At 40.7% G+C, this 116553-nt stretch overlaps 1 protein-coding gene across 21 annotated transcripts; it reads right to left on the bottom strand.

Moving 5' to 3' along the window:
* Nucleotides 1-35315: 35315 nt before the first annotated feature.
* Nucleotides 35316-97584, bottom strand: eya1 (EYA transcriptional coactivator and phosphatase 1). Of its 21 annotated transcripts, XM_061064238.1 has the most exons (19): nucleotides 97382-97584; nucleotides 92713-92782; nucleotides 68374-68501; nucleotides 67775-67840; nucleotides 66396-66473; nucleotides 64267-64333; nucleotides 63740-63885; nucleotides 62766-62902; nucleotides 58347-58430; nucleotides 57614-57800; nucleotides 56787-56929; nucleotides 55956-56039; nucleotides 52618-52707; nucleotides 43124-43182; nucleotides 42848-43008; nucleotides 42531-42645; nucleotides 42207-42328; nucleotides 41350-41450; nucleotides 37075-39273 (listed from the first exon to the last, which is right to left on the bottom strand). In XM_061064238.1, exons 3-19 carry the CDS (start codon nucleotides 68495-68497, stop codon nucleotides 39193-39195), a joined length of 1845 nt encoding a protein of 614 aa, XP_060920221.1. In that variant the 5' UTR covers nucleotides 68498-68501; nucleotides 92713-92782; nucleotides 97382-97584; the 3' UTR covers nucleotides 37075-39192. The 21 variants fall into 21 exon arrangements, with proteins under 21 accessions (XP_060920230.1, XP_060920221.1, XP_060920228.1 ...); XM_061064247.1 differs by lacking the exons at nucleotides 37075-39273; nucleotides 92713-92782; nucleotides 97382-97584 and adding exons at nucleotides 35316-35886; nucleotides 75606-75991; XM_061064245.1 differs by lacking the exon at nucleotides 67775-67840 and having other exon boundaries at nucleotides 97382-97583.
* Nucleotides 97585-116553: the final 18969 nt, after the last annotated feature.

Below are 116553 nucleotides of genomic sequence, written 5' to 3'. Positions count from 1 at the left end.
GCATCATTACAGTCATCAGTGTCATTAGCAGCATCATATTTTCTTTAACTGCGGTTTAGCTATTCCAGTTGTCTCTAGATGATGCCTCTGTACGAACAACCTGAAGTACTCGGCCATGAAAATAACTGAATTCTGGGTATTGATGACAGTCTCTGTATGGTTCTTTGCTGCCTACTCGGGCCCAATCCCAATGTGAAAAGAATGGCATACGGGAGGATGGACAGACAGGTGGATGGTTGGATAGACAGACAGACTGATGCTTAACTCGCAATCATGTTATGTCAGAATATTTGATATTAAGAAAGAATAAGAATATTTGCAGAGTTCATGAACTTGATGACTTGTTAAGCAGAAATTTAAATAAAGAAAGCACATTTGATAGTTTTCCTGTTTGTCAAAAACCTTAGTAAGTCACATGGTTTTATGTTGTTAACAGTTAAGTGCACTAAGCGTGACTAAGAGCAGGTAAATGCAGCACATCTTCTTGGTTGTGTCTATGTTGTTTCCAGTGAATTACCTAAAGCTCTTGAACACCAAATCTTCCAAAAAGGTTGACAGGATTGCCCAAGGAGGGGTAGACTTATAAGTTAAAACCCCTTGGTGGTCAAGAACCATCTAGTCTTCCTCTAAAGAAAAACACACATGTCAAAGAGAAGTTTTCTCAGGTGTTGTTTTGATTGGTGACATATAAAGACTCTTTGTTTTTGTCATCATACAACTCTTTTTGAGAGAAGCTAGAAGTTACTGCGAGGAGGGAACGCACTCACTCATGGACATACATGGATGCATGACTTTGTATATTTGTATTTGTGTGTTTGTGCATATGTGATTATAATGCAAGCAGTTCAAACAAAGCAACCATCTCCTGTTATCTGTCCATCAGCTTTAGGCTCTATTGAAATGGCCCTCCCCTCAGTTCACAATAACACCAGTATTCTCTGTGTGCTGTCATTGTCCAGGCCCTTATGGCACAGCTACCTTTTTTTTTTTTTTAACCTGACAGAGCTTGCTCTTATTCTGTTCCAGTGTGTACCAACAGTATTGCTTATAGACCTGTAGACAAGCCAATTACTAAAATATGCCCCCCCCCCCCCCCCCCCTCCCGAAAAACAGGAAGGAAGGATGTAGAGGAAGCAGACGGTAAAATCCCTCCCACTACCACCTCACACAACCTCACACACAAACACACACTAACACTCACACACTCATAAACACACCCCTTGTTTGGCAGGGTGAGACAAGGCCAGTTGTACCCAGTGCCAACCCCTCTGGAGCCGGGCCAGTCCCACTGGACCCTCTGGATCGTATTCTGGTGAAGGCCGTTGTGGCTGGTCGGTCCCGCTGTGTAACTCTAGCTCCGTCTCTGACACAGTACAGGTATGTCCCCTGTGGCCCAGATTACCAGGGGACTGTGTAAACAGCCCTGCTAATCTGAGGAAGTATCCTGTTGGCATATTTGTGAAGCCTGCCTCAGCAACAGGTCTGGTATTTTATTTAGAAAGTCAATGTGGGCATCATCATAAGAGAGACAGACAAAGGGAAATTCAGCAAATGTAATAAATTAATCTTTGGATTAGAATGACTTTACAAATGGAAAAAAAAAATCTGTTTTTGTCCCCTCACATAGAACCAATACTCAGAGGTGGCATAAGTAAGCACACATTTGACATATTTATAAGTAAAAATGTGAAAAGATGGTATAAGCGAGATAAGCTTTAGAAATGTGCTTGAAGTTGAAAATGATCAAGCATTAAATTATGCAATTCAAGTGAATGGAGAATATTTCAACTGCGTCTGTTTTACCAAATGGGTGGATGGGTATGCCAAAAAATACTCTTTTCCATGTTATTTCAACAATCACCATTCATTTTAGAGGTTGAAGTCAACCTAGATTTGGGTAAGGTACCTTTTTATATAAATATGATGAGTATAAATTACAGAAATTTGACAAAGAAAGAAGGGCCAAAAGACACAAATGATAGATAAAAAAAATTCTTAAGGCCAGCACTGAAGTATTTCCCTTTTGTTACTTCCAAACTTTGAGAATGACACCTACATAAAAATTGAAAACATGGGATTTGAATAAGGGATTTCACACACAACTCCTTTGTTTGGGCCTACACTCTGACAAAAAAAAAGTGACATTTCAATGTCATAGAGTGAAATTAAAAACAGTCTTTGTTAGTATTTGCTGCTATTTACTTGAGTCAACTGTGATGTATTGAGGAAAGACAAAGACAGCCCTTCATATGACCTTCCAGAAATCTCGGTGTCACATGCCTTACCTTTTGTCATAGAGGATCCTGCATCTTCAAGTCACTTTAATCTGCTAACAGCTTGGGTTTGAGCCACTCGGTCATTTCTTTAGCGCTCTTTCCATTGTCCTATATGTCATCTCCAGGCAGACACTGTTAAGATATTAATGGCTGCATGATGAGATGGCCTCCTTACAAGGCTGCCCTCACTGGATAATTTATCATGTAGTGAAAGACATGATGTGGTTCAGGTTTAGGTCTAGCTACTTCATCACAGAGGCATTAACTTATTTCTTTCAGGTGACATGTTCCTAGTCTCAGGTGGATGAATTTATGTCCATGAAATAATTGAAGAACTTTGTTAAGATTTGGTCGAAATGAAGGAGGCGTCTCAATCATTCAGTGCACAAAGAGGAGAGAACAATCCAGCCATAATTGGCACAAAATATACTCAGAAGTTACTGGAAAATGTAGAGAAAGATAAATCACACATTCAACTATAATTCTTACTGTGTAAAACAAACAAGTTCAAAATTGTGGACAGGTTTCTTTGATGACTTTTCGGTGTAAGTAACTAATCCCAGAGCCAAATGAGAGAAGTAATGAGCATTCTTTTCTGGCATGAGTGTGTTTATAGGAGCGCAACTCTAGCATGTAAAGAGAGACCCATGAAGCACTTCTTTTCCTCAGAATAAAGTAATTAAGGGTCTCTCGGACATTTTTTTCTTCTGCTCTCAGCCAAAGAATGTAGCTTTCTGTATGTCAGTCGATCATCGCTGCAACTTGACATCCTGACCCGAACATTTAATTTATTGATCTTCATTTTATTCGGATGTAAGGACCCTTTGCTCTTTTAAATTAATCCAGGTTAATTTGGCCGGGCCCCCTTATCCCACCCAGCATGAATGGGCCCTCTGTTGGGCAGAGCTGGCCCTGGCCACCCAGTTTTATGGGAATCTGCAGTGAATTAGAAAATCTGTCAATGCGAGAGGAGCTGCACGGTGCGGATATGCCGTGTCACTCCACCTGTAAAAGAACTGCTCTTTGTCCATTATCTCCCAGGCTTACCTGAGGAGAGTTAACCTTGAGGTCAATAACATCTCCACGGTGTTTCATGACTGGCTGGGCCTGGGCCGGGGGTCTGAGGAGAGCCATTGTTAACACAGGGGCTGCAGACCCACACTTCCTCCCTCCTTGGCTCTCCCAGTCAAATACCTCTGGGAAACAGATCTGTAAAGAGCAGTGACGGGAGCCATAAAGATGTGATCACTTTCACAGGAGAGAGCAGCCACTGTAATAGTTTGTCTTCATTGTGGTTAATATAAACCGCTCATTTCTTTAAATGAAGTTGCAGCATCCGAGTATGTTCCCCCAGGTTGTAATTTCTTGGCATCCTGCAGAACTTTTACCTCAAAACAAATTCACTCTCATAATTACACATAAAATATAACTCTACATTAATACTCCATCCATGGACTGCTCTGTATCCCAGAATGTGGAACCTTTGGCTTACTCCCTTTCTCTTTTATTCCCCCCTCCTCATTCATGCTCTTTTAAAGCATGGTCTTTGTAGTTAAGCATACTGGTATTCAAATCTAAGCATCCCAGATTGGAGTATAATTTGCCTGTGCATATCTATTGCTCTCCCGGTAATCATCCACATGGTACAAATAATTGTAAGATTGTAGGAAAGTTTTAGGCAGTGAGCTGGGTAAATAACAAGTATTCTGTCACAGCAGTGCCGCATTATTTCTATCAATCCCCCTTGTTGTGAGTAACCGGAAAGATATTTGTGTTGCCAGAAATAGATTCAAGATGAGCGAAAGGAACAAACTGTAATAAACAAGTCTACTATGGCCTTATAACATTTTTATTAGATTGCTTTCTACGTCAGTAATTTGGTTATTTGCGTATGCAGAGACCTTATACAAATTGACGCACAATCATGAGTCAGTTGAGGGTGTCTGTTTTGAAATGCTCCTCTGTTTAGACGGAGCCATTTGAATAGGATTTGACCTGCATGTAAATGCTGGGTTGGGAGAAGTTTACACTGAAAGCAGGCAGACAGGTGCAGAGCACGGGAAAGTCCAGGTGTGCTACCGCTGACAATGACACAGACCCATCCTGTGTGTGTGTGTGTGTCTGTGTGTGTGTGTGTGTGTGTGTGTGTGTGTGTGTGTCTGTCTGTGTGTGTGTGTGTGTGTGTGTTGCTGTTTGTGCTCCAGCTGTACACCAGAATTTTTTTTTCTTTTAAAAAATGAATTTTTAAAATTGAGTATCATTTACCATGAATGTCGCAATGATACTTTCCACTTTTGTTTAGTCTGTATTACTCTCCCAGGGCACACGAGGAACAAAGGATTTGCCTAATTTAAGTGGATGTTTTCAAGTCAGTCAAGCATTTGTCAACAAAGGCCAACAAAGCGAGACAGACAGCTCTGCGCTACGCAAGCCCACAGCAAATTTAACAGTGCTGGGCTGATTGCTGCTAACTGTCCAACATGGATTTATTTTACCAAACAAAAGCAGAGACAAACGTCTTTTATTGAGGTGCTCATGGGAAGCATGTCTTTTTTTTTCCCCCCGTGATGAACACAACCATGCGTGCCACGGTTCTGGAGAACTCTAGGCAAATCATGTATTGATCTGTGTTGAAGGACCCTCTATGCCTCTGCTCCTTTTCTTGGAAAAAAGATGTTGTCATTGCATTCACTAACAGCCCCAAGGGGGGGGGAGGGTGTGGGGTGTGGAGGCAAGAGAACATGTCAGGCCGAGCACATCACCTGTTCCTCAAACCAAAATAGGACACAACTTGAGATTCAATTTTAGAAGCCAGAGAGGCTAACCGACGGCAGCGACAGGGCTGTAAGGACTGGTGATGAGTGATGACCACTGGCCTTCACTCACAATCAGCAGTCTCTGGTGGCTTCATTTCACTATACCTGCCACTTACTGAGGCCTGCCATCAACTGTGGACACTATTAATAACCCTGAATAGTTGGATTTCTCTTCAGGCCTTATTTGAAATTATCATCACAGCAGCAAGGGATTCTGTTGTTGTTTGTTTGAGAGATACTTTCTATTTTATAACCTTTGAGTCCGAGAGGTTCAGAAGAGCTTTGTACCAACTGAGCTTTCACATCTGGGATCGTCTCACTAGTAACCATGGGAAATTATTACACCATTGCTAAAAGGAAATGATAAGCCTTTGAGGAAGTGAAAAAAGTCTCCTCTTTCCTATGAAATCTGTTCTTGAGAAACATAATCAAAAGATTAAAACTCAAATAATCAAACTGGGCAATAATCAATATCACAAATCTTTCTTGAAGACAGAGACAGATCCATTTCCTTCCTTGATTTCTGCAGCATCTGACTTTATCCTGCATTTGATTTGCGTCTCGTCGTGCTGCCATATTAAAACACAATGAACCACAAAACAAATATTTGTTTTTCTTTTCTCCCTGGGAGTAGAGGGCTTTGAAATCCAAACCAGCCGCCTCATAGCTCAAACTAGTGCTGTGAAATCCAAAGTGACAAAGCATTTTTCTCTCTCCCTCTGAGGCTTTTTTAACCTGCTAGGAGCAGCAGATGTTTCACTTTTTCATCATTTGGAAAATGTATACCTGCCTTTTTTCTGCTATTGTATATTTAATCCTTTGTGAAGGCTTGTGGTTATTTGCGGTTGTAATTAGGCTGTTTCCATTAAGGAATATTACAGCTAAATAGATCCATTACTCTCGATCCTACTTCGTCACTGGAAAAAGCCCGACCACCACAGTGATTGGAAGGAGGCCCAGTCTGGATCTCAGAACAGAAAACACTCACACCTGAAAGAGACAGAGGCATAAATGCAGTTCCATATTGTAATCAGAATGGATGTTTGGCTTCTTACTCAAGTCCAGGTTGCTACAGACTAACTAAAGTAGGTATGACGATTTGTAGCAAGCCATGTCCTCCTACTTTATCTTTGGATAGTTGTGACAAAACTTGGCAGTTGACTTATTTAAACCTTCCAGAGTGTTCTGCATGCAAGCTATCTCTAAAGTTGTTGATATTGCTTAGTCGAGAGTGTCCAGGTTAGTTGCTTGTGGTTGCATCTTTGCGTCTTTGCAGATGGGTTAGAATAGAATAGAATAATAGAACAGATTAAAACTTTATTGTGCACCAGAGGTGGAAATTTGCCTTAGGCTGCCTTAAGCCAACAATAACACAGACAACATAGCAGCCAGGTTTACACATTCAGAATCAGTTCACGTCATGCTTCAGATCTCATCAGTCATGTTGTAAGATTAAGGATATTTACTGCACTTGGAATAAATGACTAGCTCTTGATTTCTCTAAATCGCTCTTTAACCTCTAATACACACTGGGGTGGTATCCAGATATATGGCCTTTCTAACACACTGCCAAGATTATGAGATGGCTTAACCTCTCAAAATATCTGTTGCCATGTCCTATCAACTCTATCACTCGTGAACTAAAAGATGAAGAGAAGCGTTTCTATATATAAAAATGTCGGTCTATAAATTACCACAACTAATCAAAAAGTTGTGTGAGTTATTGGAAATCTGCTTTTTTCTACTGGAGAAGTAACATGGCTCTCATGACAAGTTCTTTCCACAGTGCTTAGCACACGAAAAGGAATTATTGGTTTGTGCCTTCCTTATATGTTTTAGGGAACAATAACTGAGGAAAAACACATCCATCAAGTGAAAGAGGGCAACAGTAAGTATAAGTTGGGCCTTATGTAAGACACACATTGTCTTCTTAAGGTCCGTGTTGATGACTCGCTCTACTCTTTTCCACCCTGTCAGGATAACGCCAGCTTGTAGCCTGAAGCATCTTTTGTTACTGATACGTCTGTGCTGTCCTCTAAATTGGTGACACTGACACTAGAATGTCACCTGGACTTTGTTTCCTAGCGTGCCTCCAACCTCTCCACCCTTGCACCTTGGGGTGATTCCCAGCCTCAGCTCCTCTCACTCCTCCCTCTTGTATTGAGAAACAAAACAATGAATCCCAATGCCTCAAGACTTTTTCTACACCTCTGAGCTTTGTTATCTTCCCTCCTCCCACCTTTTTTAAGAAATGTACAAAAATGACAGGAGCGATCAATTGCAAAAAAAAATAAATCTGAAAAAGTGCATGTGGACCGCAGGGGCTGTTTTACAAAGACCGAATGTCTTATTGTTGTTGTTGAGTTTCTATTATGTCGGCAGCCATTAGCGTGACAGCATGATGACAACAGCTCCTTTCGGATTGAATGCTAAGTGACGTATTGTTGATCATAGCCAGATTTATATTCTCCATGTTGCTTGTATTAGAGAGGGCTGCTGTTGGAATATGTAATATGAAAAAGAATAGTTGTATTATGACAATTATTTCCGCAGTGTTTGATTCCGTTAAAGGGAAGCACCCTTTTCAAAATTGAAGATTGACTTTCCATTAAAAGCAGAGTTAGATTCTACTTATATCTATGGTAGGAGCAATTTTGGAGGCTCTTCATAAAAACTTTACCTAAAAATAATTGTGCAACTTTTTTTACAGCAACCTACTGTAAGAATCCTTTGACTACAAACTTCAAGTCATTACACAATAATTGACTTCCTTAATATTCTCCAGTAGATCAAAGAAATCCTAGAGAAAAACATGCAAGCCCACTGTTTGCTCGTTGTAAGTCCATGAACTTGGCACTCATTGTCCTAAACATTCTGCCATGTCGGTGAAGCGTTACCATGGATCTTTCCCCCTCCATTGTTATTAAGTGCCTTGTATCCTTTACGTGATCTCAACTGTGATGACAATGCTTTCTAAATCCCCATCATTTCGATTTCTGTAAACAGACCATGTGAGCACAAACTACACAGCAAATACCCTCTAATAGCGCATATCAATTGCTATTAGGACAAGGGGAAAAAGAAAAGGAACAGGGAAAATAGGCAGGGGGGTCCTATTATCCCTGAGTCTCTAACAGGCCAAATAAATAGTACCATGTGAGTGATTTGGCCCAGAAAGACACCCGAGTCCAGAGGAGTTAGTGTTGTCCAAAAACCATCAGAGTTTAGGAGGGAAGTCATGGTACCTGCCTTACCTCAGCATCCCTCATCATTAAAGGCTTAGTGTCCCAAATGGAATTTACAGTCACTGCTGTGAGAGGCAAGGAGCTCTAGGCTGCAATGAAAAACCACTTGTGGGGTCACCAGTGAACTTTTGAATGAAGACAAAAGTAATTGAAAACTATTACTTTATTGTTATTTGAAAATAATGGTATATACACTTTAAATGGTTGGTTTATACCAATTAGAAGAGGAATCTTTTCATTACTCCTGATGGTATCTCAGTTTTCAAATGTAATGTTTGCCTCCATTTAAAGACATGTCTACAATAAAATGGCTAGCAGAGTGCGATTGGATTCTGTTATTTGTATGTTTGAAAGGGGAAATGCTTAAGTAAATAGTGCAATTTCTAACCCATAAATGTTAGCTAGCTAGCAAAGAAGATGTGTCTGCTAAAAGGAGTGTAGAGTTGCAATATCAATCAGTTCGATAGGGGCGGCTGTGGATCAGTGGAAGAGTCAGTTATCTCCCAACTGGAAGGCCGGGGGTTTCGTTAATTCCTTTAGAAGGATTTGTTAGGAGTTCCCCAATGTCTTAGTAATGTGGCAATGTGGCAATGGGATAGGGGGTTTATAGCATGATCTATCATCTCATTACTAGGAATACTGGGAGTGCATGGACATGAATTGGGAAAGATAATAAGGGATATATCAGATGCAGGTGGTACTGTAGGGTGGTTGTATCCCAGGTCTGGCCCTGGCCTGGGTCTGTTCAAGTTGGCAATGCTGTTCGAGTTGTGTTGAAAACCAAGGGCCATGTGAAAGGTTATGTAATTTATCAGTAGTGCATAGCCTAGGACATAATTGGGATTAAAGGTCACTCAGTGCATATCCTTTCATTTGGACACAACCTTGTGTTTATTGAAAATACCATCTACAGGTTTTTGATAAAGATGGATAAAAAAACCTAAATATCTTTCACAACTACTGAAATGTGTAGGCTATAGGATTCGAGATAATGGAAAACATTTCAAAACTTGGATACAACCCTCTCACAGCATCTGATCCTGGCGTTTTTACCCTCAGGGCAAAGTAAAGTAGGCCTCATTTGTGTGTGTAAATAAGCTTAAGCCATGGCCACGCTACGCTCTGACATTGGCGATGGAAATAAGCCATTGTGTCAACAACCTCGAAGCACTTTTGATCAACTTGTTCATCCTGATTTGTTTTCTCTGATGGTGACTTGCTGGGTGACATGACATCTCCTGTCTGTCAGCGCAGCTCTTACAGACTTTTCGGTACGACTATATTCAGCCTTTTTTTGGCTTCCATAACCCCTTTTAGGAGAGACAGTAAGAAGCCGTCAACATCTGTCTACCTGCCAGCCACAATAACCTGCTGACACAAGGTTTTGTAACTGTGTTCTGCTTCCTAGTCATGGACCTGCATGTTTAAATGCAGACCAGTAGCTGCCAAGTCAGTCCTGTTTGAGGGAGATGGAGGCTGTCTTTTATCAGTCCCCATTAGAAGGGACGAGGGTATGGTGTGAGTGTGTGTTTATGTTTGTGTGTCCTTGTGTATGTGTGTGTGTGTGTGTGTGTGTGTGTGTGTGTCTTTCTTGAGCAGCCACATTAATCTCCATGAGTGAACACTAGCAGGTGTTAACCTATGTCACTCCTAATCGCCATGGCAACAGAGTCATAGCACCTGGGGGTGTCTGTGAGGCTTTGTCATGTTTTGATCATGACTGCATTTCCCACTTTTTGCACACACACAAAAACACACACATAATTACAACAAATAATACAAATAGCTTATAGATGTGACTCAATCCTGTATCTGTTTTCAATATGAGGCTAAGCTAGCAGCTAGTTAGCAGACTTGTATAATAAGGTGCTGGTAGTAGCAAGTTTGGAAGAGACATATTCTTGCAGTGTCACCTTGATTTCCATCTTTATGCTAAGCTAAGTTAGCTCTAGCTTCAGTGAGTGATATAAAAGTAGCGTTAAAATGTCCTCACTACTACCATATAATTTTCTAAAACTTTAGCTAACTTAGGGAGCTAGTTCTCTTTTTAGTTACTATGCATTTACTTCCATTTAATAGAAATAGTTGAGTACAATAACAAATCAAAAGGAAGAGGAGTACAGCTTCCTGATTGAGTCCTTGTCTCCTCATATAATAATCAGCTAAATGCAAGAACAGTATAATTTGCTCCAAGAGCAGCATCCTCTGTAGGCCCTTAAGCACAAGATGAGACTATCTTTTGGGATCAACCTCCAAATATCTTCCTCACAGTGTAATCATCTCAGCTGAGGTCAAGTACTGACGGTTTTGGGAGAGCTCTCTTAATGCAGCCTTAAGTACTCTGGCTCTTTGGCTACAATCGTCTGGCAGACAAAAGTAAGCGATGGCTTGTGGAGGAAATGCTTGAGAGGACTTTTGGGCTGGAATGCAGCCCGGTGCACTCCCAGAAGGACGTGCTGCTGAGGCCCCAGTGTGGCTGCCACACGCCATGATTGCCAGGGGTCACCGCCAGAGCCCGGACCCCTTAAGCCCCAGACTCACAACGCATGATTTGGAGTTCACATGTCAGAATATTTCTCAGTTCCTTGGCTGACCCCCACATTGTTTCTCCACCCAGAATCCTCAGGGACCGTCTGAAGTCGAAGGATGTTTGCTAATGTAAGAAGTGTAAGATAAGTATGTTAAGATCAGAGATTGAAAAAGAAAGAACAAGTATAAGATAGAGAGTGTGACAAAGAGAGTGGTGATTTTGCCGTTTATGCAGTGTTGTTTACCTTCTTAAGAAGGCGATGGTGAAACTAAGCGTGGCTAGCTAAATGCTAGGTGGCAGCTCTCTGAGGCAACCCCCCCCCCCCCTCCCCTCCTGGGCTTTCCGTCGGCTGGCCCAGCTGTCATCTTTCTAATGATTTCTTTATTTTGCAGGAAAAGCTTGTCGCCAGGGGAAACACGCCACTTCCGGCACAGGGAAACCCGACGCCGGGCCAGGCTGACGCTGGGACCCGCTACGTCTGCAGCCACATCACAGGGGACCCACACACCCTTTCATCCTGCCTGTTTCTTTGCTTTCTTTCTACCTCTATCCACACAGTCATCAGTATCACCCTTTCTCCGAACGCTCCCATTTGTCCTCAGGGGGTTTAACTTTACTTCTTAGTAGTAATAGTTTTCTTTTGACTTCTTAATGATTATTTAGCATTCCATTTTGTGCCGCTGATACGATGATAAGATCTTATTACCCGTCTAATGAGAGTAACAATATTTTCAAATGGGCATGATGTCAGCTACCTTCCAAAATTGCTTCATTAGATTTTTGCAGGGTGTTCTTTTAAAGACTGATACGTTTTTTTTTTTTCTGTGTGTAAAAGTTTCAAAGAAAAAATTAGCTCTAAACCCAAAGTAAAATGTTAGCCTATTTGTCATTCCATATCTTAAGGACACTAGGTTCTGTTGAGGGAAATAAATATGTATTGATTTGAAATCACTATAAAAAAAACAGAATCTTGCTGATTATTCAAGGTTTTGATCAAGGTAGAAGAGATACAACAGCAAGATTTTTTCCCTGTCTTTTCTTTAACATCATACATACCATTTTTCTTTAGTAATCAGTGTTTATGACCACATTTGAACCTTGAAATTGATTTTGTAATGTATCTGCAATCCATTAGAGTTTTACCCTGGCCAGTTGGATCAGGGTGAGCGGGGTTAAAGGCCTGCTCTGACTGATCTCACCTAGGCGAAGCTTCTCTCTGAGGGCGAGCTCACACAGATCCCCAGAGCCCTTGCTTCCATCCTGCTCTCTGTCACAAACCTCGAGAGGGCCTTGGAGGAAAGAAAAACGACCCCCCCCTCCCCCTCCCTTCTGTCTGCTAAATCGAGAATAATCAGGCCCAGCCTCCCCAATCAAGAAACCCAAGTTGAGCCCAACTTACAGAAGTTTCTCTCTGCTGCTCTCCCGGCCCCCGGCTGCTGATTGTTCCAGAAACAACAGATGGAAATTGTGAGCGTAAACATGTAAATATTGCAGGAGTCATGGCTGAGAGCAGCTCGGAGCAGAGGTCCTCTCTCGCCATCACAGGGAAGCTATTACAACGTGAAACGGTGCAGAGACTTCAGGAAAACAACCACTTTGTGTCAGAAGTGATAGCTGTCAGGATCCGACACACATAAAACACACACACAATCGTAAACACACCCAGTCCAAGCACACCATCATAAATGATAGACTGAAATGAAGCATATGCAAATGGTTAAGGTTGGGCCTTGGTGATCAGATCTGAGGTGAACAAACAAAGTAAAAACCAACAACATGATTTTGGGAGTTCAATATCTGACAGAGTACTTGGAACAAAAATAAACAAGTCCTTTAAAAAAGCTAAACTTCTGACAATAGAAGTATTATTTGTATGTAAAAAAGGGTAAATGTTTAGAAGGTTTTCAAAAACACAATGACAATGTTCAAAAAGGAGAATCTGAGTATCTGTGTGTGTCCCGCATGTAAAATCACTTTAATTTTGATAGATCTTAATTGTGGTCGAGCAATCTACATAGGGGCACCTGAGAGTCGAAGCACGCAGCACAGTCGAAATGTAAACATTTTTAGAGACTGATTGGTACCCAAACCACAGGACCGTTACCTGTCAAGTCCGAGCAATGCCTACTAGCATGATGAGATATGTGTGTGCGAGTTTATGAAAACTTGTGTGTGCGTGCATGATTATATACGATTGAAATGAGGCCTGCTCGAGACACTCAAAAAGCTCTGGTTAAAATCAAAGAGCCTGCTTCGCTCCAGACTGGCAACGCCATCATATGAGCTTAATTCTCCCTGATTCGCTTTCTGACGTCAGAGAGAGAAAGATCAAGCCTGGATGAACCATTCAAATATTTGTTTTTTCAGTCGTATGATGGGCAAACCATGGAGCTGAGATATGAAACTATAAATACTGACGGAAACATGAGAGTCCTGAGCTCGAAGGAAATACAGAAGAGCATGATAGTTAATCACCTTTGATATTGTATCATAACGTAACATTTAATTATAAGTTTGAAATCCTGTTACCATTAAACACTTCTTTTCCTGTCAATTATTAACACTTTGAGTTATGTATTCATTGATAACTTATAGTGCAATTGTTTTTGGTTAGAAAACAGCATACAGTAATTTTAATGAAAAAATGTGATGATTTTCAGCTTTTCTTGCCTCTTTTCTTTCTTTTATAGACTAGAGAATTGAGAAATAATGTTTAAAAATGAACTGTTATTGAAATAACCATTAAAGTGCTAAAACTGTTCATTTTTTCATTACATTTCTGTATCCACCATGGTATCATAAAGTACAACAAAAGTATGGAATAATTAGCGTTGTCTTTTTGTAATAAACAACATTCATCAAATAATCACAGGGATTGTTTTAACCTTTCAAGCTGGCTCATTTATTTTTTCAGCCTCAGCTGTGTCTGTGTGATGCTCACTACAAAACCTTCCCATTGTGTTGAGAGCTGAGCATGCCACCATTAATGTCCAGTGATTGACAGCTGTGCCCGGCCTGGAAACTCTGCTGGGGGCTTTAACACTATGGGGAGGCTGCCATTGATATCCGTTGTGTAATTTTCTATTGGCAGGTGGGTGATGGCTGTGATTAAATCTGGGCTTTGGCCCCTGCCATCAGCATTATTGTGTCGGGATTCCCCGAGTCCCCGCTCTCCGGATCCTCTGTCACATTCTGTCATGCCAGCTTTGGACCTTGCCAGCTGGCCCTGTGGCATGGCATAACACAGACTATGTTAACCACACAAGCCCCCCCCCCCCCCCCCCCACACTCTCAATCATGCACTCTTTTTCTCTCCCTTTCCCACCCTCCATCACCCATCATTTAAAGCCTGTTTTATTTATTTTAGTCCTCTTCCGCTCTCCAAAGCCATGCATCTGCCCATCATGCTTTGCAGATCAGCTGGGTGCAGCATAGGAGGGTCATGCCAGGTTTACGATGTAATTCACATGGGAGAGCTACGTGGGTGTTAGTGATTATGGCAAAACGTCTGGGACGTGCAGCTCTGCTGTTGGTGGGCACAGACGGGGACGGCGGCTAAAGGTCAGGCATGCTAAAACAGAGACACTTCCTATTGATGTCTGACTGGCGTGTTTGTTTAAGAGCAAGCAGGCGAGGAGAGCCGCAGACACTCTCATTGGCTTTGGCTGGGCCCACTTTACCTCACACACATAATTGAGGAGGCTTCACAGTGAGTTTGGCTCATCTCTGGGCCGTCAACATCATAATTACCCCATTTAGCCTCCGAACTCTTACAAATTATTCCGAGGTAATCTGACCTTTCCTGTAGTGACATATTCAAGAGATATATCCAAATAAACTTACAGAGTCACACGAAATCATTCTGAATAGAAAATAAAATTAGCATCACTCCTTTAAGTATATAAACAACAATTATATTCTAACAGTGCCTCTTACAGGCTCGTATTATTTCCTAAGTGAGTCAATTTAAAACATCACGTCAATGACTAAAAGTATCGTCTTATAGTCCGTTTCTTTGGATATGAATGCACTACACAGGAATAAAAAGAATGACTACAACTGTTTAACCAAAATAAAGACATAAATTAAAGTAAATTAAATCAGAAAGAAAAGTGTAACCCCCAATATGGTTTTATTTTTATTTTATTTTTTGGGTGGCTAGGGTTGGGCTTTTATTTAGAGGAAGGACAGTGGATAGAGTCAGAAATCACAGAGAGAGAGAGAGAGAGCGAGAGAGAGAGAGAGAGAGAGAGAGGGGAATAGTTTTCAGTAAAGGAGCCACAGGTCGGATTAGAACACCAGCCGTCCGCTTGGAGGACTGTAGCCTCCATATATTTGGCGCATGCATCAACCACTAGACCACAGCCTGGGCATGGCTTTATTTTAGCTCGACATTTGAAATCACTAATGAAACATATGTTTGACCAGGCAGCGTATATAATACATAAAGTTAAGTCAATTTAAAACACTAAATTACATTTTTGTTGTTTATTTGCAAGAAAACACATACATGTATGAACGTAAAAATCTGCTCCGATGAATCCTTTAACATATTTTATCTTAAGAATGAAATGCTTTAAAAATACATTTAGAAATCAAAGAATATCGATCAAGATATGTTTGGGTTTATATGTAATCCACTTTAGTATTCATGTACATATATACACCTGTGTGTTATTCTTGTAGTTGTATTAGAATATTATATGTTCACATGGCTCACCTCTTCCTCTCTTTGTCTGGTGATTGACAGATTACTGATTCAAACTTACCCTGCGACACGTCAGCTGCCCACATTATATCATCGCTGCACTGACCTGCTGAATAGCACACCTCATGCTGTGAATGTGTCAGTATTATGAAGTACTGTCATCTGATCTAATGGGGTCTGTGTCTGTGGACAAGCTGTGACACACACACACACACACACACACACACACACACACACACACACACACACACACGCACACACACACGCACACACACACACACACACACACACACACACACACACACAGACAGACAGAACAGACACACACAGTGTCACTCTGCCTTTTCCTGGCTATTGTTTTAACACAATTGATTATGTGCAATTTGTTCTGTTCAATGTATTTGTGAGTGGAGATATATCTGATTACATTTTTCCCTGCCACCAGACTGCGGCTGAATTGGTCGCTCTTGCTCTGTTGACAGGAGCGTGTTCCGTCATATTTGCAGATTCAGTGACAGCGTTCTTATCCTGTCATGTCAAAATGGAGGCCAGAATGTAAAATGTATTACAGCTTTGCCAATATTTAAAGCATCTTGTAATGCAATGAGCCGTCTTGGAATGAAACTGAAATACTGGAGTAAAATGAAATTCTGTGTGTGTGTCCTCACCCTATGTGTGTGTGTGTGTTTTCATTCGTGTGTGGACACCTCTGCGATGCCTCTAAAAAAGAAACAAATGCCAAAACACACGAGACTTGAGTTGAAAGCTCAAAGAGTGCCTGTCTGCCTAATTTCAACACTGCAGACGTTTATAAAGACATGGAAAAAAAATATGAAAATCATCATTATTACCATTTGTTTTTATTCCATTTGCAGCAGTACAGAATGTGCCATTGATATTGCCTCCATCTGACGTTCTTGATTGTTTACCTTTAGTATCTATATCTGTTTACCTTGGGTGTGGGTGATTCCTTTGGGTGCTTAAAATAATTCAGCCAATGACCTCATCCAGAATACACACGTCAGCTGAAGTGAGTGTGGAATCGGTTCATACAGAACATTTTGGTGGTGGAGGTGTCTTTTCAAAAAGTGGATGTAAATGATATATTTTCTCATACAGTTGAAAAGTCTGCAGGGCTGTCACAGAGTTAGCCAGCCCAGCTCAGCTGGACCTGCTCGTAGACAAGCATACTGGCACTGTGCTCATCTGCCGACATGTTTTTACTCCATTCTTGTCAAATGCGACATTTTGTCAGTGAACCAATAACCCAAAGTATAACGATGAGAAATAATTGAAGGGTTAGTTTGGCCAGTGCAAGCCTCGATTGTCAAGTAACCAACATCAAACACTCAGCATCAGGTTTGACTTTCAATACAAATAATTGAAAGTTAGCAGTAATCAATAAAAATGTGTTTAGAATTTCAAAATAAGTGAAACATTACACATTGAATGACTTTTGGATAATTCATTACCACTTGGTTAACTCCACAAAACGGTCACAGATTGGTTATTTTGAGGCACCAAAGCTACTAAGTATTGTATGAGTGATTTCCTGATTGAAAAAGTCACATGACTTATTGACCCATCCATCGCTACTGACAACCTTCTCGAATGGACTTTGGTGTTGAAAAATACATACAAACAAATAGTTTGTTTAGACGGTTAGCTGACTCCTTGTAAATATCACCAAACACTAGCTCTTCATAGTTTCCCTAACGCTACTGCTAGCTAGCAGCAGACTGGTTGCAGTAGGATAGCTGATGTCATTAAATTAAAGAGTGGTGCATGGTGCCTGGCGTTCCTGTGTGTGTGTGCTTGGGCATAAGTGTATGTTTTCTGGGACAGCCCACCTCCCGCAAAGATCCAAAATACTAGAGTACAGCAGAAGAAAGAAGCTGCAGCCACACCAAAACATGCAAAAAACTCAGAATAGATTATCTTTAAATTACTCAACTATTTTGGTACAAACATTGAAGAGGAGATTCATGAGATTTACTCCACAAATGGAAAATCTGCCTTCATTTGGCGCTAGTCAAGTGGATGGTTCTTGTGCCACGAGTGCATATAAACGCTTTTAAGTGCTCGCTACTCAACATCTTCTCCATAACTGTCCCTAATCCAAACAATTCAGACAATCAGGGTCACGATTTGTTCAAACTTATTCTACATGATTCCTTTTCCAAACACAAATACACACAGACCCCCACACACCAGCTGTGTCTTGGCCTCTGTGAATCCCGATGGTAAAAGCCACATTAAAGGTGAGTGTTGTTATTCTGCCTTCATTCCTGCTAGACTCATCAGTTATCCTCTATAGCCTTCAGGATGTCTGCCATCCCTCCCTCCCTCCTGTTTGTTTTAAGAAAAATCTGTCTCTCAAAGTGGGAGTAGGACCACGGTGCTTCTGAACCAAACGTAAAAACACATCTTTCAAGTCTAAATAAATCTGACAAAGAGATGCTTTATGAACTGCCACCTGATGGTAGTCCTAAAAAGCTACAGTGAGTAAAGTGGCCGTAACGTATAATCCAATTGGCTTCCAAGCTCCGAAACCGTCTTAGCAGATGGTCGGCTGTAATATGAAAGTTATTCACCCACTCACTACGGCAGTGCGTCTGTTATATCACCGTGTCCTGTTATTCTTTATGGCTTCCATAGGCACTAAAGAGGAGAGAAGTTATTTTCTTTTCATTACTTCTCTCTCTTGGGGGACTGGGAGACTTGGTCCAGCTCTTCCCCTTCGGTCCAGAAATTCTTTTCAATTAAAGGCCTATCCGTACAGATGGTAGAGACATTACACTCTGTTGATGTGCCGCCCCTGCAGCCGATGGACAGCCATTTCATTTACCAGGCAGTAAATCTTAAGGCACCTAATGCCCCGCAGCACAGCGCCTGACAACACACACCATCCGAGCCAAAGTGTTATATGTGCTTTTTTACCGCGCTTCCCTCCGCTCCCTCGATCACACGTGTATTGTCTTTGCCACGGATCAATTAAAAGGATGAGGGCTAAAAAAAGGGGCCATTTGTAGAGGTGGACGTCCTCAGCGGCAGAGAGCATTGGAAGCGTGAATAATTTATCCCGAAACCCTATCACAGTGTTTGTATCAGTTTCCATCATAAAGCTTGGCGAGGGAGAGGAGGGTGGAGGGGAATACATCAGCCTGTGTGACAGGCTCTGCAGGGAGGGTACAGTAGAGGGTCTTCTGGGCGACTACATGCACATAAATCCATTCACTGTCACCGCAGGAAGGTGATGAGAGGAAATGGCACAGTGAGAACCTGGCATGAGGACTCTGCAAAACCAAAAGACATAAAAAACTTTCTTTTTTTGTTCGAGAAAAATGGGCTTTATTAAGCTATAAAGCCTTTAGTGATAGATTCAGATGTGGTAAGGCCATAAACCTACATAGGGAATACAAGGACATCATACACAAAAGCATTCAAATCCTCAAACTGTGCACATTTCTTTTGCACACATTTTTTCACGATTGCCCCAATGTACAGCACAGCCCATGCATTTTTATGGAGGCAGATGAAAGCTTGAGAATCACCTGATTATAAAGACGATTGAACCTTTTTAAGGGCTTTTTTTTTTTTTCTACAAAGGAAAAGCAATATCTACTGAAGCTTCTGCAAAAATACACAAGGAGAAATGAGAAGCTTCTGGAATGACAATTAATATCTTCCCGTCTTATTCCAGACTTTGTTCAACAATGAGCGGTATGTATCTGTGTCAAAATAGACACCACATACTTTCCTCAGTCTGGGGAACTGGAATGAACTTCACCGCTGAGATACATGTAAGGGAGAAGCAGGGCGTCCCTCTGTGTTTTCCTTTGTGTTTTCACTGACACGAGGAAAAGATCATTTTGCATTTGGGAGTGAATCTGCTCGGACAGCAATGTCTGAATTCCATAATACATGTACCAGACACTGATTGCTTATCAAAGGAAATTGCCCAGCATGTTTAATTTAGCGTTTTCTTCCACTAACACTTTAGCTTGCTTGAACAAGGGGGCCTGTGTTGAGAGGCATAGACCCTGCATGGGAAGGGAGGCAAAGTCTTTAGGATGGCAGAATGCAGAAAAACATTTGGTTTTTATAAGGAAAAAAAAAACAAAGAGCATATTGCAAAGAAATGTAGTTTAGAGAGGGAAAACGCAGCGTCACTTGGTCAGGAAAGGGGTGAAAGGATGTCGATTTATTTTCCTGCAGCAGATTGTATGGTACTGCTTATGGAAGTCAGGTATTGTGTTAATACTGTCTTCACTGTTTCTTCGACTTTACAGCAGATTTGATATTGATACACGACAAATATGCGACATCTCTAATGTGTTGATTTATATTTCCATCAAACATCTCCTTTCAATAACTTGAAAATAGGGATCCATGTCACTGGATGACTTATTTGCCCTGAGAAAACAGAAATCAAATGCAGTGGGTTTTTGATGACGGACATCATTTCTCATTTGCGACCCATTTCCTGTCACTTTTAGAAACTTGTAAAAACAAAGCTCCTGGTGAGTGAGAGAAAAGCAGCGAGCATGAGCTCCGGGCCAGCAATCACAGCCCGTAACTCCCACCGTTCCCAGCTGCCGAGACGGGGGAAGAGGAGCCGGGGGAACTGACTGGCTGCTACTGCCAGCGAGCTCACCGCGATCCGCGTCTGAAGCCGGAGCCAAACCTCCCCCCTGTCCCAGCGGAAAGTGCCATTTTCTGCAAGAGTGAGTGAAAGTGTAGTTTCAGACGGAGTAGGCAGCTTGTTAGGCTGCTTTCCCTTTACCAGCTCCTCATTCAACGGGAGCTCAGGGATACTGGAGGAAATCCCAAAAAGTGGAAAAGAGACTCAGTCAAAACAATGGCTGCTGTCAGGGCCAGAGACCACAATCATTTTCACACATTGTTCTACCTGCTAAAGGTGTTTGCAGTTCTGTACTTATTTTATGGATGGGTGAAGAGGGGGCTACATTAATGCACTTCACATCCTTAGGAATACTAGCTTAACAGGCTTATATTGACTCAATCTGGAGCAATTTAGCTTAGCACAACAAAAAGACCAAAACAAGTGGACATATCCAATCACTTTTCAATAATTAGCTCACTATAAACAGATTATGCTGGAAATGACTAGCTGGTTTCACTTCCTTCTAGTCTTTATACTAAGCTAAACTAATCTGATATCTGGCTGTAGCTTTATAATTAATAAAACAAAGGTTTGGATTGATCTTCTTACCTGACTCCAACATTTAAGTATGAACAGTATTTAAGTGATGAATATTACAGATGATCAATTAACAAATATTTTACCAAATGAACTGACAATTCTTCCTTAATGTTTAAAATTAAATCTGTTTTTACAAAGGCTTATAGCTCTCAGGGTGGAGGAACACATCAGCTGCTGCATCAGATGCATCTTTTGTTTGTCTGATTCCTGCTTGTAACTCTCATGTCCTCATACGTCTTGCATCTCAAATATAAGATTAGCCTCTGTCTTTTTTTCCCCTGCAGACAGAGGGGTTTGAGGGTGAAGTGTCACTTTACTCAGCATCAATAAATAGAACGTACGGCACATATCCCCCATGGAGGTGAATGCATATCATGTGAGCCGGCCTGAGTAGGTGCTAACCTGCTGCTGGCAACCTCCACACTAAACAATACTTGTTACAGAGAAACAAAACGAAATTGGATCACTGTTGTGTGAAAAGTGAACTAATGTTATGTGGAGTAAAACACAGGAAAGTGTAACGCAATCTAATGCCTTTTGTTGTCAGGTGCTGGTTCCCTCGACAGAATTACATTACAAGTAATTGAATAACAACAAGGATGTCTTTAGATTGTACCGTGTGATAAGTCTAACTTTGACTTAGATGACATTTCTCAACCAAAAATATTCTCATGTCAAATTCAAAATGCTTGTACCTTTTTAAATGACATAAAAAAAAAATGACAACAAATAATATTTTAAGTGTTTCCTTTTTTCAAGTTCATCCATGGGAGAGTTTAAATTTCAGTCAGGTGAGAAAATACAACACAACATGCAAGTCATGGTACACACAATGTCCAAACCCAGTCATTGCACATTGGCTCAGCTGACATATTCAAATTAGTCAAATTTGGGAACATCAGTAGGTCAGTCGGAAGGTAGTTGGCTTGGAAACCAGAGGGTTGTCAGTTTGAGGCCTGGAACAGACCAAAGAATAGAAATTGGTCTTGTTGCTGAAGGCAGTTTGCATCTTGAGTACAGCTGAGGTACACTTGAGCAAAGTACGGACAGCTCAAAAGAATGATGTCTAATTAGGTGCAGGTTTGAAATGAAGTGACAGGCGGCCTGTTTTCTAGGAGGCCAAAGGCCAACCTCAGCTGCACCTCTTTGCCGGTGCTTGACCAAAAGTTAGTTTGAGACAGAATTTCCAATATGGCAACAGCCATCGTTGGTTTTCACAACTATGCTTCCTAAAACAAATTGATGATGTCAATGAGTCAAGTTTTATACAGTCTATGATGATACCAGACAATTGAGAAGAATTAAAAATTTTAAAAATAAATGAATAAATAGTTTTTTTTTTTTCTTTAATCACCTTCATTTTATGGGAGAAATGTATGATACATTTTAAAGTATAACTTTTAAGTCCCCATGAAAAGAGAATCTAACTGCCCAACTGAAATGGGATAGAACCAGTCGAGAGATAGAAGGCAGGACGTTACATTGGGATAAATTCGATTGGATCATTAGCTTCGACAAAGCTTTTTAATTTGTCCCCAAAAAATTGTAATTGATTAGTAAATGGCCCTGAGTGCAGGATGAGTCATCAGACATTTGAAACATTTTACAGGAATAGAAAGTATGCTTATACTGATGTAAAAATACTCTGCTTTATAAAAATATATTTGGCAGATAAATGAACGTTTAATACAGGAATAATGGATTCTAACTGGGAAAAAGTATTTTTGATTTCATGGGGACTTTAAAGAAAATGATTTGTTAGAATACATGAAGGTTTTGTTCCTCTGATAGACTATACTGTACGTGCTAGCAGTTTAACTGATCTGTTGCCAAGCCTGAATTGGTAACAAATTATCTTATCCTGTTAGTCCTTTACGGGTTCAATCATCCAAGTCTATTAAATAGAGACTATGTCTTTGTGGTTAGGGGAGGAAGAATCACACGCATTAAGAGAGTGTCAGTTACAGAAACCTCAACATTGCTATTAACATAGAACAGACACGCCAACATTTTGAGCTGTGACACCGTACACGCCCTGATACTTACCTGAGTCTGTGCTTGAAGAATCAGTCCCAAACCAAAACCTATACCCTGGGGCATTGAACAAGCTGCCTGAAAAACCACTAACATGTCTGCTTCCTTCCGTAAAAAACAACCCCCCCCCCCCCCTCCCAGTAAAAGTCTACGAGCCATGCCAGCAAGCATAAAGACATAAAGATGTGATAACTAATATAGCCTTGGCTACCTCTGCATGCCCTGCAGTCACAAAACCTATTGTTGTCGTGCTCTTTTGAAGCCTGGGAAAAAGTATCAAAGTGTCGGAGGCTGACAGAGCTTTGAACAATTAGATTTTGGCTCGGCGACAGGAAAACTTTAGACAACAGAATAGTGTAAAAGTGAAGTGTGTGTGTGCAGCTATTTTGGCTGTCCCGGTTTGTGACTGATGGGGCGAGGAGCAAAGCGCAAACCTCAGATATTACCGTCCTGAAGCATGACAGCTTGACAAGGCAGCCTCCATTTGCAGGGAGGAGCAGGCCACTGTCAAGCCCTGGCACATGAGTGAACTCCTACAGAAAGACACACAAGTTTGCTCAGGAATGTGAAAACAGTGGTAGAAGCTGGACTCATGGATCAAACAACAGAGAAGACAGGCCATGGTTGATACCAACAAGCTCCAATCATCTCATTTCCAATTCAAACCTGTCAAATTGGTATCCGCCTTGACAGACAGGGCAAACGAGAAAGACAAAGAATGGGAGAGGAAGAGAGCGAGAAAAGGAGAGCCCCTGGTCAAGCTGCAGCCTGTGCTGCTCCCCTGTTCCCAGCCAAAGCAGGAAATGAAGAAATAGGATCACATCAAAATATGCAAGCCCTATCATCCCCCAGCACACCTTTCCAAAGGACTCAGACAAGCCAACATAGGATTTGGGGGATTAAGTTTTGGCCAGATAAAACAATTCTATGCAGTTTATTGAGAAATGTGTTTTACCAGAAAAAAAGTACTGATGACTGAAATTAAAAAAAAACAAATGTCTGGAGCGGTTGTTTTGTGAGATTGGTAAACCAATACTAAATTTCCATAAAAGGGATAACGAGTGACACAATCAAACTAAAGAAGCGCAATCACTACTCAGTGTGTTAATGGTTTCAATTATTACATCTTAGGTTGGTCAAATATATACATTGCAGTATATCGTTGTCTTGACTCGTGTTATACAATTACAGAATTGCTGGTGCCAAATATTGATATTTCAATTAAAAGAATTCGAGGGCTCTAAACAGATTTCACTGCTAAATATAGTCACCGAAGACGACAATGGGATAATGTCATATGGCGGATAATCTGATACATACTTAATGACTGCACAGTATTCCATAAATGATTTTGTGAGGAACAGAGTCACATGAATAAAATCCAGTTTGCTTCATTTAGAAGAAACCTGTGAGACAAATAGGACTAAATGTCCTCAAGACATTAAGTAAGAGCAGCAGAGCTGTTAGTTTCTACTGATAGCCTATGTATAAACAAGTGTCATCTGCATAACAAGACACTTGATTGATGAATAATCGGACCTGGCTGGAATAAAATGATACTTATGATAATGTACTTTGACTGATATGTAAAACTCTACATTGTCGCCATGAAAATTAATTAAGAGATGAAGCGTGATAAGAGGTGAAACAGACACTAGAGTGCAGTGAATAATGCACATGCTTTTTTAGGGGCATTCTTTAAGAAATGGTACATGGACTTAAGCTTGTATAGCTTTTCAAGTCTTCTGACTACTTAAAGCGCTTTTACACTGCAGGTCACATCTACCCATTCACACACTAATGGCAGAGGCTGCCAAGATAAAGTATCCACCAGTATAAACTAATCCATTCATACACAATCATACGTTGCCGCTGAAGCAGTGGGAGAAAATTGGGGTTAAATGTCTAGCCCAAGGACACATTGGACATGTAGCTGCAGGAGCTGGGGATCGAACCCTCGACCTTCCAGTTGAGAGATGACCGACTCTACCAACTGAGCCACAGCTGCTGTAATCAGACATCGTGATGTATCATTATACATGATCGTTATTATTGTAAGCTACACATGGCTTATTGAACCGTATTGTATAATATCGTATCATGAGTTACCCTGTGATTCTCACCCAGTTAGCATCGCTAGCACACACAGCCATACTTGAAGGCTCTACAGGCTGCTTTGTCCCTCCCTTCCACAACATCCTGGTATATTATATTACACACAGGTGTGAACAGAAATTTACCACTGTTTTTGGTAATATTTAGAAAAATGCACATAGGACATTACAGTGCTACACCTTCAGCAAGGTTTTGAGAAAAGGCAAAATGAGAGATGTTGGGTGGGAAAAGTGGGCTTGTTACTTTAATATATAACAGAAGCCAAAGCTGTGAAAAGGGGACGATTGCATGAGTCTGTTTTGGAGCAGGTGGGGCTGCTTCCCTCCCACTGGGCAGTGATTACTGTTGGCTGAGGTCCACCCAGCCTGCAGCTAGCAAAACATTATCTATAGCTCAGTAAACCAACCTTATTTGATTTCTTTTACTTCACTTTGAGAGTTACTGTGGTGCAGTGACAGAAGCCCATGACACATGCAGACACTTTGCATACAGCCTATATGTCTTAAACATGCTTTCATAAATATATACCACTAGAGTTTAAAAGGTATGAATTGTGTAATGTTACAGAAGGGAAAGTACAATTACTAAGTTTAAAAAATTGTGTGAAGCTATAGATTACTGATGAAACATATAATTAAGGGAACAAAATCCCGGGCCTCTGACTGCCTGTTATCAAACCTGCTAAACAGTAAAACATTTTCACACTGATAGCACAAGCATTGTGATTCATAGTGTTTTTTTATTGTAAAAGATTTTCAAGCTGCTGCCTCTTAAATTTATTTTAATGGTTCTTGTGTAAAAGATGAGTATTATTCCTTTTTATTACAGTTCTTAAGAAACTGTGAATGTTTATGGGATACATGCTTCAAGGTAAGTAAAAAACACACACATGGCTGTCAGCTGGGTTTTCTTTTTTTCTCCCTCCGTTACTCTTTTCATGGAGACACGGGGAGCTCATAAAGAGGCCGACACAGAGAGGATCTGGGTGATGTAATTTGCTCTTAGCGTCAGTGAGGAGCAGCCCAGTGATTTAGCCAGAGTGCGCTGAGGACATGACAGAGACTAATTGCTTTCATTAATCACGTTTTTCTGGGCCCATTCCGAGCTAAACTAATTGAAATCCTCTTACCTGTCAGGGCGCCAACCATTGTGCGCCCTGGCAGGAGTCACTCAGGGAGGAGGAGGGGGTAAAGGTGCAGGCAGAGAGTGTAGGGAGAAGGAACAGGCAGGAAATGAAGCTCTAACTACAAATAAACCACGTCTTTGTCTAGACAAATCTCTTTTCAAGCCGTAATGCTCTCTGAAATGTGTTAATGTCATGTAAAGTCTTTCAGGGGGCTGCGGGGCTGCAGAGAAGCCAAGCACAAATGTGGCTCGGGAGAAGAAAGGCTCTTTTCCTGCATAAAATACCAAATCGAATTATTCCCTCTGGCCCAGCTGCCAGTGGCGTCAGAGAGAGAGAGATAGAGAGAGAGGGAGAGAGAGAGAGAGGGAGAGGCTTTAGGCCTTAATACCTTTGTGTGTGACAGGGGCCATTACTGAGGCCCCTTTATGGTAGAGCACAACAGAGACATCAGAGCAGGCCGGGCTCAGCAGACAGACGAGGTAGAGATAGAGGGGAGTGGATCCTATGGACAGTATGCAAAATACAAAAGAAAGAAAATCACTTAAGTGTTGAGAAAGTTATTTTCAGGCTAGAGGATTTGTTGTCAAATCAAAATATTCAACTAAGTGTGCATTTAGTTTTTCATGATTCATTACATAAAGCAATAACAACTTTCTGCTATAGTAAGTGCCGGAGCTTGTTGGTTTCAGGACAAGGATTGCAGTGTTCACCTGAATTCACCTGCTTTAGATTCTTCTTCTACTATTTGTATGGAGTATATGCCATCATGACCTCACAACATGAACAATCCAACCAATGTAATTCTAAGTATCAGAGGTCAATACAAACAGGATTCATCAGTTCTGCAGGTAATGTGGGCTTGAAAACAAGTCTGGCACAAAATATAAAAGAAGAAAGAATTTCAAAGTATTTTTCAAATATAAGTATTTGTTTCATACACATAGTTCCTGTTCCTGTATGTGAAGAGCATTAAAGCATGTTTGGCGGTCAATCCTTAAAGTACCATTTCAACTACCTAGGTTTGCAAGCATAGCTGAATTGATTTCCACCTTTGTTTGCATGCAGTTTATTGGCCACTGCTCAGATATCCTACAAATGTTTTTTTTTAAATCAGATTATGGTTATTGGGATTTCCTCATTAGATTGTTTTCAGAATGAAGCAAGTAAGCCCCAAATTTCAACCAAACTTTCAGAAAAGGTAAATATTGTTCAACATAAAAAATAAAAAAAATCAGCCTCTCCTTTTTCTTTGCTTTAAATGTTTATGTATTTGCTCAGTTCCATGTGTGAAATAATGACGGGACATTTTTGTCAGGACATTTAAAACTCACCAATCAGCCGCACATAACCGTCCACCTTACTGCTCCGAGCTGCCAATCATCAAAGGCTTTGAAATTTAAAGAAGCGGTCATACCTGCATATACATAGACACACACACACATGCACACACACAAACACAGACACACCTCTTTCTGGCAGTGATATTCAGGAGTTGCATCGAGGACAAATCCAAAAGTGATTGCCGTGTGAAAGGCCCTCCTCCTGCCTGCAGAGTGCGTCTCCAGTTACGAGGTCACAGACAATTAGAGAGAGAGGATCAGACATCCCCACTGTTGTCATGGTGCTGCAACAAGGACTCTCTCTCCACACACACACACACATGCACACACATGCACACACACACACACACACACATATATATATATATATATTAAAAAAACACCACCATGCATAAACACACAATCATTAAAGCAGTTCACTGCCTGGACCTCCGTCAGCTAACACATCACACTTCCTCTTTCCCTCTGCCTGTGTGTCAGACAGACACTGCCTCGGGCTATGAACAGCAGACATGTTTTGGGGAGGTGAAAATGTAATTTAAGGTTCAGGAATGAATTTATTTGCCAAAAAAATATTATCTGTTGATCTGCAGGGTGTTCACTTCTTCCTGAACACCTCTTGTCACCGTGTTGCCTTCCCATGTGGTGTAGCGAAGAGGAGAAGGGCCTGCAGGGACACGAGCGACTCCAGATCTTATCTCAGCTACCATCCCGTGTTAGGTTACATCCATTTTTTAATTTAGCATACTGGGAGACAAGTCAGCTTTCACAATGAGGCCTTTATGATCCATGTCAACTCCAGTGCAAGGGAAGAGTATTTGACTTTGTTGCTCTATGTATCAACCAAACTGGACATTACAGCAGCCCTCCTAAAGATGCTATTCTTGAAGATGATACAGTTTTCATCAGGATGTGTTATGGGATGTTTATGTAACTCGTGGTAATTTGCATGCTTCAGGGCAGTTGACTTAAATTGCCACACCTGTTCTAACCATGCACATAAGCAGTTTTCAGAGATAACAGTGGAAATGTTACCGCTTGGAGTACCGTGCTATTTCTGGTGTAATAAATCTACACGGTATGATTGTAAAAGTGTTGAGGTCGATCGCATCTCACACACATATGTGAATTGTTATGGACCCACAACCAAAGCTCACGATTTACGTGCTCCCACTGTATGAGTTAAATTGGGATGATGCATTGACAATTGTTAAAAAAAGTTTCCACAGAGGGTAGCTGAAGTCAGATCTAAGTGTATTCCAGTTGTCTCATATTGTCAAATACAAACTCACATGCACAAACACTCAGTATCAAACAGAAGCTATCATCAAGAAATCAGAAATGTATATATTGTGAGCAGCAGATCGGGCCGTGATAGGCACTCGTGCCTCCCTGTTTACTAGCACATGACGTGCAATCATGCTGAAATACATCCTCACTTCAAAATCAGTTGTGTCATTTAACATTCAGGGTAAGAATCAGCCTGCCTGTGAAATGTCACAGTGTATCCACAGCTTAGTGTGACCTCCTGATTTTCCTAAGCATAGTGTATCATAGCAACAGGAATTGGTAGCTGGAATTAAAGGAAATGCTAGTTTGCTTGCTACATGGTTCACACAATGCAAAAGCTAGCATGAAGTTTGAATTTAGTGCAATTTGGGGTTTTTTTTCATGAAAAAGCTTTCATGGGCATGAACAGGCCCACCTCCAGTTCTGTATGCAGTTTTCTACAGCCATGGTAACACATTGTTAGCTTGAGAATAGCTACTGATTTGGACATGCTAACATTTGCACTTTAAGAGAAAACGTGTTCAACTTCATGTTCATTCTTTCAAGCCAGATGAAAATACATCTCGCCATATCCACAGATGTGTTTTAACCATTTAAACATATAAGTCATTTCAACATATGTGAAATATGTTAAACTGTATTTAATGCTTTTTTCTTCATATTATTAATACTATTATTGTACGGTTGCTGTTGTAGTCTTAGTTGCGTTTGCATTCATTATTAACCCTCTGAGGTCTCGACACTGACGACATAACGGAGATGTGTTTTCATCATGAGCTTTAGAACTGAAACATTATGACATCACAACTTACTGTAAAGTCCACATGCTTCAACAGCTCGGCAGCTTTCCGTTGATAAACTCTGTGTGTTTCGGCGACATCCTGAAGCTTCTCTATCCCACTGAGAAGTTCAGTGTATATTCAATGACTAATCCGGATCCAATCCTTCCCTAAAATGAATGTTATCCATGATGTTTTATGTAGAAATGTAAGTGAAATTTCTGTTAGCTCACTCAGCTAACATAGACGCTGCCATCTTGTTTGGGCCTGTCGACCAATCAGAGGCTGTATCTCTCTACACGTAAGAACCAATGAGAAGCCAGTTCAACAAGGAACAGATGTCACGGCCTGCTCTCAGCGTGGAAATATGAAAGAAAGAACTGTTTTGAATTGCTTCATCCTATTCAGCTTATTCTAGTATCAATAGATCTGTGCTCTGTTTACAAGTGTGTGAGTGTGAATGAAATACAGACACTCGTTTTCTTAGTATGGCAAAAAAAACAACAACATTTTAGACAAAAACAAACAAAATATTTCTTAAATCAATAACTAGGGTTTCATACCTGTGATATCTACAGTGTTTATTTCACTTCCCACTGATCACCAGGAAATTACATTTTTGCTTTTATTTTATATTTTGTATTTATGGTGATGTCACTTTTTTATGACTTCATCTGACATCCTTATTGTTTCTTATCTTATCTAGTTTTGTCCGTTCCTCACTGTATTGCTTCTAATTTTTGTTTTGGAAAAGCAAAAAAAAACACCCCTCTGTATCTCCTTCCTGTACTTACCTTATAGTCATTGCCATAGTAGCAGCTTCAGGCTGATAGTGCTCATAAAGAACAATACGTTATTGATAAAGGTGTAGAAAACCCCATCCCCATAGTTACCTACCTGAATGCAGGCCTTTAGACTTTGCAATGCAGAGAGTGAGCAGTGGTGGTGAAGAAGAGGGCATAGCAGGGGGTAAATGTTGGGTGTGTGAGTTGTGGGTTAGTTGGGTGCTCAGGGGAAGGGGAATGGGTGAGGTGTGGGGAAGAGGGGAAGGGGGTTGAAGCCTTGGTTTCCTGTTCCCTAAATTCCCAGCTCCTGTCTGCTGAGCAGGTACACAAAGCCTCCCTTGAAGGGTTTTGGAGAGGGGCGGCAGGATGAAAAAGCAGTCACTGATGGTTAACAGATCTGTCCCCCTGGACTCTCCCCTCCCTTCCCTGCCTTTCCCCTCCTGCACTGCCATTTGTTTACACTCCCCCTAGCCTTTTTAGCATTTTCTGGCCAGGCCGGGAGACTTGGCGGGGCTCCAAGCTGCTGATTGCCATATTCCCAGACCAGAAATGTCACTTACCACTTTGCTCTCCTTCATCCGCCAGTTAAAGCCTTTGTAATCCCCCTGAAGAGCGGAGTCACCCAGGATATAGAATATTTTCTCGTGTCTCAGTGGCTACTCGCCCCCATGCTGCCCCTCCATCCCCTCTGTGTCCCTCTGCTCACACAGAGGCCGAGCAGAGAGACCATTTCAGCCAACTGGAACGATGCATTAACATTCCTGCTGGGGAAGGAGAAAGAAACAGACCAAAGAAAAGCAACCAAAATCTTGCACAACTCTCATGCAGGTCTTTTCTATTTGCAATAAGACTGACCCTGTAGGTATTCAATTGCTCAAATGTTGCTGTTTGCCCCAGCTATTTTCATACCTTTCACTACTGGTGTTTCCCACAGAATGACGGCATACCTGTAGTAGATCAGTGCATCACAAACGACTTAAATCTGCTGATCTTCCCTGCAGTTCTCATATCCTCACATGCACACACACAGCTGCACCTTGCATCTTAAATCGCACAGCTGCTTTTCTGGCCCCCCACTCTTTGCCAGTCTGCTACGAGCCAATCTTTTTCAGCGTGTGTGCATTTTATTTAAGTTGCCCAAACAACTTAACTCCCTAAAAGTTGGAATTCTGTCATCACAAGAGGTGAGTCTCATGCAGGGAGCAACCAACTGCACCAAACGATTAGCCGCAACACAATCAATGCATTTAAGGAGGAAAAGTCACTGCAGGTCTCTCTTCTTCCTTTTCTCTCTCTCTCTCTCCCTCTACCTGCCTAGCATTCAAAATCTTCAAGCGATCGACCTAGAGCGAGTTTATCGGCCACTAGTTTATCCATCCAAAATGGCGCTCTTCATGGCGCATATGGACAAAAACAGAAATGAAATGGAAATATGGTTCGCAATTGTACTTGGATGGCCTTAAATATACCTGGGCCGCCTGCCCATTTATAATCTATGTGTGGGAAACACTCACTATTTTTAAGATTTCTGACAACACAGTTAAATATATAGGTCAATAGAAATTCAATTGCAGATATCATACATGCCTTTTAAAATTTCAACAACATGTCAGGGTTACTTTGGATAACTCACAGACGTCGTTGTGATCAGTTTTCATTGGAACTACTCTCTACCAAAAAAACGGTTCTTATGCAACCTGTTGACAGCCTGTTCTCAGGAGTATGCAGAGTTAATGGAGTTCTGTTTTTAAAAAAGTGATGTTGCTTTTGATTTATTTTTCATGGCCAATGAAACGATCGTTTTGGAGAATTTGTTCCAAGTGGAACAGGGAACTCAAAGGGGTCGCTTACCCCCATGGCTGAGATCGTTTGGACATAGGTGAACATAACAATTGCACTCTGATGCAGAGCAACACAAGCGAGCTGAGATTGCCTATAGGTGGTCTCGGCTTGCTTACAGCTGAAACCCTGAAGTGGTTTTCTTTGCAGAATGCAACCAAGCCAGCTACAGGAACAGATAACTAGTGGACTCAGCTACATGAGTAGTTGTTAGTTGTACTGATAGTACACTATAAGCAGTAGTAGATATCAGCAGTAGTAGTAGCAGGCTGTTAAAAGGTGCAGTAATACAGCTACTAGCCAATACTTATTACTTGACTATAGGCAGAGAAAATAGCGATTGGCTAACATTACTCATTGTGTCCATCCATTACAATATCAGCAGAACATCACAGGCCTCGACAACATTAACCGGTTCAACAACTCCTTTGTTGCTTGGGGAATTTGTCCTTCTCATCGCCAGAAACCTCAACTTTTGCGAAGCTGGTGTCTTAACATATTTCTGCTTTAGTTCCTTGGCCCTCACTGACACTTCTCGGCAGAGCTTTTAAAGTCCCTACCGTTTATGCCCCGACTCACAGGTTTGTGAACTTGGTGCGTCCAGCAAGCATGCTCATCATGTAAATGTCGATGAGGCATTTGACCTCCGTGCTGCTTCAAGTCAAACCACAACACAATTTGTTGGGAGATAAAATAGCTGACGTTAATTGGCATCTTGGAGCCATCCCATAATACAAAGTGCGACCAGAACTTTTGCATAACTCAATCTTACTCACAAGTTAGATGTTCATTCCTTGAGTATTGGTATTAAAAAAAAAATACAATATATTGTATATGTTTTTGCAAGTGTAAAATAATAAATGAAGTCTTGGCTGACTTTTTCAGGACACAAAGCAGAAGCAGGAGAACATTTCAGGACTAAAAGGAAAACTAGAGCCAGATCACATAGCCAACCTACCAAACAGGGTTCACCTTTTCTTTACGTCTCCTTATAGAATTAAAAAAAAAACACATCACACATGACTAATCGAGCATAAACAAGCCATGGTGGGACGCTGGACTGTTTTATTAACCGGATGACATCCAGGTTATTAAACTGGCTGAGAGGCTCTTTTTGCTGCCAGACCAGAGGGAGGTTGGCCCGACTCCGAGACCCGACTTGGGAGAGCCAGCCCAATTAACACCAGAGAGTGAGGTCGTTACAAACACACACATTTACACACATACACTTTCTGACCACGTAAACACCCAGCGTACGCTAACACACAGAGCATACCGGGAGGTCTGAAGGGCAGCAGCAGGTAAATAAACCCTCAGGGAGCTGGTAGCAGCTCACAGCGCTGGGTTAGCTAAGAAGTCATGCCCGTGCATATTAATACACACTCAGTTGAAGGGTGGCCTTAGCTCGCCATATAAATCCCTGCCACTCACTTTAAAACGGAGCGCTGTGGTGGGCCCAGTAAATATGAGGGAGAGTGTGTGTTTGACCGCAGGTGCAGGTGTAGTTGTAGTGTGGTTAGGCAGAGGGTTAGCATCGTCTCAGGTCGAGCCCTGGCAAACACAATCACTCTCATTACAACAAAAACACAAACACAACTACATGGTGGTTGATGAGCTGTGGTTAGACGCTATATGCAACTGTGCTTTTGTGCCTGAGTTTGCTCCAGAAATAAACTTCAAGCTTCAGCAAGTAATTATTTTTGCAGCAGCACTTATTCAGAGTTGAATTCCAGCTTTAACTTCCAAAGAAAACTGTGTGAAATTCAAAGAAAAAAGACAAAATTAGTGGGCATCATCATCATGACTGATGATTTACCTTGAACTTTTTTGCAACATATCAGTTTCATGCTCCATCTTGGAATGTGAGATTGCATTTGTTCCCATTTGTTCGTATTTAGTTTACTTCTGTGTTTTATTTTTCTGTTGCTTGTTTCAATTGTGTGTATTTTTATAGTTTTATTGCTAAGTTTCCTGTTTTATTTTGTAGTCTTTGCCCGTGTGTTTCATGTCGAGTTGTACTTCCTCCCCTATTCGCCCTATTCAGACTGCCAATTCAAGGCGCGATATTTACATAACTGTGAAGTTTTGCTTTCACTGTGAATGTCCCAGAGGTGTAATGTGGGGATGAAGTGGGGGGCACTGTACTGCCTTGGGAGGTAGTAACAGAGGCGTTACAGGGGCATGACTGGATGTGCGGAGGCAGCGGGGGGAGAACAGCACTGTATGTGTGCATGTGGAGCCCCTGCTGTTTCTCTACTATCCGTGCTTCAGCAATGCTGTAAGGCAATGTGAATTCACAAATTCATTATGACGGCAGATCTTTGTTAAGAGGCTGTCGCCGAATCACACTCTGAAAAAAGGGCCAGTTTCACAGTCTAGTTCCACTTGGGAATTCCTCATCTATGTGAGACAGGCGTCGTTGTAGAGGCCGGGCCTCTGAGTGGACACTGCTGGCAGGGATCCCTGGCAATCCACAGCTTCCTGATTACCAGCTGCCCCACTCTACCTGTCAAACCCCAGTAACTGAGAAATAAACAGACAGTAAACAAAGAACTTAGTTTAGCACCACCAACCACCACATCATGACAACAGGTTTGTCACTCTCACTTGTCTGCCGAGGCTAACTGAGCCATGCACTCTGGAGAGGAGGAAGAGGCTTGTCTTCATGTGAAAACCACTGGAAGGGAAGCTGCAATCAGTAACAGAAGGGTTTTTTTTTTATCTTGCCTCGAGACACATAGCTTCAGCCAACTCAAAATGAAGAGAGGCAGACTTTAAAGGCACTGAAAGTGTGTTTTTGGTTATTAGATTTATCAGACACTCGTTGCAGCTCTGTTAAGGTTGGAGCCTTTTCGTGTCCCACTCCGGTTTTTTTTCTTGTTGTCTCAATCTGTGGACATCTGCGCACTACAGAGACAAATTCCCCTAACTTGAGACACACTAGCCACCAAGAGGAGAACACAGGCCTATTAATAGGCTTCCTGCTCATAAAAGAGATGTGGCGGATCAGGTTTTTTGGAGGGAGTTTGATATGCATGTAATACAATATTAGTTCAATTGTGATGCACCGTCAGAGGCCCCCTCTATGGAAATCTGCATGAAATCACTGTCTGGGCAAGGTCGTAAATCACCAACACTGTTGTTTATTATTGCAGTACAGTTTTATGGAGGGCTGGCGCTTTGTTGGGACGTCCCGGAGAGGAATGCCCAACAGAGGACCTGCGATGTAATGGCCCCCTTTCTTTCCACGAGGGGGTTGATGGGAGTTCAGTGAGGATCAGGCCTCTTGAGAATTTCATGGTTACTGTAAAGCTTGATTAAAGCACAAAAACACCTACATACTTGGTCTGAGACGAATCAAAGGATGATAAATCTCACAGAAAATCAAAGTTTGGATAGAAAATGTAAGTCAGGCCAAACAGGCACACTCTAGCTCTTATTTTTATTCCCGTCTGTTTTGTAAGAGTAGCCAAAGCGGCTGGCCGACATGCCACAAAACACCCACTTTTTCTCTCACAAAATGTCTCGCCTGGTTGTCTGAGTTTGTCTGCCAGGTCCCAGAGCATCGGGAAAACTTATCAAAGAACAGACGTCTATTCTATGCTGCAGAGAGAGAGAGCGAGCACAAGGCAGCCAGGACCTCAGACACTGCTTAGTCTTTCAGCTGTTTTCGGAAGTGGGAAAAGCACATTAGGGGTCATTGGTAGCAGCCTGACTCCCCTCGTCCAGCCTGGCAGACACACACCTCAAACCGGGGGCCATCACTCCAACTCCATCTGAAAACATAATTGATCTGGATATTAAACGGGCCGTGCGGCTCGAAATAAAATTCCATGCATGCTTAATTCTCCAGCGTGGTTTTGGAGGCCGGACACTTTCTTCCCTGACCGGGCTTGTGTTACATGCTGTACTGTCTTAGCTGTGACCACCTCATAAAATCAGCCTCATAAATATTTTTCATGTGTTATTTAAACTAACTCTTTGGCCTAGAGTATTTGATTTATGATAATTATGCACGGAGGCTGCTATAGACATTTGGATAGAACTATTAGAAATATTTGTCCGAGCATTGGCTTTGAAGAAAATCTAGCATATTTTTTTTTTCTTTTGATGAATTGAATGAAAAAGATTAAATGCATTGTTAAGCACCTAAAGCAGAATTACATTTTACATGTTAGTTACATTCCCCAAAGAATATGTCTTTCATAAGTGGCATCCTTATATGAAAGTATTATAAAGCAGATATTGTGCACATTGAAAAGATGTGATTGACAACATTAATTGGCAACTTTGGCAAACTAACTTTACATTTTCTCCAACTTTGGTTTGTTTCCTCCTGGTAGGCTTATCTGCTGACATCACTGTCAGTCTTTATTGATGGAGGCAGATAATAATGTCACTGAAGCGATATCAACAGAAAATGGCCCATTGTGAAGAAATGTCTTATAATACAGAAGTATTTTATTGTCATATTATTTTGAGTTAATAGGAGTTAAAGCTCCTGTGATGGTTCGTATTAATTTTGGCGCCCTCAGTGTCACGTCTTAACTGTCTGCTGATCTTTTGCCCTCTGGACGAGCAAGTCATGTTACCTGAATAAAAAAAAACATCCTGCTTTCTTTTAACTGCCAAATGTATCACTCCTTGAGAATCTTTGTCATGGTAACGGTAAAAAAAAGGTTGTTTCTGCAGCGCACTTTTTCTGACACCTACCCCACTGCAGTGGTTACAAGCATAAAGGGTTTCCTAAAGCAATGATCGATCACATCCCTGATGATCTTTTTTGCTTTCGCTGGTCACAAAGAAGCATCAATATTAATCCCAGCTTCATAACTAGCTCCCTAACTACCCCACTCATGAGCATTAAAAGAGTATTTTCTGCCTTTGGTTCAGTAAAAATCATTTAAAATATTTGAATTATAAGTTTTAAATTTTAAAAAAAAGAGTCAGAGGGTGACATGATGTAACAGTTCACAAATCAGTTTTATTAATTTAAACACAATCAAATAATAATGTCAAAAACATCTGTACACATATTTTGCAGACACAACAATCTTTTGCGTTTCACAATGAGGCCCGTGTAGTGTAAAGTATTTCCAGTTTGCATTTATGATTGCAACATAATAAAAAAAAGCGTGCTGTATGAATCTATAAAACATTTCCCCTATTTACCTTGATCTAGCAGCAATATGTAGATACCCCCCCCCCCCCGAGTACAGGGGAAGAAGTCGTATGAAAAGATGGAGGAGGAGGAGGAGGTTGTTTGGTGGGTGGGAATAGGAAGGGATTCCAAATTGAAATGTAAAGGCCGACAGTGATCATGTGCAAAGGAGGGAAAAAATGAGAAACACGACGGATCGGTTTCCGTTTAAGAAATTCACAGTCGATAGCACATGTCCTGTATGTTCACAAACCCTGTGAAGGTATAGTGGCTTTTCTCTCAATGTTCATTACAGTTTCCCCATCCACAGATGTAGATACATTATAAAAACAAAAGGGCGTCATGTGTTTCAGCTATTTCAAAGAAGGACAAGATATATTTTCAAATAAAAACACTACATCATAGAAAATGTTGCTCGCTGTACAAGAGTCGTTAAAGCGCTTGTATAAAAGATAATAAAACCTATTCAAGCCTGCTTTTTTTTTTTAAAACCTCAGATTTATTCAAATTTGTTGTTAAAGTGGCTCCCAGGAGGCCAGACATGTCAAGTATACACTTCCACACCATAAGTGAAACCCTTCTCAGAATTAAGTTTGCTTCCAAATTGACGGGGTCGGTGCTGCAAGCTGGTGAAATGCTGTGAGGACACAAGATGTGAGCTACCATTCTGAATGACAAAAAGAAGAAAAGAAAACATTTTGCCCCTTTAGAACATGAGTCTAAAAAAGGGCTTGCAGAAGAGAAGAGCTGTTGAAGAGAAGTTTCCTCAGGACGAGAAACATCACAGAATCAGATGAGAGCGCATTGACACTTGACATCCATGCTTTTGGTCTTGACAAAACAATTTATCACAAAATCCCATTATCTACATATTTGTTTACTGAACAAAACTTGAACACTTCAACACTTTCAGGCCTCGCACAAGCTAATGTTGCGAGAGGATGCCTTTTTTTTATTTTTTTTTTAAACTTTCAATGAAAAGCGTTGCCACCTTTCAAGAGCACGTACCTAAATGAATATAGGAAGGAATAGTCCAGTGATTACAAACTTACACACACAAAAAAAAAAAAGATTTCCTCTATACACGATTGTCTCAGCAATGTAAATAAAGATTTTAGTTTTTTTCTTAAATTAGTAGAAAACCCCTTTTTTCTTGTTTCTTCCATCAACGTCTTCCTCTCACTGTGGTGGAAACGAATAGTACTTTGTTAAAGGCACAAGTCTTTTTGTCGTCGAGGTACCTTTTTGGTAGAACGGTGCCACCCACAAAGTCTCCGTTCATAAATAAGAAGCACAGGACTCCCGGGCCGACAGTTCCTTTGTGTGTCTGTCATATGACAGAAGAGAGCGAGGAGGCAGACAAATAAGAAAAAGGGTACAGGGGGAAAAGGAGGGAGCCAGAAGGACGGAGAAATGTCACCACCAGTAGTCGGCTGAGTTCTGTGGCGGGGCGAGGCCGTCAGTAGCTCTGCTCCCCTCACAGGTGTGAACCCTGACAGAGTCCCGGCACAAACAGGAGGCCGTAAAACACTTTGACAGCTTCAGAAAGCGGCCGATTCACAGTAACCAGGGCAAGCAGCTGCAGAGCCGTAAATTCACCTCTCTCCTTCGCTTCAAGATTTAAAAAAAAAAAAAGAAAAAAAAAAGTTTCAGGTTAAGACAAAGTGTGACCGTATGTCAGCACATTAACCGTGTGCTCAGCCTCTTTTTTTTTTTTTTAAACCCCCATCCTCCTCTTCCTTTCTTCCTGTGGAGGGCAAGACAGATGCCAGGCAGCACTGAGGGGGGTGTGTGGGGGGGGTGTAGACGGGTTTTTCTGAGCTGCAGGGTCTACAGTAAGCTTGGGACAGGGCTGGAGGGCAAAGGTGGAAGGCTGCAGGGTGTGCTGAGGCGGAGTCTAGTGGATGGTGGTGGTGCAGTGCTACAAGTAATCCAGGTCTAGAGCGTGGTGGAGGGCCATGAGGTCTGAATGGCTGGAGATCCTCCAGAAGGGCATGTTGTGCTATGAGATGAATCAAAACATCACAATATGTTAAAGAAGTGCTTTGTTGATTTAATGTGCTTGAATTTTGCACCATTTTTCAGTCAAAAAAAGAAAATCTAAGCTCCTTTTTTTGGGACATATTAGAGTATTTTCGGACATTTCAAAGGCAGAATGAACAAAAAAGACTGATATCATTATTTGACTTTTAGAAATAATTGAATGACTCTCAGGCAGTCTTAGCACTTTCAAGACATGCTAGAAAGATTTGAATCCTCACACAGCTCCTCATAAATACAATAAGTGAAGCATCGGGAAAAGCCATCATTTCAAAAACGCAGTCCGACTGCTCTTCTAGCTCCCTTGTGCATATATCTTTACAATCAAGTAGTACTTCTGTACCACTCACTAATTTCTCTGCTGCATTAAGTGCATTTTTATTCCATCCAACTAATCCAGCTGCTGTCTTTAGCTTCAAAATCAAATTAACTCCCAACAGTGTCTTTAGAATAAACCTCCTTCCTGTCAGTGTGTGTTTTAGGACAGTGCAAATGAGCTGTTGTTCCCGAGCAGAAACCTGAGAATCGCACAGAATGAAAGGAGCCTGTCAGGTAGAGTCCTCAGCCTCAGTGTGCGGAGTGACCCCCCCCCCCCCCACCACCCCTTTATCAAAGGTACGGCCTCTCCCAGGCATATGTTCCGCTTAGGAGAGCCTGCACTGACCCTTAAAAAGCTCTTTGCTTTTTGTTTTGTAAATTGTCTTTGCTTTTAAGTTTAAAAGCTAGAGATGTTATCTCTGCCTTCTCTCCCAGGCGATGGTAATAACTGGAGGCAGGATTGTTTCACCTTTTTTTTTTCTTTTCTTCTTTCGTTTTAGATGAAGGAATAAGGCCTGAGAGGACTTTAAGACATTTTGCTTTTGTAGTTCCACACAGTGTCACGTCTGATATGTGCCTCATGACGGGTGAAATTGTTGTGTTATTTCACGTCCTCTCTGATGTTGACACAGAAACCTTTTACCGCACGGTGTGTCGTGGGACTCACACCACTCAGACAAGGGGGGAAAAAAACCTCCTTATCCCTCCATCAATGTCACACTCCGACAACTCAAGACTGAGTAAAAATATTTGCATTTTTTCCCTCCACGATTATCCCTCAAGACCTTATTCCCAGGGTGTGCTCACTTTTCAGAATACAGAGCTATTCTTTTACACACTTATCCAGGCGAAAGGTTGCTACTTCTTCCCTAAACGCCGCATAGTCACTCTTCATCTGTCTTCACGCTACTCCTCATTGTTTACTGAGAAACAGGTGAAAAAGGAGCAGCAGGATTTTCAAAGGGAAAGTCCAAGTCTTCAGCCTAACACTGCGGCTCACCGACACTGACAGTGAAGTATGCTCTCGGGCCGCTGATTAATTTGCAAAGGAATATGTTTGCTGTGTGCAGTTTGCACGCTACATTTGTTTTACATTCAAACTTGGCAAAAATGCTGAATTTACAAATTAGGGAGCAAGATCCAACAGGTTCTCTAAGAAGTTCTTCTGAACACAGATACAGCAGGCATTGCCTTGATCTCTCCTGTGCTAACAGGCTTGTCATTGCAGTAAATATTCTAATTCCATCAACAATGATTTAAGGCTTTTTCTGCGTGCCCTGTTTACGCCGTGGCTTCAACATGCTTGAAAGGGCCTGCCTAGCATTACACACACAGCATTCATGCTGCTCAGGGCACCGAGCAGGAATATATAATTATGCCATCTCTCCCCTCCCCTGCTCTGTAAACCTGAGACGGCAGAGGAAGAGCGCTGATTACACACTACAGACTTTCTCTCTTGTACTTGGATGCACTATAAGCGGATAAACGAATGAAAGTAAAGTAAGACTGTTGAAAGGCCGAGCCAGAGCGCTGATTCCTTTCTTTGGAGAGGTATGGCAGGTATGTTTTGTGTTCTGTAAGCATTCATCCTGAACTCCTGACCTCACAGAAAGTAATAACAGGTCCAAACATTTTTCTTTACTCTTAGCGCTGTGTATTTCTCCCTCAATGATGCCATGTATTTACAGGATATGGTATCTAGAATTGTCAGACTTCTTACCTTTTTCGAGCCTTGCTCCTCTTCCACACCATCGCCGACCACAATGTAAACAACTTTCCTCCCGAATCTTTGAATTACTCTCTCAAAGCAGCTCTCCTTCCCTGTGGAGGAGTCGACAGCAGCATTTCAGTGGAGCGTTACACATGGACACACACAGATACATAGACCCCCACTAAACACCATCAAGTTGATTCAAAGGCACAGGGTGACAAGAGCCCGTTCAAAAACACCAAGCACGCACAAAACAGGGCAGAGTGTAAACACTTTGAGCTCAGCGAGGAGATGTGATAAGATCAGCCTTTAGATAAAGCCAATCTGAAAGGCATTAACTCTGCCCTCCTTCTCCTCAAATGCACTTAAATCAGTTAAATCACTCATTCATGCTACAGGCTCTGGTAAGGAGGACCAGTGCGCTTAAATTCAGAGGAACCCCGACCTACACTAACCCTGCATCGACGAGGCCTGAAAATGGTGCAGGAGTGAAGCTGGATGTTTATTTTGCATTAGAAACAGTGAAGAAGGAAAAGGGGGGAGAGGGTGGTGGGGGGGGGGGCAGCTTGTTTCTGAGGAATGACATAAATGTGCAGAAGTGGTTTCATATGTATGCACACTGAACAGGAGAGGCCTGGGGAGGCCCAGTACAGGCCAAACTCCAGGAAAATAATCTCAGGCTGATTAGTCTTATTCCTTCATAGAGGAACATCAATCCTCTCCAGTGACTTAATCTCCCACCCAATCCACGCCTCTGTCCTGTCACTTAGGTAGCATGTGTCTGAAATGTGTACTCTTACCAAGCTAGAAAAAGAACCATTAGTGTCACCAAAGGGATTAAAGCAAAAGAATCGCACAGTGTTTACCTATTTTGGTTGCACTATAAATATTCTCGATAGGAAAGACTATTCCCAGGCCGTAGAGCAGGACCTTAGCCAGGGCAGGGATGAGCTGCGTGGTGGTCACCAGGATATTTACACAGTTTGACCTACAGTAGAGAAGAGAGAGGAGAGCAAAGCCATTATTCTGAATTCTTTCGAAGTCAGAAGAGAAAAATCATCCAAAAGATAAATTGCAAACAGTTTTCTTCAATAGCTCAAGAGTACAGAGTTCACTTATTTACACCCCATGTGTGTTTCTGAAGAATGGCGGTATGGGACTGGGTACAATTTTCCTCACTGGATTCCTACCTTGAGTGGATTAATGTTAGTGCTTTCAGTGCCAGTGTTAACCAGGAGTCCGTCAAGGCTTCAATTTCTGCTCGCAATTGCAACCAGGCTTCCCTTTTGGCTGGGCCCAGCAGACCTGAAACGTAGGGAAACATTGTTTGGGTTGGACATGCACTCCGAATACCGCTGAAATTTTCAAAATTTACCCTGACCGGGTGGTGTGGCATGTGTGCTTTTAGAGCGCACACTTGAACACGCGCAGACTCTCACACAAACGCCAACATAATGATGGCACAACTCATTTATACTGGACAGAACTGCTCCTTGCTGGGGATTACCTCCGACGTTATTTTTGTAGGTGGTGTAGATTTCTTTTACTCGTCTGTAGCGGAAGGCAAGTTTTCTCATCCAGTCCACGCCTCCCCGCACGCCTGTGGCCAGACATAGATTGGCACTGGTCGCTGCTGCGTGGAAACCGTCAGCGCCGAAGTTATAAGTACTGAGATAAAGACGAAGGAAGAAACTATCAGTACAAGTGCACAAACATTGAACGGGAGAATATAAACAGGTTGTTTGACTGTAGATTCAAGAATGAAAGTGCAACAGTGTTGTACCTCAAATCCTGGCCGTTGTCATCAGAGGACACATCATCGATATGTACCTGGTCACATTCCTGGAATACACAGAACACAATTTGAGAAACTAAGGATTCACACATTTAAAGAGAGGTTTCTCCTTTTAAAAAAGGATTCCCTTGTATGTTCCAGGTCATTTTCCTCTAAAAACAACATATTTATTCAGGAATTTATACTTTGGCCGGACATCATGCTCCTAATCCTTGTTTGCCTTGAGTTTCTCTTCATATGCTTTTGAATCACTCCCCATTTCCCTGTCCCTCACCAGCTCTGTCCAAACAAAAACTAACCTCATCATCAGTGGGAAAGCAGTGCTACCACTAGAGGGGTCCAACGATATGCACACCCACAGACAAAACCAATTAAGTCTCAATCTAAACTCTAAACACTCCCCAGGTTTTTCACTTGAGCAGCTATTTCTGCAATACTGATATATATACATACAGTAGAAGGACGTATGTGGGCTAGCTGGATGTATAAAGGACCTTGGCACTAATGGTCTGTGTGTGTGTGTGTGTGTGTGCAGGAGTGTGTGCATCTCTAAACATATGTGTGCACTCCTCTTCCCCCTGTGGGGGTGCCGGGCTCCTCTTGGAAAGGTAGAGGGATTCTGCAGCTCTGCACTGATTCCACCGGTACACAGTAACACAATCCAGACTTTCTGGTAAATGTAACCTACTAGAAAAATTGAACCTGATGCTAACCGCCAATGAAATTATGACCTCTGATTGCTGCTGCGCCACACACCAACACAGCCCTGGGGCCAGGCAGCCGGCAAGAGAGCTCAGGAGAAAGCAGACTGAAAATCTGTTATTAGTTTTCCATTTATAGGAGAGCGCTAGTGCCTCCCCCCCTTCCCTCCCTCCTCTCCTCTCTCTGCCCTCTCAGCCAGCTTGAAATGTGCAGGAGTCCTGCAATGGCATTCAGATCAACACTTTGCACACGGGGCAGAGCAGAGGGAGACTTGCTAAGCTTATTTTTGCTAAATCTTAGGATTGCTAGCTTTAAGAATTAGCCTTGACAAGGGAATGTGACTTCAAAATCTGAATTTGTTCCACTCACCGCTAATCTAGAAGAAATAACAGAAAGCGCATTTAACATCTCTAAGAATTTCCCAGCAAAGTTATACATAAAATAGGTTGTGTAAATGCCATAACAGGTTAGTGTCACCTGTTTAAAGTGAAGTGAGAAACTTGCAGGAGAAAATTCCTGCGGCCGTCCTGATTTTTCAAGCTTTTTAATTAAGTTTCATCCGGTTGTTAAGACACCAAAACACAAAAAGGACTTCCTTGTTTTAAGTCAATCTAACTGATGCCAAATGCTGACGTTATTGCATTCCTCTCTAATGCTGGAGCGGGGTAAGGGTAATGGCTTTGGACTGTAAACCTTTTTTATTTTACTGGTTCCCCTCTGAACAAATTTTTCATCTCCCTGGATTTGTGGGGAGAGGGAGGGTGAGAGTGACGTGCTGAGAAACTCAAACCAGCTGTTCTTTAACAGAATTAAAATCTTGACCCCCAACCCCTGCTCTAATGCAGCCATTCTCTCGCCAAGCCTCTCCCAGCCAGCCCCGAGATCCAAAGAGGAAAAGACTTTGACCCCGTGACCCCTCTCCCCTCCTCTCCGGGGCTCCGGCACCCCGATAAGGGGGAGGTTGGAGGGTAGAGAGGTGGAAATGGAAGAGAGTGGAGGGTAAAGGCTGGGGGATAGAGTCCAAAGTGACCTCACAAGGAGCAAACGCTGAGCCCTGAGTTCCAGGGGACGATCTGCCAATTGGAGACATGTTTTTAGCTCAGTTGGCTTAATCTGTTTCCAGATACTCCCCAGCAGATCTTCTATAGTTGAAGAAAACAGCAATTTGTCGCAGCTTGAAGATCTGCTGCCAACAAACTGAAGGATAAATGATGTGTCACAACTCGAAAACTACCGCAGAATTCAGAACTCAGGCCAGAACTGTTGGTTTCCTTAATTCCTTAAGTAGTGAAGGCATGTCTGTTTGTTAAGCACAACAAAACCTGCTGGGTTAAGCACCTCGTAAATCTGTCTTTTAAAGACCTTCCATTCTGGTGCAAGTGACTGGAATGCTTCAATTGTGCAGTAATCACCTACTGATGAATCACACACAATTGGTCCACTTTCACTTTAATACAACCATTCAGTTCCAATTGTTTTCTACCCCACTGCCTAATTATATGCTGTCTCCCTGACAATAATAGTTCCTCATGTTTTTTCTTCCCCTGTCATGTGTTTCTCTCAGAGTCTGACAGCTAGCATGGATCCAAACAGAGATCTGAGGGCAAAATTACAAAGTGTTAATTATGGGGTTACTTTAGGAGCAGGAGCTAAAATTCCAACACAAACCCAAACACAGAGATCTGAGTCATACATTGGACTATAGTCATTAAAACTGCTGCCTCATTATCAAAGATATTTAATTAATTTGAAAGTTAAACAAATGTGTGGAGAATAAAGTGGAGTGGGCTAGTTGAGGAAAAAACAGACTCCAACAATTACGGTTCCCAGCTGGGGCCGGTATAAACCTCTGCACCGGCTTCCCGGGAGGACTGGGAGCGCTGATGGAGGAGGTGGTTGTGGTTAATGTCGTACAGTAACCCTTACACGTACTCATTAGGAGCCACTTCTGAAGGCCTCGTAAACACCACAGAGCCGTGGACTCTGCAGGTTAGAGTCAGTTTAGTACAGTCGTATAGTGGAATTGGATGGGATGGAAACAAAATCTTTGGGGCGATGAACTTTACTCGCTGACTGACTCTAAAAACTTCAATTGTGGTTGAATGGAAACGGAATGGTAGAAATGGAAATAATTAGAGAATATTTAAAAAACGCATACTGAGTAGGCCTGCATGATATGAGAAAAATATACGATTTGCAATGACATAATCAATATTGTGATAATATGAAGTTCAACAAACAATAGAGTGCATGTTAGCTATCTCTTACAACTTTTATGTCTATCTTCTGTTCTTCATGTTTTACATAAAACCTGTGTTTGGAGCATTGTTTTACTGAATTCAATTAAATACAAAAATATATTTTTTACCACTAAACTGCCCCAATTAATCTGAAGGTAGCTGCTAGTCAGTTTAAGCTTCATATGACTGCATCAAAATGGTGAAAAATAAATTCATTCAATATTCATTGTGATAAATTCAGACTTTTGCGAAGTGTTTATTGCAAATGCTAGTATCGCAATATTGATGAAATGATGAGTAACTGTGCAGGCCCAATACTGAGAATATGGAAAGACAAAAGGAGAAAATACTTTAAAAAATGTGTTACCTTGTGACAAATAGGCTCTAATTCATAAGCACTCTTAGTTGCTGTCACTGACTCATTGGAAAGCTTCACAAAGAAATAACATCCTGCTTTTATTTTGTTTGTATAGCGAATAACAAAAGAATGACAGGCCTTCATAGCGCTGGTACTTTGAGGGGCGGCCTGAGAATTTCTTAGAACCTTTAGAACATGTCTTTTCCATCGAATCCCCCCCGTTCTCCCCTCACCAAGCAAACAGTGGTCTTTCTAAAACCTACAATCACTGCTAACTCGCACCAGATGTTCCTACTGTACTCAGGAGTGAAGACCCTCCACCAGAAGCCATCGCAATTACTCCTTATGCAAACACTGTGTCGCTCTGTTAAATTCATCAGGAGCCTTCTTTCTTTTATCAGTCTTCCCTGCTAGCAGACAGTCTGTATCTGCACAGGAAAGACGAAAAACACCAAAAAATGTGCATCAATTGAAGACAGGGTGATTCAGGATGCTCCCATCTCTACATCATTCACCCTCTCTTCCTCTCCCTGTCTCTCTGTCTTTCCACTGGTCTGCTGAAAACTCTTCACTGCCGAGGAAGTTATCAGAGCCCTCTTTGTTCCCCTGGCGTCTGTCATTAAGCAATCAGTGATGACGGCCTGAGTCTTCCTGCAGCCCTGGAGAGAGCTCAGAGTGGTGACTGCAGCAGTCAGAGGCCGGGAGAAGAAAGACTGGCGAGTCAGAAATACATGTTGCCAAAACACAGAAAGGATAGAGCTTTTTTTTAAAATGTGGAACCGGGTTTTCCCATAAAGGTTGAGGTCACCCTGTAGACAGTGTCCACTTTTTGCTGCCCCGCTCGCCCCCTCGCTCTCATCCTCTCTCTCAGGTGAGCTGTCGGTGGGTGGGGGGGTGGGTGGTCAGAACCACACTGGGAGCGATAACAGCCGTCATCACAATATTCCTTGTGACCCTACAGGCTAATGCCATGTGAAAAAGACTCATCCATGGTTCGCAGGTTCTCAATACGCCACTCCACCGGCAGTGGCTGTCATCCCCCCCGCGGTCTGTGACCCCCAGCAACTTCCTTCTCCGTTCCCACCACAGGCACCCCTGTCTGGAGGGGGGGGGAAGAGAGGGATGTGCAGAAGGGAAGGGTGGGGGTTGTGATTACCTGGGGGTCAAACACAGGATGTGGGTAACAAAGGCAGAGTTCTTCGGACCCACTTCATTCCAATCCACAATCTGTGCTTGAACAGCCATGGAATTCAAACAGCGGCGCCAAACAAAGCACAGGTATAGAGACGTCCATGCCTGTTTTACAGAAATTCACACGATCGGGAGGAGGGATTCAGAGGGAGCAGGAGTGGGATTTGCTCAGAAACAGACTGAATTTGACAAAGTAGGCCATGAAGCGCTCTTGCAGTGACTGGAAAAGTTGAACAAAAAAAAAAAAGAAGCACCCAACAGGTAGGCAGCGAAAAGTATGAATAAGTTATGTGTGATGGATGAGCTGCTTTTCAATTTTCCTACTTATAGGGCTGCAAGTCCAAACCACACCTCGAGGAGGGCCACATTAAATGCAATATCAAATCTCAGTCATTTCAGCATTTCTCCTCCTCAACATAAAAAAAACCAGTTTATTCTTGCCAAGTGGACTGTTGTTTGGACAAATCTGTGAAAGTATCTGTTCTGCTCTCCACATACAGGTGCTGTCCCTCCCAATTTAACATTATCATTTGTTAACAGACAGTAATGTAATATTTTCTGTGCACCCTCAACCCCTATTTGGGAGCAGGGTGGGTGTGAAGTGGAGCTCTGTGGAGGGAAGATTGACAGGGTGGCTTTGAAACCTCCACTTTCCCTTTGTAGTCTTTCCAAAACACATCAGTAGTCCCGCCTCGAGACGTGATGGAGTTATGTTGAGGAGCATGAAAGAAGTGCTGCATCAGTAGCCAGGCACATGACGAAATACCCACATTAGTGTGTGGAGACCCAAAGAAGCCCATCTGACCAAATAAACTGTGCGAAAAGGCTTTTTTTCACGGCTGCAACTTGGTTTCAGCAGTGAATTTAGAAAATTTGAAATGAGGAACTGCAAACGAATGGTTTCATAGTTTTTGACCGGTGCAGATCAACATTGTGAAGGCGTTTTAAAAATAGAAATAAATGTAATTGCTAAAAAGCTACAGTGTTAAATGGTAGCCTATCAACTGAATGACTTAATTTCCTGATTCAATGAAAAGAACAGTAAGCATTATGTTCCACCTCACTGGGAATAAAACCACAAAAAAAACACCATCAAGGAAAACACCATAAAGCTACCAATCATTTGGAATGGCGACTACAGACTGACTCTACAGTGGGAAATAAAACCAACAGAACGGCTCCACAGTAAGAGGCTCTGGAGGGCTGTTTCAGCCACGGGGAGAAAGGTATCCATGCGTTTCACAGTGTCTCTCATTAACAGGCAGCCGCTGGGTGAGAGTGACAGAGGAGGTTTCAACCCTGTGACTGCAGGCTGGGAGCTATAAAAGGCCCTCAGCTCAGTGACACAGGGTTAGTCCACAGGTACGTATGTGAGAGAGAATAAGACTTTGTGGGTGCCCTTTTGATTGTTTGCATAGTTGGTGTTTAAATGTGTGAGTGAGTGTTACATTTTGCAGCAGAAAGTGTTAAGAGTGCATGTGCACAGTGTGAAGACATCATTGGAGTAATTCAAAATGTTCCCACCTTTAGACACCTCTCCCCCTCTCTCTCCCTGTGAGTGGTTTGCCCCCATGCCCTTTATCCTCCAGACAGGGAGGGTTGTTTTCTCACCCAGGGAAGAGGGGGAGGCAGTTAGCCCTGTGTACCCCACTGAGAGGGGAGCACAGGGGGCTCAGCCAGCAAAAAAAGGGGCCCCCGTTTCCCATAGTGCTCGGCGTTAGTTTTACCTACAGTAAACTCACACCCTGAGTCACAGCAGAGCTGTCAGTCTTCACAGTGAGCTCAGCCTCAGTGGGCTTCATTATACACATCACTTCAGACCATCAGTTAACTCCATGTTCAACCCCATGACACAGACCCAGCCTCCAGTGAAGGTTATTCACTGCACACAAAAGAAAGTCTTCTCACTTATTTATTCATAAATGTCTAAGTTTTTTATAACAAGAACAAAGTTATTATTCATTTTAAATCATGGAAATCTAATAATACAACAAACAAGATAATACAATGAATTATATATAGATTAAATGAATCCATAATTAACAAATACACATTTTTAAAAGATAGGATTTTCTTTTTTCTTTTGTTGGGGGGGGGGGGGGGGGGGGGGGGGTCTTTAAGCTTTAACATTGATTTTTCGTCATAATGAACATTTGTCAGCCACTCATGACCCTCTAATTACTTTGTCAAAAGTGTTTTCTGTTGACCTGGGAGCCTCAGGGCAGCCTACTCTGCAGACTGAAAGACAATAAGAACCTGGTGAAAAGTTAAAGAGGTGTTTTTCTGTTGTCTAGAAAAATGTTGTGTTGGCTTTTTTGTTGCTCATTTTTGTATATGTATACATTTAAACAATTAAATAAATCCGTTTGAAAAAAAAAATGTTATCTATTGAAATAAAATTTCTTCTAGAGGAAAAACAAATGCAGATGAGTTTTAGGGATCACATTTCACTGAGTTACCTTACTGACACTTCCCTCACTGAGAGCATTTTGTGGATACAAAAATATTCTTTTAAAGGGCTGAGCAGGAAGATCAGTTGAGTAATTTGTGTTTGTGGGTTTGCAGGGGAACTCTTTATTTCTGCAAAATCTTAAACATAACTGTGAATAAAAAAAGAGAGCGCTGATCCAGAAAATAATTAGACAAGAAAGAAAGAAAGAGAGAGAGAGAGAGAGAGAGAGAGCGAGAGCGAGCGAGAGAGAGAGAGAGAGACGTAAAGGTGAAACTGATCCCTGTTGACCCTTTTGGCATGCCCTCTTTCTTTTTATGACTTTCCTCTGAATCGTCACTCAGCAGCTCTATCAACACGGCCCAGCCTCCACTCTCACACACTCTCTCTCACACACACTTGACCAAATAAAACACAAGAACAGAGTGTTTACTCAGGCTTCTGCAGGCTGAGCACAAAACGATGCTCAATTGTGATTAACAGAGGCCTGCAGATAAGCTTTGTGCATTGTTTAAAACTAATTAAACACAAAATTTAACTTAAGCAAAATGAACTGTGGTTGCCCTTATAGTGGCTGTGTGACCATATTTAATGTTCTTGAGCAGAGGCTGGCAGAACAACAGTGTTAAGACTTCGATGGAGCACTCACACACAACGCTAAGGCCACTAACTCTGCACCTGTGTTTCTGCACAGCCTTTGGGGTCTCCCTTTATGGCTTAGACTAAATTAGATGGACCATATGCATTTCTGCACATGCTTAAATACATAACTGCTGCTGGCTGCAGTATTTATAGTTGGACTCTATTTAGCTCTATCGTAGATGGAGGACTGTAAATCAGCAGAGAGGAAACACAACTGGTTAGGCATTGCTGAGAACTGGCACTTAACACTCGGACTGGCCGAGCTCATTTTAAGAGGAGAGATCAATACGCCTTCGAGAGAATGTCACTCCTCCTCTGGTGTGATTGTTAATGACAATCACTGCAGCGTCTGCAAAGAGAGCTTTACATTACGGTTCTGAGAAAGTTTGTAGCAGACCACAGATTGTTGTTAAAATCATAAAAAATACTCTGGCTTTAGTTTTTGTAAAAAAAAAAAAAAAAAATCTCAAGCTTTAAAGTGTCAAAACAAAATCTAATAATTTTGTCACTGAGATAGAGCAGAAGAAACAAACTTGTTTCATTTTTAAATAATTCTATAAGCGGGCAGAGCTGCCAATTCGTCGGAGAACAGTTCCATCACACATGAAAAGAAATCAAAACACAGGACAGATGTGGTGAAAAACCACATTTAAGCATTGTCACAAACTGCCATCTTTTCAAATGATTGGGGCAGATCTGTTAAATAAAGTGCAGCTTCAACGGATTCTACACGGCCAGGGCATAAGGAAATATTTAACCAGCCAATTGCAGCCAATTAACTTTGATCACGACGACTGCGTTTGGAATCTCAGTCACTCATCCGTCTGGGAGAGTATGAACATTTTTTCCCTGTGTCTTTTTTTTTTCCGTTTCTCCCCTCCCTCTTTGGTTTGTTTCATGTAACACAGCCGAACATGGTGGTGAGTAATGAGACTTGGCAGACGGGCTGCAGATCTCCTCACACTTCAGTATCAAACAAAACATTTCCTCTACTGCGAGTGTGAGGTCAGCAGAAAGCAGGACAGTGAGGGAAGCACTCGGGCAGTGGGATCACATTCACTGGTTAAAACAGGCGGACGGAAGGAACAAGAGGTGCTAAGATAAAAATAAATAAAAATCTAAAAGGGATAAATCTAAAAATTAGGTAAATAAAGAGACAAATTAATTTATTTGTAAAATCAGCAGATCTTTCTAGCTTGGTTTAAAATCTGCCCTGAATATGTAAGAACAAATGGGCCACATGCTTTTCCGTACATACAGTCTGAGCTCTCCCCAGGGTGAAGTAGACACTCAGACACCACTACGCATGTACACACGCACACACACATACACACACATCCTTGATCCCTCTATTCCTGTGCCCCAGGGGCAGATTTTACACCAGCCATACATGAATCAGGGAGGCAAAGAGGCGTGGGAGGGGAGACGGCGGGGGATTTCATGCTGTGACCGAGAACTCTATGGTGTGGGTGGACAGCGACACTGAGCAAACAGCATGACACACAGACACACACACACACAGACACACACATTTACACACAGACAGAGCGGCCACAGAAACACCGGAGCCTGACAAATTGTGCTAGCTTCTATGAGGGGCTGGTGACCCAGGAATGACAGAGACTGACATCACATGTAAAATTCATGGTATTCCTGGGGCTCGGAGGTAATACTTCACCACTATGGGACTGATAACTGAGAAACAGGCGTCATGCTGTGTATGCTTGTTGCTGCTTTTACTGAAATCCTTGTACAATTTTTCTTCTGCTCCTGTTAGGTCATTTAAATTCCTCTGACCATTGGAACCATCATAAGGTGAACACAAGCGTGTGAAGAAAAGGAAAAAAGGAGAGCTGAAGAAAGCTTAAAGAAAAGAGAAACAATTAAGAAATTGTCGCACCTCTAAGTCGTTGAAGAATAAGTGTGTGTCTGCCAGGTTGAAGATCATTTCCTCCATCCTCAAGCCTAATGACACAGAGGTCGGCGGATCCTGAAAAACACACAAAATGAAATAATTACCCGACTGCTGTATACTGAGGTACTTTTTCCATTTTGAAAGAGTTAATGTGAAACAATAAATAACGCTGTTCCCTCTTAGTCACTCAATTAACGCTGAATCCCTTTAAATTCCTCAGCAGACCGTTCCCATAAAAGAAGACATTAGGCGGACTTGAAAGTTCTGGCCTCTGTTTACGACCCTCCGAAAGAGACCAGAATAGTCATCAGAAATGCCACAGACTTGAATGAATGCAGTAAAAGCATGTCTCTTCTCAGGAGGGGTGGTCGATCTAGAAGAGTTGGGGTCACAGTCTCATCGTAAATAGTCCATTCTCCACATACTTGTGTGGATGCATCATGTGATCACTCAAGAGGGGGATATAACACAATTCCCCCTGAAGCGAACACACTGAGGCGATTGTATTCAAATGTTAAATTCTGATGCTGATTTCCTTTATTCGGCATAGCTACAATGTTTTCTGAAGTCGAGCTGTCTGTCAGTAACGTGACACATGCTGTAATGGTAATTAGGTTGCACTGTCTGTAAGATAACACCCAAAGAGAAGCCGACTACACTGTAAATAGTTAATGAGTCTGTGACAATGTGTGACATTTTCTTTTTAAAAAAGATCATGAAAATGTAAAAAAATAGTTATTTCAGGGCTTTTTCTCACACTTCTGCTTCTGTTTGACCATTTTAACAGCGTGATAATAATACTTTTCACACATTAATTGCTAATTTTAGTATTAATCTATATAATGTAGATTATTTTTTTCAGCAAACACAGGTAGAGTGATAATAGCAGGCTGTCAAGGAGAGCTTCATGCAGCTGGTTGAGACTGCGTTAAAGAGTCTCTACTCAGGACCCGAAACAGGGATTACAGAGTTAAACCACCTAAGGACACACCTGAGCTTTCTGCTGATTAGCTGTCACACCCCACAATGCTAATGTTTTCACTAAAATGACAGAGGACAAACCACACAAGTAGAGCTCAATCCCCACTTCCAACCCTGCTTTCCTCCCTCTTCACCGCCCAGTCTGAATCAATCTTTCAGTCAGAATTCATCAAAAATAATTAGCCTCCCACATCAGCAGAACACCAGCTCCCTCTCTCTAACCTCTGGCGCTGCTCTGTGATTTAGTATTATGGTCTGGTTTGGTGGGAAAGGGAACTCTTCTCCGGGCCAAGTGAATCCTTTCCAATTAAATCTAAACAATCAGTCAGTGAGGGAGTTAAGAATACAAGCAGGCCAGAAGGCCAAAGTGCTGCTGCTGTCATTGCTGCAGCACCACCTGTCCCGAGACGTCAGTGCCATCCACAGGGGCGCCAAGTCCCCCCACTACCAATAACAACCCCCCCAACCCCACCCACTTTAAGCTCGAGCTCTGGCCAGCCCAATGGCTGCACAGCTGGCCTCAGCCATCAGCTTTAGGGGGGTGAGCTGCCTTGATGCCAATTAAAAGAGCTGATATGAGCAGCAGTGTGTTTGTGTGTGTGTGTGTGTGTGTGTGTGTGAGAGAGAAAAAGGGAGTCAAGGAGAGTGGGTGGGAGGTCACATTGAGGGAGAGAAAGTGTGGATGCAAACACACTCAGATACACAGCTATTAATAGTAAGCTAAAAGCTGCTAGGACGAAAAACTGCTTTGTACTTATTTGTTAATGTCACTGAGATTGAGATGAGCAAAATGCCAGAAGGCTGGAGATGGATGGGTACACTGGGACGTTTGTCTGCGTCACTCTCTTTACTGAGATAGTTTACAGATCTTCATTTCATGCTTTGTGATTGCTGTGAGTCGTAATGGCTTTCTTTTATGGTTCTGCTTCGATGAGATGTCAGGACGTGAGAAAGAGAATCGTTGGTGAACGAGAAACTGGAATGGGCAGAGGAGGAGAAAAAGAGGGAACAAAGGAGAAAAGAGAGAGTGAGAGGGACTCTAGCGGCTGTCACATTCTATATGAGCTCTGATGGAAAGGGCCCTTATGGAGTCAGGAGTGTTTCCTGTTTCAGAGGAGCACACAGGAGACCCTGTGTGTCTCAGTGTGTGTGTGTGTGTGTGTGTGTGTGTGTGTGTGTGTGTGTGTGTGTATGGTTGGAGAGCTCCTCATCACTGAGTCTCAGCTCCCTAAGCCTCAACTCTCTCTTTACCCAGCATGCAGGGCTGAGAATAAAGTAAATAAACAGTGGAGGGTCGTGGGGCAGCCCTCTTTCACCCCAAAAACAAAACACTGCCCCCATCAAACACCGCCTCATAGCAGAACAAAGGCAAAGAGCATGTGCTGCAGACGCTAAGCTCTGAGACATACGAGGAGCAATATGTCATTTTTTGACTTCAAACTCAGACACCTCTATAGCCAAAACAACCGGTGATAGAAATACTGCTCTCGGACTCATTTGAAAGAGGTGATTCATTACTATCTTTTAAAGTTGTGTATTTGTGATGAGTTATTTTTATTCATGTGTACCCAATCTAAATGGGAAAATAAGAGCGGAAGCTGCACTTTGAAGGCTATATAGAAACCTATGACCTCAAGAAAACCATGAGAATAGGATTCTGCCTTTTTCCCAAATTGTTTGCTTTGAAAGTTTAAATTTAGAGAATCAATTTACATGGAACAACAAATAGCAAAGCCTGGAAAAGTAAACTCTTCATCGTATAAGCACACACAGTGTGACATGGGATGGAAAAGGACCTGCCAGTATGATTATAATATATGTTTGTGTATGTATTTATATATACATATGCAATAAATGTTTTAATGGGAATCCTAATTAAAGCAGGTTTAAGGGAATCTTTGTGTTCCAGTTTGATTTTGGGGTGGGCTCAGACTCCTGTGGGGGTCTCCAGGGAGAGCCCAGCCTGAAAAGGATGGATTGAGAAGCACTTAATTAAACTAACAATGTGGTATTTCTAAAGGAGAAAGGAACACTTAGGATGTGTCAATAGACATCCAGAGTGCAACTGTTGTGAGCCCCTACAGCCGAGCCCTGTCCGGCCACGCATAACTTCAACAGCTGCACAGAGCAGTCAAATACTTGCCAAGCCTCATTGGACCTATTAGAAAAAAGAAACAATTATCTGTACATTGAGTTCTGCTCAATCTTCTCACTGCGGGCTCAAGATGGAGTGAAATCTATCCTCCGCTCGATGGCCATTTCCCCCTTTTATTCCTCCTTTTAATATTTATGTGTTTCGCTGATAAAATACACCGCTACTGCCACAGTCTGATGTCACTCACCCGTCCATATCTGTTGGCATAGGAACCCGTGAGCAAGGAATGGAAAACGATGATTGTTTCATCCAGGTCCCAGATGAACACTCGCTGGAGAATTGGGGGAGGGGGGGGGGGGGAGGAAGGAAGGGAGAGAAACAAAGAAAAACAGAGAGAAAAAGAGGCAAAATCAATGGTGCACTCTGTAGGGCTGCAAGGTGATCCTCCTGGTCAATAGGCCAGGAGCGTGTATTTGTGCGCCACAGGGACCAGGATCCATTTGCTTGGGTTGGTCACCGCAACACTCCTCCCATCACTCCACCGCACGCTTTCCATCTCCTGCCCTTTACATTAGAGTAATCAATAGTGACAAACTAATTAACTAGATATGTTAACATGCCGTGATGTCAGCGCAATAATGGGTGCTATTAACCTTGTTCAAATTCATATCATATTAATGAAGAGCCCTCTGAATTACCCAGAGATTATCTTGACATATGGTCACTATCAAAGTGTTTTATGGCCTCATGGTGCCATGGTGCCATTGTTAGTCAACGCTAGTGTCCAGTATTTCATGACTAGAATATATATATTATTCACTTCATTGGTGACTAACTTAATCTCACGGCCTATGGTTTATTCACAAGGTATACGTGAGATCTTTATATAAGTTTAGTGAAGTCATATATTCCACACAAAGCATAAATAATGCATTTATAGTTAAGGAATCAAATATTTAAGAATTAATGCCCATCAAGTGTTAAAGCCAGTGTGGCAGCCATACAGTAAGTGGATTAGTGTCCACTGGCCTCAGACAGGGCGAGGCTGTCTGTCGCCAAGGTAGCGGGCTCACCCTACCTCAAGGTCAGAGTCAGGCGGCGGTGATGGGTTGTTGTTCCTTCTTCCCCGGCCACGTGACTTTCCATCCGAGGCTCGGCGCAATCGATCTGAATCTGAATCTTTAATGGGGGTTGATGGACTGTGGATGGTACTGTACTCTGCTGAGAGGAAGCAAAGAAAGAAGAAGCAAAGTATAAAAAAAAGTGTATTGCACATTTGCTTTCAACAAGAAGTTTGAGTCACCATGTGTCTCGATGCAGAACAAAAGGCTTTCCAGGATGTTTAAGTGATTATGTAGGCTTACAGGTAACAAACATATTATACATTTAGTTGAAAAATAAAAACTAAAAGCTACTGTTAGTCACAGTGATTTAATAAAAACAAGGTATGGGAGTGCAGGCCAACTATAAATAGCAAAAATGTCTTTATCTAAATGTGATGACAGTATAACATTACTGTTCGTTAAAGCTTGACGTCTTCTGTGATGCTTCATGACAGTTACAGTACAAATGCAGTCACAAGATTTTGACTCACCTTTAAAGATACAATCAGTGCTGAATTGCCAAATGATGCATTAAAGTCTTGTATAATTAGGGTCAATTGTACATCTGATCCCACTTTTTCTGCCATGTTTTGACATATTGTGCATCAGGGTTTTTACAATGAATGGTTTTGGGCTTTTATCTCTTGGTTTATCAGGAGCAACTTTAAGTGAATGTTTTGGCACACTTGTTGATTTAAAAAAAAGAAAAAACAAGAAAGAAGAAACGTGTCTCTCAGCAAGCTCAAACTCTTGATATTCAGGTTTCACAAGGCATCCCTGCTGCCTGATGTTTGATTCTTACCTGCGGGGTTCTCTGTGACCGCCTGGCTGGTGATGCCAGTGGGTGGCTCCTGGAGAGTGTAGGTGGTAGTGGTGGAGGGCGTGCTGGGGCTGGTGTTGTTACTTGTCATGTAGGGTGAAGTGTAGGGTGAGCTGTTGTAATACTGAGCATACTGCCCCTGGCCAAAGGATGGATAACTGGGGTAGTCCTGTTGAGAAAGATGGAAACAAAAAGGGAAAAAGATAAGGCAAGTGGAGTAAAAGAAAAGATAAAGAAATGTAAAATGTGGTGTAAGGAAGGGGATTTAGATGAAGAAGGTGGATTAAAGAGAGACATAAGGTAGCGGAGTAGAAAAAAAAAAAAGTAGGAGGTTTGCCACAGTAATGTGAGATATGCCCTGCACCAGTGTTGCTACTTTACAGTGCAGATTCCAAAACATAAATGCAAACATATGTCTGTTCTGTCCTACATCTGGACAACGATCTGTCTTGTTTTTTTCTTCCTCTTCTTGTCCTTTTCCTCCGTGGCATAAGACATTTGTATTGGAGGAGGCACAGTAGTTAATCCTGCATACGAAGCTTTTGACATCCTGAGTGATTTATGTCTGAATATGTCACGGATGAAATGTAACATATCGAGTATGCATGTTGCATAAAGATTTCCAGGCCTGCAATTCAGACTTATATAAACGGATAGCTTCATACTGATAGCAGAGAGCAGAAATAAAAAGAGCAGAAGGACATGCACAGATTACCTGCTGTGTGCTGTTGAAGCCGGTCGAGTTTGTCAGGGAGTTGTTTCCTGTGTACAATCCTGAAGTTGTTGTGAAAGTGCCACCACCTGTAGGTGAAAATTAAAGACTTTTTGAGTCGTGTATTCACAATTTCATACCACAAAAACATTATAACATCTCTTAGTCTTAAAGAAGTGCATTGACAGAAATGAGATGGACCTCTGTTCTGGGGAGAAAAAAAAGATTAGTTTTTTGTGAAACAACTATTTGATTTGAGGTGGTGAACAGATGGAGGCCTTAGGGAGCGCTCCCAACCTTATCTTTGTCCTCTTCTTTTCTTATCAGTGATTGGATCAGAGCTGATGAATGACAGGGGGGGGGCGAGGGGTGGACTGAACCTACCTACCAGCCCTCACATTGTGAAGAAGACAAGAGACTGTTGTCTGTGAGCTACCGAGGATTGTTTGTCTGTGTGTGTGTGTGTGTGTGTGTGTGTGTGTGTGTGTGTGTGTGTGTATTTGCTGCTGAGATCCAGCACCAATGAATATGTATGTGTCTCTTTTCACTTGCTTAAAGGATGGTTCTCCTCTATAATCAAATCATTCACAGGGGTTGATAGCATCTAATGGCTTAATAATACACATGACATAAGCTCTAGCAGCGGTGGCCCCCTGAGGGCACGATAAATCCACCTGCCCTGTCATGTTAGGCAGGAGAAGCAGCTTTTAAAAGAACACTGACAGGCAGAAAGACAGGACTTAGAGCTAAAAAATAATTCTTGTAGTTTATAGTTATGAGGAAAACTTTAATGAAATTATGACAAAATATAACATTTGTATATCAGGCCCTATTAATTAAAGTGGATACAAATAAGCTTTTTTTTTTTTTTTTTTTAGCAGAAATGCAGGTTACCTTTTTGATTGAAAACACTCCTGCCTGCAGCCTAAACCATGTTTATGAAGGTTCATTAAAATGTCTTTAAAGCAGAAGCCTTGTATTTGTTGTAGATCTCAGCTTTGAGAAGGGACTAATGTTTTTTTAATCTCTTAAAGCAAATGATGAATATTGAAAGGCAATATCTGATGGACAAAGAAAAAAAGACTATAATTGTTACATGATCATTCTATGATAATTTTCCTGTATGTGAAATATGTTCCTGTATAATCAAATAAATGACATGTATTCTCTATGGAATTCTAAAAATGGAAAAGCTTTTGGAAGGTGTTGACTTTCTACAGCTCAGTAGCAGAGACTTGAGTTTTAAAGATTTCATCACAAACAATCCATTTAAAAAAATTGCCCTGATTTATCACAGTTCAGATCAAACCAATACAAATATGACCCCTGGGCTTTATTAATCATTTTTGTTCATTGAAAGACAAATAATGTATCCATACATACATCAATAAGAGACTGTTATTAGCACCACCATTACATTCTTTAAAAGAGCTTCAGCACTCATCACTTCAGTGTTCTTCCAAAAGTCAGAGTGAAAACGAAGGGGGAGATACATTTACTGTTTCTAAATGGGGGCGTAATTACACCTTTGTTCCTATAGACAAACAGAGGGAGTTCCTTTCATCCTGTGGTCATTGGCCCCATCAGGAGAGCCCTCCCACACCGTGACAAACGTGAAGCAGCTTTCAGAACAGGGGGAAGGTTTAGGGAAGCCTGGGGAGGGGGGGGCATGAAGGGTACCGTATGGGAGAAAACAAAGCAAAAGAAACGACATGGTGCAGTGTTGAGCCTTGTCAGTTAGCTAGAGGAACCCAGAACTGTGGCTAAAAGAGAGAAACAAACACCTCCAAAGCCTCCATTATAACCAGGATCCGCTAATTATTTGTGCAGTTTCTCGCTCTCTGCAGATTTCATTTTGTTCTCCCGCCATGCCTCTACTGGTTATTTTCATCAGAACTGTTCGCACCCTCTCTTTGTTGTTTCATTTGATATTTCAAGACCTTGAGGGGGAATTCTCAAACTTTTCTGTTCTCCCGCAGAAAGTTCAACATCAAGTGAAAGTCTTGCAGAACAATAAGACAGAGACCAGGAGGAGTACAACTGGAAAGGAAACAAATTAGCCTAATGCACAGTTCAAAAAGTCGTAAAAAGCGCCCACTGGCAGGGCTGGAGGGTTGCTGTGTGGGGGACAAGGAGTCACATAAAAGCCAAGGGGACCCCTGCTAGCCCTGCGAGAATGAGCCCATGCTGTTGGGAGTGGTGGTGCTGGTTATATTCAAGGGGGAGAAAGAGGGGGTCCTGTGGTTCCCCCAGGGGGCATGTTTTCTCTCCCTCCCCCTGTCCTGCTCCAGTTAGTTCACTCACTCAAGAGCAGACACCATCCCTCCCCTCCTCTCCTCCTCCTTCCCTCCTGCCTTCTGGCTCCTCAATTGGAAGTCCATTTGCTTTGCTTGATCAGTCCCCTTGCCATGGGCTATGTCTATCATCAGTGCACAATATTTGTAGCAGAAGTTTGTATGCCCCACTTGGGAATAGGCTATCAAGTCCAGATGGGCTCTCCTTTAAAAGAAAAAAAAAGAAAGGCAACCAAGGCTTCGGCTTCTTCAGCTTTGCACTGCTGCTGAGACAGAACGCTGGAATCCAATTATTTACCTAATTAGCATCTGCTCTCTCCGACAATCAGAAAAACACTCCCTTTCTTCACACACCTCTGATATTTAAGCTTTTCTTCTGAAAGTCCAAAAACTGACACAAGGGATTCCAAAAGTGAGGCGTGACAAAAATGGCTTTATGATACTGTGCCATGACTTTAGCACCCATATAAAGCTCCATGGCATCTGACTTGAAAGCACGGCGCTAAAACATTAATCTAATTGTCCTCCGCTTTGACAGCTGGCCACAGGCTGGTGGCAGCGACACAAACAGAGACGGGGAGTATCAGATTTGAAAAAAAAAAACAAAAAAAAAACCGACAAATATTTGGTAGGGACACCCAGGCCTCAGGCACCTCACAAGCAGATCAATAGGCCATAGAGAGTAATGGTGATGGTGTGGCAGAGGGCCAGGGCCACAGTTGGGCCAGAATAGTGGTCAATCTGTCATCTGACGTGACTGTCAATTACTAACGCACTTAAAGCTCTGTGGGGCTTGAAATAAATAGAGATAGCAGGAGAGTGAAGGAGAGATAGAAAGAGACAGAGGGAAATAGAAAGAGCATAATACTTGGAAGATGAATGGGCACATAATACTGTCATCGTGAGTTAAACCACTAAGAGCAGGATAGCAGCTTCTGCATTCTGCCGCACATGCTCTCTCTCTCGTTCCCTTTTCTTCCCCTCTCTCTCCCATTTTCTCTCTCTCTCTCTCCCTGTGCATCTCCTTTTTCAAGTGCATCGACAGCACGCTGCAAAACTTCGACTGTGGCCGACTGTATTTGCTTAAGAGGCGTGGAAAAGAGGCTTCCCCGCGACACATCTGCTGTTGAGCTGGCGTTATTTATTGTGAGATGCTCTGGAGGCTTTTCAGCAACATGTAGAGATGTTTCTACTGTCACACATTAGATATAGCAGGAGAGAACTAAAATACTATACTAGCCATTATCTGGCTGTGCTTCTCAAGTGCAGGTGGAACATAGGCTTACAAATAGAAACATTAAAAGGCATAGGGCCCTCTAAATTTAAACCAACTGGAGAAGGGAAGCAAAAAAAAAAAACGGGACAGGGTGCAACAACTCATCTTTATCGTTTCCAAGGCCGTAAATCTCGATGTTCTCAGCTCTTAAACAAATACAAATATGATCACAGGGAGAAAAAAACAAAGGCAGGGGAGTGGGAAGCGACATGGCTTGTGACTAAGTTTCCATCTGTGTTGATTCTTTTAAGAGGAGAGGAGAGGGAGGCAGCCGTGGTGGCTGAAAATAACCACCGCCAAGATTTAGCCATCTTTCGGGGTGAGTGAGAGGGCCGTGTTGTGAATCAGTTTGACTCTGCACGCTATTAAATCAGGGACAGATACCCTTTTTTGTACCTTTTTTTTTTTGAAGAGCCCAAGAACCCTTATTTGGATGGGCTTAGAAGAGGGAACACATGGCAGGAGAAAAAGGAGATAAGACAAAGAAGTGAAGAAGACGATGGAAAAAAGTGGTATTGGAAATATAATGTGAACCAGAAGACAGAAAAGATGGGTACTTTGACAATAAGATAAAGAGGACAGAAATAGGTACCAAACAGGGAAGGAAACAGGAAGCATACCAGCGTCCAGATTCCCACCATATTTTTAGATGTTGGTGCATGAAAATCTGCTTTGTGGTTTTATAAACCTAACACAATGTCAAACATTTCAGCTGTTCAGCATTTAAAGTTGTAAAATTGGACATTGCATTCATCTTAAAGAGTTTGGTGGCATCGCACACAGCTTCTTAACATCCTCTGAAGGGAGTTGTGAAGATGCACAGAGAAATACATTCATTAAAATGTCCTCACCCTGCATCTGGTAACTGTAGGGAGCCTGTCCCGTCTGCGGTGTGGTGAAGCCGGAGCTGTAGCCCAGGAAGCCCGTCTGTCCCGGGGACTGGGACTGGCTCAGACCCCCCTCTGTCTTTATGCCTGCCCACAATGGACCTAAATCAGTTAGTGACACCAGATCGGTTTGATGCACAGACAACAGTCAACACAGGTTTAAATTACACTGCACACAGCAAAGGGATACAGCATCTGTCTGTTAGCATAACACAGTATTCGCAATGCAGGAGCACTGATTATCTGATCAAAGAGTGAACTACTGTATCATCAGTTTACTATTATTATCTCACTGCAGAGGACTTGTCTACTTGTAAGAAGCATGATTGTTTGATTTGATGTAATCAATCATTAGTGTTATCAAAATTACCATCTCAGATATGTCATTTTTGAAAAGACGCACAAATAATTAAACATTCTGCTTTTGTTTGTGAGTTGAAGTTGCCACTGCTTACATTCAATCAGTCACGATGCAGCATCTATGCAGTGGTAGGTTGCAGGACTCCATTCAAATAAACAGAGTAAATTCCTCCACATATTGGAAAGTCTTTCGGGGTCAAAACACTCTAAAGACTTTGGACAAATAAAGCCTTCAGTGAGTCATGTACTCTGTGCTTTCTCTTGCGATGCCAAAGGAAAGCAGGTTTTGTTTTCAGATTTTTATCACTAATCTTTAGGATCTCTCTGAACAGCTTGACAAGCAGATTCTGTTTTATTGCAATGAAGGAGAATGTGCAAGCTCTCAACAGGAACTCCACGTCTCTGCTGCTCCTGCTTTACTGGAGGAATTTTACTATAGGAAGGTGATCAAAAATAGGGAAATATACTCAGACTGTTTTCTCTCCCTTTGCATGCATACAATGTAAAAAGCGTTAACAACACGACCTGAATATTTAAGTGAGACAAGGAAGGTTATGATGTGCCTTATGGAAATCTTACCATAGGCCGGGATGCCGTACGGCTGGCCAGGCTGGGGGTAGCTAGCATAAGCTGTGGCCTGCTGCATTCCTGTGGTGTACTGCGTCTGCCCATATGCAGCCATATTTTGGGATGAAGGGGTAGGAAGAATATGCGGATATGTTCTGCTATTTGAGAAAAGAAACAAAAGACAAAAAGTGAGTATGGAAGGCAGGAAGAAAGGGGACCACGTTGTACCCCTACAACCATAACACAAACTTTGCTTACTGACAAATTCCTTGTGATTGTGCTCCTTCATTTTAAACACTGAGCCAAGCTGTAAGGCAGATAGCATCGCACAGCACATACACAAAGTGAAAGAATAATAAATTGCAAAGGAAATTTTTGCGAGATAATAATTACAACAGATTTAAGAGTGCGCAAGCTGCAGACATCCTGGCAAACAAAGCCGTCCGAAAACCCCCCGATCTAGCAGAAGGATCTAATTAAAGATCCAAATGAAGTTGGATGCTGCTTATTTTTTTAAAGAAAAATAAAAGAAGCCTTACTTGGAAGGGTAAATCTGCGGAGAGAACTGGTGAGTTTGTCTTGGGCTGAAGCCACTGGTTCCAATAGCTGAGGAAAGTCAAAAAGAAAAGAGGCAAGCACATATTTAAACATTAAGAAATAAGGTAAATATTATGGTTTGCCAATAGAACTTCTGGATTCCAAGGAAATAGTAATTACATTGCATTACTCTATTTATTTCACTAACCTCATTTAAGGTTGAAAACTGGAGAGCAATAATGAAGTCAAATAATCAGGTAAGAACATCAGGTTTTTCTGCTGACCTACGTATCTCTGAGATATGTCTGGGCTGCTATGACGACCGCTGGTGTAAACACACACAGGATGGTCGGAATCAGCCCTGGCCTGTAGCTTTTGTTGCCTCAGACCTTTAAACCCACACCCACATTGGAAGTGACATCACTGATTGCAGCTAATGAATGCTAATGCATAATCATTCCTTCATTAAGTGTACAACTTTGCGGTTCCACGGTGCTGTTAACTCAAAGAATACGTCTGATTTTAATCTGCAGTTAGAGATAATATTGGTTTTTTTTTAAATTATGCCTAAAAAAAACTCTTGTTAATAGCAAAATGTGAATTTATATCAGAGTTGTTGTTCAGGTTACATACCGGTTTCTATTTCCAAAATGTGATGTTAGAACAAAAAATTCAATTAGATCCACAAAACATGTAGCCTACAAGACTGCAAATGACCAACGATACAATTGTACTTAAATAAAACCTTTTTTTTTTTAGTATTTTATAAATAATTATAGAAAGAGAAATAATTATTTATTGCAAAATTAAATATAGAGTTGGAATAAAAAGAACAGATTTACGTATAAATTCATGAATCCATTTTTGCTAATTCACTTTAAATTAAAGAATTGTAAGAATTGAGGAAATAATTGAGGTCTGAATTTCTGAGCATTACTCCCATTTAACTGCAGCAAAGCGGAGTGGCACAGTCTTGAAACATCTGTCTAATTGGTCGTGACATGTAAAAGAAGGGATTTGGTTGCGGGGGAGCGCTAACTGCATGTAACTGTACGCTGTAACCCCTCACACACGTTATTAATATTGAACACTTTTCCCACATCAGCAGCACCTGCCGCTGGACAAAACCTGCTCTTCTGAGCGGAGCTTTGGGTTTCCCCGAGGAGGATATGGGGTGTAAGATTACCAAATTTCATTAATATTGTCAGAGACAAAAGTCGTGGCTGTGATTTTTCTGCTTCTCGCGAAAAGTATCAAATACTTAGTTAAACAGTTAAGGAAATACAGGAAAATTAGCAGGAAGATAAAACTATGCACAGTTAGATGTGGTACTATTAATACATGTTACAGAAAATAAAACTGAGTCCTGCAGAGTGACATAGATATCTGTGAGGACGGAAAAAAGGCAATGAGCTAAAAAATTATCACATTAGAGACTATTTCTTTAACAATTCCTACAATGCTCATTATACTCTGAGGTCCTGGTTTTATTTAGCAATGCCTCTGTATATGTGTCAGTGCATGTGTGTGTGTGTGTGTGTGTGTGTGTGATGTTCCCCTCGCTGAGAGCAGGGTGTGAAAATCCTGGCTCTGACAGGGCGATAGGGTAACAGCCCGTGGAGAGCGGGGGCCACTGGGACGCCATGTCACTCCAGTGGACAGACAGCCTCAGTGCATTACAGGTCATAATTCAGCCCTCACTGGCATGGGAACCAGCAGGGCTAACACACACACAAAGATGTGGAAGCAAGCACAGCATATAAATATGCTGACAAAGGTAAGTTAAGAGGTGCATGTACTTTAACACTCACAGACATTGACACACACACACACACACACACACACACACACACACACACACACACACACACACACACACACACACACACACACACACACACACACACACACACACACACACACACACACACACACACACACACACACACACACACACACACACACACACACACACACACAGTGTTTTAGCTGCAGGGACACTTCCTGGGGCCTCGGCTTATCAGTCACCCACCTGTAGGCTCATCTCTCACTAATCAGTTCTGCTGCTCTGTCTGTGTGTGTGTGTGTGCAACACATGCCACTTCTCCCTCCTCCAACCTCACAACCGTACCTGATCCTGAGAAGCTGTCTAGAGAGGTGTCTGCTATCGAGGTGGCGATTTCGCTGCTGCTCATTGGCTCACTTTTAACTGCAAACAAAGAAGCCACAGTGTCACCAAAAGCACCAAATCAAGTCTGGAAGAAAAGGAAAATAAATCCGATTAAAGTCCCACTGTCTCAGGCTCAGAGATTTTCACATTGAACAAATAATGTTTTGACAATACAGCAAAACGTTTCTCAGGTAAATTAATACCAGGCAGGAGGAAAAAGTCAAACAACATTTCAGGCTCCTTTAAAATAATGCCAGAGTATGAAAATGAATTATATCTGACATTAAATGTTACATCTAACCAATTTAAAATGTCCATAAATATGAATTATAATTTATTTTTTGGCATTTAAAAATGTGCTTAACTGCTTCCGTAGCTTGGAAATGTGTTTTAAAAAGAAGGTTTTACTATTTTACAGAATGAAAAATCAAACTTTAATTTGACATTTCTTTCTACTTATCTAGAAATACTGCCTCCTTACAAAATGATTTAACTGTCATGATAAATGACCGTCTTTCTGTACTGTAATGTAGCATGAATCGGCAATAAAAAATAGCTCCACAGGGAGCTAAAAGTACAATTGAAATGTCAAGGTAACGTATGGCGTATAAACTCTTTTTAAGAGTGTAGCGAACGCTGTGTGACCCGGGCTCCCTCAAACAGATCAGCGTTAGATCTGTAAAGACAATTTCACAGCTTTGTGACAGCTCAGGAATCTTTGAAATCAATCCATTTCTCTTCAGGCTGGCGGGAGGATTTTTTTTTTTCCTCCTTTTTTTGGCAAAACAAATTGACAATGTGGGCAAGGGAGTCATGCTCAGTGGAATCCCTCATGGCTGAAGAAGCCGTTTGCTGTCATGTTTTACATGTTTCAGCTATGCTTGTTCAGTGCAGAAACACGTGTTGACAAAGGGGCAATTCTTTGCAACAGCAATGCGAGATAAAGGAAAGTGGTAAGGTGCATGCATACACTAGCACACACTCAGGCCACAGAGCACAAAAATATCCACGATGTTCAGGGAACAGCAAGAAACTTCAAATTTAAATTAAATGAATCATACGAGTATGCCATCGCGACCATTCATTAACGATGGACTCAAATCAACTGTGTGTAAAACCATGCTCCAAACAAACACAACAACAATAACAGCAAATACCAGAGTTTCTGAATGAAAGGCACAATAGTTGAGGCAACTTTAGGATTTTGTAGTAGGAATTTTTTTAGGACTTTGGTTCAAAGTTACTAATTGGAACTTTGGTTTAAAATGGTAGACTCTTTTGATTAAGTGGGAGAAACACCAAGTATTGTCCTTTCATTGTGTTACTAAGAATAGACAAACCTGCAGAGGACTGTGAGTTAGAACCTAACAACCAGTCTGCAGTGGTAAGCATTGTGATGCTATCACCTACGGGACAGAAAGAATTGCAGAGGGACACATGACAGTTTGCACTGTGTCGGGTCCTGTCTCATGAAAACACACATATTAATGAAAATAAAACCTGAGGTCAAAGCACAGAGTAAACTGAATGACCGGGGTGGGGTGGGGGGGCGGCTTCACTAAACAAAGGCTCAGATTTAAGCACAGGTGAATCACCTGAGTAAATAACTATGTACAGTAGAGACCTTATGCAAAGCTCTGTCATTTCCATTCTGTGGGCTTTGAATAATTACATGGTTACTTAAATAAACAGCTACTAGACAGAGGACAACAACTACTAGTAGCACTGAATTGAAAATAATCTACGCTTCAAACCAGATACACAAACTGCATCTATTGGCTGAATAAGACTATATTTAAAATTGAGGGGAACAACACTCTGATCAGTTTCACACTATATTCTGCAGGATAGTATCGCTAATATCACAATTCTCAGCCCCCTTTATCTGAAATGTAGAATTGGACACACTACACAAAGCAAATAAGCATCACACACATACCTTCAGTGCCATTGGGTGTCATGGAATTGTTATTGATGTGGGAGTTGTCGAGGTTGGGACCATTAGGAGATTCACTGCTTCCACTTACTCGGCTGTGAGGACTGGCTAGATCCTGCATTTCCATAGACCTATCGAGACACACACACACACACACACACACACACACACACCAAATCAAATTACACATATCACTCTGGTTTCACGGAAGACACGGAGCACTGATTCACAATGCAGTGCGCACAACGTATAGATCAAGTTAAATAAAATGATAATAATAACACAAAGTAAGAATCATATAAATATGTGTTAATATATAAATAAGTCACCCAGGAAAAAAATGTCAATTTCAATTATATTAAATATCTTTAATTCACTGCGATAAATAAATAAAAATAATGACATTTTTATATGAAAATGATGAATACAATACAAAATTTCACCCATACACACACACACACACACACGCACACACACACTCACACACACACTATGTACAAAGAAAACAGCAGAACTTCAAGCAAAGGAAAAGTAAACATTTCGACATGACAATTCCTGATTTCTCTCATCACAAAAATCACACAAAGTGTTTACTGTCAATTGACTGTGTTGGATGTAAAAGTGAAAATTGCCCTGAGTGTATATATATCTTTTTGTGTGGTATCGAAGACTGTTAACAGATGTTTGCTGGTTTGAGGCTATGCTTAATGTGCCTGTTAAAAGTGCAGCTCTCTGCCTGATTGTACGAGCCCATGCCTCAGTGAGGGGCAGATGAGAAGCTCATGAGGCGTGTGTTTGCTCTGGCAAACTCCTTAATTGTTTCTGTGTTTATACAAAAGACCACGCCACTAAAAACATTATTCCATCTTCTCTTTTGTGCGCTCAAAGGATTTGATCAAGTATAGACAGCGGAGTGTAAAGAAGGCACAAGTGATTGGAAACCCACGTCCACTAACTCTGGACCCCATTTGTCTCTGCCACTATGCAATAGCGAGTTAATGAAATTAGGACAAAATGTTTTGTACATTATACTGTCATTTCCAATTATATCCCAGGGTTCTGGGTATCTGTGCTATCGACACACATCAGCCTTTACACAAGGCCACAAAGATAAATGCTCAAGAAACTCTGAGCAGTCTGAGTGCTATCAGATGGCACGAAGAAACCAGAATTATGAGATAAAAAGATTCAATTATGATATGCATTTACTCTATTTAATATGTTATTCCACTGTTATGATATTATGATACTTTGCAGTATAGATTGGCAGATATAGCTCTTTCTTGTGGTTTAAGTCCAATTTGATTATTAACAGAAAGAAAATGTACTTTTAAAAACAAAACAAAAAACTAAGATATGAGTCGTAAAATAAATCTGTGTTAACTAAAAAAACTTATAACAAAGCGCTAAGTCACTTTTAGTGACACATACGTAATGGTAGCTTCATTGTTCTTTTCCCAGAAGTATATTAATTTACTTCACCACTAAAAATAACCCACCAAGCATACAACAGCAGAGTTACTGTTCAAGCACATTGAGGACTGTGCAGAAAAAAAAATTCTATTTCCACATTTCACACTCACTACTTAATCCTGTTTCCTCCTCTTTTGCCCAAACTTTATTCTCATTAGCAGTTGGCTAAAAAGCCTTCACTGACAACACAGTAGGCTTAAAAAACGTGTCAGCTGTTAAGCAGAGTGTCTGAGTGAAATCTCTGATGCCCTGCAGAGCGCTACAAGTCTCTGATGCTCCTGGCACTGGCTCAACATTGCTCTTACCTGCACCTAGAAGGATTTGCGTCCTCACAAACCACACTCCACCTCTCTGTACTCTGCCTCCACCTGCCCCAGCAGAAACAATGTCACTCCTTGTTATTGCAGCTCGATGTCACAGTCCAGAGCCATCCATGACACAAAAAGGCTTGTCTGAGAAAACATTATTATTATTCTGGAGCAGAATGGGAAGAGAGGGCTTGCGGGGGGAACAGAGGCGCACATTGTCTCCACTCTCCGAGCCGCAGCCACTACTCTGCTGTTGTTTCCTCCTTCAGGTCCTCCCTCCTCCTCCCTGAGCGAGGGGAGCACAGCCAAATGACGGAAAGGTGATTCATCATTGGTCTACGACAGCTGCAAACTGGATTAGCCCTCCCCCAATCAACATGCAAAGAGGCTTAGCCAAGGTAAGCAGGAAGGGGTGGGTGGGGTGTGCGGGGGTGAAGGTAGGCAGAGAGGGGTGAGGGGTTGGGGGAGAGCTTTGCTGCTTGAGGTAGCCTGCTGCTGGAAGGGAAGATGGGACTTGTTGAGCAGAGGCAAGCCAAGCGTGACACCCCCAGCATCTTCAGCAGATCTTTCATCTGCAATTGACACTATCTGAAATTTATCAGCACTCCCCCCTCCCCGCATACTGACAGCTCCTAATGACCGTCAGGGCTGCTTCCCGCGGGCCTGCCCCAGCCTGGGGCCATGGCACAGAAACACACAACTTCCCAACTGCACGGTGGACACAAAGGCACAAAGAGAACAATATATACACTCTCACACAGACATTATATAAATCTTTTCTCTCTCTGTGGCTTCTGTCTTTTTCTTTTTTATTCTCTTTTCTTAAACACGTAACTCATGTCCGTATGTCTCTGCACACACACTTACGCACAGGGCACTTCAGAGGCCCCCAGATCAGTGGTGCAAATGCACGCAAACACACACACACACACACAGACAAAGTCACACACGCAGGGCACTTTAGAGGCCCCCAGATCAGTGGTGCATCTCAGACAATGAACGAGACTGGAAACAAGAACACGGAGAGCATATGGAGCCACATATGTTTCCTATGACGCTGTGAATGCCTCTATTACTCTCCTTTAGCTGACAGTTACATTTCGCTGTCCACTCCCGCTCTGCTCTTCTCTCTGCAAACATCAAGCAGAGCCATATACATGCACGGCTAGAACACTATATTAGACCTGACTCAGGCCCACCGTGGGGATACAGGGTCCAAAAAAAGGTCAAAGGTATTCAACTGGTCAGGAAAAATGAAATATATATTTATATAAAGTTTTTTTTCCTGGCATGATTTTTAATGGCTGACTGTTTACATGAGCCAGGGTAACCTGAGCTGCATGGTCTTATGTTTTTTTTCTTTTTTTTCAACAGGCTTTGCTCTTCACACCAAGGGAAAGCCTTCATGAATACCATTCTAGCTGTGCATGCTGCCTACTGAATGCTTATGGAAAAGGTTTCCCTTGAAAAAACATTACGTTTCATTCTCACTTTGGAAGCTACAGGCAACAGCAGCGTCTCCTTGCATTTCCAACGCTACAAAATGCAGGGGATGTCAAAAAAAAAAAAAAAAGACAAAAATATCAATGGAAAAGAAAGGCCACAGAGGTAAAAGCCATAGACGAAAGAGAAACACATTCTGCCACAGCACATTAACAGCGATCACAGAGCTGTGGAGAGAGTGTGTTGTGGTGGAGTGATGTGGTATAATGTGTATGAGTGTGTGTGTGTGTGTGTGTGTGTGGTGGCTGGTTGGTTGGTTTCTCTGTTTAGCAGTGAAGGCCAATGCAGCCATTGTCATGCTGGTGTTTGAGCCATCGCCAGCAGGTGAAACCAGCCAGGTGAAAAGGGGGGGGGGGGCAGGGGGAAGGGAGTGGGACAGGGATTTAAAAGCAAAATCAAGCCTTTCTTCTGCGCCGCTAAATATTTATTGTTTAAAGGGAAGAAAAGGGGTCCGCATTCACATTCATCTTTGATGTGCATCTTAGTTCAACCTGAACAGGTCTTTGAAGCTAACAAGAACAAAGCCGGGCTAGATGAAGCGCTGCAAGTGTCATCAAGAGGGGAGTAAAAAGAAATGCCACAACACGTTTCTCTCACGGTTGTTTGCTGGCCCCTTGTTTCGCTTAACTTATTCCAAGACCTGCGTTTCCAAAGGTAAACAAAGCCCCAGCCGAGCTTTTAGCACAGATCAAGTCAGCATGCAGGCTGTCTGACCCGGCACAAATCTCTTCTTCACCTTTGGAATATAGATATTTTTACTTTTCAGCCCAGAGTTATATTTTTTTATATTTTAAAGTTTATGTTTAAACTAAAATAAACAAACTAAAGGGGGGGGGGGGGGGTGATGTGTGAATATGCTTTTTTTTTCGTCCTCCATGCCCTGTGTCATCCTTCATATAGGTAATAATTTTACAGGATCACAGCCTCCACTCCTTTGAATAAGCCATGTGTTGTGAGTTACAACTTTCAAAAAACAATGCTTTAATCAAAATCTAACTTTAAAACAACTAATCCCCACTTAAGCTGGTCAGCTGAATCCACATGGTGGCCCAGGAAAAATAAATCCACTCTCAAAGAATGTAGATGGAGACAACAATTGGACACAGATGTGAGTGGATTTAGGCACAGTTTACAAAATGCTACACTTCACTTGTGTCTCAATACGTGGCTAAGAAAATGACGGCTGCCAACGAACGCAACATTGAACAGCTTTGTGTTTTTTTATTGTTTGGATAAGGTAATTAAAAAAAGAGATGGACATTTAAAACTTCATTGGGTTACTTTTAAAAATACAAAGCCACTTTAAACATGTGAAAATAAATAAAAAACATGTATATCCAAAATGTTCTGTTCAAATTAAAAAAACAATCAATTTAAATTGCATCCTATGAATACTTATTCATACAGGTGCACTGCACTAGTTTATGAAATAAAAGTTGTGGCGAAAAATTATTAAAGCACCCGGTGTTTCACAAACAAATTTAAAATATTCAACTTGTCTGTAATTAAAAGCACAATTATTAACAGATGTCCTGTTTGTTGATGTGTAATTTGTCCCTCTTATTGGGTTCAATCTGACATGGTGCTCCAGCAATTCTCTCAATAGCTACATTAAATCTGTTAATACTGTGCTCTTCAACCCTCCAAATTATTTCCAGAAGGCCGGTTCGCCTTTGAGGGGCCATCAAACAAGATTTAAGGTGCACATTTTATCACAACCTGCCTACCACCGTGACCACCGCAGACCGAGAGGGGCTTTACACACAAAGATAAAAGACAGCCCAGTGACAAATCTTGACGATTAAATCACCTTAATGCTCGGGGCATGTTATTTTAATTCTCACTAATCAGAGAAAGTGATCTATCATGTTTATAAAATTATTATCTCAACAGGATAGGAAGCTGATGAAATTCTAACATGCAGAAGTTGCAGTTTTTTTTAAAGGCAAAAAATGAAATGTAAATTATCAGTTGGGCAGTTTTCTTTAAGCACATTTGCAGGGCATGAAATTTTGATCAAATCTATTTTCAGACTTCTAACTCTGCGGGTTTCCTGATTATCTTGCGCATGTAAACATCATGTCATTTACAAACAAACACACAAGAGGGTATTAGTGATTGAGGCTTTGTAATGACAATCAACAGAAATCTCATTTCCTGCTCTTTCAGCCACATATTCCAGATCCAAACAGTGGTGTGTTAACAAAATAAGAGCCCGTAGTATTTAGTAAACACCCCCTGCCCACTAATCACCCAGTCAGAGCTACTTAATAAGAGGTCCCCTATTTCCGTCTTCTTTCTCTCGCGCTCTCTCACTCGCCCCCTCTGCTTCTTCCTCGCTGGATCAATTAGCCCTCTGTGTCTTTCACCGTTTTCAATCTCCTCTCTGAGAGAAGAGGACGAGGGCTCAGCCCCGGCTAGACACATCAATACGGAAGACATCAGGCCTTTGGGCAAACAATGCCACCGTCACCGCCAACCACTCCTGCTTGCACACACTGGGGCTACACATGCATGGAGAGATCCTGATCTCTGCCTGCACAAAGCAAATACACAGAGTAAACAGCCCCAAATCAGCCGCCTCATTATCTGTTAATTGGATAAATAAGGTTATTGTGTGAGTGAATGGCTGCTGCAGGCAGTCACACACACTGTCATGTTTGTCTACATGGAGCGGAGGCCATTCTGCAAGCAGTCTGGCTCTCCTAACCTCTCTATTTCCTCTCTTTTATCTACAAACACACCTTTTTAAACAGCCAAAAAGGGCAGCAGTTTTTGAAATTATAGGAATTAGTGGAAAAAAGTAAAGAGAAAAAAACCCAATTTAAAGAGATGAAAAGTGTTTTACACACACATAATAATTCCCTGACTTGAGATGTAAGCCTGCGATCATACACACAACATTAAACCAGAACATCCTTCAATTAGAGAGGCTGGTGATTACAGCCGCTGAGTCATATTTACTACACGCTGGATACGGGCGAGCGGAGACGCAGCACGGCCGGGAGTCCAGGCCTGTTGTCTCTGAGAGACGCTGAGAAGCTCTCAGGTCTCCCTTCAGCATTCCTGGCCTCAGCAGATGGCATTACATGTCAACTGCTTTAACTGTGTTAGTTTTGTTTGTTCCGCCAGTCAAAAAAAAAAAGAGACTCCTGCAGGGACCGATGTGTTTGATCCGAAATGTAAACTAGGCCGAGCAGAAGAGGATCACATGTTTCAGAGGGGAAATCTGAATACATATGTAACTAGCAAACTACTAAATTACAATTCTTTAAATGTTAATTCAAATCTTTTGAATTTGTTTTGATAAAAAAGGTTGGGTTAACCAAGGATATATATATTTTTTAAATAGAGATTAAAGAAGACAATTTACTTAAATGTCTATCATATTTACAGAGGAAATTGAGTGCAAAATATCAAAAATTACTGCCTGTTCTAAATGTAATATTAAAACACATTATAGTTAGATTTGATTATCATTAAATGTATTGTGCCAGACTATCAGTGTTATTTAAATAGCATCATATTTTATTTTGAAATGTACTTCTTCATGAGATTTGTATTTTATTTTAAGTAAAATAAAAATTTACATTTTTTTTAATCTCTTATTATCAGTGTATTAAATCTGAAATGTAAACATTGAAGCCTCTCTCATATTACCATTAATTTAACATTCTCATTAGCTCTACAGTTTTACATTTTTCACAATAATTCAGATTTAGTAGGATTCTGTCATGTATGATGACAGTTAATGATAAGATTAGTGACAAAATGTAATAATAATAATGTAATAATTACTTGAGAATTAAATGTTGAATTAAATGTCCATACAAATGAATGTAATGTTTGAGATGATTCTTCACACAGTGAAACACTAAAAACAGACAATGGGAAAAGACAGCACTTAAACGAACATGTCAGACATAAGGTGGAAATTAAAATGATACTCACTACAATTATGGTTGAATCCCTGTGTGTTTATCCCTTCTTAGATCTTCTTTAAAAAAAAAAAACATCTACAGGAAGGTTATCAGTCCAGCAGAACGGACAGCAAACTTTCTAAAAGAGCTCTTCAGGTGTTGGTAGAATCAGTAGCACAATAAATGTAAACTACAAGACTACTTTTTTCTTTTTCATTTTAGGTGTTGGAACCCATGGAGCCCCACGCGCTATCTCAGGAGACCCAGTCCTAGTGAGAAAGAGAGTTGTCCGATTACTGCTTCAGGCAGTGACTAGTGAGTGTCTGAGGAAGAGGGAAAAAAAGAGAGAGAGAGTGAGAGAGCGAGGGAGAGGGAGGGAGGGAGTGAACGAGGGAGGGAGAGGGAGGCTGCTGCTGCTGCTGCCGTTTGAAAAAGCAGAAAAGTTGCTCGGCGCTCTCTCACAGGAAGACTTTGGGTCTGGAGGAGGCACAGGGGAGTTGTGCCTCACACCAGCTCCCCATATGTCATTCACTCACAGCTTAAAGCAATAGAGCCCTCTCCAGATTGTATCAGTGGAGACTTAAGACAATGAAACGGCAGATCTCCACTGGCCTGTCTGTCCACTGGAACACACGGCTCCGCTCACACACCCCAAGGGCCCACACTTTTCTTCATCCCCCCTTTCCTTTTGTTTTTGTTATTCTCTTTTTTTCCACCACAAACCACATTTTTTCGTGTAAGTCATAGGCTGCTGCTGGATTTCTCTTTCTCAGAGAGGGACTTCAGAGAGGGACTTCAGAGGGTAAACAACAGCTTAGGTCATCAGCTTAGGTGACGAGAAACCGGAGGTCTAGCAGCGGCCGAGCGGCTCGGCTCTGTCCGTCTCCGCGGCAGACTAGTGGAAGTCCTCCGTCAACACATACACGCCGTGTCTGTGTGCGAGGTAATGACTGCCTTCTGTCTGCTCCAGGTTATTATTTCAACTGTGCGAAGCTGCCGCACAAGGCCACGCTGCTACTGATGAGCTCAAACTGGTGATTTATTCAAGCTGGTGATGAAGCTTTGCAGCTTTTTGCTCCAATATGTCATGCTGTTTTTTTTACCCAAGAATATCAATCAGAGTAATGGATGGTTGAGAGGTCAATGGAGCATTTTAAATTTGTTTGATTTCCACATAATAAAACTGAGGGTGAAATAACAACTGCTATACTGAAAAATTATTACCCAGATAGAGGAAATCATACATTTACTACAGTAAAGAGGTGGTGAGAGAAGAAGAACACCCACGGCTAGAAGAATATATAGTTTACTGTGTTAACAGTTGGCGCATGTATGCACTGCTTGTCTCCCCTGTAACTTTATAGTCGGTATGTGATGAAAAGAATAAAAAAAAAAACGAGGATGTGTGTCACTAAAAGAGCTTATTCATTGAATTTTATAGGATGAAAAATAACCCCAAAAAAAAGGCAAATGTCGTCTTGATCAGCTGCAGAGTTCACCACTTAAACTGAAAGCAGGTCAACACCATGCAGCCTCTGTAGCAGCAGTCAACAAGGAGCTGACAGAAATAGATCCGAGCTGCAGTGCTCCTGATTTAAATACACCGCAGTAATGATGTGGACGTGCTGAAAATGGAAGTGCGACCTCCTCTTCTGCCCACAGGTAAATCCATATTTGCTCACGTTTCAGTATCCTGGCATGAAATAAACTGCACATTGAACAGGCTCTTGATAACTCGATTGACTAATTGAAGCTTGGGGACTCTCAGGTGAATATTTCTAATAGCAGAGGAGGGGTACACATGCCAGTCGAGCTCGTCCTTTTACTCCGCAGCTCGCTTTTTCAATAAGCAGCTGTATAAAATTAGCCTGAGATGTAATTTTGCAAGTGAGTTATTTTCAAATTGCACAGTATAATTATCCAGAGTTGTTTATGTCTCAACGACTAAACTCAGATTTTCCTGCAGTGCTCTCCTGCATGCAGAGCTCCACGGTATGTTTTGAATCAAGGCTCCAATCAGGCTGGCGGTATCTGAGGATGTTCAGTCCTGACTACTTTCATGTTATACAGTATATTCTTAAGGTGTAAAAATGCAAATGATCTGTGCAGAAAAGGAAGAATAGGATGTTCAGTTGTGACTATTTTCATGTTATACAGTATCAATTTAAGGTTTAAAATGCAAATTATGTTGGGCAGAAAAGGAAAATTATGATGTTGAGGTTTTTTAGCTGTTTTTTAACCGTCTTATATGAAAAAAGTGCAAATTTAAAAAGGCACAAAGAAATTTTGTACATATAAAACCGCATTAGTTGCATACATTAGAACAGTTTAATCATCTTTCCTAGCAGCTATAAAAACTGTGTACTTAACAGAACCTTCTTCATGTGCCAAATGGAGGCTTAACAAAAGATGCACTGATACCGTTCGACTGACATCAGCGCTAAAATGCCACTTGCCAAAAACTATATCAAGTAAGAAATTTGAGAAGTGGGCTAAGATTAAATGTGAAGCCGTTCTTTATTAAGGATTATCTTGATGGGACTCAATGGTCTTCATGTGGGGTTTCAGAGATGCCTGCTTGCAATTTAGAGTGAAGAGAGATCTGCACTGTCCTCCACTGCCAACAGGTTATCCACTCGGCTTCACACACACATGAAAATAGACTCACTTCCAAATGTCTGATTCCTTTTTGCAGATCAGGATTTGAGAGTTAATATACATCTAACTGCAATCCTAGTACTTGAAAAGATTTAAAACCCTCTATATTTTTGTATTTTATTTTTTCTGATGTTCCACAAGTGAGTTTACTTATCTTGACATAGAAAACGTAAACAGTGTGAAAGGTGCAGGAACGCCGTGACAAGGGATCAAATGATACAGATGAAACAAAACGCTAACACCCCAGTGACACAGTTGCAATATTTTCATATGCATATGCTGCAAATTTGTTTGGTTAGAACCACTACAGTGTTTATACAATGTCACACATCGGGGGGATCATGTTCCTTTTCTGACAGAAGTCTCAACAGAGCGTTACACTCTGAACCTTCCCCCAAGAAGGGAAATCTGAACTTGGGATAACTCTGGATAAAATAACAGTTTTTATATATTTACACAGGCATTACCAGGTGAAGTGTTCACCTATTGACTAAGGGGAAAAAAAAAAAAAAAAAAAACCTTAACTACACAAAACTCCCACCTTCCAGCCTTGCCCCTGACACAAGTGGCACATTAAAGTGTGCAGGATGGCAATTTGTCAAAGAGCTCTGTGAGCGCTATGTTCTAGTTATTCCTCAATGATTCATGTGCACAGTTTAACTGAAAGTTGACTGAGTGACATATCTCAACCAAGGGGAATTCAAGATTAATTCAGGACTATTCCAGTCCTCTTCTGATCCTGCTGCTTGTGTTTTTCATGCAAACCCAAAAGCACAACAACCAACATCCTGTCAGGGCCCCCCAAAAAACCTTACTTAAGTTTAAGATGCCTTTCTTCATGTAGTATATTCAACACAAAATAACACTAACCCATTTATCTGCCATGCTTTCATCAAACTCTCAAGAGAAACTTTGATGATGACACGTTTTCACCACAATAAAGATTTTGAAAGTGCAGACAGATCATTTTGAAGTCCCTCAAGGTAAATTAGAAGCGAGTCAAGTGCTTTCAAGTGGTGAATGAAAGTTAAGAGTGAAGCCCGGATTCCTTATAAACAAACATCAGGTCGGCCTGCCTCGCTGAGGAGCAGTGATGAAAGTAAACACAGCATACCTCAACATGAAAATGCTTCGGAGCTTTCCTCCACCAAAAGAGGAACAAAGGAAATGGTAAACCTCAGCGGACGTCACAGACTTAAATTCACGTTGTAGCCAAACATAACAAGAAGAACATGATTTAAATATCCATTGAAGAACACTGTAAGGCAACCTTTTAGAAAGAATTTAAAAGGTCATCTCTAAATGCTGTGTTTCCTTGCTTAAACATTCTATAGTATTATGTTGGAGAGGGATCCGTGGGTACATTTATCCACGCACCATCAGAGACAAGTTGTACTTTATGACCGGTGAGGCACACCTGGAGAAAGTCTACGAGGACCCCGAAAAATCCTCAGACAGACACTTTATTGCTCTCCAATGGCTCCAAAAAAAGGCAAACAAGCACACTTTAGAGACCTATTACTCAGAATGAGACATCACTGAGGTTGGAAGTATCACCAAGGGCAATACACTCAGGATATATAGTCTGTTAAAAGATAAAGAGAATAACAAGAGTAAATTCAGCCTAATAAGTCACTTCAATAAGATTTGTTCAATACGTGTTATGATTTATGTTAAGAAAAGAAACAAATTAGTATTTGATTTAAGAAGGCCAGAATATATATTTATATTGGGGGAAAGATAATTGTATTATTTTAATAGGTTTATACCAAAGATGTTCAGTGATACTACACTCTATCTGGACAGGTATTTTAAGATTTGTAACATTTTAAAAGGATGTTTTTTTTGGTTTCTCTGCAGACAATCTTCTTCTGTTCAGCGGCTTCTTTCAGGGCTCTACAAGAGTCTTCCCCGGTTATAGCAAGATATCCTTCAGCCTTATCTATTCTGCATCAAATACAGCTCATACCTAGTCTATTTTAACCCAAATACATTCAATTCAGTATTGAATTCAGTTTTTTTCACTGGTGCAGCATAAAACTTAACCAATGTGTTTGCAGTCAGGAAAAGAACTAGTCAAGTGAATTTGTTGAAATAGTTTTTTTTTTTAACAAAATGCAATCAAAAGAGTGGCACATATCTAAGTTCACCAAAAAAACAAAAGTACATTTTGTATGTTTTATTTTTTTCTACTTGAAGCTGCCCTACAGTCTGATCATCTTCAAACAGCGAAAAAAAAATTAAGTTTAATAAAAGTAAGTTGAAGTTGATTCCTGTACAATGAATCTTCTGCATCCATGCCATACTTTCAAATAAGTTCACCTCAATACAGTAACTTTTTAAGTTGAGCATGTGTTAACAAAGTGGTTGCTGTGAGCTGTGAAACTTTCTGGTAATATTCTGGTATACAGTTTAAAGAGTGAGCCTCATCAGCAATGCCACTAAATCAAAGTCAGCTGCACCCTAAAATACCAATATGTTTGGTAATAAATTTTCAGCACCCCTCTAATGGCAGCATTTGTCAGGGCCGCCCCAACTGTCTGGGACGGCTTCTGACTTGCGCGACCCAGGCGGCCAGAAATGTGGCACTCCCCGTCTCCTCCACAGCTGCCCGCACAGTTGGGCCCAGGTCAGCAGAGCGCTGGGGGCCGGGCTGTTCATCAGCAGGCTTTAGTGGAGCTGGGCCCGTGAGGAAGGAGGGGCCGCTCATATCATTGGGAACTTATGTTCAGCACACCACCAACTCTCAGTGGATTAGAGTACAAAATGCAGAGGTTATAGACTTCTGCCTTGCAACCCCACCCCCTCAGGCTGCCTCTCTGTTTCTGTTGCTCCCCCCTGAGTCACTCACCACACCCCCACTAGTCCAGCCACTGTGACATTTGTGAAGCCAGGAGTCCACATAACAAAAACACATTAGGCAAATGTCTGGGGTCAAACGTCTGTTTGAATTGGCCAGATGAAAGCCACTTAGATTGGGTCTGTGCCATTCTGCTTAGCAACTAAATACAGTTACAAAAGAGGCAGAGCTGTGCGAGCCAGCGGTTTGTCTCACTGACAGAATATGCTACCGCATTCAAGTTCTGAACCCGTGTGTGCCAAGGGACGAACACAAGAGCTTTGACAAGGCTATTTAAGCCTGGGGTGTTACCAATCAGCTCCATGTCCTGCATAAATATAACAGAATTAAGATAGAGCGGAAATAATTTATATTTAACCTACATGCACATTTGTTCTTTAGGAAGCAAATGCAAGTGAACCCAGCAGGGGTATTTGCTGTGATGAATGGGCATTCCCATCAGACACCGGTTTTCAGTCATTTTTAACTCCTGGACAGACTTAACAGCTGGGCTTATCGGGCACTTAAAAAAGACGAAGCTCAGATTATCCAGGCACCAAATGTCACTCGTTTTATAGAACAGCAGGAAACATGCTGAGCTGCACAGTTTTTCACAGCCCAGAGTACAGTGTGAACTATTAGTGGCTTGCTGAACTGGAGGCTCCATCCAATCATGCCACAGACCGACTTGAAGCATGACAAGAAGTTCGGAAATAACCAATGCAGTAATCGCAGTTTAAGAGTTTGTAAGAAGAGTGCTGACATTTATGCTAATAGCTTGATCTGAACTACCTCTAAGTGACTTCTGTGTATGTGTCTGGCACTTGTCCACGTCGTCGTCTGTGAGTAACGGAGACAGCCTTTCAGTTATCGTTTTTACTAAAACTACTGGTGCACTATCAATATCCGGCGAACAGGAAGAGCTGTCCAAGCGACTTAACAAATAAAAAAGCAAAGACTGCATCATCCATACGAAAAGACGAGGAAGAGTGGGTAACAAACGGAAGGAAATAAGAAGAAAAACTGTAATTCATTAACATCAATTTTTAAATCAGTGTTATTATAATCCTAGTCCATTCAGTTAATACGGACAAACATATCATTGTGAAAGACATCAATAGAACCAACTGGACCAAATGATATGCCAACTTTCCATGTTTGTTTCCTCTTGATGTGTTTGGAGCAGCAGTGGGACTGCTAAAAGGTGACTTCCTGCATGAGGAAATGGAATTTGCAATGCATTGCTTACAGAACACACTCCCTTTGTACTGGGTTGAAAAGATGTTGTATTTCATCTAGCTTGTACGTCTTACAAGTGATTGGAGGAAATATAGCTTTGTATTTTAAGCTGGGTGGATATGGATTTTCAGAATAAGAATTTATGCTAAACATGAGAAAAAGTTTTATGCATGGTGTTCACTTTTTTTTTTCGCTACTAAGAAAAAAGTCTTCTTTTTTTTTCAACACATTTGTCAAAATTTGTCGGGAAAGCAAATAATCATACATTAACTCCACCAGGTAGGACACTAAGAAGCCAGATTATATCCAATAGAATACAGCCTGAGTGCAATAACAGTTAGGATTTCTGCTTAAGTTTTCCCCACATAAATTATCACCATGCCAGGAGTTATTTCTTCCAACTTCCCATCCTCTTATTGTATTTGATGCAGAGCAGCTTTACTGGAATTCATTATACTGTACAGTAAAAGGTGCACTACAGGAGGGAAGAAACAAACTGACTATGGTAGGTGAATAACCACAATTATGGACTGAAGAGTGAGCATAGCTTTGAATGTATTGACATGTAAGATTTACGTGCATTAAAAAGCTTTAAAGAGGGGAATGATTGATTGTTAGTTAAGTTAATGTATCTCGTCCATAAACTAAATGGATTCCTATTGATATCCCACCTCTTTTAACAGTCCATCTCATTCCATCTATTGTGAAACCTCTTTAAATATTATCTTTGGACTCCAAAGGTTCTTCCTGTATCTAAATTTGCTTTCAAGAAGCACTATTGATTTCTTTTAAATTCAAGTCTACATGTCTTAAACTGAACATCAAATATTAAGTGAAACAAAATGAAACAATTCCAGTAACATGCATGAAGACAACGTTGGACGTACTGCTAAAATACAGAAAAAAAAAAGAAAAAGAGACAGAGTTTGAAATTGGAGAGAAGTTTGTAGAAGCTGCCAAATGCCTTGAGGGGGATCCCTTCCTGAACTTTGTACTTGACACCTTTGATAATAAATCTAACCTTTTCAACCCTGCGAGTCAGAGATAAATTATCAATTTAATATGGAGGGATTCCTGATTAACATTTCCCTCAAGATGCACAAGGTGAACAGATGTGATGAACTGCCAAGGACCTCTGATGATGAACGTATGAATCATCAATACCAGCAGCTTCGCACGTCTTTGCTAAAAACACAAACCAAACCACAACAAAGAAATTCCGGCCATCCGGGGCATTGCCTCTGACTCCAAAATAAACATTACGTCTTGTTGCAGGGATCTGCTTCTGGATTGAGCGGTGAAAAACAGACAGTTGGGAAAAGAGTGTGAAACCTTCTTCCTACTTCACTTTGTGACTCAATTCATGAAGCCCCAGGTGTCTTTTGGTTTTTGGTTCTCAAAACATCCAGTCGGGTCTCTAGTCAACTTTCAGTCCGGCAGAAGCGCAAGAGAATTTCTCTCTCCCGAATGAATGAATTAAAATTGTTGGTAATGCTTTCTGTGCTGACTTGTACCAGCTAGAAAGATCTATATATAGCTCAGCAGCCTGCCATGGAAACAAACAACCACGGAGCCAGGGATCAGTTACAGGAGTAGCAACTTTTTATAGGTCACCAAAACTTCCAGTTGCCTAGGAAACAATGCTGAAGAATAGCACTCTTTTGGACGAGGAACAGGTAGTACTGGTCAGGGCAATTAGAGGGCTCATTTTGTTGAATGGGAGTTATCAGAGAGCTGGGCTGGGGGTAATTGAGGGGTTTGCTCATTCACTGAACTCGGACGTTGCTGTGAATGCTGCACCTGGACCGAGGCACCTTGAACAACTCACAATGGAGAGAAATGCCAGTTTGTTTTCTGATAGCCAGGGGGAGTATCTGGTGGAGTATCTGGAATCTTGGATTGACAAAAAGCCACTATCTGCAAATTGATTGACATTTTAACTTGGGTAATATTTTTCATTCTGTAGCCAAGCTAAAGTGGATAGCAAATGATCTGCTGTGACTAAGATTGCAGAGGACTGATCTTGTAGCGTGTTACTTTTTTTTTTGCTTTTTATGAAACATAAATTTCTGTACATATTCTTTCTGCTCATTTCTCCATTAAATTACTTATGCATATCAGAAGCTTTAATACTAACGTAACTGTGTTTTTTAGATAGCAGGTGTCTTTACATCGTTTCCCTGCACGCCTCTTTATGAACACCTTTTGTTTTATTTGTTGTAAGAGCGACTGTTTAAAATCGGGTTAAACCTCTTCCTGTTCCTGTTACTAAATAATCCAAATAGCCAACCTGAATTCACTCCTGTGACTCTCAGAGCACCCTGGCCCGTCCATTGCATGATGACTATGCAATTTACAAAATTACAAGCTAGCTGAAACCCTGCCCTAAAGAAGCCCCAGACTTGGCCTGAATTATTAATCAACTATTGATGAAGGCCTGATAAATGCACCCGGCTCACTGTCCCAATGACATTCTTGTCTCCTGCCCTGGGCCTCTTCTACCGCTCTGCCTGCTTATATGTTGCTAAAGTTATGAACATGTAAAATGTGCTCATTTCAATCACAAAAGGTAATTGTCTTCAACAAAGTATCAGCTTACAGATCTCCACTGCTGCTGCTACCTCTCTCTAGCCCGGGAACTCAAATAAACACACTTCCATGCCAGCTAATTACAGTTTCACACTGTGTGACAGTCGACAATCTTCCCCATTTCTGTTGGCTGGACACCAAACTCTTCTAAATTGCTCACACAAGGGGAATCAACATGCCAATTTGATAGAAGCATACAAACAACAGCAGAGAATTACAGTCATCATTTTGATTACTTATCTGCCTTTAGGTATTAATATAAAATCCACAAAGCTTTAAGAAACTTAAGAAAACATTACTGGGCACCTGAGGATTGCTTCAATTGCGACATTAGTTTTTGGAGAAAATAAAGCAAGATGAAACTTCTGCTTACTCCATTGGCTACATAAATACAAACATCTTGGTCTGATTTGCAACATAATGTAGATTTTCAGATGATAGTCAAGCCCTTCCTACTGACCTCTGGGCCTGGTCGCCCATATCTCCACCACCATCACCTCCAACAGCTGCAGAGCACTTAATAAATTGCACCTTTAACAAAAGGAAAAGGTGATGAATTGAAAAATGTTTAGCCCGTTCATGCATCATTAATGCAGTCTCTCCCTCAAATCGGCCACTGATAAATAATTAAAACTAATCTCATTACTGGAGTTTTCATTATGGGATAATTTAATTAAATGAAAGCCGAAGGACCTCTGAGGGCCTGGAGCCGCTAGGGGCCCCATGCTCCTCTAATGGGTCGAGGACAGGGGAGTGCATTGGTAATGCACAGGAGCCCATACATTATTTAATGGATCCCACTAAGTAAGGATGGATCAATGATAACTTGTCATCTCGTCAATGTGTTGAAAGCAATCCAAAGCCGGCAGCAGGACAAATCCCAATACTGGAGGAAAAAAATATCAGCACAACTAAAGAGCAATGTCACTGTCATGTGAAGATGCAGGAATGAATATTCTCTGTTAGTGCTAAAAAGTTATACCCAATCGAGGATGCCTGTGCACTCCACTGATGGGGAAGCATTGGAGGGAAAAGACTTGACATCTGTTGCCAGCATTAAGGTTTAGGTCAGACGTGCTTCAGAGCAAATGGTGAAGGGTACAAGGTGTACATCTGATACCAAACAATAAATGATATCAGAGTCAAATGGGAGCCATTAAAAACCTTCCGAGTGAATGAGTGGAGAGGCTAAAGAGGAAGAGGGTATCTTGGTTAGTCTCCAGGAGCACTTACAGCACTCTAATTATCACACAGTAGATGCACACATCCAGCTCTCATTGAGGAGTCTTCACCTGCTGTCAGATACACAAGGAAATAGTTCTCTACTAGAACAGAAATAAATAACAGCTTATACAAATATAGATAGCCATGCTAGATACACTTTTTGTGTCTAAGCAAACATTTGTTTGACTAAAAAGCTGCATTTTGTTAAAACCATTTTTACTCTGTGTTATTAATAAAAACCTAAGGGTTGGTCCAGTGTGTTTCTTCACAAAAATCTGAATACTTTAAATAATGGTTGAAATATTTCAGCTTTACGGTCAATAGCCCATTATATAGGAGCCATTACTGTTTTTCTGCTCATTTTGTTCACTTATGATTAGGAACTGGTTTGAATCTCTCCTGTTCTCAGAGTTTTTATTTAAATAAATCAAATGTATTTGATTTGATTCTTTAAATCTGTTTCCATTTGAAGATGTCGATAATGATGTTAATTATATTTAAATATTTAAAGTCCATGTTGAACAGTTGAGATTATTACTCAGACTATATTGTTATTGCCATTCTATAAAATTAAAGAGATGCAATGATTAAGTTTAAACAACAAAGTGGGAGTTGTGTGATAATGAAAAAGTAAGGTGACAGAGAATTTCACATCATATATATGCATCTCAGGCCTGAATTTCAAAGAGGAAATCTTTAACGTAAACATTAGCATTTTGTGAAAACAACTGAGTAATTAGTTTAGGGCATAATAAGCTGGAGGAGGCACACAATGAAAGAAAGCATTCTGGCTTTAAAATGAATAAAAATTGATTGAGTCCCAATAAAAAACGAATTGGCGGAGTGTTAACTGGATTCCACATAAACGTCTGTAGCAGTCCCTGGCCGCTTTATTGTGTGCTAATGCAATAGAGAACACTTAGCAATAAATGCTCCTCTCTGATGAGCTCACAAAGGCTTTCCAAGATGGCCTGATGAAATTGTAAAAATTAGATTTGAGCTAGCTGCTAATGACTCCTAAAACAAAGGAAAATCTCTAAATAGAATTAGCCTGCCCTCTTCTTCTCTAAATACATCATATGTAAATTACTGTCATTTGGAGAAATATGCTTGCCTGGAAGGTAAAGCCTTCATTAGAGATCTCTGTAGATTTGGGACTTGAACAGGAACTCCCCCAGGACATTTAAAAAGTTTGAGCACTCAGAGAAGGTACAGGTATTGTTCACTCAAGACAACATTACAGAGAAATGACTAAGAAATCTATTTTTCATTATTTCACTGGATTTTGTTCCAAAGCTGAGGGCATTGACAACAAATTGACAATATAACAATACTGTGTGTGAAATTCTGTTCTTTCAGTCCATATAAAGCTGTACTGATACCAGAGGATATGAATGCTGAATCAAGTATTGCCAAGAACATGAGTTTATGTACTGATCTGATACTCATATTAGCCCGCCAAAAATGATGCCTACTCACATGAACATAGCATATATAATATTGCTGCTACAAGCAAACACTGTTTTACAGCCACAAACAAAACTGGTTTCAGGTTATTAACTATGTAACAATGACAAAGAAAAACAATGCACTGCTAGCAGAGAGTGTATGGTCTGTCAAAGCTAACACAATTAATGTCCAAAAAAATGTGTTAAAGAAATGTTATCGCGCTTAGATCTGAGAGGTACACAGTATCGGTCAATACTCAAGTCTCTGTATCAGAAGAAAAACATGGTCTCTGAATATCTTTTATTTGTATTAAATTTGAAATGCGGTTGTTCTGAAAACACCAGGTCAATGTTCATTTTATTTGAAGCTCCACAAACACCAGAATAGTGTCTGAAGGTTATAGAGTGGAGTTAACCCATTAGTTGAAAGTCTGTGCAAGATACTATGACCATTAAGTGCATACAATATTTCTTTAAAGCTTATTAAAATAACATGGGGTTAACTGGTTGCGTCATGTGTTCTGTGGATTATTTTTTTCTAGATTATAATAAACTTTAATTATTTAATATTAAAACCCTAATTAGGTGGTTATATGGGTTCAATAGGGAGTTTTTATTTATTTATTATTTCATAGCTGACTAAGTATTAGACCACATTCTGGACTGGTCAAGACATCTTTTTTATTTTAGTCATTTTAGGAAGTCAGAAATATGTTTAAATTATACAGCAATGTAGCAGACTGCAACAAATGATTTAGTCACTCAGATTGCACCAGAATAAACAATAACACGTTGTCCTCTAAAGGTTCAAAAGTGACCAATTATTTGCCACCTCTCGAGATCCTCCACTTAACCACTCAAAGACCATTCACTCTACTCTGTATTGTTTGTGCAGCTCAAGAAAAACAGACATGTATGACAACTTTGCAGGAATTACGCACCAATTAAACAGGATAAGTCGTGTTTGCAGGAGCTGCTCAACTGTTTCCTAACACAAACACAGTCCTGCCAGTTGCCTAGCTTCAGGACACAGACTCTGTGTGTTCCTACCAGGTAGGTAATTCACTTATCTGGCCATTGTTCTCTGTTCATCCCCGTTTGAATCACCAGGCTTTGCTGTGAGATTTGCCCAGCTTTAGGAAAAACCTCCACCAAATATAAGCACAGACCTCACAGGGTTTCCTAAAATAAAAGCATGCAGAAGGTTTAGAAGCCTTGAATGTCGGAAATAAGAAAAAGAGCATCAGGAAATTCATACCATGCATTTGAACTAAACATGCACATGGACTGTCACCGATATTCAACATTGATCTAACTGTGAAGAAAAGCTGTACATCTGTAGATTCCTTTTGCATCATGAATATTTGTCGGACACATGTCTGTTTCGCTGCAATTGAGACTTGTTCTGTGTGGTAGTGAGGTCTGACAGGAGGATCACATATGTAGCAACAGCCAGACTGCAGCTGTGGGGTATTTCCACTGTCTATAAGCACCTATCTATTAGTGGGCTTCAAGAAACCTGTCAAACTGTTACTGCACATTTATTAACACTTAGCTGCAACAATTCTTTATCAGACAAAAGGCCTGCAGATGTTCTACACAACATCTCCCATTTCTTCGCTTACATAAACAGCACAAGAAGTAGTTTAAAACTGAGCTACCGATAAGAGAGGTTAAAGGAAAATGTTACTTTATAAAAATTATACCTTTATTTAACAGTATAGATATTTATTTTGGAGGCAATAAATAATTTACGTGCTAAAAATATAGCTCTATCAGTTTCTGATATGTAGTGTAGGTGTCACATTTGATGTATGTAAACATCTAATCGTTCCTGATATTCTTAAAGGAATCAAGCAGCGGATTACAGTAATTGAAAGTCCATACTGTGACAGAAATAACTGTTCTCACACAGGGGCTAGACCCTCTGGTGCCTTTTGCTGTCTGTTGGCGAGAACTAAATATATTTTCTGCATTCTGAATGGCATTCCTCTCGAACGCATACGTGCCAGGAGTTAACAGTGTGAGAATAAATAACTTTCTCAGCCAAGCCTTGAGACCTGTCAAAGATGGATGCATATCTGTGTTATTTATTAGTTTGTTTGTGTAAATCTATATCAAGTGTATAAGCAGGTGTAAAGAAACGTTCATGTCGTTATCGTAATTTTGTCTTTTATCAGTTTACATTAGTAGTAAGTCCGATAAACTTGCCTTCATACATATTGACAGAGTAATGACCCTTTTGGCAGAGCAACAGGGCCTAATTTTTAAGGATCAAAACACTGAGCCAGAATTATGTCACTCTGACCACCTGTTCCTCCGAAAAACGTCACTGGCCTTAAGTAGTTCCGGCACGCATCCAAAATGTGAACTTCTGAACCGGAGTGCTTACTTTCTCATTTGTGTAGAAGCAGGAGGCGGCAGCGTGTACTGTAGCAACAGCCACTCTAATTTCGTGGTGGTAGAGGAAGGGTTTACATAAGGGATGTGCTGCTCTGTGCCTGTCACTCAACCCGCCTCTGATTGGCAAACTCAAGACTGAGGTTGATGCTGTTTCATGTCAGCTAAAGGCTAATGAGAGATTAAACATCAGTAGCAGAAATACTAAATATTGTTCCAGTATTTCAGAGAACGGGAGTTCACATTTGCTTCTGTGGAAATCACCCAGGGAACATTTCCTTTTGGGATAAGTGGAAATAGCGCTCCTAATTAGAAACTTATTCAACCTTTTTCTTTCTTGTTTTATAGAAATCATCTGTGCAGATTAGAAAAAAACATGAATAACGCATGTGATAATTGTTCGAACCAATGAACACTTACAATATCTACCAAAAATAGCAGAGGCAATCACCTTAGGAAAGACAGGCTTCATTTATTAATAATTGCCTGCGTATTAGTTTTGACAGAAGGTCACAAATATAATAGCTGAGCTCAACAGAGCTAATCCTCCCTCTGTCGGGGGAAAACACTCAACGTTCTGCTGCTAACGCCGTCTTTCTACAACACCAGCTTGCATTGCAGGTGTAGCAGTACAGTATATTTCTTTTGGATTGGAGGCGCTCTAAAATAGCTGTGCAAGCATTTGTGGGCCACACACAGCTGTTAGTGGTGTGGAGCTGCTTACATCATTGGAGTTTATGCCAATTAGCTTTTCTCCCTCTTTGAGCGAGCTCGTCATGAATTAATGACACACATAAAAATAGAAGGCCGTGTGGGCTTGCTCCGACTGGCAATAAAAGTCCTAGAAATTCATGTTTTGTTAAAAAGATATGGCCAATATCAGATTATCAATAAATATAAGGATAAAGTTGACACTTTTAAATACAAGTTACTTGAAGTTGTGTGTCTGTAAGTTTGTCAAAGAGACAAACTGCTATGATAGCACAGTACATGTTCCTGTTAAATTAAACAGGCTCACTGAGGAAACCCGCCCAGCAGTGGTGCATTATGGGGAGCAGGGAGACCCCCTGTGATGTCCTTGATGAGGACCCTCGATCCACTCACACTAAAGCCAATGTGCTGACAGTGGGGATCAGGGTGGTCAGAGTTATTCCAGGGGTCCTGCCTCTCAGCCCAGAGCCTGACCTGTACAAGAGGCTGATAAGCCACAGACACAGAGTGGCGGTCTCCACACTGTAAACTACAACCAAACCTGAAGTAATGTTTCAATCTGTGGGCGACAACAGACAGGAGGGGAGGCAGGCAGGCAGAAGAGGGCACTGTTTTTCTTCACTGTTACACACTGTGAAGTGCAATGACTAAATTATTATCTGATCACCACAAGAAACAGAACCTTTAGCTTTTAAAATTGTACTGCAGCCAGCAGATTTTTAAATCATTAAGTGTTTTTTTTGTTTTTTTGTTTTTAAAATTGAATTACTTTGATTCACCTTTGATGTTTATGTGGTTACTGCTGGCTGTACTACAAATTACCTTAGCGTTAAAAAAGATGTTCTTGATCCTGATATTTAAATGGAGTAAAAAATGTTGTCAGTATATCAAAGAAATGTGGATTTTCAGTCACTTATTGCCAGAAAAATCATCATTTTGTTTTAATATGAGAGACAGACCTCTCCCATGTTTAAATATTACATTCAAACATCGTAGCACACCTTCTGAATGAATCTATAACCTCCTAAGTATGGAGGTCAGTCTGTGCTGTAACAGTGAAGAGAAGTAGCCACATACCGCGCTCCATTTGCTCCATGTGTTAAGGTGTCTATCATGTGTGAAACAAGCTATTTTTCTTCAGCCGTGCCTTTTTGACTCGGGTGACATAATGCTTTAGAGAGTGGGGTCTGCTGGTGGGGAACTTTCCCCACTCTTACTTTTATACACCTTCATAAGAACAGCAGCCTTTCACACCGAGTTCAGCAGGAAGAGGTAGTAAAAAGAAATGGCCGAGACCTACAGTATTTCATAATTAATGGGTAGCAGTGTGGGGAGAGCGGTCCACGCTGACGTAAAAAGATCAACAACGTGTAAAAGTGATCTTTCATTCTTCAGAAAATAACAGAAGGGAGACCTTGTGCCATTTGTTATTCCTTTCACAAGGAGAAAATATAGCAAATTTGAAATATGCATCAGGCCTTTTTTTAAATCTCTGATTGCTCTGCTTTATTTGGAAGTCCTACAGAGCTGCTACTCTGCTTGCTTATACAATTTAATTTGTTACTGAGGTGGTCCCAAGCTCATACAGGGTCACCACCTGCAAGTAGTACTGTAAATTACTTGGTGGGCCTAATTGTCCATGTCCTCTGTATTACTATAAACCACTAGTGCTGTGCTAACTCTATTGTCAGGTACTTAATCAAGGCCACCAGATTTATTTCCCTGCACTAACTCTGGGGACAACCACAAGCAGGGGCCTGAGTAATTGGATCATATTTTGCATCTAAAATTAACCACCTATTCTAAGTGAGATCCAGGGTTTGAAATGATAACAATAATGATATCAACCAATACCTTATGAGGCATTGCCTTTCATTCTGGGAGTTGCATAATGCGTAATAAGCCCAGATGTTGCTCGGACTGACCTCACCTGGGGGGGTATGGTGCCATTATGCCAATCAAACGCTGAAACACTTGATCAGTCACAGGCCTAAAGCAGACCGGAGGAACTCAATTATTCAGACTCTTACCTCACACGTACACAGCAGCAGCAGCAGGAGCCGCAGGAATTAAGGTTAGCCCAGTCCCTCTTGCACGGACCTAATGAAGGAATTGACAAAGGAGACAAATTCATTACTACAGTTGAACTTAGAGTATGACAGGGGCATTATTACAAACATACTGAGGATTGAATGTTTCAAAAACGTTCATCAAAAATCAAGTTTAGCATTTTTCATTCTTTATCAGATAAATCACAGAGGGGTCGATTGTTAAATGAGTTTGGTAAAAAGAGTTGTGAACGGGCATGAACTGAGAAAAGTAAAAGATTAAGGTCACATTAAATAAAATAGCTGTATTAGAAGTTGTAGTTTTTTCAGTGTTATTTCGGACTTAAAAAATATACAAACAAAATACACAAGAGCAACAACAGAGTAAGAGCATAGGATTGTTACTCCTCTTTACATTTCACATTTTGTCAAAGTGAACCAAAAAACAATCCTCTTTACATTTCACAACTTCAGCACATTTCACTCCCAAACTGAACCTCAAACGCTTCAGACACAAACTGATCTAGTTTCAACATTTTACATGTTAACAATGCAGTGCTGCATATGAAACTAAAACACATTCTGTTTGTATGTTTGGAAAGATGTTGTGAAGGAACAACCGCAACACGTTTACATCATAGATTGACTGTATGGCAAGACTACATTTTACAATCAATAAAGTAATTTAAAAATGCTTTCCGTTCTGTTTTCTTCATTCAGTGACTGCATATAGCACTCTGTAATAGAACTCCTTTTTGTCAATGTGAAAGAGTGAGAGCAGTGAGAGCAGAGTGAGCACTGAGCATGCAGAGGGAATGTGGTCTGTGTTGGGATGTCAGAAGCATAATGGCCAGCTGAGTCATAGGTTATAAAAAGCTGTCATTAGGGATTTCTGTCCTCAGCAGCTCATCACACAGAGCTGTGAATTATTTATTACGCTGGAAACTCAAGTGCCCCGTTACTCAAGAGCGCCTGGTTTCCTGCACTTCCCTTTCCTCGGGCTTGTTTAATAAAAGCATTTACTTGTTGTAATTAAAGTCCTTGAGAGGATACCATATATAAATAGGAATTGATTTCATTAATGTAACTGCAGTAGTGACTTTTTTAAGTGGATATAACAAATTATGCCCTCACAGTGTTAGCAACTAATGAGAGGTTTTATACAATGGAAACGTACAATCAAAGTGTTTGTATGATTAGGATGGACCTTGTATTTACTTTGCTCGCAGTCCAAATGAGCCGCCATTTAACACTCACATTGCATTTATACATTTATCTGATCAGGCTGCATTTTTTTTTAAGAGTCAAGCCTTATGGAAAGAATTTGAACATCTTAAAAATGATTTGTAGCATGCATGACATCATGCAGACTACACAGGTGACACTCTCTGTTCTAAAAAACAAAAAAAATAAATAAATAAAGATCCACCAAATCAGTTTCACTTCATTTTCTCTCCTCAGTTTTTGATTGCAAAGTCAATGCAAATCAGCTCTGGCATTTTTCCCCAGTCTGTTTTCTTCTCAGTATATGAAAATGGTTAAAAATCCCATGGGTCAGTGAAAATGATCCCTCCACTCCAGTCGCCTGCTCTAAGTCAGCCAAAACATTCCAGACTTCAAAAGGCGGCTTTGCCTACCAGGGCCATTCAGTGTCCCAACCTCCATGGCCCAGGAGGACTTGGTTATTTGGATAAATTAATTTCTGGAGTCTGCCTAAGTTGCAAAAACAACCTCCTGCCTGACAGCAAATTAGTCTAACTGAAAAACCTTAAATGCGTAAGGTAAAGGAAACAAAACTTATTTTTTTCTTTGCAAAGAAAATTGGTTTCTGTTTATTACCTGCTCCGCTTGGTTTACGGTTTGATATATTTCTGGAAATTTTATAAAGAGAATAAAAAATATTGCTGAATACATCTGTAAACCTATCTGCTGGCAGGTGAAGAGTTTCAATAGGCAACATCAGCACACAGGCTGTAAAACACACAGGCTGTGTACAATACACAGCTGACAGGCTGTGCACCATAAAACAGACTGATGATAAAGTTTAACAACTGTCAGTGGTATGGGGGAAAAGATATTAAAATTGAAATCTGTTGAATATTCGGGCCTTTCTGAAAGAGAAAAAAAAACAACTTGAAGCACAGACTGTGAAAATTGGGAAGAAAAATGGTTAGGGAGGGAAAATTATGCAAACAGATGAAGACAATCCAGAATTAATGGTCCGCAACATTTTCAGGCACTCAAAGAGCTGTCCAAGGACACCATAGGGGAGACTGCATGGCCCCAGTAATTGGAGGAGCATGTAACTTCAAAAGTGAGGAGAACAGACTGGAGAACTTCCCTCTGAAGTCAAGTCTTAAAGAAAACGTGAAGCACATGTACAGTATCGAAGGGAATCTGGTACATGTGTGAATGAAAATTGTTCTATTCATTGCTGCAGACATGATACACTGCAGTATTCCTGCTGTGCTACCACACTTTTAAAAGCCGAGTGAATTCAGACTTTGGATCTTAAGGTCACAGCTGTTCCAGCTCAGGTCAGAGATTGAAAATATGAAATGCAGCATCAAGAAAAAAAAAACTGGGTCAAAACAAAACAAGGCATTCCCAAAAGCAAATAAAAACCTCTATAAAATATATCATTCAGAGGATGTGACATCACCCTAAGAAAAACAAACAGCCTTCAAATGAAATAACCGTAAGTCACATTAAATGTGTCATTTATAAGCTTATAGATTTGGACTATGTTCCCCTTCTTTCATAAAATGGATGATATTTCTTCAGGGCAACCCAAGTACAGGAAAGGAAAAATGGGGCCTTGTTAGATAACAGTTTCATTGCAATATGAGAAGAAAACTATATAGGTAGTAATTCAAAAATTATAAACTGATTAATCAGATAGTGGTTGAAAAGAAAATAATGTTTCATTCAACAATAAAAAAAACTAAATGTCTTTAAATGTTGGTCTTTAAACATAAAAATTGTGCAAATGCCATGTGGGCCTTTGCTAAAATGTGGTAGGCGTTTTCTGACATTTTATTAAACAATTTATCAATGGGAGGAAAAAAATCCTTTGATTAATCTAATATGACTATAATCTGCATAGCAACCCCAATTAGTACTGGTGGAGTGACTGGTGAGCGACCAGAGGGATTTTCGTTTAAGAAGTGATGCTGCTCCCTGCTCTTTCTGCTGGCAGGTATGTTCTTTGTCACTTGTTTGCCAATAATGTGGATATGTCCAATTACACATAGACAGAAACTGTCATTATAGCGTCACTTTCTGTTCCTTCGTCTGCCATTTCATCTTTTTTAAGTCATGTCCTACCTCCCGAGATTCCCCACCACCCAATCCCGCTGGACAGAGAAAGTCTCCTTCTGTTTGGTGCATGTGTGAACAGAAAGTAAATAAGATTGCAGGGCATCTTGTCCTAAAATCTGCTACTTAATTCAGCCAGTACTGAGCAGTGACCTCACAATAGAGCTGCATCAGGTGCATCAATTCGGCAGCTTCTTGATTTGACATGTAGACACTGGAGCACTACTAATAACAAACTTTTTTTGTGTAAGAAAAAACACTCTTAATATAGAGCAAACTGCATTAACAGTTGATCTGCTGTTTCTTAGTGCTGCACTGCTACATGGCCTCCTTCTGCAACCTAGACTGTAATCATGATGGCATAACTTTGACATAACCTACACTTCTGTCTTGATGATGTGCTTCAGCTATACATCATGAAAATGAGTCCAAGTCAGGAGAAAATGAAAACAAACTGCATTATATTGGAATGGGAAAAGCAGAGGGGAACACAATCTTTCCAAGGTCTTTTGGTCTGAGGGAAGAACACCATGCATGCTTGATTCAATCCAACATACACTGACTGAGGAGAAAATGTCCATTTTTAACCTGTTATCCATCACTGTCAAGTGTGGTGCACAGTGAAAGAGGAAGCAATTAGACAGAAAAATGACTGCAGCCCGGGGCAGAATGAATGAGAGTAAAACCCAGGTACAACTGATGTTAACTTAAGGCAAATGATATTTTGATAAATGTTCTGTATGCAACTCCTACTACCTGCATTGACCTATTTTCGGGAGTGAAACATGTTAATCTTACCATATGCTACTGAAGGAAAATATGAGACAACATATGCAATAGAATGCAGGCGCACTCATAGACTTGCTTTAATAAAGGATTATGTTCACTGTTAGGTATGTTAAGGTAAAGTGCTCCTAATTCACTAACACCCAAGTGAATGACCCTTCCATTTTACTCTTTAAATGTAATCTAAGGAACCTTTACAGACTAAGAATAATTTACAAAAACATAATCAACTAAATTGTATTATTTGGGTTCAAGTTTAGTTGTTATTGGTTCAATGTATTTCTAATTTTAACCATTTTTAATATATCACTGCGGATGGATACATGGTGTATGATGATCAATCAGTCAGACAGACACAGCTACTACTAGATCTATGATTTATAGTCCCTCTCTATGTACTGCTGTCTCCGCCCATTTTGAAAACGGCACAACACCACGCTGTCCAACTTCAGCACTTACACAACATTATATTACGGTAGGTGGACGAACACGAATTAAACAAGTAGACCTAATGTACGTACACTCGTGTCTTTAGTGCGAACCTTACCGTATCACCGCTGTCACCACATGCAACAAGTCTCTCTGTCCATTGATTTCACGTCTTCCAACACGTCACCGACTGATGCTCTTTCTGTCCACGCCTGCAGGAAAATGTGTTCCTGAAAATAAAACACCAACATAAACAGCTACATGGGCATGAAAAGCGTTTCAATGTCCGTCTTGGAACCCGAAAAGTTTTCGGAGCTGCGGAATCGGAAGGTTACAGTGAATTGACAAACTGGATGCGCATGCACGTGGGCGCGCGCTGCCCACCGGTATCAAATGTGTGAGGCACGAGATCAACTTTACACCCTCTGTTTTGAAGTGGTCCACTGTTATCGTTAACAGGTCTTATTGCAGTTTCATACATTTTTATTATAACTTACTGTAGCTTTCAGTTATTGTAGTTTAAAAACTGTTAATTCAAGGTTTATTTATTATTTCTTAATATTTGATTTAATAAACCCCCTAATTCCCCTTTCAAGTCTTATGGATGCTGAGTTATTTTGGTCCTGTAATATAGTAGATTTCATCTTTCTATATTTCTCTGGATATGAACTACAGCGCCACCTATAGGTACCTCTACAGTCATGAAGGTTGTTAAATGAGCTTCTTTTAAGATTAAACTATTTCGAGGATAAATTAGACACAACAAATACGTTGCACCTCTAATGGTTACATGTCTCCAATAGGATTTTATGCACACACAAAAAAGTCTAGGCCCAATGCTTAAGTTAAGTTATTGTTTAAATTTACTTAAAGGAGGATTATCCCACTAAACTTTTATAAAAGTGCACATGCAGAGGGTAAAGTAAAATAAATGTGAAATGACCAACAACAATGATGGTATACAATAAAAGTTGTTTTCTGTAAGTGTTTCGGGAGTTTTAAGTTTTTTAATTGACTAGCAAACTAATACAGTAAAGCCAACACTTTGAAGCACATTGGAATTCCATTTTTTGTGTAAAAAAAAAATTCCAGCTTTGGTATAACAGTTGAATGAATGCATCCATTGGGTGAATGGCCTCCATATAATAAAGCAATTCTCATTCTACTCATTTGATAATATCAGCTCATTGGACTGGATGATTGGATGGACAGCCCTTAATAGCCTTCAGCAATACATCACAAGACAATTCTGATGATTTGTTGCATCAATTGACTGTTCTGGTAATCTCATTTAGGTTGGAAAATGCACTCATCCCAAGGTTCCAGTGCAGGCCTTCATTTCCACACAGCAGCCCACACACCTTCAGATAAAGGGGTTCAAGTGGATGCAAAGCGCCACATATCCTTGAGAGCATTTTTTAATTTCTTGGTGCTCCATCTGTTGAAATGATAAAGTGCAGCCATAATGGAGTGCAACAAGATTAAATTAATCAGGTTTGTCCATTACACCGCCGCAGGCTCTTCACAGATGATTGCAATTTTCTCTGTCAGGCCCATTATTGTGAGATCTGTTTAGTGGGTTGATGCAATTAAAATGGACTTAATGTAAATTTAACAATACAAATAACACTTCTGTCTGTGTATGTTTGAGAGGGGAGCGGCTGGAGGGTCCTGAAGTGCAACGGTAAACACCCACTGTAACCATTTTTAACTTCAAACAAACCAGGGTGCTATTTGATTAGTGCGGACGCTGTGATCAATAACTATGTTTCATGTTTTCATGTTCTCTGTGATGTCAAAGGATCCGGTTGCACAGACCACCCTTGTCTGGACACGGGCAGAAAGGAACACAACACCTTCCACAAGCGTATCATGATGTCCATAGATCATTTGAACCTGCAGAGGGGGGTGGGGGGTTTAATGGAGTCGCTCTGATGAAAGCATATAAAGTGCACGCCTTCACTCTTCTGTATGAATCTCACGGTTCACTACGGTAGGTGAGGCAGACTTGAGAGAATTTTTTTTATTAATTTTTCCCAGAGCTGATCTAATATTTTCCTGATTGGTTGCTTCCTCCCGCTGGATCAGGTCACTGCCAAGGGACAAAGCATACAGGATGTGCGCTTAACAGGAGGAGATCTCGGCCTAGCGCCACAAAGCTCCAAACGCCACTTAAACACGGGAACGGCGGAACTGTCACGCTAAAAATGTCAGATGCTTTTTATTCTCAGCACCTCCATAATTTTTGATTTATGCCACACAGTAAAATATAACAATGCACCGATGCTTCTCAATGCATGTAGATACTCCTACTCTCTAAGGGAACAGGCTTTTGGTTGTACCTCTGCTGGGAGACGCATTTTTCATAGATCTAGAACCTCAGAGCAACATCTGTTTTAGGTGATTTCACTGGATTTGAGGCGGCTGAGCTTTAGGTTATTGTGACTAAATGAAGAATTACCATAGCCAATCAGACAATGCACTTTATTACATTATATGCTGCATTTCACATTGAGGTCAGGTGTTTTGTATTAGTCTCCTATCACATTACAAGCAAAGTAAAATAACCTACACCTGGAGAAAGACAACAGGGAAGAGGCAATGTTTTTTTATTATCATTTTCTTTTTCTTCTTCTGTACACTTTTTTGGGTAAATCGCACAATAAGATTCATAATACCTGTGTGCCGCCCAGGTAACCCGAGGAGCTATGCACAGTGTGTTTTGGAGGCACCTTTCACACAAGGTGCATTCCAGTGGTCATGCAGGGCCAACAACAAGTCAATCAATCACATCTTGTACTCCAGTGATCTAGTATGTGTCACCCTATCTCTTTTGTTAGCCACAGGGACAGCAGTGTTAGGAGGAGAAGTAGGTGACAAACGTCACAACAAAATGCTTTTCAAACAGCTGAGGACACAGAAAACAATATGAAGTCCCTCCCAAAGATCCGATTATGAAATGTTTTCTTTGGTTTTTCTTGAAATGCGTTGCTACAACCACACACAATTTACAAGAGAACACATTTTTGCATTAAAAAAAGAAACAGAAATGTATCACATTTTTGGTATGATTATAGTATAACTCGATTTGTACCTATAAAGAAGCATCCTAAGAATGAAGGAGTTAAGCGATAGACTGGCAAAAGAAAGTCGGTCAGTCTGTTAAAGGGTTCAATCATCTTTCCTTTCGATATTTTTTTCCAGATTTAAATATACATTTATTTTTTGTGTCCTGAAACTTACTGCGATTTAGATATTTCCTGTTTATGTTTTAAACTGATGTTCTTAAAGTTTGGTGGGAGTGGTTTATTTTTGAAGATTGCTAAGTTTTCACCTTTATTGAGGAGGCTTTTAAAACATTAAGCAACCCTGTGAAACTTCCCTTGTAATACTTGAGATAAGAGACAGAATGTCGTAATGTTGTGGTATATATTTAGGTATTTGCAGTGTATAACTAGAAATGCGTTTTTAATTAACTGTCTAAAATATGAATCAACCACAAAACAAACCAATCTGTCCATTAATAACCATGTTGCCATTCGTGGTTGTCAATATGTTTGACTTTCTAGGCATTCTGCCCAAATGTACACACATAATAAGAATAGAAAATCTTAGATTAATTACCCTTATGGTATACGGCCTTGAGGGGATAGCTGTCCCATTGCCAAATCAAATAGCCCTGCAGGTATGAAAAACCCTGAAATATGCGGTTCAATCTGTCCTCTATCAGCGCTTATTTTGGAGAGGAAGTATGGCCAATTTTTGAGTGGAGCGCAAAATAATGAGCCGTCCACTCCAAAATATGTTTAATACAAACATACAAGCACCAGAACCAAATGCCAAATTCTCCCACAAAATAGCTTATGAAGGCCCTATCCAGTGGGATAACATAGAGTATGGGAAATGTTGTGAGCTGGAGAAGTGTTCTAAAACTGCTCAGTACAATCACTCAGCTTGTGTGGATCTTTTCTTTATATGTCATGAAGAAAACTGATGAATGCAAGACCTCTCCTTCGCCTTTAACTGAGTCGGGGTGGTTTTTAGTGGCGCTTTCAAAAGGAGGATCTTCTAAACTTTGCTAAAGTGTGCAGAGTTTTTTCATGTATGACTTTTTCACCATTGCTGGAGAGTTATGACTATTTTAAAACAAGTGGCATTGCATTACCTTTTTTGGCTTTTAATATAAAATAGATCTTTGAGGAAGAAGTGTGTGTGAGATTGAAAAAAATATAAGAAATTCCAAAGTGGGGTAACCTTATTGGTTTTTCTAGGATGTAATATAATTTGACAGATTTGCCATCTGCAACTAACTTCTTAAATCTCACTTCTTTCCTTGGTACTGACACCATTTCTGCCAGGTTTGCCTTACATATCTGTGGTTTTATATAATAAAACAATAACTGGTAGATGTTCAGACAACATTATTTCTTTTAAAAGCCATTATACATATAAATGTAGTTCTGACAGCCTAGTTATCTTTCTTTAAAAGCATTTATGTGTCACTCACAGGTTTTATCATGGCATTTTCTACCAGAAGGTTATATTTCATGATGATGTAATCATTTTTCTTTCGGGGGGGGGGGGGGGGGGGGGGATGGGACATATTGGATTTGTAAAGCACCCACCCTGCTATTTTATAATAAAGACAAAGTAACCTCTGCCATAAAAACAGGCCACAATCCATATGTAGCTGACTTAATAATATACCTTCACCCAGGCTTGAATGTATTGAAAACATCTATATCCTGAAGTGGGAAACACGCACTGAGTAAAAATGTGTTTGCCTTGTAGCAATAGGTCAGCAATAGGTGTGGTTGAGTCTGCAGACGGATGGTGATCATGTGAATTAAACAGCATTTAGCCACACTTGTCTCATGGGATTTTTCCTTGGCTACATGCAGGCAGACGCTGAGCCAAAACCCAGATCAGTATTTTGACAGCAGAGCCAGAAAAAACAAAAGTGTTTTGCTTTTCCGTTAAGAAAAAAAGCGTGGCAGAAAGAAATGAAGATGTAGTGGAGAGAAACGGTAGTCCCCTCAGCCACTGCCTTACTCAATCCATATGCGAGGCTTAGAGGCAGGAAATACCCACAATTCAGTGTAATCAGGGTAGAGGCCGCCTATACCCCATTGGAACAGACCTGGTGGAACTGATTGGGCACCACTGGGTGAGCAAGAGCAAAATGTGCAGCACTCTCAAAGTGCTACATTTTCATACAGCCAGTCAAAGTAATGGAAGGGAACAATTTCTATCTCCCTTGAAAACTTAAGTAGAAGTGGATTTGTGATGGTTTTTCAGTATGATCTTTAGGTTGACCCCTAAGCTCGCGGCTCCACATTGCTGCCAAATGGAATGAGTCCTATGGGCAGTGTTGTGCAAGTTCACACTTAAAATAAGCACGCTCAAAGTTCAGTTCATAACTTTTAATGAAGTAATTCCTGTTCATAGTATAACATTTTGATTTTGAGTTCACTGTCCAAAAAATTATATGGTCATCATTGATTGTAGTCATCTTTCACTCACCAGTTTTACCCAAATTAAGGCCATAAACTTTAAACTGTTAAAATGTCTTGTTTTTTAAAATAAATATTCCAAAGATTAATTCTTAACAGGAAACGATAAGGAGTTGTGTGTGCTCAACTGTAAATTATTATAATTTTTAAACATTACATAGGCTATATTAATATTATAATAATAGTATAAGACATGTCAGTAAAATATTCACATGTATCCCTCGTGCTGGTTTCAGTTGTTTTACAAGTTTATGGGAATGGGCTTTTAGAAAAATATATTTTTTACATCAAAACAGGTTCTAAAACATTCAGCCACAAAAACAACTGAATGCAGAGGAGAATCAAAGAGGAAGGCAGAGAGCGGGAGATAGAATAAAAATAATAAATATTGACTGTAACTTTTTTTTTTTTAATGAGTAACTAAATTATATTGAAGTTTAGCAGAGACCCCAAAAAAGAGCCAAGAAACTTTGCAAGCGACATAATTCCAAAAATTGTATCTGGAACAAACTCAGAATAAAAGCATTGTATGAAAACACAGGTGGTGTCATCATAGAAGAACAAGAACAGATTGAGTTTTTGCTTAAAAAAGCACACCATATTATACATTTAAGGCCTGATAAGTTTTGAGCAGATGATGCATACGGGGTATTTTAAATATGACTTTGGCACACTATGCTCGGTGACTCTTGCTACTTCTCAGAACTTGAGCTGTCATGTTCTGCCTCCAGAGTGAACTGAACTCACATTCTTGTTGATGAGTTAAAAATGTAACTGTCCAGTCAAAAATACGAGTGCATTCATAAATCGCTACATTATTGTTTTATCCCTGCAAGGGCATTTGTGTAACCCTCTCTGTTAGTTTAAAATAACAAATTAGCATTGGTATTTTCTCCGGTTGCATCTCTAATTCACAAACAAACTTTTTAGTGTGCTACAAACTCATAAACAACAAGTAAGACTTCAACACAGAAACTGACAATGTGTATCCTGAGAAAGCAACAGTTGTTTGACAGGTTGATGGGTTTGTAATATGATGATGGAGAACTGCTAGCATCATAATACTTCCCACAAGCTAGCATGATAGCTGTAGCTCTGTGTCAGAATCTCAAAGGGGTTTCCCAGTTCTACAAACAGGGTCTGGCTAGCTTGTTGTCTGTAAAGCTTGATGTTAATAGAATTTGAGAGGTCTGCATGTTTACTGATAGTTGGTTTTTGATTCTTTTGAGGGATTATTGGGGAGACTGAGGGGAACTAGGGGGCCAACAGCTGATGTGGTTTGGTCAAAGGGAAAGGGAACATCTGCCTTTGATTTAATGTGTGGCCCAATAAAGACCAATAGCACTGGTGCAGTTTATGTCTTTCTCTCTCTGACTTCTCACTCTTTGTCTCACACTGACTTCAAAAAAGGATATATTGTCAACCATCATGCAGCCCAGAACTTCTTTTTCATACTGTTTTTGTCTTCTGCTCTGTAAATGTAAATACTGGCCAGTACATTTTGACTAGGAGCGAGGACTGGAGTAGTTAAATTCTTGATTTGTACCTCTCGAAAAAGTCAGTCTCACAAGTCCCCTGTGCGCCTCCACCCCCGCTCTCCACCTCCTCCTACACAATTCCCAGGTCAACAAAGCTCTCAATATGAGGCACGTCTGGTCTACTGTGACAGCATATGGTTATCCACTCAAGGTGTCCAGAGACACTCATTCTTAATACATTTCAAATAAACAATAGAGTAAGGGGCTTATTCAATCAAAGCAGGAAGAAGCATAGACAAATTAGTAAGTGTTTTTTGCTTAGAATCTAGCATTTCTCAAAAAATGATAATGCTGTTTGATTGAAGGGACTTTGATTTAACTATTTCAACTTTTTTTTATCCCTGTCTATAATCAAAGTATCCCCTTTTTTGCAGTGAACCGTCTGGCAAAAAAGCGGGCTATACTGTAGAGTAAACACTCTAAATTGGACACTGATTACATCATATTTTCAATCAGGGGGCTTGAATGGCATCTCATGACATTTTATAGGCACTGTCAGTTACCTTTTAAATGCACTCACCATTGAGATGATGCTTATTTTAAGAAAACAATTGTGCATCTGGCCTATTAGAGGCACAATTCCTTAAGTGCTTGGCAGCTCTGTTCAGATTTTTGCAGTGTAAACACAAAGTTAATATTAGAATGATGTAAACCCAGAAGGTATGCAGGCTATTGCCACCTCTACTGCCTTAACTTAACAATAAAGCTGATTCCATCACAGTGAGTCTTCTCCTGCAGATTGGAGTTGCATATTCTCTGATTGAATGATAGACAGATGCTGCCTTATGGAGTTTGTGTGCTGTAGTTGTTATGGGGACAGAGAGACAGGCATGATGGAGACATGTGCTTAGTCTGATAGCATCTCTGAAAGGCATCTCCCCTGAGTTAATGGGGGAGTTATCCTATTAGAGCCCCTCCTCTGCTCCATTCCTCATCTTTCTGCAAGAGAGCACCCAATGTTGTCTACTCCCTCTGGCAGGGAGAAGAGGCTAATGGCCTCAAGAGTGCAGACTACAGCCAGAGCCAGACTGTCCAGCAGGACCACCATCAGAGTGACCGTTGGACGGATCAGCTGTTTAGGCCAAAAAAATAATGTATTTTCCTGATTTTATGGAAGCTAATACTTTTAGTCACAATTTAGTTTTTTGATACTTGACACATTACAGTCATAAATCAACTGTATCTATTAGCACCACAACAAATGTACAGCTGTAGTTACATAAAATTGAATTAAAGGATTTTGAAAGATTTTAAATAAAAAGATTAAGATTACCTCATAAAATAAAACACTTCTATTACTATTGCTTGACAGAGTAAAACATTTAGCCGCACCACAACCAGACACATCAGTAAACTACTTCTTTCTTATAAATACATCATCATGAATAAACCAATATTATATACAGCAGAAAAGTGCACCAGTAGCAAGGGTAAATTTTTGTATTGTAAGTGCCCTTACGTGTGTACACTTTACTTTATTTTACTTGTAGTGTAATATTTCATCATATTTTAAATTAATACTTTCTCATTGATAATTTTACTTGTGAAAAGTAAAGCTGTTTTAGATCATTTTGAATGACTCAGGTCCTCTCCATGGTGTTCCACAGGGTTCTGTCTTGGGGCCCTTTCTTTTCTCTCTTAAGACCTGGGGTAATAAAGCCTCTCAGACGATAGCTCCTTAACTCTGGCACACTCTGCCCACATCCCTGAGGCCTGCTGAATCTGTTGACATCTTCAAACATCAGTTAAAGACATACCTGTAAATCAACCTACATTTTGCTAATTTACTGTGTATATTATATATATTTCATCTGAGGACTGAGTTTTAAATTCGTTGTTTGTTTTATTTGTGTGGCTCATGAGGCCATTTTACCTGTCATGTTTATATTTCTGCATGTTATGTTCATGTAAAGCACTGTGTGACTTATGTCTGTGACTTATTTTTTGAATAACTTTCATTGGAAGAATATTTAAATAAAACAGCGTGGTCTGTTTAGAACATTTGGCAACATTTGAGAACATCCCTCTTCATCCTCTCTGTACAAGTCCCTTGTCTGTCTCTGTCTCTCTAACCTTTTCTCTTTACCTATCCCTCTCCACTACTTCTTCCCAACAACTGATTCTGTGGATCAATAATCTCAGCTGGTGCCCTTACATTTCCCTCAACAACATACATGCTGGGCCATAAATCACTGCTCTGGATCTCCGGCAGGAAGGATTCCTTAGCTAGAAAACATCTCAAGCAACCACAGGTCAGGTGGAAAGGTGAGGACAGCTTAACAGACTGTCCCCAATAACGCACCCTCTTCTATTGCTTACTTAAAGGCTTTTTTCCCATGTGGTCTTGACTCAATGGATGGATAGGGGAGGTAAATTAGGAAGACACATTAAGCAGTCACCTCAGACTTTGAAGAACAGCTTTTCAAAGTAAATTGTGCTTTTTAGACACCAAACTGAGCAAGTGGTGCGGCTTGAAGCCACATTAATGAATACAAAATTAAAAATTAAAAATATAAAAAGCAGGGGATTTTAGAGGTTTTTTTAAGATGTATCGTTTTTAAAATAATTTTAGACCAATATCAATGAAGAATGTATTATTGAGTTGCTATTGACCAATTATATAAGGTGCAGAAACCCAAGAGATTTAATCATGTGAAAATAAAACTATTGCTATTTTTATATATTAAATATTATTTAAATGTACTATTTCATATTATGTATTGTCTCTGATCTTCTTTCATCCAGAAAGGGAATGTACAAATAAACTATGTAATAGAAATATTATTGATATTATTTTAAAATAATTCCTCTTTTAAAGAGGTATTCAAAGAAACGGCATCCTGCTGTATTAAGCTTAACCCGGCTGCTGTGTGAATCACACTTCCTCTGAGTTACCATCATATAAAGCATTCTTACTGCACATATGTTCAATGAAAGTCAAAGGAAGCAATCTTTGAAGAAGTCAGGAGTATGCATCTGTGCTGTTCCCTCCCTGCTTTAAAGCTGCAAGTTATTTCTCCATGGCTCCTGAATGCAGCATAAGACATTGACCTGGGCCTCAGCAATGGCCCCCTGATGGCCAGCCTGTCTTGGGATGATGGCCATCTTCAGCATATTTGAGCACTTCAGGTCTTGACATTTTTACAGCATAATTTATACAACTCAAAGAAATCAGCAAGGATACACTTGCAAAATGTTGAAGTAATGGAAGTGAGAATCAAACTGGAAGGATTAAAACAATCTTCGACTTGGGCCTGCATGAGGCTAGCTTGGTCAATCACAAATTGTTCTTTAGGATGGATTTTTTAGGACATCAAAGGTGGTATGGGGAAGGTGACTCACCCTCAGCAGGGGAGGCTGATATATGGTGTGAGAAGGGAGACGGTTGAAGGCTCATAGAGGGGTTTATGCGGAAACTTCTTGGACAAACTCTCACCGCTCCGTGTGTGACCTTTAGACCCATGTTCAGTGGGAGAGAAGAAATATTTTTAACATTTTCCTCATCAAAAGATGCCCCAAAGCAATAGTCTAGCACCATCCAAGGTTTTGGTTTATACTGTAAGCATGAGGGGTAGAATACATTATACAAGAATCATGTTCCGTGTTACCACATATTTAAAAAGTTATCATAATCAATGGGGCATGCAGTCCTCCTTGGGCCTCAAATCAACCCTTTTCGTTTCTGCAGGAGGTGAATAGCAGCTTAGACAGGCCAAAAACAAACAAGCAGCACAAAAAGTGTAAAGTTTGATGGGTTTTTTTATGATTTTGAGTCAAAGGTATTTCCTGGAGAGGCCAATGTTTTTCCTACCAGGCTATAATTGTGGTGATTTACACCAAATGGCTACAGAAACATTTAATTTCCCCCCTTCTCTGTCCTTCGCTGCAGCACAGGGAGACCATTGTGTGTCTGCATTACGATAAAGAATACACAGATAAGTGGAGACTCGTAGCAGACAATGGCTTTTCTATTGCGAGTGTATGTAATCGTTTTGTGGAGGGAGGCACTGTGTTTTGGCAAACTGCATCAGATTCATCAGGCTGCAGGCATCCCCTTTCCTGCTTGCTCCTCGGGTTTCCTCGTCCTCATCACAGTGTGGAACTTTACTATGCTGCTTGCTCTCAATAGGCAGGGCCGACGCTAAGATTTCAGATGCTGGCCAACCTTTCTGAGTGAACAGGTGTCCCCTCTGTCTGCCTGTGGTCGAGGTCCCGCAGTGGAAGCATGGGAAAGGGCAACCACCGCAGAGGTTCTACCCCAGCGGACAGGTAACAGTGTGCCTTTCAACTCAGCCTGAATTCAGCTAAATTGGCATCCTTTTAGGAACCCCGGGAAGCAGTCGGATCTAGGAAATAAAGAGCGGAAATTCGCAGTGTGATTCCCAGTTGGATTGAGGAGCATGGTGCTCCAATAATGGGAAAGGAGAGAAACTATTTTGATGTGTAAATGAGATAAGAAAATAATAGGCTTTGGCGAGGATAGCTTTACTTGTTGCTTAAATGGATCAAACAAGACCACAGTAATCGTGAATTCCGTAAATAAATCAGTTATTGGAAAAAACTGCACTCAGTGAACTCATTTTAACATTATAGGTGTCATTTCCTCAAGACAGACCTTTTTTTTTACATCTGATATTAGACAGAAGGGATTTTAGGCCTAGTAATGAGCAGGTCAATAAGAAGAGAGATCAAAAGAGCAGCAGTGTCAGCCCTCAAGCAAGCAGCCCATCAGTGTGACCTGTGATCCCAGGTGCAGGTGGGGAAGAGAACACTAGGTCACATATATATCTCTGAGGTGAACACCTTAAACCAACAGTGGTGCCTGGGAAAATAGTATTGCTACAGAAAAAGATTTGATTATCCCCTGTATAGAATTCAAATCCATTGAATACAATCAATTTCATGCAATACGACTGATCAAATCAAATTCAATCAAAAAGTTAAGTTATTATTAGTTACCCCAGATTTTAGCAAGAACAACTGTAGTACTTCTGTGAATACTTACTGACAAGCTCATTAATTTAACATGATTGCGGTAACAGCATTTTTATCCCTCTGCTAGTTAGCAGCTGCCTGCCAGCTGATGTTAGCCAAAGGCTGAATTACATAAAGTAGCTTCCTTCCAGCTGACCTATTAACCTACTAGGTTTACTTTCAGCCATGAGGCTAACTTATAGTATTAATGCATTGCGGTCAGACAGTCCTCTACACCTTCCTTCTCACTCTCCTCCATCTGTAAAAGCACAATATCTCCACCACATTAGAATCCTAATTATTGAAATAAGAAATCTGTTAACGGTTTCTACCGACATGACTCTATTTTCCTTCATTTCTAAGTGATAGCAAAAGTACAGCCGTACATAATCAGCCTTTTAGCTTGAGCACACTATAATGCAAGAACTTGTGGTATTTCCCTGAATTGTTTCATTTTTTTTAGTGACTCCCACAACAAGAAAATATTTAGAGTAATAAATATTAACATGTCCCACAACATATCTAATCAGACTTGAAACGATATGAACTAACCAATCACAATCGCAAAACATGGACCAAAGAGCAACAGTCTATGAAGTACTATTACATAAAACAAGTTATGACAAAAGTTTGTTTTCTTAAATAGCCTAAACATGTAGGCAAAGTATCTCTATAATGACATTTAACTATTGATAAGCACCAATTTGTATCCACTCTCCAGGTTGCAATGCGTAAAGTTTAGAAAACAGCTAGTTCTGTTTAAAAAACTGAAGGTATTTCTTTTTCTTTTTTTAGCACTACAACAGTTATTAATGGTAACTCTCGATGACATCACTCCCCTTGTGATCCCCTCCATTCATAAGTGTAGCCCAACGTAAACAGCTAAATCATCAAAGTCAAGCATGGCCTGAAGAAAGCTCTGGGGTTGTAGAACAAAGACATTTGCAAATGTCTTGTGTGACCTCCATGCTCACATTCTGCACACTGATAATATATTGATGGGAATGCCATTAAAAAACAGTTTCGAGCTCCTCCTGGATTCATTTGCACTGACCCAGAATGCAGTATTTTCTTAACACAAGCAGCAGGCTGCTTTGATGTTATCTCCCTATGCAAACAGTGGAGGGCCGGCTGCCCCCGCCCCGCCTGTGGCCGCGGAGGACGGCGTCGATTAATCACAGTGAAGCCTGCGAGGGCATGCTCATAAATCGCCTCGCCGCTCCTTAAACAGGAGAGTCCCAGGGCGCAACGCCGTCATTTATCAACACTCTCCACTCCGGATGAGGAGTAAATAAAACTCAGAATTTGTAACGGAGGGAAAATAGGGGGCTGGCGTCCTGGGATGTAGAGCATATCCACTGGTGTAATTGTAAATAAAGAAATGCCTAAACTCTGACCTCCAAGCAGTCGTCAATTCAACCTGTTAATTTAATGGAAATTTCCTTCAAAGTCTTTCTTTCTTTAACTTATCTCACATCACTTTCATGTTAGAATACATGGACTACATGTATTAATTATGCCTTAAATATAAACCTATTTGGATCTCGGGGAAAACTTAAATGAAACGTGTGTTTTTTCTATTAGCTTGGCGGTAAAGTTGAATGTTAACTTTTAATGAATTAATTTAACACTTCTGTCACTTTTCTTTTAAAGCTAGAACTCTAAACATTAAATAGTGTGTGCTCTATTTACCTTTACATGACATACCATCGACAATTAATTGATCAATTAACTGTGAAAATAATATGCACAATTCAACATTTGTGCCCATTTTGAATATCTGCTTGGTATCTTTTTCAACCCTGCAGAAGCTGCTTCTAATTAGATGTGCCTTTACTGGCAGCTGTGTGGCAGAGAAACAAATAACTACCATAGCTGCATAATGTTTCCCTCAAGTGGAGATAAGGGAAAATGCATTGGTCCAGGTTTGAGAATGTCCCCAGCTTGAAATATGTCTCAAAATTCAAACTATATGCTATGGATTCTACATGAGATATTTTTTGTCAAGAAAGAATCCACACGGGGTCAGTCAGGTTTAAGATCTAATGGATTTTGTTATGTATTGTAGAGAAAAGGAATCCAAGTATGTTGGTTAAGTGTAATGCATGACAGTTCAACAATCTTATGGTGATGCTTGCTGTGATGTTAAAGACAGCAAGATGGTTCAAACTTCATGTTGTTTTTTGATAGGGCTAACATGGCCAGGCCATTTACCCATTGAATATACACCCTACTTACAAATAAAAAAAACATGAATACCACAGTCTCAGGGGATTCCTCTTTGGGTCAGGCTGCGGAAGTAAACTTTGCTCCTTGTGTCTGGCAACACTGGCGTCCTGTGAGAATCTGGGAGAAGCAGCAGCAGAAAGCACTATCTCCATCATCGGCGCTCACCAGGCCTGTCCTCACACTGGCAACCCCACAAAGCCTGTCCGGAGACAGATGACAGCGCCACAAAGACAACACAGGTGGCTGGCTGCAGACCACCTGGAGCAGAAAAGCACAACCACACTAAGATCTCTGGAAGACAGCCCAGTGAGAGGAAAGTTTGGAAATGGGGGGATTGAGAGGGAGAAAATTATGAAGGGAGTGAGGGGGTAGACATAGTGAAGGGTAGGATGAGGAAACAAAGGATAGCAAGGTAGAAGCTTTGCGGTAGAAAAAGTTGCAGGCCATAAGTGAATAATTGTTATGCAACATATTTTGAGAGGTTTTTAATGCTTACTAGCTATAACTCCAATGCTCAATGAGCAAAGTTTAAATTTTTGGTACCAACCACTAGAGGTGGAAAAAAAAATAGTTTTATATAAAAATCGAGATTCTTATCTTCTGAGATTTTAAATCAATTCATAACTTCCAAAAATAAAATAAAAACTTGGGGCTAATCAGTCACTCCCTGCTAAGTGCCAAGGCTAGCTCTTTAACTCAGTAGAATGCCAAATGGAGCAGCAAGAAATCCAGCCAGTCTCGCAGATGGCTGGAGTAGAAACTGAAGTATGTACTAATTCAAAAATAGACTTTCAATCCATGGAGCCATGAATCCAGAATGGTTTTGAATCGAAAATCAATTCTGAATCAAATTGTGACCCCAAGAATCGAAATCAAAATCGAATCGAATCACGAGACACCCAAAAATTCCCAGCCCTGCCAACCACTCTAAAGCTTACCAGTTAGCCTAGCTCAGCACAACAACTGAAAATAGGGGAAAAGAAAGCTTTCTCTCAAGGTTACAAAAAATCTGTCTAGCAGTACCCGCTAGAGCTGGTTAATAACATGTTATATCCTGTTTTATTTTATATGTAGCCTATAAAAAAATGTTAAGGCAAAAGTTGATGCTTCAATTATAAACACAACTATTTTTTTGAGCTGGGAGTAGTGACTTCTTGTAGTTGCAACTATTATTTTACACAATATATCCATTTATTTAAAAAAAATATAAAAAATTAGCTATTACTATTTACTATTTTTCTTAACTATTATCACATCCATAGCTGGGCCTTCTCTGTTCCCAGTGTTTTGAGCTAAGCCAAGTTAACCAGCAGTTGGCCATAGTCTTAAATTAAACATAGACAGCATCCAAATATACACATTCAACTCTTAAAAACAAAAAAAGCCCTTTTCCATAAATAATGCTCAAGTAACAAAGTTTGGGACCACAGGTTGTTGAGGACAGGTCACAGAATCAGATTATAAGAAGCACTATGAATCTGTTGACTTAAAGAAAACTTGTATTTTTCTCAATCTGTTTTAGTTGTAAGATTTGTTAGCATAAATAGTGTAGGAAAAAATCTTAAAGGTTTTTCTTCTCCATACTATTACTCATAGTGATGGATAAAATCAGCAATGTTTACCCAAATCTATCACCGCTATCAGTGGAGGACTTGTCTCAAATGTCACAATAAAGCCGCTACCATCAAATCTGACCTCTGTCTCCTATTTCCTAGAACAATACATTTAATAACGATATGGTCCGTCACAGTTCACATTGCGATTACATGCCTTCCTTTTAAGAGTTTTTTTCCTGACCAAGATGAATCTCTCTTCAGGACTCACATTCATGCCCACCTTTGAACTGCAGGAGATACTTTAGTGGCGTGGCCTCGATCCATTCCCCCTTTAGAGTAAGGTGAACATTTATCCAGACGCCACAATCCCCTGGATCAAATTCTTTAAAAAATGATGGAGAATTTCTGGAGCCAGTGGGTCTTCAAAGCAAAGATGGACTTCCATTTAGGTGAAGTGGACTTGGTAGCTCTTCAGACCTTAGATTAAGTTGTAAAAGGAGAAAGAAAGAGACAGGTGAAAATAGGTTGGACAGAGCAATGGTGTGGGACTGATACGAAACAGAGGAAGTCTAAACTCCAAGCAGACATGACAACCATAGATGATATAAAACATGGATGTAGTCTCAGTGATGTCACCTATTTGTTTCTGAAGGGGACCTCTGAAGCCCATTGAAGGCAGTTGCCATACTGGGAATGAAGAGATCTTTGACGTCAGTATGTTAAATGTGTGTTTTCGTAACCGTAAGCGGTGTGACGTCAACGCTACGGCTCTTCCAGCCAATCCTTACGGTGCAGACTCTGGTAGAAAATACGCAAAGAGGGCCACAGCAATCCTCTCCCTTCATCCGGCTCAACAGAAGGACTCTTTAGGAAGCTGTCGGTGTAGCATTTTGTGATTGAGGCTATTGAGTCAAATTACCAATTTGGTTTCAGTACAATATATTTTACAACCTTGTTTCTATTGCTAAATGAAAGATAATATAAGCATTAGCTACTTCTTCACCAACTTTTTTTTTCATTTCCTTTTGTGACACGTTATGTCAAACTTCCTAAATTTAACATTCTCACTTCCTAGCTAACAGTTATAATAGTGTTTTTTGAATGCTCATGTTTTAGTATACTTGTACTAGTATTAGCGTTGATTTAGTACAACACCACATTTTACAAACTATTGGTTAATGTTAGATGACAGCCTTCAGTCACTTTCTAGCTAACGATAGTAATGTATCTTGGAATGCTAATGGTTTGTATCTTCTGACTGATGGGTAAGGAAATTGTCACTTTTGTTTTAGTGCAACAACCTATCAAACAACTTATTAGCGATGGCTAGATGACAACTCATTTTAGCTTTTAGCAACTCCCTAGCAAGACCATTTTTTTTAAATTTGATGACAGCTAATGTTTGAATTGAACACACAGCTAACTAGCTAACACTTACATTAGTTTAGTCATTTAGCCTATGGCCTTATCATTGCTTTGAGTTACACAAACAAATGGGCATTTAAGCTTTCAGCCTCGTATTGTCAACCATCAAATGATAGTCTTGCATTAGCTCTTTATGGCTTTATAAGTCATTAAATTGCCAATGTTGATATAGAGACTGCAATGATGTCATTTCAGATATTCATATTTCGGTACACAACTAATATATTTAAATTTCCTTTTTTAAAGTTTTGCGAGCTTTCACACAAGTAGGAAATCGTAAATGAAATTGTGCATCCTCATCTGTGCATTACAAAACAAAAATAGCTGCATGGTTCAGTTACAATTTCTAGTCAGGCAATCCTATTTTTTGCCTTCATTCATCAGTACTTCTTCCATTTTGAGCTGCAGACTACTGTGTATGTGCACTTCTGGGTCCAGTAGCCTTTCTACTCCAGCATGAGGTCTAACAGTCTGCAAGCCTCCGCAACAGCTGTCAAGAAAACCAAACAGACACTCTTAATTGGTGTTCCAGACTCAAGGAAACTGGACTAAAATATTTGCATAATTTCACAGAGGACTGAGGAAATTGTTAAAACATGTGAGCCCTGGCTGCTGTAACCCAATACCTGCAGGCCGAGTGGCTCTTGGGTGCCACCCAGCGCCAATGTTGCCAGGATGGAGTGATGGAGGGGGAAGAGAGAGAGTCGAGGAGTGGAAAGGTCATACAGGCTGATCCTAGAGTGTCTGACCTTCTCATACTGCTCAGAGCCAGAGAAGACGCTGACACAGGCCAAGCCAAGCCTGCAGTATCATATGAACACATCACTGGCTGATTCTTGTAAGGGTAAACAACACATTTATAGTCCTGAAATGTCTTCTATTGTTTTGCAATTATTGTGTACATACTGTACTTTTTTGGGGGGTGTTTCAGGCTCAACAGGAATCTTGTGTTTTAATAAATAAAGTAGTAGATTATGCAGATGACAGACGCTTGTGTCTTAGTTTATTTGATGAATCATATGTGCACAAAAATAAGTATTATTAGTGAGGAAACAAAGAAAAAGCTATGATCTCTGACTTTATTAAGGATATTTATTTTAGGATTTATTTTTCCTTAAATGCTGGAAATATGAGATCACGTCTAATTATACTCAAGCAAAAACCCTGCAGCTGACCGTAGAAATGTGTAACCTTTGAGAAGGATTCATAGCTTGCCTTAACTTAAGCTTAAATATCCTCAAACCAAACAGGTTTTGAGCCAGTGGCTTCTATAATAGCTGAGTATTTAGAAAGGAATATGATGCATTTCTAGCAAATCAATTTCAAAGATAACTGATGAAGGGCCTGAGATGCTCATGCTTTTAGTTGATCTTTAGAAAAAAATATGAAAAGTCTTTTGAAACAAAAGTTGCCAGCTTAAAGTAAACAACCATTCCATCCAGTCATCATCAGTGCTCCAAAACCTTTCCTGATTTTGAACATACATTTCAGTTTTCAAAGGTGTTCATTAATCATCATAACAGGGACAATACAGAAAAAAAATGGATTCATTCTCACCTTCTGAGAAGTTTGCTTTAACATAAAAGCAAGCATGAAGCTCTCTAGCACTTTACTCCCCCCAAGAATGTTCTTACTGATAATATTATCAGCCATTAATGAAGCGATTCTACAGTCTAATCATGTCACATTTCTATGTATCGTATTGGACATATTTTTAATGATGTGCATGTTTGGTTGGCGTGGTTTTCCTATATATCCTTTGATTTACTGGACAATAAAATAATAAAGTCAGCATTTAAAGCAAATAGATTAAGCATACATTTTACTGAATGTTTTAAGATCTTATTAAAAGGTAAAAGTGCCTTAACATTGTGCATCTGAATGCCAATAGGGATATGTGTAAATCAGGTTAGAATACAATATCATACAATAAAGGACTATATAACATGCTTCAAAACTTTGATGTTCTTTCATCATAAAGTATTAAAGTATACTCGTTTATATTAGTATTAGTACATCTGGTCCGTGTCCTCCTCCATCCTGGTTCCCACATAC

The sequence above is a fragment of the Labrus mixtus genome, chromosome 19 (genome assembly GCF_963584025.1).
Source record: "Labrus mixtus chromosome 19, fLabMix1.1, whole genome shotgun sequence".
NCBI lineage: Eukaryota > Metazoa > Chordata > Actinopteri > Labriformes > Labridae > Labrus > Labrus mixtus.
The sequence above is the reverse complement of the archived record's forward strand: the minus strand, read 5'-3'. Positions and strand labels throughout refer to the sequence as shown.

Coding starts and splice junctions, on each gene's coding strand:
- eya1 (XM_061064238.1), bottom strand. CDS start 68,497: ATGGAAATGCAGGATCTAGCCAGTCCTCACAGCCGAGTAAGTGGAAGC. Junction 66,474..67,774: donor TAACTCACAGTCCTCTGCAG/GTTTGTCTATTC, acceptor CTTTGTTTGCAG/TTAAAAGTGAGCCAATGAGC. Junction 58,431..62,765: donor CCTACAGTTACCAGATGCAG/GGTGAGGACATT, acceptor TCACCTACAGGT/GGTGGCACTTTCACAACAAC.